Below are 114,335 nucleotides of genomic sequence, written 5' to 3'. Positions count from 1 at the left end.
AGGTCTGACTTAGGTGATACTTGGCTGACCAATTTCACAGGCAAACTCTTTTAATTAATTCACAAGTTGGGTTGTTTGTAAATTTAAATAATAATCTTATTTAATAAGGTCATGAGTGAATTAGAGCTCTGTTTTGGAAGCATGAATTTTAGGTTTTAAATTTGAATTTGGTGGATTTGACACAAAGTTTAATACAATTTTATATTACATCTTATCTAAATTTATACAAATTCAAGTGCAAAACATTTCCCAAACATATGGTAAGTAAATTTGTGAACTCATTTGTATATATACCTAAATATTAATTCATCTATTGGCTCGAAACTAATTTATAAATTTGTTTTAAAACTCATTCTAAATTGACAATATTTTATACATGTATTTTTGAAAGTACTTTTCTTTCAAGTTATCACTGCTCAAATATTTTTATTTATTTAATTTTTTTTATAGCATACTCATAAAATACAAATAAAAATATTATTCCCTTGATTGCAAATGAATTAAGTTGTTTTTTTTTTTTTTACATTTTAACTTTAAATCTCATAAATAGATAATTAACAAAATTAAATGACATCAAACTTTGGCTTGTTAGACTCGTTTTAGGCTTATTTAATTAGAAAACAAGTTGATTTAAAGCTCATTTATTAAATAAGCCAAACTTGAACATGTTAAAGTTCGGACTTTTGCTCAACTCGAATTTGACTCAATTGCTACCCTATTTAAATTACTATACATGTCAAAAGTAGCTATTGCAATAACTCATTAAGAATATGGGTGGCAAAATGGGTCAAAACTCAATGGGTGACCTGTGACTTGCCCGTTTAAACTGAGTCTGAGTTTAATATAAGCGGACCCGTTTATAAATAGGTCAATCCAGATTTGACCCGTTTATAAATAGGTATGAGTTAGGCGAGTTCAGGTCGGGTCACTCGTCGAGTGACCCATTTATGACCTGTTTAAAGGAGTGTGTGTGTGTGTGTGTTTTTTTTTTTTTTTAAATATGTCATTTTATATGAAATGTTTAAATTTTTTTAAAATAAATAAATTATATTTTTTAAACGGGTGACCGTTTATGACCCATTTTTTAAACGGTTAGGTTTGAGTTTATATAGTTACCCATTAATAAGCGAGTCACCCCGAACCCAAACTCGTTTAACCTTGGCTCATTTTTTACCCATCCGAACTCGACCCATTAACCAATTTTGCCACCCCTAATTAAGAATTACTATATCACATTTATTAGAAAAGTTTCTACAACTTCCTTTGACTTTCAATTGATTTTGATTGACTTCACCTCTCATCTTCCCTCACCTTGTCTCTTTTGACATGTGGCTATTTGCAATGCCCTAAAAGATAACAATTTTACATGAATGTATCCCTAAACTCTGGAACACCATGTCTTTTAGGAAATTCAAATGGCAATCTCTTATATTAGGGATGAATAATGAATTATGAGATTAAATCTTTCATTAAATTTTTTGCCACCATGAAAACTCGCTAAAACCCATTACCATAGGATCAATAGGCTCAACTCATTTAACCCATTTTAAAATAGGTTAGTTGTAACTCATTCAAAATGAATGAAAAACGGGCAAATAAATGGTTTAGGCAAAATTTTGCTACCCTTAGAAATATCATGACACTTGATTTTGTTAAAATCAAATGCTTTGAATAATTTCAATTTGGGAAATTTAAGGGTTTGTTTGGATGACTTGAGTTTTGAATTATTGTAATTTTAAATCAGATTTACACTTTTTATTTTTTATTTTTTGTAGGCATTGATCATGCCCATTAAAGTGACAATGGAAGTAGGTACATAATTATTATCATGCGATCATTAGAGCGAAGGTGATTGGTCAAGGCAATCAATTATAGTTATTTGATTATGCTAATTATTTTTGTGGCGACTTGTACTGATTGTTGATGGCGACTTGTACTGATTGTTGATGGTGGCAACAAGTAGTTATTTGTAAATCGAAATAATAAGTTAATCAATACCTTATAAGTGATTCATGATTTATAATAATTTGAAATTCTTTTTCTTACCTTGCCTCTTTAAATTGCAAATATGAGTATTTAATTATAACTTAATTTTCAAAGAATTGACAATGAAATCACAATATCAAATTTAAAAGCTATGCAAATTAGAGGCAAATCTATGTAAATTCAATTATTTATTGACAAATTAATTAAGTTTCAATGTAAAATAATCATAAGAGATTTTGAACCTAAAATGTGGAGTACTATATTGTTTTAAATTTTTAAAATTACTACTTTTATCTTAACATTAATTTTATATTTAAAATTGCCTTTAAAAAAAAACCAATCATGAATAACTCTACAATAAACTTGAACTGGTTATTGAAAAGGAAAACATTTGTAATTTAATTTTCAAAATATAAAACATTCTCATAGATAATCTTCTGTTTAGTTTTTCTAACTTTGAATTTGAATGGATGTACTATTCACTCACATCGTAAATGACAAAGCTGATTACTTTACATAAATACATTAATTGGTTTTATAAACAATAAATATTATGTAGAGACCTGAAAAATAGTAATTAATGAAATAATAAAGAAAAGAAAAAAATTGGTTTCTCACAAGCCAAATCGTAACTATTATGTTATATCAGTGCCACCTCACTTCTCATATAGAGTGTTGGTGATTGGATAGTCGATTGTGCTTAGAGAAGAGTGGAGTACCCCCTAACAGTCCGGATCAAGTTGGATAGGCCAATCATACTTACAGATGCGTTATGTTTGACTTAACGTGATAGGTTAGTCATAACTAAGTCTCGTCTACAGTTCGTAGAACCCAATCATGTGAGAGTAATACATGATATCAACTAGCTATCTATTTAGAGAAAAAATTTAGTTTTATACAAATATATCAGATGATTTACATATATAGAGAAACTTATTATGATAAAGTATGCTTATGTTGAAAAGTATGTATTTATCAGATTTATATATGTATGAGTACAGATTTACATGATTTACCAGTTAAATGTAATTATTTACAGAATATGTTTATGATACACTAGAACTCATGTTGTCACACATTGATGATAATCTATTCCTTTTTATTGAGATTACTTTACATAAATTCTTTTTTACTCAAGAATTTTAACATTTCAAGAAATACGAAAAATCAAGTCTAGAGTGCTCCGGGAGGGATCTAGATAGTTCTGTTTAAAATAAGTACCTATGAGTACTGATATGTATACAGTGATGTTTTGTACACCATGAGTTGTAATTATGTTTACAGGAGATACTTATGTGATGATTGATGGTATTAGAACTCTAGTATTGTATCTAAGATTATATGTATATGTTTCCGCCATTAGGTTTATAGTCTGAATTTCGGACATGTATACCCATTATCCCACTTCGGCTTTTGGTTAACATAGCTTTGGTATCAGAACATTTTTATATTTATAGCAGTATAAATTTTAGGGCCGCTACAATATCATAATTTTTTCAACCTTGTGTAATAAGCTACAACAGTCATATGATCTTGAGCAAGACAAGCAATGTCCCTTTCAATCTGAAAAATACGAGGGACATTGCTTTGAGAAAAAAGATCCTGAAGGTCTTCCCATGTCTCCTAGACGGTGGTTGAAAAAATGGCGCTATCTGCAAGATACTATGTGAGTGAATTGAGAATCCAAGAGAGGATCATATTGTTGCATCTTTTCCACAAAGTATAGTCGTCTGGTTTGGCTGTGGTTGACGACATTGTGGTGGTCCGATCTATGAACCAAACTTGGATTTGACATTTAAAAAAATCGTCACAACTCTACATCATGTCGAATAATTATCCCAATTGAGAGGCTTGAAAACAAGTACCATTCTTGAATAATCGGAATGGTGAAAAAAATATGGATTGGCAGCATCAAGAATCCAAAATTGCCCTTATTCGAAGGTTGCTCATTCACCATGATAATGGAAAACGGCGATAAAAGAAGGCACAAAAGAGGGCAAGAAGTTAGGGTTGTCCTTGCTCTAATACCATGTAAAAGAACGAACAAAAAAACATTTATCTTTGAATAATTTTACTGAATTGGAAGATGTAGCTTTATATAAAAAAAATTTCCTCCAATCAAACTAGATATTTCCTACAATCACTCTTACAATCATACTAAAAATTTCCTGCAATCACTCCTAGGGATTTACTAAAATCATAATAATCTATTCGAGTTAAAATATAAAAAACAACTACATAAGTATAAGATTAATATAATATATTCATCAACTGATCTCAACACTATGCTCAAATTCCACATGCTTTGATAATATGTTTATATTTGTAAAGCCTCTGCAAAATTTCTCTTCTATAGTCAATAAAAAACTGCGTTTCTTTCTTCAATGTCACTAGATTTTTTGTATTAAGAAAGTCTTGCGAAATAGAGATCTCAAGGCTGAGATGATCCTTCTAGATATAAGTCATCATTCCAATCTCTTCCTTAAAAATATTCATTCCCAAAAAAAATTTCACTTTGAATCTGCAGATAAAAAGGGTATATAGATTCATAGTATGAATTTTTCAAGTGAGAGAGAGAGAGAGAGAAAGAAGACGGACAGCTGGGTGGCTATTACATTGGAAAAAGAGATCTTACTGGAAATGATTAGGAGTGGGGTGGTGGGAATTGCATCGATCAATCAAAACCACCGTCAGACTTCAGTCCCTCGGCCGCAGCTGGCGGCTTAAAAGGTTGAGAAAAAAGTGAGCGGTGGCAGTGGCAGCGGGCGGTGCGTGCATCATCTGCCATCTAAACCAATTAAAGTTCTTCATTTTCCAAGATCTGATATGACTGGCCACTAGGGCAGGTGCCAATTTCCTCTAATATTATTATTATTATTATTAAGCATTGACTGTTTCTTTTTCTGATATTTATAAAAAAAAAACAAAAATTCATTTTTTTTTTTTTGTGAAAAGACAATTCTCTTGAGAGAAAATTTATATTTTTTTAATAAATTTTAGAAAAGGCTGTAATATTTTTAAAACCTTAAATTAGATTTAAAATTTTTTTGAAACTTAAGGTCATGTTTGAAATTCAAAAAATATTTTAAAATAAGAAATAAAAATATTAAGAAATTCACATTTTTATAATCGAATATTAAGAAAAATAAAATAAAAAACAAAAAATAGGTCAAATTCAGAAATATAATTTTTAATTAAAATCCTTATGGAATTATTTAATATTTAATAAGTTGGAGACAGCAATGTGGAGGTGATCTGATGTTTTTGGTGGGGCGATTCACTGCATTTGTACGTTCATCTTTTTTTCTAGTGCGAAACATATTAATTTATGGGGTATGATTTCTGGGATTGCAAATGAAACAGTTTGATTGCTGAGTCAAAAGAAGAAATTTTCTTTTTTCCTTTGTTGAAAATTACATGCAGACTTTCCTCCCATTGATTGGGATTATAAACAATTCTTTTACTTTCACATCAACCATAATCTAAGTTATGTATAAACTAGTTATGGGTTCATTCAAAAATTCTAATGAGTAGAGAATAAATATGTATACATATAATTTCCTTTCCAAATTGCTCAAGTAAATTGAGAATTTTTTTTTAAAAAAAAAACATAGAAATTTGGTGCATATTTGTTAGAGAGAATTTGAATCATTTGATTATGAAAAACTAAACTTTACTTGGTCTCGTTTAAAAAATTTATGAACCTTTTTTCTTGTGGTAAAATAACAAATTGCAAACCATATATATATATATATATATATATATATAATTTTAAAAAGTATTTTGTCATTGAGTGGTGACATCAAGATGAATAAATGAATAGATATTTTTGTATTGACCATGCCACATGAAGGTTAGGATTGCGAAAGAGCTGCCAAATTTAGTTGTGGCGAGCTCAAGTTGTTGGGATTTGTCTTATATCGGTTGTGGAAGGGGTTTGTTGGTCACTTATTAAATGTGAGAGAAAGTTTCATCCCATGAGTTAGCTTTTGGGGTTTAGAAGGCCTAAAACCACCCAATATTGGTATCAGAGTTTATGGTTTCTCCTTAGGATGTTGGGCATGTGGTGCTACCAATTTGGTGAGCCCAATTCGTGCGGAGTTTGGAGCCCGATCCCAATTTGTGAAGAGTTTGGAGCCCGACGTGTGAGGGGAAGATTGTTGGGGTTTGGCCCACATCGGTTGTGGAAAGGGCTTGGTGGTCAATTATTAAGTGTGAGGAAAAGTTTCATCCCATGAACTAGCTTTTGGGACTGAGAAGGCCCAAGACCACCCAACACAAGTTTGACTTGTTTACTTATAAGCGAGATTAAATCGAACTATTAAGTTCAAAATTTTTTGTTTGACTCATTTAGCTTATATATAACTTTAGTTTGATTTCACTAAAGCTCATTTCACATACAAACAAGTTGAGTTTGAGTTTGAGTTTGAGATCGAACTCAAGCTCGACTTGCCTGAATTCTGTTTCAAACAAATGAATGGACCAAACCGCTAACTAATTAAATTAATTGATAATTAACATAACTTGAGAAAAATATAATTTAAAGTAAATAATTTTAAACTAAATATTTAATGTGATTAATATTGAATTTGTTCACGAACCTAATATCATGATAGTTCACAAGTTCAATTTCGAGTTAGTTCATGAGTTACTAACAAACTAGTAAACGAACTAACAAAAAAAGGAAAAGAAAGAAGAGAGTAGACTTGTGAGCTGGCTTGTAAGCTATTAAACGAGGTAACTCACGAACCTAGTAACCCGAGTATGAATCAACTTGAACTCAATTCGTTTAGTTGATAAGTTCAAAGTTTGAGTTTGAGTAGACTCACTCTTACGCTATTAAACGAGGTAACTTACGAACCTAATATTTTGAGTATGAAAAAACTTGAACTTCTTTAACTAGTTCATAATTTGAGAAGTTTAAATGAGCCATTAAGGAGCTGAGCATTTAGTACATGGGAAACTATTTGCTATGCAGGTAACACAAATATTGTGATATATAACTTTAATTAGAATGAAAAGACAAAAGACACTAAAATTTATGATCAATCCCACTGCCACAACAAGAAAACTCATTAAATTTGGCAAAAGATTATTAGTATCTCATGAAATTTTTTTAAAAAAATATAATTTAAAAGATGAGTTTTGTAATAGATGTTGTGAGAGGTCTTAAAAGGTTTTTGAATTTATAAAATTTATGAATATATAGATAAAGGGGATTTGAGCAACCTTTGCAAACACTTTGGATAATATGGTGTGGGATCAAACCCAAGGGATAAAAGCTGTCCGCCCTAATAATTCATCAGATAAGAGAAATCAAACATGTAGCTTTGAAGTCAATAAAATTAAATTGCCCTTGCCACTTCATCCAACACAAAATGGTGAAATTTATAAATATATGTATTTTTTCAAAACTAAGAAGTCTTAATCATACACATTCTCTATTCAAACAAAACCATTTTCAAACATACATTGATCAACCATTTATAGCTATTGGACAAAACATTACATTTAAAGGTACACTATCAACTGAAGCAAAATTAAACCCAATATTTACAAGAATTTAGAAATACCAAAATAGTAAACACAACATATCTAAACTTAAAACCCTATTTCTGAAAACCTCCACTAGATCCAAAAACACATGAACGAGCCATCAAACAAAGCCCAAACACACAACATCAATGCTCAAACTTAACAATGAATACTCTTAATTTGATGGATCGTTTCTTATTTTTCGATCTCCATAACTCCATATATAATATATTAGTTTTATTTTATTATCATCGATCTGATACTTCATGAGTCGGGGCAGACGACGGAGGCGACAGACAGGTGATAAGGGTACGTGTTGGCGTACTGGAAGCTAACGGTTTGGCCGTTGGGGATGACTTTCCCGTCGTTGACGAGGCAGTTGTTGAAACCCAGGCGGCGGAAGATGGTGGGATTTATGACGCGGGCGGTGGCGAACCAACCGCAGTGGAGGTGAATGCCAGAGATGTCGCAGCCGGAGATGCAGGCGTTCATCACTTTCACTGTGTACGTTGGTATTCCACTAGGGAGGGGATCTGTCGGACCTTGTTCAACTACAATGTCCGTTTCAGAGCACTGGGATAGGGACCAGTATCGATCAGGATGAGCAGAGGCAGCAGCTGTGCATCACAAAAAATGAATAAAAACAAAAAACAAAAGATTCAGAGAGCGAGGAAACTTTTAGGGAACTGGATAAAGACAAATTAAGATCAATTGATCAGTCCGCACGATAAGGTTGGTTTAATTATATCTTCTTTGGTTTTTGTTCGCAATGATTTTAGTAAAATGAAACAAAGTTATTTAGTTTTGATTTATTAACTAAAGATCGACGAAGAACGTAGGTGAAGATTTGATAGTTATGTTAGTGTTGATATGCTATATAAGTGCCTTTGGGGGGAAAAAATTGGAAGGATATTTCAATTCAAGTTAATTTGCTAATAGAACTTGAAAGAATATTCCATTCTTATAAACAATTAGTTTGAAAAAATATTTGTCATATATAATTGGCAATCATCTATTTTTATCATGAAATCCGGAAGATTATTTAATGTGCAGGAGAATTAGACATGCAACAAAAAAATAACAATGATGAAATAGTACGTACGGATCTGAACATTCCAGGTTGTGGGTGGAGGATCGACAACGCAAGAATTTGCAGTAAAAAAAACAAAAAAAAGAACGTTTAAAATAAAGCGAAGAATTGAGATACTTCGGCCTTTTCCAACGTACCACGGCCTAGAAGAAACTTCCGATGAGTGGCAGACTGAGCGGTGGAGGTTCCGGCGGAGGAAACCTGAACGGTGGAGTTTTGGTGGTTGTGATTTTGGAATTGCAGGCCTGTGAAAAATTAGAAATGGAAAGCAGAAAATAGAGTAGAAGACAATAAATTAATCATGAAGTATTGGTTAAACATGTTGCCTATATTAAACAGGAAAAATAAAAAATGAATCACGGCTAAATAATAAGGAAAAATAAATTTAACTTAAAAAAATTAAAGATGAATGTATTTTTAGATGCGTTCTATATTCATACCATGAGAATAAGGAAGGAGTAGGAATAGTAGTAGCAGTCCCATGAAAAACTTGGCAGGAACTTTCATTGTTGATTGTTGAAGGAATAAGAAGGTTAAGAGACGAGTTCAGGAATAAAATCGATCGACTTACAGGCTTGTTTTGGTAAGTGGAATGTTTGGAACGAAGAACAAGCATGTATATATATATCACATCATACAAGCAAGTCGGTCAAGAACCACCGTCAATGAGGGGCAAACTCGTCTTCGCGTCATTAACTCAGGGCTCTACCTCGCGCGAGTAACGAGGAGACGAGTCACCTAGAACAGAGAGACCGACGGCGAACTGCTCCGAACAAAAACAAAAAGTCTCCGAACTAGTAATGAATCACAGGAAAGGCAGTCCAAAAGTCTCCGAGCTCTCTGGATGAAGCAGTGTCGTTCCCGAAAACGAAGCACCGCTCTTGTCGAGACTCGCGCAAATTAACTCCACCGCGCTTGCTGACCAGTTGCTGTAAACAAAACGGGAAAATGCGTTCCGCGGAAAGAGAAATCGCATGGAGCTGAAAGGAGGAAGCGAGATGGAAAAGCTAACAGCGGAATTTACTCCAGTCGACAAACGGAGATAGAGGAAGGAGTGCCGTACTGTGTGCAGAGGCCATTTGCGCTGCCGGAGCCATGAAAAAGGTTCAGATTCAGAGACAAATGTGGCAGAGAAGATCGCGAGAGCCAGATATGGCAAAACAGTGGAATCAGGGAAAAGTCGATCGTCGATTTAAATGCAGCGTTTGCGTGTGCATTGTCGCGCTCGAATGCGCACTGTCCGTCGCAGTTTTTCGCACGAACCAAACAGAAAGAGAGGGAAAAAGAATTGCCAGAGAGAGAGAGAGAGAGAGAGGGTTTTTACCGGGGACCGGTTCTGCAGGTTCCGAAAGAATGTTGGGTTCATTTATGGCGGGGGAATTTTATATGGATAAAAACAAATTAAATAAATTAAGTCCACGTGGGATGTGGGACAACGCGACGCCAGGTGGGACGTGTTTACACGCGCTTTATTTCAGAGTGGGGGGTGACCGGTCTTCAGTTTTGGACCGTGCGCTTTCCGTTAGGTTCCGAAATAGGGTTTTGCCACGTTGAGGTGGGGACCACACTTTGACAGTTTCACACGTGTCCAATTTCAGGATTATTTCTTTTTGGTCGGTCATGAATGAATGGATGATTTGTTGCATCATCAATTCATCATCCCCAATCTACTATTTTTTCTAAGATTTTTTAAAATCTTTATTTAATGGTAATATATATATATATATATTTGTTTTTTTTCTATTCACTATTTCAGATTTAGTTAAAAAAAAAATGCAATATTATGATTTTAAATCATAATATTAATTATTATTAAAGATAAAAGTATTTTTCAAATAAAAAAGTTGATCGAAAAAGATAAAAAGACTACTTATAATAATTGATAGACTAAAAAGAAAAACTAAGTTACGAGTTAAAGACCCTTCTATTTAAACTAACATTTTGCATCACAATTATATCTGAATAAACTAGAGTTCTTTATTATATCGAATGATTTCTCACTTTCTAAGAGTGGTAAATTGCTGTAGTCCAAATCATTTTAATTAAAATTTTTACATTTTTAATAGCAAAAATATATTCAAATTCTCTTCCCAACTCAAGAAAGTTCTTACCAAAGAAGCTTCTAATTTACAATTTAAAAAACTTCTCCAAGAACATGACATTAACTTCAAGCAATGCATGGAAAAAAAAAATTTAAGTGAAGAAAGTATATTAATTAATCCCATGTGTTTTTTAAAATTATGTAACATAATAATTTTACCAATCGGTCGAGATACGATGAAAATAAATCAAAAAATTATCCACCAAAAAACTTAATTAGATTAAAATATTAATTGATTGAATTAACATTTGTACAAATCTCAAATCTTAATTAATCCCAATTTACTATGCATAGAATTAGTTTGTAATGTTTATCTTAATTTGTTTAGTTAGTGATGTATATATTTTTTTTGTTTAGCATGTTTTTAATGGACTTAAAGAAATTACGATTATACACTTTTTTAAAAAAACGAACGAGATTTAGCATTGAATCATAATGTACTTTATTTCTTTTGAGGCAAAGCATAGAAAATTTTTATAATTTTTGCAAAAATAATTTTAAGGTCAAATTCGAGAAGAGTCTTAAACTAGCTTAAACTCAAGTCATGCTTGAATTTGGATTTTAATTCTTATCGTAATTTACAATTTTTCGACATTCGAGTAGCTCAATTCTATTGAGAGTCATTATAAGAATTCAAAGTTCAAAATGAGATTAATTATTTTAAAAATGTGAGGATTAAGTTTTCCAAACTAATGATCTATCCTTCAAAACAAGAAGCAAGCTATAATATTGTCTTGCTACTGCCTTCCTAAGCATTAAGCCCAATTCATGTCATGGGTTCATGACTCATGAGCCATAGGAGTTGTTTGGATTTTATGTTTCCTCCCACATTATTAAGGCACAATATTATTTATATTACTATTTTTTGAGAATTTAAAATTCTAATTTAGGCATATCTTCTAATATTATTATTATTATTATTAAAGATAATAATCTCGTCTGCCGTATATCTTATAACTTCCTTTTGACATTTAATTATTTTGACTCTTTTGTCAATTTATCCTACAATAATCAATTAATTTTTTTTTAAAAAAAAAATAGTTGCTTTGCTCTTTCTTTTTTCCTTACACATAAATTATATAGAAGGATTATAAATTTATCTCAATGATCGAATTTAGCTTCTTCTTTTTTTTTTTTGATATTTGAAATCAATCCATTGGAATGATGGAGTCTGCACTTTTTAAAGGAGATTTCAGAGTTTTAAAAAATACTTGAATAATTTTTTTGCTATTTTATGTGTACCAAGGGTAAAATGGGCAAAACAAAGCCAAATTTTCAAAAATTTTACTTAGCTAGTTGATCGTAAATTGATAGAGGGTCCAGTGTGCAAATGTCGAAACAAATGGACACTAAGGAACGTAGAAAACTTCGAGGGAAATATGCATCTTTTCATCAAACCCTAAATACTGTTTAGAAGTATGAATTTCAAGTTTCGGATTTGAATTTATGCAAACAATTTTTAAAAAAAAAATTAATTTAATTTTATATTATAATTTGTTCCAACATAAACATATTCAATTCTAAATGAAAATTTATTTTTTGAACTACAGGTAGTATATTTGGTCGGTATGAAACAAATCTCATCATTTAGGATATAGCAAGAAGTAACATTTACAAAAAAGTATAGAATTAATATAACTGGTGTGAGATTATCATTTATTTAGAAATTTTTTAAAGAAATTAGAAAAAAGGAGGAAGATGGTATTTAATGAATATAATTTCTTTAAAAATACATACAATTGATTTGATAAAATCTAAATCGAATTTGTATTGAATGAATTACTTAAATTGATTCATATTCGATATGCATCTTATACAAAGTAATTGCTTCCGTCGTTATATGAGTTAGTTCGGCCTTAGAATATCTCCTAATTTGTTACCAAGTAAGGGCCCCAAAATCAACAAATCTGTTATTGTACAATTATAAAGCATAACATTGAATCGAACTTTGATATACCATCACAGATATTTCAAGGAGCACGCTCTCTCTATTCTTCTATCTACTAACAACTAATATTTAAATTCATTGATAATATCATATACCATGCTTATTAATTCAATAGCACAAGCTCTATTGGCCAAAATTTTCTCCCACACTCTCAACTCGTGTGTTATTGTATATGTCACGCCCCAAACCCCGAAATGGGACCCAAGGGTGAAAATGTAACTAACCTATCCCTGTATCTGATTAAAACATCCAAAGATACAGTACAATGGATGAGGGTCTGACCCCGTGGGGTTCCCAGGCACCCTAAACACATCCAACCACAATCATATACACAACGAAAAAAGTCATTCTATATCAACATATGCAGTACCATACCAGAGTCTATACAAGAGCAGACACAATGCTCAATCACAATGCTCAATCAAAACGTACAAACGGACGCCCATCACATCCCAAAATGGCAATCCACCAAAATTACAGTCCTAGCACTTACCTAGCGCTAAACGCGGTACATCGGCCACTACACTCCCTATACCAGGACGCTAGTTCCGGTTACTTGAAGGACCTGTAAAAATGTATGTACAGTAGGGGTGAGATACCTCTCAGTAAGGAAGAACACAGGTTATATCGATGTGTGGCATTTGAGTGTTATCATGATGCAACATACACGCAGTTAAATGCAAATCCAGTACTAGTTTACACAGTACATACACGCACACACAACATATGATCAGCAATCCTAGTGTCGTCACACCCTTCGGCCCGAAGCCGATTCGGCATTCCTGCGTTGGCCCATAGCCAACCCACGAAGCACAGCGCCACCGACACATGACTAGTCCTCAACTCCCATGGCATCGTACCGGCGCTAACTGGTGGATCCACACCTTTCGGCCTGATCTGCCGGAATAAGCTCACATCCTCGGATATAGAGTCGGACACTCTTGCCTACATGGCAGGCGATAAGCACATGCCCTCGAATATAGAGCCGGTCACTCTCAGTCCCTGGAATCATTTTTGGAATCGCGATCCTATCAACAATTTTGCATATTACACACACATGCATGCTCATATAACCAAACAAACCACACTCATTTGGTAATCTAAATCATGGTTTTCCAAACAAATACAGTTTAAACAAAGTCAAGGCACGACTATCCCAATATCACAGTATAAATCACACATACTCGGTTTTCAACAAAACCCGGGATTCAGCCCGTCGCCTCCCTTTTCCCAAAACTGCAATAATGAAAAACTCGTAGTTTTCCTCATTAGATCCCCCCAAATGAGTAGGCAAAACACACACAAGATCGTGGACCACAGTCCACTGAGTCTGATTTCGAAAAGAACCAATATAAACATAGTTCCCCTTACCTTAACCCCGTATAACAAAACCCGAACTCCAAGGCTCCTAAACAGCGAACCGAGTTCCCAAACCTACAAATCACAGTATAGAACATACTCACAAGACCATCCTCTACAAAACTACCAGATCAGAAATAAAAACCGAACCTTACCTCGATTTTTCGCCAAAACACGAAAACCTCCGAAACGAGATTCCAATCCGTAGAAGTTGTAGAGAATCCTTCCACGATCCTCGTGGTAACTTTCGTTTCCCGATTCTATCAACGATCGGTGAAGAAATCTAGAGAGAGAGAGAGAGAGAGAGTAGGGAGAGGTTTAGAGAGAGAGAGAGAGATATTTGAGAAACTTAATGAAGAAGAAAAGAGAATTTCCTTTTATAGCCCCTTGACCCGAGGGAATTCATCGACGAAATGCTGCCTTCGTCGACGAATCTTTCACTAGCTTCGTCGACGAATCGGTGGCCTCGTCGATGAATCTGAGATCACTGGTTTTTTCGAGACCCCTCGGCTTCTCCTCGTCGACGAATCTCTGAATTTCGTCAACAATAAGAACACAGGCTTCGTCGAAGAAATCCGGTTTCATCGACGAATCTGCTCTTTTACCAAAATGTCCCTCTCTTTATATATATAAACACATTATCACAGTTTGGGTTCTTACAGTATACGCATCTAGATCTACCCTATGCCCACAATCAAACTCAAGTCCAAATGTTCAATTTTCTTGTGATCAAAACAAAAGCCTCTAATGCCCACATTCAAATTCAAGTACAAATGTTTAATTTTTTCATGATCAAAATAAAAGCCTTAAAATTCATGTTCTAAATTAAAAAAAATTATAATTTTTTAATTAGTTATTAAATGTCTAACAATTACTAAATTATAATTTTCAAAATAACTTCAGTTATTATGTTACAAAATAAATTGTTTATCAAATGGTTAACAAAAGTATATTAGGAATAGAAAGTATGGATTATCCAACCCGAACCGTCATATATCCAAACTTAAATGAGTCTGATATGGATTGTAATATTTTTACTCGATAATTTACCTAATCTATCATGTATTTTCTGACCTCATCTATTTTGCTAGATCTAAATATTTTTAGCTCTAAATAACAAATTCACATTTTTTAAGGCCCCATTTAGAACTTGAAAAATATTAGACAAAGGGGAAAAAAAATCAAACAAACAAATCCAATTTCTCATGTTTAATTATAAAAAATAAATAAAAATAAAATATATAAAATGAATAAGCAAAACTTTGATTTTATATATCATTAACATTTAATTTTTCTTAATTTTTAATCATATTAAATAAATTTTTATTTAAATAATATTTAATATAAAAAAATTCAATAGCAGAAATTTCTTTTTTTCATTTTCCTCTCAAGTTCTATTCCTACAAAAGGAATGATGAAGATGAAAACGCATCCAATGCATTGTGTTAGGGAGTGACAATGTAATGGGGAAAAAGGGGAGAGAGATACTGTTATAATTGTATTCTCCAGGGATTTAGAATGAATATATGATTATCTGTGTTATCGTTTGCATGGTGATTCTCTTGTAGTTGAATAATACAAGTAGTTCTTTTCATTTTGGTGTTTTGTTGCCTTGGATTGTGATGTCTCTGATGGTTATAGTATTGTTTGGTGTATAAATATATATTGCTCGTGTGAAATCCTATTGTTCCTTGTTTTCCTTGAGTATTGAGACTCACCTGGTGCTCGTGCTTGCAGGCTTGAACGTGTGAGATTTGGCTGACTTGTCGAGGGAGAGCTCTCAACGAGTGCCATACGGCCCTTACTTGAGTCCCATTTTGGGGGTCTGTGACAGTTGGTATCAGAGCACAGTGTGCGCGAGCACCATGAGTGGTAATATGAGAAACAAGTCAGGAAAAGTGGAGCGCATTGAGGCGCTTGAGACAAAACTTGTAACCCTAGAGACAACGTGCGGTGAACTCCATGGGTTGGTGGCAACATTGATAAAGGAGAAAGGCGTGCCAACAGAGCTTGAGGCCGCCGAAGAAAACCCTAGAGAAAATCTCTATGGGGTATCAAAAGTTGTAGAGAGACTTGAGGAACTTGAAAAATTCATTCCACGTGTGAAATCCCTAGAGAAACGGCCAAGTGAGCTTGAGGCCTTCCAGAAGAGTATCGAGCAGTTGGAAGCCTTTGAGAGCAGGCTAAAACATATTGAGGGCATATTGCCATCTCTTTCATCCCAACGGGGAGAGCCAATAGAGCTTGAGGCCTCCTTATGGGAGCTAACAAATAATTTTGATTTCCTTGCAGAAGATGTTAAGGAGTCCATTACTGCTTTGAAGGAAGATTTGAAGGAGATGGGCAATGTCCAAAGTGCGGTGGTCCAGGTCCAGAGGGATCTACAAGAGATAACTGTGAAAGTGAATGCAGTGGCATAGATAGCCCGAAGGCTAGTTGTAGATCCAAGTGAGGGTTTTCGATTGAAGGTACCGAAACCTAAAAGTTTTAGGGGTACGCAAGATGCAAAGGAGCTGGACAATTTTTTCTTTGATATGGAGCACTACTTCACGTGCCCACGAGTGGATCTAGAAGTGGACTGGGTAAATATGGCAATGGTATACCTGGATGGGGATGCAAAATTGTAGTGGATAACTAAATGGAATGATATTCAGCATAATAGATGTGTCATTAACACGTGGGAGGGGTTGAAACAGGCATTGAAGACCCAATTCTATCTAGAAAATGTGGAGTACATAGCAAAGTGCAAAGTAATGGAATTGCAACAGACCGGCTCAATAAGGAGTTATGTACAGGAATACCAAGCCTTGAAGCTGGATATTATAGACATGACCGAATCAGATAGACTGTTTCATTTTCTTCGGGGTTTGAAGACATGGCCAAGGAATGAACTACGTCGGCAAGGTGCTGGTGATCTCCCTTCTGCCCTCGCTGTTGCTGAACGGCTGGATGTTTTTTAGACAATTCTGGGAAGCGAAATTTCCCTACGTCCGCCAATAATGATTCCCGGCTCAGTGAAGTGTATAAGCCCACAAATGGGGGAAGGGATAAGGAGACAAATAGTCCTTGGAAAGATAAAAGAGCACCCATGAATAAGGAGTGGAGAGGCGGACGAACGGGGGGTGGAGAGCGTCGAGTGCCGATCTCATGTTTTCTTTGCATGGGTCCGTATCGAGTGGCGGAGTGCCTTGAACATAAGGTTTTGAATGCTTTAAAGGCCCTTCGAGGGGAAACCGAAACCCCAGAAGAACAATAGAATATGGTGGGAGCATTGAGATTTTTGGGGGCATTAGAGCGCCAAGTAGTTCATAACAAGTCTCAGGAGAAGGGATTAATGTATGTTAATCTACTTTTGAACGGAAAGAAAATCAAGGCCATGATTGATACAGGGGCTACCCATAATTTCATTGCTGATTCTAAAGCTCAACAGTTAGAATTGCAAGTAGATAAGGATGTGGGCAAGTTAAAAGCAGTAAATTCTCAAGCGTTAACCACTGTGGGGATGGCACCTAAAGTGGCCTGCCAAATGGGGTCATGGTCTGGAACAATTGATTTCACCGTGGCACCCCTCGATGACTTTGACGTAGTATTGGGGATGGATTTTCTTAAAGTGACACGCTCAATTTCAATCCCACCTGCTGATTGTCTTGTGATAATGGGAAGTACACCTTGTGCGGTCCCTGTAGCCTACAACAATTTCGATGAGAGGAAATTGCTTTCAGCCCTCCAATTCAAAAAGGGAGTAAAAAGGGGAGAATCTTCTTTCATGGTTCTACCGATAGTCTCAAAAGATGCAGAGATAGGGAAATATCCAGTTGAGATTAAGGAAGTTTTAAAAGAGTTCAAGGAGGTGATCTCGGATCAACTACCAAGGGTTTGACTACCTCGATGACAGATCGACCATGAAATTGAGATTTTCCAGGAGTAAAGCCGCCAGCACGAGCCCCTTATCGAATGGTGCCACCAGAGTTAGCTGAACTTAGAAGGCAACTGAATGATCTAATTGCAGCAGGGTTCATTCGTCCTTCAAAAGCACCTTTTGGGGCCCCAGTGTTATTCCAGAAGAAATAAGATGGTAGTTTGCACTTGTGTGTAGATTATCGGGCTCTTAATAAAGTGACGGTTCGCAACAAGTATAACATTCCACTGATTGCTTATATTTTTGATCAGTTAAGTACAACTAGATATTTCACTAAACTGGACTTGAGATCGGGATATCATCAAGCGCGCATTGTAAAGAGAGATGAATCGATGACCACTTGTGTCACCCGGTATGGAGCATTTGAATTCCTTGTTATGTTGTTTGGGCTAACAAATACACCCGCTACCTTTTGTTCTCTAATGAATCAGGTTTTTCAGGACCACCTTGATCAGTTTGTGGTTGTTTACCTTGATGACATAATGGTTTTCAGCGCATCCTTAGAAGAACATAAAGATCATCTTCGGAAGGTTTTTCAAAAAATCAAAGAAAAGCAGTTATATGTAAAAGGGGAGAAGTGTGCTTTCCCTCAAAAGCATATTAAATTCTTGGGGCATATCATTGAGGAGGGCCAGACACGGATGGATTCAACTAAAGTAGAAACCATCAAGGAGTGGCGAGCACCTACATCCGTTAGAGAGCTGCGATCTTTCTTGGGCCTAGACAACTACTATCGAAAGTTTATAGAGGGGTACTCCAAAAGAGTTGTATTGTTAACAAATTTACTGAAGAATGGGGTACCATGGGGGTGGTCAGAAGAGTGTCAATCAACATTCGTTGAATTAAAGCAAAAGATTGTAGGAGATCATGTGCTAATTCTTCTTGATGTGACAAAGTCGTTTGAAGTGCAAGTAGATGCCTTAGACTTTGCATTAGGGGGAGTTCTCTTGCAGGAAGGGCATCTAGTTGCTTTTGAAAGTAGAAAATTATCGGGTGCCGAACAGAACTATACAGCACAGGAAAAGGAGCTTCTCGCGGTGGTACATTGTCTTCGGGTGTGGAGGCACTATCTCTTGGGGTCCAAATTTGTGGTAAAAACCGATAATGTGACAGTTACTCACTTTTTGTCACAATCTGGACTAATGTCAAAACAAGCCCGTTGGCAGGAGAAGCTAGCTAAATTTAATTTTGATTTTGAATATAAAGTAGGGAAGACGAATGAAGTGACCGATGCTTTAAGTAGAAAAACCGAATTGGCAGCATTGAAACTCATCAGTCATCTATCAACTAGTAGGGTGGCATTACCTTTGAAGAATCTTATCAAGGAACATTTAAGTACAGACCAACAAGCGTAGTACTTGAGCAAACTAATAGAAGAAGGGAAGACACGATAATTCTAGGTAGAAGATGGAATGATAATGACTAAAGACAGGAGAGTCTATGTGCCCAAAGCTGGAAACTTGAGGAAAACCTTACTAAAAGAGTGTCATGATACATTGTGGGTTGGTCATCCAGGATGGCGAAGAACTCGGGCATTGATTACACAAGGGTACTATTGGCCAAATATGCTAGATGATGTGATGAGTTATACCAAAACTTGCTTGATCTGTCAACAAGACAAGGTAGAAAGAAAGAATACCTCAGGGTTATTGGAGTCATTGCTAGTTCCTGCCAGGCCATGGGAGAGTGTCTCTTTGGACTTCATTTCCTCGTTGCCAAAAGTATAGGAGTATGACACAATTTTGGTGGTGATTGACCGGTTATCAAAGTATGCTACTTTCGTACCAGTCTCGAAGTCATGTTCAGTAGAGAAGATAATTCAGCTATTTTTCAAGCATGTGGTGAAATATTGGGGTGTTCCAGAAAGCCTAATCAATGATAGGGATGTTAGATTCACGGGGGGATTTTGGGGTGAACTCTTTCGCTTGATGGGTTGAAACCTTAATCTGTCCACCAGCTATCACCCACAGACAGATGGTCAGACCAAACGTTTTAATGGGATGTTGGAAGAATACTTGCGACATTTCGTTAATTCCAATCAGAAGAATTGGGTTACTTTACTGGACACGACACAATTCTATTTTAACTCCATGAAATCTTCTACGACTAATAAAAGCCCTTTTGAGATTGTGACAGGTAAACAACTGACTCTCCCGCACACTCTGGATGATCCATATAAAGGAAATTGCTCGAAAGCATACCAATTCACGAAAAATTGGTTGCAAAATATTGAAGTCACTCGAGCTCAGTTAGAAAAAGCATCGAAGCGCATGAAGAAATGGGTTGACAAAGGGAGACGACCACAACAATTTAAAGTTGGAGATCTGGTTCTTGTAAAAGTGCCACCAGAGACATTTCGCTTTCTTCGCGGTAAGGATAAAAGGTTGTTACGCCGTTACGAAGGTCCAATCAGAGTGATCGAGAAGGTGGGACATGCATCTTTTCGACTTGAGCAACCCGAGTAGATGAAAAGCCATAGACGTCCAGTCCATCCCGTGTTTCATGTAAACAATTTAAAGTCATTCCATACAGATGACGCAGATTCGCACCGACAAAAGCTAAGGAGATCAACAATTTCCAAAAGGCAGCCTATCAACAAAGAAGTCCAGGAGATCATTGCAGACAGAGTCGTCAATGCAGAAGATCGTCAACAACAACAATTTCTGATTCAGTGGCTGGAGCTGGGGGAAGAAGAGAATAGTTGGAAAAAGGCAGAAAACCTTTAGCATGTCATACAGAAGATTGAAGATTTCAGAAATTTGATGAAAATGACATCAACTTCGACATCAGAAGAGTGAGAAGGCCTTCTACAACACATCGACGAGAACGTCGATAAAATGAGTGGGGGAGAATGTTAGGGAGTGACAATGTAATGAGAAAAAAGGGGAGAGAGATACTGCTATAATTATATTCTCCAGGAATTTAGAACGAATATATGATTATTTATGTTATCATTTATATGGTGATTCTCTTGTAGTTGAATAATACAAGTAGTTTTTTTCATTGTGGTGTTTTGTTGCCTTGAATTGTGATGTCTATAGTCTTATTCGGTGTATAAGAATATATTGCTCGTATGAAATCCTATTGTTCCTTGTTTTCCTTGAGTATTGAGACTCACCTGGTGCTCGTGCTTGCAGAGATTTGGCTGACTTATCGAGAGCTCTTCACGAGTGTCACACGGCCCTTACTTGAGTCCCATTTTGGGGATCCGTGACACACTGCTCTATTTATTACTTAAGGTGCTTTTGTTTAATTCGTCTAATTCTTATTCTTGCAAATAAAATAACTAAAACAAAAACTATTGATAATTGTAATAGAAGCAAGCAACAATGCACTGCAGGCAAATATATTATTCAGCTTGAATAATTTCACGCCGAGCAGTTGAAAATTATACATTCAGCCTGCTCTTTCATTCTTCAAAGGTCTCAAATTTTAGAAAGCTGCTATCAAATTAAGCATTTATGAGTGCTAATATCTATGGTTATAACAAAATATTTTTTAAAAAAATAAATAATTAAATCCAATATCGAGCCACCAGGGGCAAACACAAGTACTCGTGAGAACAAGGAATTAAAAAAATGAACCCAAATAATTCAAGGAACTCAGATGAGATTACATCATATACAAACTAAAGTCAGAGTTGCACTCTATTCAAAACTTGGATCGAAACCCAGCCGCTGCAGTTTCCAAAACTACACATTCAACTCCTACAATTCTGTATATCTTTCTATTTTTTCTTCCTCCCATCAACTATTTGACTAGCGTACCACAACATGGGTGAAGGCGTCTGCAGTCGGTATCAGTAAACTATACAAAGAACAACGAGCCTCTAGTTGGAAAGTTAATAGCGCAACTGTTAGGTTCATCCGAGTTACCGAAAAAGCAGTGGGCGAGTCATGACTACGTATGGGATTCTACTTTACAGCTATATTTTGCTGTTAGGAGACTTCATCTTCTCCAGCAATTTCACCTTGTCAAGCAACTCCTGAATGGTGTTTGAAGCATCCTGCATGGAAAAATAAAATTTGAGAATTTCATCAGTTTAACAGTTCAGCTATTCGGGGGTTAAGGGCAAAAAAATAAGAAACTTGGGAAATTTAACCTTTAACTTCTTTCTCAAATTTTCCTCCTCAATGTCTCGTCGGTCCCTCTCCTCTGAGAATATATCAATCAGACTTTCTTGTTCCTTGTTCATTTCCTCAATTTTTTGTTTTGCCTCGTTCAGCTGATATTTTTTCAAAAAAATGTAGCCATAATTAGAAAAAAAAATAAAATGCCAAAGGTGCCCTTGTTCCTGTGATGGTTCACTAATCAACCATCAATGAGACATTTCACTAGAAGTATGATAAACCATTTATCATCCATTCAAAATCATGAATACAGAAGCCCTGGCTACATAAAAACATAAATTCTCGTTTCCTGAGGATGGATGACACAAGCTGATCTATATTGATTTAATCCTTGAGTGATTCACATGTCAAATATGTCGCACACATCAAAGTATCAGCTTAAATGCTTAATAATAGATTAAGGAATTACCCAAAAATAGTGTAATGAGAAATGTCAACAGATAGATCCTAATCCATGCTCGTGCTAATTACTTCTTTTTCTTGGGACTGGAAAGCAGTGGCAGGGGGTGGGTGGGTGGATGTGGTGTTTGCAGGTAGGATGTTGGGGGTGGGGGCAGAGTGTTATATGCAGTGAATTGTATTGGAACTGCAAGTAGGTCTATTGTTTCTACCTGTGCCACAGCACAATGGTCCAGACACCCTTAGACACCACATACCTGACTTTCAAGTGACTTGCACCTCTCCCTTTCACACTGTAATTCATGCCGTAAATCACCAGAAGCCTCTTCCTCCTTTCTCTTTAATCTACACAAGGGAAAAAAAAAACATGACAAATTGGGTGACGAAGTAGTGGAGCAACAAGTAAAATGCATTCTGGTGCTTCAAGAAAACAGGATTTGACACCTTTCCCTTAAATCTCGATTCTCTTCTTCCAACTGTTGTAATGCGCGTAAACTGCTGTTGGTTCCATTTCCAATATTTCCCTGCTAGTCAAACAAATTCCATTTAAATCAAGAAATAAAACATTTGCAGTTTTGAAGCATGGATCAACTACCCGGAAATTGAGGTAGGACAAGTACACAAGATAAAAAATAGAGAAAGTAGGGGAAGGAAAGCGAGAAAAGTTGGGAAGAAGAAAGAACAAGGTAGAAGAAAACAGGCAGCAACAGATTAAACAGAGATAGGAAACAGCAGAGAGCTAGAGACAGAACAAAGAACAGAAGGAGAAGCAAGGAGGAGAGGAGAAGCAAGGGTGCACCAAAGAGAGGGAAAACAGTTCTGGAAGTCTGATTTCAAATGGTAACTGTGTCTAAAACAAGGCGAAGGCTTAAGGCAAGACATTTTAATGCTTAAGAGGTGAGGCATCAGCCTTAAGGCCTTGGGCTTTTTGAAATTTTCATTTTTAGATAAAAATATGTAAATAAATTACATGTATTTTTAAAATAAAGAAAAAAATTAAGAAAATCGAATATAATGTAAACATGAATAATTATACTTCGCATACTTGTTGGCTATTAAAAAATTGCTAACTTGAATTCATGACGTAAACATGGCAAAAGATAGCCACTAGTACAAAGTTCAAATTATTTTCATGATCAAAGATACAACTCTCAATTATATTGGAAAGGTTGAAGTCAAAAGTTTTAGAGATCAATCTCATATTATGGCATTCTTTTTATATTAGCATGTAGTAAAAACTTATAGTCAAATCTAACTTGAGAATAGCACAACCCAAATGCATGAGTCTCAAATAAAAAGGTACAAAAGGCGTGCCTTTTGTGCAAATGCGTAGCCTCAACATATAATGCATTAGCCTTTTTGGAATTTGGTATATTAGATTGACCTCAAGGCATTTTAGGAATGCTTTGCCTCGAGGAGAGCCTCAAGGCTAGCCTCGATTGAGCCTTTTAAAACATTGGTCTAAAAATTACAAAGAGTAAAATTTACAACAAAAACTATAATGTTACAAAATAATCCCAACTAAAAAATATAAATACAAAATAACCTAAAATTTACTTAAAATGCACAAATAAACCTAAATTAACTAATCTTCTAAAAAACCAAAATTTTGGGAACTAAAATAAAAACCCTAGCCACAATATAAACATCTGCTCCTATGCGCATGCAAGTGTTTCTATACCATCTTCCTCTGCGCCATTTGGCACAGCATTCCTTAAACTCATGAATAATGATGGTATTTTATCCTAACTAGTCACAAAAAAAGGTAAAGATAGAGCTTCACCCCATCGAAAGCCAAGAGCAAAATCTATGAATGAGGAAAGTTGGTACATGCAGCATTTATTATAAAGAATAAGTAAATTACAACATACACACACACACACATACAAAAATTGGCCACAACGATTCTGTAACTCGTCTTGCAATTGCTCTTTGTTCAGGGGTTTGTATGGGTGTTTCAGACTTCATTTTCCAGGCACTTCCATTGCAAATGCAGTCATGAAAGAAACTTTCAAAGCTACCTCAGGTAACTTCATCGAATCCTTGAAATGAAAATAATGATGGAATTCTCTAGGGGAATGGAAGTAATGATTGAATATTAATGATAAAGAGTCAGATGACTGAACAAAGAAATTAAAATAAATTAAGAATATGTGCATGCACATGAAGGTTGAGGACCAAGGTAGAAACAAATGGGAACAAGATAGCAAACCCTTAAAATCATGGCAACCAACACAATGGCCAACTCTATAAAGACGAGCGCCATGGATGATCCTACAAAAACTAGAGGACCAAAAGATGAGTGGGCTAAGGCAGCAGGAAAAGACACGACAACCAACAGTGGATATTTGGCATATCTCACCAACACGACAGTAAAAAAACAACAATCTAATTTTCGGACTGAATGACACCCAATCAACACAAATTTTTTCTACCAGTAAGTCCAGGAGAAGGAACTTTCAACTGCAGAGAGAATGAAAAAATGACCTTTGTTTGTGACCGTGGGGTTTGATGATCATGTGATGCTCCTGTATTTTCTGAATATGGAGATGACTGGGTTGAATGATCGCCATCTCTCCCAACAGACTTCTTAGAATTGAATGTCTTATCACCATTACAATGGGTTCGTCCCTCAGGAGGCGTATCATCACCGCCTACTTCCTCCACAGAAGGTGATGTGGGTTCAGAAGAAAGTATTCTTCCAGATTTTGTAGGAATCTTTACTCCGCTATCCTTGCCAGAAACATATCCATTCCCATATCCATGGTCCCCAATTTTGGAAGATTTTTCAAATCCCTTTACTCCCTGATTTGATTGAGACCCAACCTTGTCTGCATCATAAAGTGGTTTCTTGCTGCTTGAGGCAGTAGACTTCTTTTTAGGATCAGAAGGTGATTCAGGACGAAAGTCAGGAGAACTTTCTACAAAACAAACATAGATCTGTGAGGGATAGCAAGATGAGTTGATAGAATTTTTTCTGAACTAAGAAACTAATGAAAAAATAGAACATTTTCACTGAATGAATCATAATATTAGAAAACCATGGGACATATATTCATACACCTCTAACTGCAGAATTGTTTGGACCTTTTTTATTACGGCGTGGAGCATAACCAATTTTATGGCAGTATGCAGACCTGAGTGAAGAAGTGATTATAAATTAACAATGATTAAACACAAAAGGGCAAAAAAAAAAAAAAAACACACACACTATAAAAAGAGAACAAACCAATAGTTCTTTTGCATATGTTGTAATCGAGCCTCAAGTCTTGAAAGAACAGTTGTACGCTCAAATCCCTGCTTATCATGAGCTGGTTCAACAAAATTAGCTTCCAATACACCTGCAGCAGAAATGTATTCCATTATGAATGAACTATAGACAGCTAATATAGAACTCAAAACTAAACTAAAAATAAAATAAAAGAAAAGAAACAACACCTATGACTCCACGACCATCGCTTCCGGCAGCATTCCAAAGCCTCCAAAATGGCTGATAAAAAAGAAATATATCATAGGGATAACTCCAAATAGGAAGTTCTGTATAGTTGGAGAAGAGGATCATGGTCTAACAGAGGCATGTCAAATGGCAACTTCCAAATCCAAACAGAGGCACAAAAAATATGCTTGTTCACATGTCAGATCATGGTATACATGCATGGAATCCGGTTTTATGATTATCAAGGGAAGAGTAACAGATTTTCGCCCAGCCATTCGAGAAACACTTGTACAAGGATGGACAATCATTGTAAAAGCATACAATTCTCAATTCAAATCATCACTAGCTTATTCATTTGAGTTCGGTACTAGAATTGACAGAAGAAAAGAATCAATCAGAATTAATTTCACTTGAATTATATGGTCATCAAGTTATTCAAATCTGGATCCAATAGATCCAAGCCAATATAAAATGAACGTGATCACTTGAAAACCCAAAAAGATATGATTGAAATTTCCTTGGAAGTTCAGTTGGGTTATCACATTTTTTATTTGCTACAAAATTTTGAAAAATGATAACAAATAAAAAAGTGATTCAAAACTAATTTTTCATTGAATTTTAAGTACCATCACAAAAAAAGGATGGTTTTGCATATGAACGATACAAAACCCATGGATGCACACATACACAGATATTGTTGTACTTATCAAATATTTTATGCAAAGTATCTACAATTTTATTGCGTTTTGTTCAGTTCACATTCTATTGAAGTTTATATATGTTTCAAATAAAACACACTCAAATATTAATGTGCATCTGCAAAAACCTATATTAAATTATAACCATATCCATGCATTTTGATGCAAGATCAACATCCAACAAATTTAATTCCCAATTTGGATCTAAATAAACTAAAATACTAATTTCCTAAATAATAATACCTTATAATCTTAAGAGGATATAATAGAATCTTAAAGTCTTATTAGGTGGGGATTGGCTACATGAATCCTTTTTGGTCAATTCACCTGATCGAAAGCATTTTCCTCTACTAGATTAAGAGCTATTAAATCCTCACTGCCTCATTCCAAGTTATTTTAGGCCTACCCCTATCCCTTTTCATGCTCGAAACAATAACTCACTCACTCCTCACAGGTCTACCTCACAATCACTAAAATAGCATCTCTTCTAAACCCCCCCCCCACCCCCCCAAAAAAAAAAAATATCACCTAAACCCAACTTGTTACAACCACAAACCAAGCTTAAATAAAGCCTTGCGAAAAAATCACTAACCAATCCATATATTTCATAAATGGAGTTCTCACAACCTTCATCAACATAACACCCCTCACAAAATAAGGGATAACTTCTATGTGCTTTGTCCTTTCACGGAACACTGGTTTGCAATATAAATGACGACTTGATTATCACAAAACATATTAATTGGTTTCGCTACCAAGAATCCCATCTCTAATATAGGAGACGACAACCTCATAAGCTTACTTAGGTATAGGTCAAAACTCGAAATTTTGGTTCACCACTAGATCTTGTTAAAATATTCTGTTTCTTGCTACACCAATTACCAAGATTACCTCCAACTAATGTATATTATCCAATAGTAGAACTTTGATCATCCACAAAATTAGCCCAATCCATATCAATGTATCTCATAATCTCATAGTTTTTATTACATTTATATATATCAAACAATTGCAAGGAGATCCTTTGAGATACTGTAAAATCCTACAAATAACATCTTAGTGTGGCCATTTGAGATTTTCAATAAACAGGCTCACCACCCCCACAGAATATGTCAAAAGTTTAGTGATAGCCAAGTGGATCAACTTGCCAACCACCTATATCAGCAATTGTCTTTAAAGTTTGATACAACATCCCTAGAAAACTTAATGTTGGCATCCACAAGTGTATCAACTCATTTAGCACCCAACATATGAGTCTCACTAAGCAAATCCATTTCTTTGAGATTGATTTCTTCCTTTTCTTACACTATAGAATCTTAATACCAAGAAAATAACACAAAGTACCCAAATCCTTGATTTAAAATTTTTTTTATGCCACTAGTTGACATGTGCAATCCCACTTCGATCACTACAAGTGATGATGTCATTAACATAAACAACTAAATTAACCGTACCAATCTCCTTTTTTTGTGAACAAAGACCAAATGATGAGAATAGCATTGGGTAAAATCAAATGTAGAGACCATCGTACTAAATTTGTTAAACCAAGCTTGAGGAGACTTCTTAAGACCATAAATGACATTATGCAACCTACTCATCATATCATACTCCCCTAACATGCCACAAGGTTGCTCCTTGCATACCTCTTTCTATAGATCTTTATACAAAGATGGTCATCACATCCAACTTGTACAAGGGCTAATCAAAATCAGTTGCCAATGAGATCAATACACAAACATAATTCAGTTGAACAACAAAAGAGGGTTCGAAATAATCAGTAACATAGGTTTTTGGTGCAGAACGTACATCTTGGCAACCAATTGAGCATTAAGATGTTTGGTAGAAGTTATTTGATATTGTAGATCCAGAGAATCCTAACCAACTCCTTAGATGGAGGAAGATCCACTAGATCCCATGTCCCTTGAATGGTCAAGGTGGATGATTCCTCACCATTGTATGCTTCCACTCAAGGTTAGCAAGCACTTCAACAAGTGAGAAAAGGGGAAATGGACAAGGCAAATGAATGAATAAGACTAGGAAGGTGAAGAACTAAAACATAACAAGCAATAGGATAAACAATTATGGACTACACAATACATCTTCATGTAGCTTCTTGGTGAGCAATTGGCAAATCCAATTCGCATTGGAATGGATCTCCAAAATCAAAAATTAATATAGTGAAGGGCAAAAGAGGCAACTGCATGGTGGTAGTGAAGTCTGTGCCTACATTTCGTAGTTCATAAGCTCACGGCTATTTCTTGGGTTATTAATTGAGGGATTTGGAAAAGGAGAAAATTTTTCTCCAAAGGAATAAAGATAGGAGCATGAAGATCACAAAAAAGAGAGGAGGGAAGGGGGCGAAAATTGTTGATAGGCTCAAAATATTCATCTGGACCTAACACTAGAGAAATAAGGTGCCCCTCAAAGAAAGTAACATCTATACTAACATATTTATTCAAGTCTAGAAATCTAATATTTATATATTTTTTGGGTTCTTCAGCATAAGGAAAGAACTTGTGTTGACTATTATTTGGATGAACAAAACATGTGCACCCCAAAAGACATAAGGTACAATAGAAAATGGATGTTTCTAGATACACGATAGAAAAGGGAACGTGTCTACCTAGGCCACCAAAGGGCATCATGTTACGCGAACAACATGTTGAAAGAAAGCATTTGAAAGGGCTTTAAAAGATGGACATAAATGAGAAGAAATGGCACTATGTTAAGTAAATGTCTATTTTTCTCTATAGCTACTCCATTCTACTGAAAGATATGTACACACAAGGTTTGAGGAATCATCCTTTTGGACAAGCAAAAAAAGACTAAAGCTCATTTTGAACAAATTCAAGTGCATTATCATATCACACAATTTGAACACTAATGCCAAAATGAGTTTTATTTCTTGGTAGTATTGAGCAAATCCATTAAGTTCAAACATGTCTTTTAAGATCCAGATCATGCATAAAAAAAAATCATCCACAGAAGGCACAAAATATCACTAACCAATCAAATTCTTCACTATATATAGACCCCAAATATTTGAATAAGACAAAAAAAATGATTTACTACGAGAGCCAACTCCGGGCGAAAAGGATGTCCTAATATGCTTTTAAAAAAAAATATACAGGAAGAACACTCAAAACAAGAAATAGACTTGAGTATGGACAAAACTTGACGTGGATTTTTAAAGAATGGATAACCCAAACTAGCATGTCAAGGAAAACATCATGAACAAAAATTGAAGAAGTTGCATGACAAGAATTGGATCTACCACCACCACCACTGAAATAGTATAAGCCATCCCTTTCAAACCCTACACCAATCATCTTCTTATCTTAAATAACACGATGAGAAGGAAAGAAGGCCATAGAACAATTATGAAATTAACTAATGATTGTGGCTAGCTAGCAGCAAAATGAAGGTTTACGACTAGCATGCAATTTTAGCTAACCTTGCAAATTGCCATGGTCCCACACTCCCACATCATATGTGTCCTAGTAAGATCTTGGACTTCTAAGGATGGTTTGGGCTCCAACTATGTTAGGCACCTTTCATAAGATAAACCTGTGAGGCCAATGGATCAAAGCAGACAATACTTCACCGGAGTTAGGCTCAAGACCTTTACATTTAGTATTAGAGCCACCCTAGGGATACTATCATGTGGATGGATCCTCACAGAGGTGTGAACCACTCTAATGAGGGCATTAGAGATCAAATGGGAGAGCATATCACTATCACACTTCATATGTGTATTAGGGAGATCTTGACCTTATAAGGATGGTTTGGGCTCCAACTATGTGAGGCGCTTTTATAGGACAAACCCATGAGACTAGTGGACCAAAGCGGACAATACCTCACCAGAGTTTGGCCCAAGACTGTTACACAAATGACGAAAATTGCTAAATAGAAAATAGAGACAGATCTGAAGGGCTTTGGGGCTGACGTGGATTCAATTTGGATTTGGTGGGCAACCAAAAACGAGGATGAAGGAGATGGGGCCAGTGAGCAACAAAAGCTTATTTATGGGAGTACTGGCAAGAGGGGCATGGTCTAGGCTTTCGAGTCTTGTAAGAGTCATTGATTTTTTAGCTGCCTTTTTTTTTATTTTTTTTATTTTTCAAGTGATTCTTGTAGTTATGAAATATGGATCAAGTGGAGAGAGTGAGTATAGAGATGGCGTTGGCAGCACCAAGCAATTTAAATTAAAAGTGCAACCTCTAAAAAGTGAAAACTCACATATAACCCCATCAAACATTAACAACCATGGCAATTTAAGTCAAAATTGCAAGCACTATGAAGAACATCTGTCCACATAAAATTCGCAATCCAATGCTTGGAAGATGAACAATCATATCTAGAAACCTAAACAAACTAAAGTACTAATTTTATAAATAATAGTACCCTAGAATCTAAGGAGTATCCTTGTCTTAAATATATTAGCTAACTAAATTGACCTAAATAAAAACAAAAATAACTAAAAATTAAGAAAATAAAATTGTCTTTTTTACATGCATCATCAATATTGTACCCCAAATTTTCAAAACATTCCTTTGTCCATGTGTCCCCATATTTGTATTCAATATCCTAGTATGCATATTAATGCATGCTTGCAAAGAAAAATTTTCAACTACTTAAAAAAAGAAAAAAAAGGAAAAAGAAAGAGTAGTTTCATGCACATGTCTCCCATAAAACAGGGTTTGGAGAGAGCTTTCTTACATGATGCAACCCAATTGATCCAAAATCACAATGGCTAACCTTCATTCTATGTGAGTCAATGAACAAGAAAAGTGACCATTGACTCAAGAAAAGTGACTAGGAAGCAAGTAGCTAGTGGTAATAACTAATAAGTTACTGCTTGAATAACAAAATATGACATTAACACTTAGCATACACATAACATCAATGTTCACATTAGTGCGTATTATGCAAAAGATAAACAAATAAATTTATTAAGAAAAAAAAAATTACAAAGAGGACAATATGTCTGCCAAAAACAGGAGAAATATATGTAAGTTAGTGAAGCAAGGCCCTTCAATCCCTTTGCATATCTACAAATGACAGTACTTGAAACCCAATGTAAAAACAAGAGGGTGCCTAACCATTTTTTCAAAAATATGCAGTGGAAAGTAGCTCAGTTTTAGCAGCACAAGTAACTACATTGATCACTTGCAGACTGTAGTGATGATAGGTGCGGTTGAGATTAGCAGCGGCGGTTGTGATAGCAGTGTTGCCCATGTCCTTTCTGGGACCTTCTGGAAGAGGGGTGCTAACAAAAGAGTAAAAAGAAGGCAGTGCATTCATGGAGATCATGGAGTTTGTGTTGCAATAATATGGCAGTGGTAGCAAGGCAGTGTTAGCGGCACAAATGATAATAATGAGGTAGTGGTGCTGGCAATGGTTGTAAGGGACTGTGACAGAAGTTACAACATCAGTGGTAATGAAGAACAAGGTGACTGTGGAGGTGGCTGCAACTCAGATAAATAGGTGGTAATTGCACTAGTCTTGATGATAGTGGTAGCAACCATCATGGTGGTGGAGGTGATGTGTTCTGGAGGACAACTGGAGAGTACAAGTGGAAGTGGAGGTGGGAGTGGTGGTAGTGGATGGATAGCATCTATTACCAAAAGGAAAAACAAGTAAACAAGGTGTTAGGTTCTCTGTGCTTTTTCACCTACAGTCACAAGTCGAGCTTCTCTAGAGTCGGATGCTTGCTTATGGCAGCTTGACTTGTGCCCATTTGGAGGGTAATAATCATGTAAATAGTGGTGTAGACTTAATGTTTCAAGTTGAGTAGAAACTTACAGAAAAAGTGAAGTGTGAATCCTCGGTCATTGTGATGTTTCCTTGTGTTATGGTGAGATTTGCATAGAATGCTCTTTAGGGGAGGGTTCATCAATCATAGAACTCATTAGCTATTCTCATTTCTAAACATGTTTAGCCTACTTGTATCCTCCGTAAAGCACATATTGCCAATGGAGGTCTAATAAGATGACTATTGCTGCTTTTTTATTCACCATATGACTCCTGTTTACTCCATGCTTATTTACCTATTGTTGCTTATTTGGAATTCAATGCCCATGAACATGTTCATGCGGTGTATTTGTTGTAAACTTGGCTGGCTAGTTAAACCTTGAACTAGTGTGAAGTATTTGGCCCATGACACCTAGGCAGGATGGTGAAATTATAAGAACCTAACAATTGGAAGACCTCACATAGACTAATTCCAATTCTACTTTCCATGTTCCATATTGCTTTTGGGAAAGAAAAAAAAAAAAAAAAGACACAATGCAAGGAAAATGGGAGGGTGCTATTGAAAACACAAATTCAAATGTGGGAAATTATTGCATGGGCATCTCTTGTGTTGAGCACCAAAAGTTGCTGTTTTCAGGAAGGAGGAAATGCCAAACTAAATAACGATCTCCAGATAACTCATAGCAGAATCAAGAGTGGTATGCATCTGAGGGTTATCTGATTTACTTGGAACCTATTGCATGTGCCACCATCTTGGAGGCTTTGGAAGGAATTCTTATTTTTGAGGAAGATGGATTGAGTAAAAAACAGCAACATAGATGGGGTCTTGCCTATTCCTCAAAAGGAACATAATGGGAAGAATGTAGGAGCTCAACCTCAACAACTATATGAAGGGGTTATGGCAGTCCTAAAGGAGATGGAAGTTCGCATGGATGGTGGCACAAGGAAGGTGAAAAAGTCAGTGGGAATTAGAAAATTTGCAAGCGAATTACGTTGGCAGGGGTTTTCTTAATTAGGTTCTGTCTGTTGTTTTTTTTTTCTTTGTTTTTTTTCCCCTTTCTTGGCTCTTTTTTTTTTTTTTTTACTTTTCAATGACTTCTTGTCCACCCCAAGGTTGTAATCTCATCATTCTTCATCATTAATATATTTTGTTTTCTATCCAAAAAAATAATTAATAAAAAAATTAATGAATCAATGCAAAAAAAAAAATTTCTCATTTTTTTTTTCAAATTATTTGCCAGTTCAGAGAAACAACAAATAGATTAAACTAGATTTATGAGGACAGTAGTTGCAAAATGAATACAGGCAAAAGGTTAGAGAAATCCTTCAGTTATTTGTCAAAGATTATAATGTTAAAAAGGGACACAAACCTTAATGAGCCGATTCTTATGATAAACATTGAATCCTTGAACATCGATATGAAACTTTGCATCCTTCACAAACCCAATAGTGACAACAGCAACCATCTAATAGACAGTGGTATGCAATCAGTGGAAAAAAAACAAAAAAAAAAAACCATAAACTACAATAGACAAGCATAACAAATAAATAATCATTCAGACGGTACTACATTCAAATCCTTTTGGGTTCCATCGGCACTGGTCTGTGGACGATAAGTAATCTCCTGTGTAAACATCATATCATTCACTATGTTGTGGTGCTCAACATCTTTTCCACGAAGAATAATTCGGAAGCCAGGTGGAAGTCTGAGATATAGGATTGATACATAACTCTGAAGATGCAAAGAAAGTTAAAATCAACCTATAAAGATTTACATAGGTACATCATGCAATAAAAGATGAAGACGGTAAAATACTTATTTACATTGAACAATCAAAGCACGCACGCACACACAAGGGGGAGGGGGAGAGAGAGATGGAAGAAACATCATACACAGGTAGTGTCAAAGGTTATTTTACTCTTTTAGTATTATTATTAAGTGTGTTAGTAATGTCAATTAGTGAGAGTTAATAAGGGTATTATGGTCATTAGAATGTATTTGATTTGTATTATAAAGAGAGAGAAAGAACTATCTCCAAGTTTGGTCATTCATTTAATCAAAATCTCAGCATGGTATCAAAGTGTGATCCAACCTACACCCTATCACACTCAGCCGTTGCAGGAAAACACCCTTCAATCGCTGCCCTTCTCAAAATCACCTCTTGCATTTGACTCTAAGATGACAGCCTTTGCCACACATTGTGATTCTAGTTCTCTGCCAAAGAGCCGTAGAAGTTATCAAGGTAGTTCAAGTAGTTGTGGTGGTAGAGATGGACCTGTCGCAAGTGCATTCATTGTGGACAAGGTAATCATGCTATTCAGCAGTGTTGGGATCTCCATGTTAGACCTTCACGCATGGCCAATGCAGCCACCACTGACTCCGCACCTTTGGGGCAGACAATACAGCCACCACCAACTCAACACCTTTGGGGATAAAAGTGGGGGGCCAATGTACTGTATCTATATCAAAGGAAGAGTCTTCCAAGTTGCAGTAGTATCAAGCATCACAACAAGCTTCTCTTCCCATTGCATCTCTTGCTCAAATAGGTAATCCCACAGCATGTCTATAATCAAGGGAATTGAGACTATAAATCCCACTTCTTCTATTTCTCTTCCCTGGGTTTTGTATATTTCCAAGTTTCTTTCAATCTTATGTCCATCAACAAGATTACCAAATCCATGAGCATTCTTCCCTAATTTTGTGGTTATTCAAGATTTGAACAATCAGCAGTGGGCATGAAGCCGGTGGGCTTTATCACTTCGAGCTGCTATCTCCTCCCTACCGCCTGCACTGCTGCTACCACACCTCTCCAAATTCATTGTCACCTCGGTCATCATTTATTAGAAAAGTTGAAATGTCCAGTTCCTGATTTGAGTTATGTGTCTAGTCTTGATTGCAAGTCTTGTCAGTTGGGAAAGCATCATTGTGTCCCTTTTGCTTCCCGAGTCAATATACGGCTTGCAAGCCCCTTCATGTTAGTCCATTATGATGTTTGAAGTCCTAATAGAGTTGTGTCCAAGTTGAATTTTCAGTACTTTGTAAACTTTATCCAAGGATGACTTGGCTATATTTAATAAAAGATTGTTCTAAGTTATTTCATATATTGTGTGCCTTTTATTCTGAAATAAAGACAATTTGATTGGCTAGTTCAAATACTTCAAAGTGATAATGCTAAAGGATATTTTAGTGTTGAATTCACTACTTGTGTGACTCAGTTTAGTATTATTCATCAATCAACCTGTACCCACACTCCTCAACGAAATTGGATTAGAGGAAAAATAGACATATCCTTGAAATCGCCTGCACCGTACTGTATCAAATGTACGTACCTAAAATGTTTGGGAGTGATGTTGTACTTATTGCTTTCTATATTATCAATAGGATGCCATCCTTCATTCTTAGTGGTAAAATTCCCTACTCCATCTCTTTCCAAATTCACCTCTATTCTCTTTACCTCATATATTCGGGTGTGTGTCCTTTGTTCATCAACTAACTCCCAAGGTGGATAAGTTGGATCCTTGTGCTATAAAGTGTATCTTTCTAGGCTACTCAAATACTCAAAAGGGATTTTGTTGTATATATTCCTACTCTGCATCGCTTCTTTATTTACAGATGTTATTTTCTTTGAGTTTATACCTTACTACACTCAGTACCAGGGTGCTTATAATCTCAATGAGTCTCTTCCTCTGCCTAATCTTCCAGATTCTAGTTTGCTGTCCTTACCTAACCAACCACTTGTGTCTCCATGCAATTTGAGTCTTTTCATCATCTTAATTGTTGTAATTTGTAGGTGTAGTCACAACAGCAGCTCCAAGGAAGAGAGTCCCCTCTAGCTTCTACTACCACGCCTTTGGTTTCCTTGTCTAATGATCATATTTCCCACAATGTTGATCCTCCCATTGCTGTCCGGAAAGGTAACTGCACATGTACACAACATCCTATTTCCAAATATGTTTTCTAGGACTTCTTATCACCCTCCTACTATTGTTTTATTATTGCACTATCATCTGCTACCCTTCCTAAATCTTGTTTCAAAAGCCTTAGACTCTAGTTGGAGGAATGTCATGGTTGAAAAGATGAATGCTTTACATTACAATGATACTTGGGACTTGGTATCTCTTTCTCCAAACAAGTTTGTGGTTGGTTGTTGCTGGGTATACACTATGAAAGTCAACCCTGATAGTTTTGTGACTCATCCAAAGGCACGTCTTGTTACTAAGGGGTGTATACTCAAGTATATGGTCTAGATTATTATTCCGACACATTTTCTCTGTACCAAACTTACATCAGTACGTTTGCTCATCTCCTTGGCTACCACTTGGGTTTGTTAGTCAGAGGGAATCAAACTTTGTTTTGGCTCAAGAAGGCACTATAAGGTTTAAAACAATCTCCTAGAGCATGATTTGGTCGATTTTGTATTAGAATACTTGAGTTTGGCCTTCGATAGTGTGCAGAGGATCACTTTGTGTTTTGTCGTCACACTTAAGATCCTTCTTATTGTGTATGTGGATGACATTGTTATTACATGTGATGATGATAAAGTTATTCAATCCAAATATTTGGGACCGTCAAAATACTTCTTGGGTATTGAAGTATCTAAGTCTCGTATGGGAACTGTTTTGTCACAAAGGAAGTATGTTCTTGATTTTTTAGATGAGATTGGACTATCAAGATCCAAACCGGTTGAATACACCCATGGATCCTGACAGCAAGTTAGTGCTAGATGGGTGATTTGTTGCTTAATCCTAGACGATACTTGAGACTTGTTGGAAATTTGAATTATCTGTCACTCGATTAGATATATCTTATGCAACAAGTGTTGTGAGTCAATTTTTGGAATTCTCCAAGGATAAGTAACTAGGACGCAGTAATTCGCATCTTGAGATATCTCCAAAGTACACTTGGGAGAGGTATTTTATATCAATATCAAGGTCACACTTATATTCAAGGATATATAGATGCAAATTAGGCTCGCTCACCTTTCGACTGAAGATTCACAACTAGGTATTGTATCTTGGTTGGTGGTAATTTGATTTCTTGGAAGAGTAAGAAACAAATTGTGGTGGCCAAGTCAAGTGCTGAATCAGACTATAGAGCTATGGCTCACACTACTTGTGAAGTCAGTTCATTGAAGAACATGTTGGAAGAATTGGGTTTTCCACATTCTCGAGTTGATGTGATCATTAAGTTGCTCTTGATATTGCCTCCAACCCAGTCTTTCATGAGCGAACGAAACACACTGAAGTTGATTGTCATCTTTTCCGGGAGAAACTTGTGTAGAAGCTCATTACAACCCCACTTATATGAAGTCCAATGTGCAGCTTGCTGATTTGTCTACCAAAGCTTTGGGGCGTGCCCATGTTAAATTTATTTGTAACAAGCTAGGAGCATATAATATTTATGCTCCAGCTTGAGGGGCAGTGTTAAAGGTTATTTTAGTCATTTAGTATTATTATTTAGTGTGCTAGTATCTTATTCGAGAGAGTTAGTACGGGTATTATAGTCATTAGAATGTATTTGATTTGTATTATAAATAGAGGGAGAGACCCATCTTCAAGTTAGGTCATTCATTTAATCAAAATTTCAACACATAAATATGTCTACTAAATATTTATATTAAGATGTCCATCAAGTCTAATTTACTTAAAAGATAACAATTGCCAATTGGAATATAATACTACAAAAATCACAACCAGTGAACTGTTAGACATGGGTTAACTCATTTTTGTAAAAAAATTTCAAAAATTGCCTCATTAAAAAAGGCGGAGATGATTTCCTTTTTTAAAAAAAAAATGGCAATTGAATATCAACAAACTTCTATAAATAAAATGTTAAAGTGAAATTTGTTACCCTCAATGAATGTCTATAAGTTAAGAAGTGCCTGGAGTTGGGATACTGCTTTGCCATTTGTATATTTTTCTCATCTCGGTTGACACCTCTAATTTGAATGTCCTGCCAAATCAATATAAGGTCAAGCTCATAAGTTGTAAATAGGATTTGGTTTGGAATATTAACAAACATCCATGTAATTAAGAGAATGAACCCCATTTGGACACAGAGCAATTGATACTCACATATCGATCTGCATCAAAATCAAGTTCCAACTGTCCTTCATCGTCCTCCCAAAGATTGTATATGATAATACGTGTACCATGATCTTTCATGTGATTTAACTACGAGTTATAGGAATAAAAGTAAGAGGAAAAAATTATGGAATTGAGCCAACAAATAGCCATCATGACGATAAAAGAGCCATAGATCAATAATAAATATAGCACTCAGCCAGAAAATAACCATCATTAAATACACACACACACACACACATAGCAGTCCGCCAAAAAATAACCATCATGATGTGTAAGGATATAAGGTATTCAAAACCTAGATGAGAGCTACAAAAATTGGAAAGAGAATATACAACTCATGAATGAGCAACTCAATAGAATAAAGACATTGACCACACGATAAACAGTTGTACATAAAATGCTAACATTGGGTTTCCCGTTGGTAAAGCTTGATATACATTGTCAGCCCACAAACTAATAGCTTAAGCTTTTAGGTACATTGGTAATCTAACACCTCTCAAATTATACATGCAACAAGACCAATCATCAAATTGAATACAGTAAACATGATCTTGGTTTAACAATCACCATTGATCTTTCATCAGATTATGTATAATAATACCACGATCTCATTTTATCAATCACCTGTTGAAGAAGATCTGCCTCACTTGAATACGGTGACCATTGCACAATTGTTTCCAAATTTTTATTCCAATCAGCCGCAGATGATCGTATAATCTTGCTCAATTCGTGCCCTCCTCTTTCATAATCAAGCTTTCCATTTCAGTTCATACAAAGAACACAGATAAGAAGGCTGGAAGCATATAGCATGAAAGAATGTTCTAGAGTAATTTAACAAAAAATGTGAAATACATGAGCCACAATCAATATTCAATACATTAAAAGAAAACATAGAAATAAGGTAGGGGATTTTAAACAACACTTCACAATATGAAATTATAAAGAGCACCTTCACACTAAATATAACTACAGAAACTAAAGTAGCATGGAGCAAACTTATCAAATTTCTGAATGACAAAAAGATAAAAACCCTAAAGTATGAAAACAGGGCTCCTTAGGTAGGGGTGAGCAAACAGTCGGTTCGGCCAAATTCAGTTAATTAACCAAATTAACCGAAAATTTCGGTTAATAAATTATGTTAACCGAACCGACCGAACAAGGAGAGCTACCCAAACCGAACCTGACCGAATTCCTTTTCAGTTAATTCGGTTAACCGAATCTAACCAAAATAATTAAAATTAATTATTAAAGAATGGAATCTGTACCTGAGTCACTGAGTCGCCCCATCCAGCTACTGGAAGAGGGATTTGGGATCGGGATCGGGACGAGAACTGGGAAGTGGGAAGAGGGGCTTAGCCGCCAGCGCTTAGGGCCTGAGCCTCAAGCAAAGCAATGAAGACTGAAGAGACGATTTGCGAAGAGGGAGAAGGAGAAGTGGAGAAGGACTGCCTGCTAAGTCTGGCGGAGGGAAACAGAAGAGAAAGAAATGGAGCAAAGGCAAGCAAAAGGAGAAGGTGAACAACATGGTTTTGTTTGATCAAGCCACTTATGACAAGCTTCTCACAGAGGTTCCAAAGTACAAGCTTGTAACTCCTTTTGTATTGTCTGACAGATTAACATTGCTTATTGCTCTGTTGAGTGGAAATTAGCATTGCTTATTGCTTTGTTGTTCCTTTCATTAAACAGGTCTCTTAGATGGTTATTCAGTTACTGGAAACTTTTATTTAGCTTACTCTCTTCTAGATTCTTTGCCCTCTCCCGTAATGAGCATTGTGTGTGGAATCAACATAATTATTTTGCAAAAAAAAAAAAGTGGAGAAGGACTGAACTCTGAAAGAGAAGGAGAACTGAGGTCCGAGACCGAGAGGGGAGACTGGAGAGGCTGCGGCGCAGAGGAGACTTTGAAGGAGAACTGGAGAAGGAAAACTGAGGGTTTGAGACCAAGTCATCGAGAAGCTGCGACGCAAATGAGAGGACACGAACAGTTGGGGCCGTCTGGCACAGAGGATAGGACCCTAGCATATAATATACATCTATTTTCTATTTAAATTTTAATTAATTCTTAATTCGGGTAATTTGGTTAACCGAATTAATTTTTTTCATAACCGACCCGATAACCAATTACCCGAAATTTAGCGAACCCATAACCGAACCGACCGACCCCTATTTGTTAACCAAACCAAACCGACCGAAATTGGTCGGTTAATTCGGTTAATTCGAGTTTCCCCGAATTATGCTCACCCCTATCCTTAGGTCCTGCAAGAACTGTTATAGAACAACAGAAAATACCATGTTGTAAAATATGTGGCATGTGCTATAAGATGTAGGATGTAGTGATAGACATTCACTAATCCTGTATGGTTTTATATCACGTGACCTCAATATTCTAAAGTGCATATTTTGCAAACAATCACAAAAGAATAATATGTATAATGCTCAAAGGTAGTCTCCAAACATGTTTAACATAATTACCATTGGGACTACAATATCTTCTTTTCCTGTGCTCCTCAAAAATGTGTAGGACAGCAATCCGATGCTCTGTGTGGGGCTACAACATACAATTTGTTCAAATTAAAATTAACAGTGCAACTAAAGAAATGATATATTATGCTGATCAACATCAAGTATCCCAATATAAACAAAATGGAAATGTGGAAAGAAAAAAACCATACAAGAAACAGAATTAAATAAAGCATAAATCTATCACATAAGAAGTATAAACAAAATGATTACACAGCACCCTTAGCATTGGGGTCCAGATTGAATAAACTAATGATGCGCCAGTTCTAGAACTTCTTTATGGAAGTGAACGTTTAATAACTAACCCAATAATACAAGTCAAATCATGTAGTGCTAACTTCCACGAACAGGGGTTTTCAAAATGCAAGAAACATAACGAAACCTCTGCCCAAATGCCCTCAAACAGCCAGTGCACAAAGCTCCTGCTTCCCGCAGGGTCAAGGTATGGTGGGTGAAATGGAGCCATACCCATTTCGGAGAAGGCTGATTCTTGGATTAGAACTCCTTGCCACTGCCTTGAGTGGATGAGCACTTACCAGCATTCCAAAACACCCTCCATTATTCCCAAAAGGTAAACAAGTAAACTAATTGAAAGGCTTTCTTTCTAACTTTTACAAAACAATAATGTTGAACCTTCTTTTCCCAACTAGGCATAATACAAACACTGGAAAATCTGAAAATCAAACAAAGCCTGATACATGTTTGCATGTGCAAACATGACACAGAAACCAAATAATACCCAATATACCCCTTCAAAATGCACTTCACAAGAAGCACCAGCGAAGAAAAGATCAAGTTATAACTTTAGAGGATATTCGAGCATTCCGAGGAATAAGGACTAGGAATTCTGGAAGCCTTATGTTTGTTTGCACCCCAAATCTTATGTTCTCCTTGAACCACTTACTCTCACAAAATGTGGAAATCCAAAACCTCCCTTTTCTGGGGTAACCACTCATTGCCAAGGGCATCTGATTTACAGGACAAAGAAGTCCCTACTCCCAACCATTCACACTTAAATATATATGAAATGTCTAAACATCAAACATGCAATAAATATTTAATACATTAAATGACTAAATATTGTGTGTGTATATATATGATAGATACAATTATACAAAAAGTACATGGTAATACAATAAAACCAGTACAAATGATCAAGCCTAAATATATATCCTGCCTGTTTTTTTTGTTTTTTTTGTGTTTCAGCTTTTTGTTCATGTTCCAAACTTTCAAGGGTGTTAAGATAATTTTGTAGAAAAAGAACAGTCATGAAAGTATGTGAATTCAGGGTGTCCTGACATGTGAACCAACTGGAAATAATCCCATGATACTAGCGTCCCATTCTAGAAATTTCCAGATAATCAATTCCAGTTCGGTGTCTAGGATCTCTTGATTCTCTTCAATCATATAGCCTCAATACAAGAACAAAGATTTAGTTCTCCGTAAAAAATTGAATTAAAAAATCAACTATTTGTGATACCTTAGCCCCAATTCCACATCGGCTGTGGAAGGGATAATTGTATAGCTCAAAAACTTGCAAAGGAACACTACCAAGCAACTTGACTAATTTTTGCTAGTTGGCCATCTGCCTTGGTTTAGTAGGCTTAGGTTAGCTAGGAGCATCATATATGGTCTTACAGAATAATCACATTAAGTAGGGCGAGGAACAAAGTGTTGAGCAGAGCAAAGTGCTACACTGAGTGGTGGACACAACCACTAGAATCCACACAAGACAACTCCCAAGTCCCACATTGCTTGGTGAGAAGTTGGGCCTCTAAATGGGCTTAAGACTTTTAGCCTGATTAGCCAACCAAGGAAGTTCTTGTACTAGTAAAATTAGCCTGGTGGTGTTATGTTGTTTTACAACATGTTTGTCGAAACATTTTGGAGAACTAAGGCAGATCCCACATGGTCGCTGAGAACCTAATAACTTAATTTTGAAATATGACATATCATATATAGCCCATTCATAGCCATCAAAATTGTGCACTTTCATATAAACAAAGTTTTTAAAAAGAATTCAATGATCAGAAAACTGCTAGCATAAAATTCTTCACCAAGTAGTATAATCATAACTATTTAATTAAAAAAAAAAGTTCCAATATGAAAACCCATCAGACAATAATAATAATTCTGCGGGGACAAGCAAGAAATTGATGAACTTTGTGACCTCTATGACATCCTCCATCAACCACAAACAATCTATATAAAAAGCAAATACAGAAGTCTCCTCATCATATTCCACTCAGCTTCTTCTGGATTCAGTTACCTTCTACATTTGTGTATCTATTTGCTTTAAGTGGGTTTGGTTGAAGTGCTCCATTTTAATAATAAAAAAGTTCTTCTGTGCACTCGTAAGCATGGACTAACAGTACGTTTGGTTGGGGAGAAGACAGGAGAAAAGAAATGGGTTTCTCTCTATTTCTCTCATTTGGTTCACATAAATGGAAAAAAAAAATAAAAATAAAAATAAAAATAAAAAAAGAGTCGCTTTTATGATCCCTCAAATTAGAAAGAAATGGGGAGAAGATACCCAAAAATATTTAAAATCCCCTTAACAGTTTATGAAAGTGACACTTGTGTTTGTGCGAGTGTAGGGGGGTTGTTTTTGTGAATGATAATTGAACTAGTTTCTTTCCTCCTCTTCTCTTCACACCAAGTGTCACAGGCTAAGCACTTCACGCCTAGTGAAAGGCTGTGGTGGCACTAGTTATAGCACTCTTGCTTAACTAGCCAACCAAATGTATGCCACTATTTCACCACATGAACAGATTATTAACCATCAAATACAAAGTTAAGTAGAAGCAGTAAAAAAGCAAGCAAGTAGATAAGAGTCATGCAGTAAATAGTACAGCAATGTAATTCATTCTCAACACATATATAGGCAACTTGTGTTTAGTGAGGGAAGCCAGTAGGCTAAACATGGTTACAACAGTTAGTGAGTTTTATAATGATTGATGAACACTTACCCACCGCTAAAGAGCTTTCTACATCATTGTAGCTCTCACACTAAGAAACATAAAACCGACTGGTCTGGTCCAAGTTTTGAAACCATTGTCGCGACGTGGAGCTCGTGCGCCCCGGGCAGCTAAATTAAAAATCATTTTTAATTTTCAAGGAAAATATGGACTGTCGGAGTCGCCACTAACCTTTAGTGCGGTTAGAACACATGATTACTACCCCGTTAGGGGTAGAATCGGTCTACATTACCAGAATTGAGGACGGGAGTTCGGTTACACGAGGGGAAGGTACGAGCACCCCCTACGCGCCTGTTCTTACGAACGGTACCTAATTAATTTGAAATTATCTCTAAGTTAATCTAATAAGTCTCTAAATTAATCCTTTTTGTGAATTTATAAATACCTATGAAAAATAAATAAATAAATAAATATATACATATATATATATATTCCCTCAGAACTTAGGGTACGTGATGCCCAAAGGCTCATACCCCCGCAATAAAATCATAGGGATGAAAATAAAAAATATTTAAGAAAATACGCTCCCAAAAATTGTAAATAAAATTTTTATAGGAAAATACTAGTATGAGAGGTTTTAATATATAGTAATAGAGTAATAAGCAACTCACACTTACTAAAATATCATGAATGTCAAAATAAGTAATTAGATACCATATTACTATATATATATATATATATTAATATACTAAGGATACTATAATACATCTCATCACATGTAAACATAATAGCAATACTATAATACTATCACTATATATAAAATACTAAAAAAAATACCATATATGCTTAGATCCTAAAAATTCTAAAAATACCATAAACAGTATGAATTAATCAAAACCCTAAGATATATACATAATTAACAAAGCAATAGGGAAGAACCCAAGGTATACGGTAGTAATGCAACAATACTAATAATCCAAAAGATACCATATTAACAAAATCATAATAATAGTTCAAAACATACCATATTAACATGAAGTAACCGAAACCCTAATATATTATAATAATAATACACTACTTGTACCAATAATACTACTATAAAAATAACACAACCGATATGTATATATGTATATATATCATAGCACATAATTACCAATGATAAATGCTACTAGAATAAAAAGGTGTATACATCATAATATTAATAACAATATGGGCCCTATATAACTTTAATCTGATCATAAACAATAATATCCAATAATAGGGAAGAAATCAAACCCTAAAAAGGAAATCAATGGATAACAATATGGAAACAATAAATACATATATATGATAATATAGAAATAGTCAAACTATGGAAATCAATACGTGATAAACTGGAAACTCTGTAAATCCAAATAAGGAAACCCTAAAAATGAATATGAAATTTAATACATACCCTAAATACAACAAAAGTATAAACTTGAAGGTTAAAACAAATTTTAATTGTAGCACTTCTACAACAATAATAATGTTCATTAAATAATATGCACCACCAAAATACCAACAAGAACATCAACTAACAAATTTTACGAACCCTACAACAATGGGAACAAATCAATTAATATTCACAATGAAAAAATATAGACATGGGTATTAAATACGAAAACAATTAAAAATATGGACATGGGTATATATATAAATAATTACAACCCTAAACAAATTTAAACCTAAAATAATCGACATCCTAAAGTAAAGAAAAATCCTGCAATAAAAACAAATTGATGTTAAATATATATATATATATATATATATATAATCTGAATTAATATTATAGCCAAAGGTGGAAAAATCAGAGGGGGCTGGAGATGGGAGTCGTGGCTGGAGGCTCGGTTTGCCTGTGAGATGGCCGGAGACAGCCGCGGCTGGGACTGGTGCTGGAGTGGTCGCCGGAGAGAGTTGCAGAGGCTGTAGGGTGGTCAGTGGTGAGGACGGGTGATGGCCGGAGTTGGAAGGAGTCGCCGCTGCTGCTGTGTCGTTCTCGGATGGTTGCAGCGGCAGCAGTTGCAGAAGGGGGAATCGGCTGCTGGTGGGGCTGATGGATGCTGGTGCTCTGAAAGAGGTTCTGTGGGTTGGATGTTACGGCTGCGGGTATGGCCGTAGGTTGTGGAGATGGCAGGCGGCGATGAACAGGGGGTGGCCGGAAGTGGTGACGGTGATGATGGGAGATGCCGTGGAGGTGCTGGGTGCGTGAATGCTCGAGTAAGCGAGAGATAGTATCCGGAGTTGCAGATGGAGGTTGCTTTTGAGATGGTTTCTGCAAGTGTGTGATGGCGGCTCGAAGCTGGTGGGGTTGAAGAAGAAGATGGAGAAGAAGGGATTTTTTTTTGTTCCTCCGGCTGCGCCTGTGTGTTCACAGCGCCCCCCCTTTTTTATAAAATTTCCAACCCTAAAAAAAATCCTTCTTTTCTTTTCCTTTTTCATTTTTATTCTCTTCATACTTTTATGGTAACAATATATACAATAATAATGATCATAATAATGAAAATAAAATAAATAATAATAATAATAATAGTAAATATGATAATAGTAAAATGGTAATAAAATAATAATAAATGAAAAAATAAAGATAATAAAATAATAATAATAGTAATATAATAATAATAACAATAGCAAGATAATAAAGTGATAATAATAATATTTTAAAAATATTTAATAACAATAATAATGAAAAAATAATAATAATAATAATAATAAAATCAAAATAATAATAATAAAAATAATAATAATAATAACATAATAAAATAAAGATAATAAAAACACTAATAATAATAATAATAATAATAATAATAAAAATAATAATAATAGCAAAATAATAATAATTTTAAAAATAATGATAATAATATTGGGCCTGGGTAAAAATGGGGTGTCTACAGCTGCCCCTCTTTGTAGGCTTCGTTGCTTCAAAGTAAAAGTAGAAACTCTCCTACGTTATTTGTAACAACAAACCTGCAAAAATAAAAGACGCTGATTTTGGACCGGACCCAATGCATCAAAAGTGACCAAAGTGTGGCTTCTCAAAAATGACCAGTGAAGGATCAACATAAGTGAGACTGCAAAAGGGTTAATAAGAGTGGACCGCGATAGGTCAATAAAAGTGGACCGCGATGGGTCAATAAAAGTGGACTGCGATGGGTCAATAAGAATGGGACCGTGATAGGTCAATAAGGTGGGACCGCGAAGAGTCAATAAGGTGGGACCGCGATGGGTCAATAAGTTGGGACCACGAAGGGTCAATAAAAGTGGACCGCGATAGGTCAATAAAAGTGGACCGCGATGGGTCAATAAAAGTGGACCGCGATGGGTCAATAAAAGTGGGACCACGAAGGGTCAATAAAAGTGAAACCGCGAAGGGTCAATAAGGTGGGACCGCAAATGGTCAATAAAAATGAGACTGCGATGAGCCAATAAGGTGGACCCGCGAAGGGTCAATAAAAGTGGGACCGTGAAGGGTCAATAAGGTGAGACCGCAAAGGGTCAATAAAAGTGGGACCGTGAATGGTCAATATGGATGAGACCGCAATGGGTCAATAAAAGTGGAACCGCGATAGGTCAATAAAAGTGGACCGCGATGGGTCAATAAAAGTGGACCAAGATGGGTCAATAAGAGTGGACCGCTATGGGTCAATAAAAGTGGGACCACGAAGGGTCAATAAAAGTGAAACCGCGAAGGGTCAATAAGGTGGGACCGCAAATGGTCAATAAAAATGAGACTACGATGGGTCAATAAGGTGGAACCGTGAAGGGTCAATAAAAGTGGGACCGTGAAGGGTCAATAAGGTGGGACCGCGAATGGTCAATAAAAGTGGGACCGTGAATGGTCAATATGGGTGAGACCGCGATGGGTCAATAAGAGTGGAACCGCGAAGGGTCAATGAGGTGGGACCGCAAAGGGTCAATAAGGTGGGACCGCGAAGGGTCAATAAGAATAAGACCGCGATGGGTCAATAAGGTGGGACCGCGAAGGGTCAATAAGGTGGGACTGCAAAGGGTCAAAATGAGTGAGACCGCGATGGGTCAATAAGAGTGGACCGCGATGGGTCAATAAAAGTGAATAAGATGATCAAAACAATTTGGATGAAACTACTCGCATGAACGAGATAATCAAGAAAGCTTTGAGGTGATCCAACACCTCGATTTTGTCATGAACAACATTTTTGGATGTGAGGGCTGATGCCCTAATTTCAAGGCACATGACTCAATTTGGACTAAGGAGATGGTTACTCTATATGGGGGATGATGAATCGGGTACGAAACCTTGAGATTTTTTTGGAATATGTCCTCAGGTGTAGGGTCCAAAATTATTCCACTGGGGATTATCAATCGGGAATGAAAACTCGAGTTTCTTTGGCTGTCTTTAGATTACCCTCTTTGAGACTCAACAACCAAGGGGTCAACTGCCACAGTTTCAAAGTATGTCAATCTGTGCATTGGGGCCAGCTGCCCTAGTTTCAAAATATGTCTAGACAAGAATGGCTCAGTCAATGAGGCAAAAGAATTATTCAGAAGTTTATTCAACCAGGCAAGTATGATTGAATGGTGCTCTATTGCTATATGTATGCATGTTGCTACCTAAGATGATAGAATGCAGTGAAATGTTGCTATGTGTGCATAGTGATGTGTGAATGCAAAGATGTATGCATGTTGCATGAGATGCCCTTCGTATTTCCTTTCTCATGCAATGCATGAGATGTATGGTAATGCATGAATCTTTTCTCCTTCCAACGTGCTTGTAATCAACAACCCAATCTCTGATCTCGAGTGTACCTGCTGATTCTGGCCATGTTTTAAATTCCAAAAGGCACTCAAAATCTGCCCTAGTGTTTACATGACCCTGTTTTTGACTTTGATTCCTGTCTTGAAAGCTCCTAAATTTGCTCCAATGGAACTGAAAAATTGCCCCAGTTTCGATCCTCGTCCACTGATCTTGGTTATGTTTTCATCGTGCACTCTGATATGACGGCATCGGAATTAGTCCCAACAAAATTCAACCCAGAATCTGCCCCAGTTACCATCGTTTGTTATTGATATTGGCTTCAAATTTGGCTTCAACACTAGGGCACCCAAATCAGCGTCACTGGAACTCAACACGGAGTTTACATCATTTTGGTACATCTGTAACTATTCTTAACCATTTTACCTGTCTTTCACAAGGATCATCTTTTGGCGAATGTGTCCGTGATTAAGCCCTTTTGACCATCTGTCCTCCTTTTGGAGCTTTTGAAGAATGGAATTTTTTCCTTTTTTTTTTTTTTTTTTTTTTTTATGGAGGAATGAATGATGAATGATCATGCATTTAGGACATCAACTTGCTAAATCAAAAGGCCATATGCACAAAATAGATGTTTTACTGTGTTTACATGCTATTTCAACGGAAAATTTCATACCAGTGTTCGAGAGCCCTAATGATGATGGTGCTAAATTTTCGAATTGAATAACTGATTTTCTTCTTTCACCAATTGCCCCAGTTTCATTGGGGGACTATTCTTCTACCTTGTTCTGCCGTGAAACCATTGAGAACCTTTTGTTTAATGGTTGCCCCTAGTTCAGCCAAGTCCGACCAATGTTTTGATCTCAAGATGGTCTTTAAGACTCGGGACGAAACGTAGGCTGAGGGATACAGGTTTTCAGGATAAAAGGGAAACTAAGGCTCAAAAAATCCCATCCCATAATGATGTTTTATGCTCCAAGTTTGAATTGAGGCACTTGCAAGATATTGACCGAACTTGTCATTTGGACAAATTGCCTACGTACCCTTTCAGGATCAGGTCATTACGTAGTTCAGACACTATTGCGTCTGACAAATCATTTGATACAACAATGTATACCAATCTGGTCAGGACTTTCATTTGAACTGTAATGCAGGCTAGGGTTTTGGTTAAAGAAGAAAAGAGTTAAATAAGGCTCAAAATCGTCGAGGTAATTTGGTCAAAGATCACATGTGTAGTATGTCCCTTATTTTTCTTTCTTCTTCCTTTTCTTCTTCCTTCTCTTTTATCGCAACTTTTGCTTTTCCTTTTATGAAGGAATCTTAACTTCATTTTCATTTGAATTCCATTTGGTACTGAATTTTTTTAAACTGCCCCAGTGTGGGGTGTGATCCTTTGACGGGTTAATCAATAAATGAATTTTTCAGGCTCAAAATGGCTTGCAAGAGATTTCTTCTTTGAATTTCTTTTGGGTAGCAGAAAAAGGGCCTGCCATCATTTCGATAGCCCATTGTTGTCTCATATGACTTGTCAAACGCTAGGAGACCCAACCCAGGTTAACTTTTTGGTGAACTGGCTTTTAAGAAAAGACTAGTTTAACATTCAGGCTCAACTTGGTTAACAATTGGTAAATCAATATTTGGTTCTTTTTAGAGATAACTGGTCGGCCAAAGATGGCCATCTATCATTCGATCAAAACTTGATTAGCGGACTGACATGAGATTCATGGAACCAACATATATTTTACTGAGGCTTTCAGAACTTCTTCACAGTATTTGAACTCATCTAGTGACGAACATTGTTTCATCTTCCTTTATTTTCGTCTTGTAGCTTGAATTTTTCATAACTAACACCTGCTTTTGGTTCATGAATACTGGTATTTTATTTTCCTTATCTTAGCAAGAAACACGAGTAAACAAAATTTTGGACATTGAACTCTCGATGCAAGTGATATACGAAAATGCATAATTTCATTTCTTTGATAGAAAAGGAAATTTCGGAGACAAAACCTTTAATAAATTGCAACAAAAGAAAGAAGAAAACAAAAGAAAATAAAAGCATCCCTAAAGGGGGCGAACAATCAAAAGCTTGCCACTTGTATTTCTCTGTTTCCATGGTCAAAAAGTAAACTCATTTATTCAGACTATATGCGGAATATCTCTGGTTCAAAACTTGTTGTACTTCTCTGACTGATCTGAACTTCAAAATATTCTTTTAATGTTGCACAACAGGCTCCTCCACATCAATTGCCAATAGACCCAAATCTCTTAAGGTTTGTACTTTATGCTTGAAATGCCAACATTTCTCGATTGAATGACCTATTGCCCCAGAATGATACTCGCATCGAGCATTTGGGTCGTACCACCTTGGGAAAGGGAATTGTAGCAACAATCCTAGTATTGGTGTAACCATTTGGATTTCCACCAATTGCGGGAACAATTCTGCATACGTCATCGGAATAGGTTGAACTTCTTTTCTCTTTCTTTCCATTAGAGGGCTCCCTCCCGTGTCCTGAACATTCAGCTGCCTTGAAATAGGCTTAGGTCCGAAGGAAACTACTTGGGGTTGCGCACCTGAATGCACTATCTGATGGACTGTGGGCTTGTAAGCAAAATTTTTATTTGTCCACCGGGTTTTACCCTCTTGGTAATGATGCCCCTGAATCATCTGTGCTTCCTCATCTTTCTTCCTCTTACTCGGGTCAGTTTCTGCATCACCACTTTTGGTTCTTCCGACTTTGATGGCCGTTTCAATTCCCTCTCCAGTAGAAACAATATCCATAAAGTCATGTGGGGTTGCCCCTAGGAGATGTCCGAAGCAGGGATCTTTCAATGTATTCACGAATAGGGAGATAGCCTCCCTATCTTCCACTGAAGGGCTCACTTGGATGGACATGTCCCTCCATCTAAATGCATATTCTCTGAATGTTTCGTTAGGTTTCATTTGCATGCTTTGTAGGGTCATGCGATCAGGTGCCATTTCTATCACGTGGCGGTACTGAGCTATGAAGGAATTTGCCAGATCTTTCCAAGTACGGATTCGAGCTCGATCCTGCTGAATATACTATCTGATAGCTGCTCCAGTCAAACTATCTTGAAAGCAATGCATCATCAACCTCTCATCATCGGTGTGTGCAGCCATTTTCTGGCAATAAAGGCGCAAATGGGTTCGAGGACAGTGGGTTCCATCAAATTTTTCAAAATCCGGCATCTTGAATTTTGGAGGCCGAGTGACCATTGGCATCAGGCAAAGGTCATTAGGATCAACGGAGTCAAATGTATTATACCCTTCAATTGCTTTCAAACGCTCCTCCAATACGTCACAACAATGCTCAAACTCAAATCTTTTTATCCCCATATCAGGAGTTGCTAAGGGGGAAGTCTCTGCCACTGGAAACCCCTGTGCTGGCACAGTTGGGATGAACAGAGGTATATTTGGCATTGGATCCCTCATGACACCCGGTGGTGGAGCTGATGTTTGTCCATGATTTAGGGTGAACCCTGGAGGGTGAATAGGGTCCGTATCTGTCTCAGGATCATTCTGTACCGCTTTTCCTTTGTTCATCAACAATTCCATAATTTTGCACATTTTTTCAATCAATTCTTCTTGTCCTTGTTCTATGCCCAGGACCCTATTTTCTAACTGTTCGCTCATTTCTCTTGCCTTTCTTCGGGTATTGTACTGATGTGTAGTGGTCTCAATTATTGCTTTTTGCTACTCAAACGACTTCTTTCCTTGAGAGAGCTGTGGACCAAAACTTCCTTTTTAGAACTGAATGCATGATTATGTAAAGCATAAATGTGTGAGTATTTAATGCATTTATATTCATTTTTAGGGTTTCCTTATTTGGATTTACAGAGTTTCCAGTTTATCACGTATTGATTTCCATAGTTTGACTATTTCTATATTATCATATATACGTATTTATTGTTTCCATATTGTTATACATTGATTTCCTTTTTAGGGTTTGATTTCTTCCCTATTATTGGATATTATTGTTTATGATCAGATTAAAGTTATATAGGGCCCATATTGTTATTAATATTATGATGTATACACCTTTTTATTCTAGTAGCATTTATCATTGGTAATTATGTGCTATGATATATATACATATATACATATCGGTTGTGTTATTTTTATAGTAGTATTATTGGTACAAGTAGTGTATTATTATTATAATATATTAGGGCTTCGGTTACTTCATGTTAATATGGTATGTTTTGAACTATTATTATGATTTTGTTAATATGGTATCTTTTGGATTATTAGTATTGTTGCATTACTACCGTATACCTTGGGTTCTTCCCTATTGCTTTGTTAATTACGTATATATCTTAGGGTTTTGATTAATTCATACTGTTTATGGTATTTTTAGAATTTTTAGGATCTAAGCATATATGGTATTTTTTTTAGTATTTTATATATAGTGATAGTATTATAGTATTGCTATTATGTTTACATGTGATGAGATGTATTATAGTATCCTTAGTATATTAATATATATATATATAGTAATATGGTATCTAATTACTTATTTTGACATTCATGATATTTTAGTAAGTGTGAGTTGCTTATTACTCTATTACCATATATTAAAACCTCTCATACTAGTATTTTCCTATAAAAATTTTATTTACAATTTTTGGGAGCGTATTTTCTTAAATATTTTTTATTTTCATCCCTATGATTTTATTGCGGGGGTATGAGCCTTTGGGCATCACGTACCCTAAGCTCTGAGAGAATATATATATATGTATATATTTATTTATTTATTTATTTGTTTTTCATAGGTATTTATAAATTCACAAAAAGGATTAATTTAGAGACTTATTAGATTAACTTAGGGATAATTTCAAATTAATTAGGTACCGTTCGTAAGAACGGGCGCGTAGGGGGTGCTCGTACCTTCCCCTCGCGTAACCGAACTCCCGTCCCCAACTCTGGTAATGTAGACCGATTCTACCCCTAACGGGGTAGTAATCATGTGTTTTAACCGCACTAAAGGTTAGTGGCGACTCCGACAGTCCATATTTTCCTTGAAAATTAAAAATAATTTTTAATTTCGCCGCCCGGGGCACACGCGCTCCCGGGACGTCGCGACAACCATGATATGAACTGTGTCGAGACAAAGAACAACATTTTCCAATTGTGGCTATGACCCATTGGTATAGGTGTTGCACGCAAAACTGAAGGTCATAGGCTCAAGTCATGGAAATAGCATCTTCAAAAGTGGAGGCTACGCCATGCCCTTCCTAGAACCCTAATATGGTGTTGGAGCTTTGTGCAAGAGTGTTGCTGCATTTTGTCGAAATCATTTTAAGGATCCCAACAAGCAGATCTTCAAGCCATGAAGATCTCCAGGAAGTACCATTCTTCATTTGCAGGGACACTTGAAAATAGAAATTCATTGGTTGACCATGAAAAAACACATCCTCAAAATTTCAATAATTCATTTGAAGATCTCAAAAAATGCTTCATATAATCAACTATTAAAAAAAAAATCTTACACCAATAATCACTTCTCAAGAAAGTAAATGATGTAATTTCAAATCCAAAGTAAATTCCTTTTCCTAAATTCTTTCAATGGTATCTGGGGCACTAGTTAAACACATGTACTCACATGAGATGGTATCGAGTGCACCACCTCCAGTTACCTGTATGGAGGCCCTAACCCATTGCCTCTCAATTTCTCCATATTTAATAATAATAATAATAATAATAATAATAATAATTTTGAAGTTTGTGCAAACTCAGAACTTAATAAGATGAAAACCTTTAAATATAGCATTCAATATCCCAGTAAATGTAAAAGGCAATCATGAAACAAGAGTGTAGAAAAACATGAAATCAACAGTACAAGAATTGGATTATCAAAATGCCAACCTTTTCTCCACTTCTCCATGACAACGAGAGAACACAATGACATCTGCTCCAAGCCTCATCGTACTAGTTTTAAACCCATTTCCATCTGACAAAAACAGCATAGGGAAAAAATGATAGCCTAGTTCCTTCAAAAGAGAATAAAGGAAAATATATTAATGTAACTTTTTGGACTGTGGCTTACATTGCCCAATGGTATTCGCCAATTTGCTTTTTGCAGAATAACCAAGAGACATGCATTGTCGCATTTTATCAGGATTCATGCCACCACCATTATCTGCAGTATTTTGAGAAAGCATTAATGAAAACAACAAAATTTCCTACCTAAAAAAAAGAAAATGACAAGCATACTAATATATTAGATTTAAGACGATGCATATGCACATGGAGAGGGCTTCATACATCTTAAAAATCATAGCATCAAATTTTACTGCAGGCAAACACTGTATTTAGAGATTAATACATCAAGCTGAAAGTAAGAAGGAACAAAGTATAGAAAGTCAATGAAATTTTCAATAATACTCCAAATCCTAGCTAATTTTTTTTCAAAGGTAAATAAAACTACTAAATCATAGGATCAGTTCCAAGAAATGACCAAAGTTACTATTTTTTTGTGATAAACAAAGAAATTATTAGAAGAGAGAAGAGTGTACAACAGAAAAGAAAAAGAGTAAAAAAAATAACAAGGATAGAACAAATCTTCCCTTTACATTAAAATAAACTAGTTACAAAGATCACAGCCTAAACCAAAAAACCAAACTCAATATAGTAGAGCCAACCAAGCCCACTACAGGCCTTCCAAAGAAGCATGACAAGAAAAGCCATTTGCCAACACCCACAGTGATGCAAGACAAAACACTCTACTCCAAAGCAAATTGTAAGCAGTAGCCACACCTTTGAATGTTCCTTTCCAACCAAACACAAAAAATAATAGCCATAACAGTGCATCATCATAAAGCTTTCCTTTACCACAACCCTTAAACATGATGGTGCAAAATGCCTTCAATGTGGACGGAAGAAACCCAGTTTTCACCCAATATACCAAAATGCCTTTCGTATAGCCAACGTGAAAGGACAATGAAGAAACAATTGAATAGCAATTGAAATTCATTAATTGACACATCAAACAATTGAACTGATTATAAACCCACGAAAGATTCAAAAAAAAAAAATTATGATAAAAAAAGATATATTAGATAGAGAAAGAGAAATTGCAACAAAAGAGGAACGAAGTCCATCCCAAAATAATAAATAAATAATAAAATAAATGAATAAAAAAATAGAAAATAGAAAATAGAAGAATTAAAATTAAAAATTAAAAATTAAACGAGGAACTCCCTCTTCAATCCTTTTCCTTTTCCTTGAAAATTATATCTTCCAACTCATTCTTCAAACATACCTTTCTAACGTCCCTTGAAAGAGTAACGCTCTCTTCCTTTCTATCTATCTCATCCAATTCATCTAAAATACTAGTTTTTTAAACCTAACATCTCCAAGCACTTCCTTAATCCATTCTTTCAGTTTTTCTTTCAGCCTCTTCAACTTCTTCATAAATCTAAACCCCTCCCAAACCCTTTCCACAACCTCAGACCAAGAATTATCAAAGTATGGAAGGAGCCATGATCCAAAGGAGTGGGTCCCCAAAGCACTCTTAGATTCCAATTAGATAGGAAAATAATCGAAGATGGGTCTAGGATAGCACAACTTGGGAAAGACTAGGGAACACATCCTCCCACTCGCTTGCATGCAAGAACCTGTCAATTCTACTAACCCCCTCCCTAGATCCCCCCCCCCCCTCTCCCCACCAACCATGTAAAATTAGCATGTCCCAATAGGTGGTCCCTCAGACTACACTCCCTTATAACCAAATCAAATTTTTGCATAGTGCTAGCAACCCTTCCACCCCACTTCTTCTCCTTCGAGAATCTCACAGCATTAAAATCACAACCTATAATCTACTTAGGCACACAAAAGCAAAAGACAAATAAAGCTAATCCCAAAAATAATCCCTAGAGCCAATCTAGAGAGCCATACAAAGAGGAAACCCACCATTGACCATTGTCTCTAACTTCTAGCAGGACAGAATGAGAAAAGAATCCCACTAGACTATCCACTTTGGTAATAGAATGAGTATCCACAACACAAGTATGCATCCCATAGACCCCCAAGAGGATACATAAACCCAATCCTTTCTATGTCCTTCCCAAATCCCTCTAACAACCTCCTCATCAATTGATTTAAGCTTAGTCTCCTAGATTAACACAATATTAGGAGAGTTCCTAAGCAAAATCTCCCTAATCAAACTTCAACATCACCTAGACCCCTCACATTCCAACTTAAAATCTTCCTAACCTCACATGTTTGCCCCTTTTCATGATAAACTTACCGCCTCTATAATTGATGGAAGAAATTAAACTCTTTCATTATTTTGCACCTTCTTTTTTTTCCCACTCATACATTTTTAGGACTCAACCCCAACTTAACCTCAGCTCAAGTAGGACTCACTAATTTCAAACCCAAGTCATTTAGAAGTTTGTTTGGGTCTTTATAGTCTCTCACTATTCCCTAGACCAAAATAAAAGGGGCTACCCCCAGCAAATCCCTCTTTCTTGCATAAAGCATCAAAAGGAGAAAATGACTTAACAGGAAAAGGAAGAATACTTTTTCCAACTTTTGAAAAATTTAAACCATCTGATGGAATTGTTGTCGCATCATCATTACCCTTCCCAATTTCAGAAGGAATAGCAATGATGGCCACCTTATTAAGAACAAGCTCAGGAACAAGGGACAAAGGCTCCCCTCCCCCTCTTTAAATAGCTGTTTTTTATCCAAGTTGTGCTTAGAAAAATCTTCTAACCCTTGCCTAGTGTCAAAAGACATTAGAGAACTCTCTTCTCCTATATGCTCCTTCCATGAAAGGGAATCTAACTGCGTAATATTTTTCTCTTCCTTTCATATAAACAAAGATCTCTTGACGGTTTTGCCCATTTGTCTTCTTCCAGTTCTAGCAAAAGCTACTTAGCTCGTCTTCTGAATCTACGTTCACCTCATCTTCACTAATCTCTTCACCTTGAGTCACTTCGATTTTTGCTGAAAACTAGGAGCTAATTTTAAAATAGGAACAATCATCTTTTGGCTTTGTCAATTTTTCATTCCTTCCTTCCAATTTTGTCTTCAGCTCTCCCAAGTTGGTTGAAGGATTGCACCTATCCATCTTTAGAGGATCTTCCACCCCCTTAGAGAACATTACCATCTCCACTTCCCTATTCTACTTAACAAGTACTTTCGTCGAGTCAAATCCCCCCGTTCAATACTAAGTGTTTGTTTGAAACAAACTTCTCTTTTTCCACCCAAACTAGACTCACTAATTCAGCCCATTTAGAATCTTTTGGGCCAACGGGAAAAGCAAGCTTCAAAACAAGGCGTCCAGGCCCTAATTAAACAACATACAACTTCTTGTCCACTTCCACTATCTTCAAGCCAAGCTTCATTCCAATAATAGTAATAGGCCCAACTTTTTTGAAGTTTGAGTGAGGATTAGTCCTAAAAACATTTGAGTGTCTCTCTCCCCATCTCTATTCTTTTCCATATTTCATGGGTTTTCCATTTTGAAAATTCCAACTAGACCCATCGGAGTTTCCCCATACTCGACCAAGTGCAACTCCTTTCTTCGCCATCTCTGCATAACTAGGCTCATTATGCAGCCCACTATGCATAAACCTATTTACTTCTTGCTGCTCCATGTCTATGGAACCACACTTTTTACACAACCAGCCCAAAACTTTCTTATCTCTGCTGTTTTTACCTTCCTCCCCTTTCAATGAATTACAAAAGATCCACCAGCCTAATGCTTCCTTGCCCCCTAGAATTCTCAATAAAAATCTGCTCCAAGAGTATAAAATTTTCACAAAAAACAATCATCCCGCCGAAATAATTTGACACAAATATGATAATAAATGATCCTCCTAAAAACTTCTTTTTCTTTATCCAAGGAAATTCAATATTTTACATCCTACATTCCAATATATGTTCCTTGGTCCACTGAATCTCATTATCTAGCAAAACATAGCGAGAAAACTTATCCCTGGCCTACTCAATAATTCTAAGAGCTCACATCGAGGGGAGCCATTCAAACAAGAAACTTTTTTTTGTCTATCTTGACTGAAGAAGGGATGGAGAAACATTGACAAGTAGAATAATGACAAGAAAAGGATTTCGATGAGTAGGGCGATGGTTTTCTAGGTGCAACGGGAGATATTGATGGCCCTCGAAGGTTGCCAAATTAAAATGGTATAGAGTGACCACTCTAGCTTGTGGTGCAAAGATTGCGATAGTAGGCTGATGAGAAAGAGGATTCGCAAGGCTACAGCTTTTCTCCCAACCAATCTGATGGTTGAAAATGTGATTTTGATCATCGCATGAGGTTGGGAGAGTTTCAATTGTCTCAAGGGGATGTGGATGAGTTTTCGAATGCCAAGAAATGGAGTTCAATTGTCTCAAGAACCTCCACATTCAATGATAACTAGGTGTCAATGATAACTAGTTGACAATCTAGGTTTGAAATTGAGGCTAGGGTTTACAAACAGAATGGAGGATCAACTGCGAGGGAGGATAAAAGGTTTTACTGTAAAGAAGAAGAAGATTAGAAGGGGACAAGAGAAGAAACAATGGAGAAAATTGCCATACTCGAGTGCTCGAAGGGCAGGGACAATCGCATCAAGAGGGATGCATCATTAGCTTTTTCTCTTAACGAAGAGGGTATATTGTTTATCATATACAAGGAGAGAGTTTAACGACACAACATAAATCTTTAAAGCTAGGTATATCTATTTAAAAAAAAAAAAAATGGAAGAGAAAGGATAACATAAATCAATGTAAGATAACTCGATGGTGGAACCTAAGAGAAGAAAATATAAAAAAATGTAAAGATAAAATGATGAAAGATGGTGATTGGGCAATAGGAGATGGTGTAGACATGAACATTCTTTGGAGTAGGATAGCTAATCCTATTAAAAAGATTGCAAAATAGAATTTAGGTGAATTAAAGGAAGATTCATGGTTAATAAAAAAGGTTGGTGGTGGGATCAAGATATTCAAAACACTATAAAGACAAAAAGAATTTGGTAATAAACATGGCAAAAAATACAGAAACATGCAAAATTTTGAAAATATAAAGAAGCAAGAATATATATACATACATACATATATATATATATATATAAAGTCTATCACTGAAGCTAAACATACAACAACAACACAACAAAAAAACCAAACCTTAAGTCCCACTAGGTGGGGTCGGCTATATGAATCCTTTTCCGCCAATTTATGCGATCATGGACCATTTCTTTTGACAAATTCAGGGATATTAAATCCTTACTATCTCCTCCCAAGTTATTTTAGGCCTACTCCTACCCCTTCTACTGCCCCCATAGTAACTAACTCACTCTTCCTCACTGGTGCACTACGTGGCCTACGTTGCAAGTGTCCAATATTTAAATCTACTAGAGCTAGAGAAAGAAAGAACAAGGAGTTAGATAATGTAAAATGTATAAAAAAATTGAGGATGATAGTGTCTTTGGTTAAAGAAAAAGCCATAAAAAAAATATGATGGAAAAGTTACTTTAAAAGCTATTTAATGAAAGCCACGGCTTAAACTCAGAAATAACAATCAAGAAAAGGCTAAATTTTTTAGATTTTTTCGCAAAACTAGAGTTAATGAAAATAATTTCCACTAAAAAAGATGACAAATGGAAAAGCCATAAGAATGGCTAGCATCCTAATTGAAGTTTGGAAATGCCTAAGTGATAACATAATTATATGGCCAACTTAATTATTTAACACAATTATAAAAACTAAAAATGCCAGACAAATGGAGGAAAAGCGCTTTAATATCTATACACAAAAATAAAAGGAACGAGTTCATACAATGAAACTATAGGGAAGGGCAATTAAACAAAGATTAAGGTTAGAAACGAGGATCTCAAAAAAATCAATTTGGTTTTATGCATAGGAGAAACCATGAAGCTATGTATCTTTTTAAGAAGATCAATGAAAAAGTTCAAGGAAAAGAAGTCGCACTTGCATGTTTTTTATTGACTTAAAGAAAGCATATGATAAGGTACCTAGAGAAGTTCTATGGTGAGTTAGAAAAACCTAGAGAAGTTCTATGGTGGGGTTTTTAGAATGTAAAAAAAATAAAAAAAGAATAAATAAATAAATAAAATCAGCTGTAGTAGGCAGATTGATGTCATTAAGGATATGTACGATAGAGTAATGACCAGCATTAGGACTCTAGGTGAAAGGCTAGAGAATTTCCAATCACAATAGGTGTACATTAAGGATCTACTTTAAGCCCTTATTTTTTTACTCTAGTGATGGATAAACTTACTAAGAGTATCCAAAATGAGTTCCATTATGTATGTAGTCTTGTTTGATGAAGCTAGGGATGGAGTGAAATATAAGTTAAAATCAAAAGGTTTTAGGATAAGTAGAAATAAGATAAAATATATAAAATGTAATTTCAGTCATAGTATGAGGAATATTGGAGAAAAGGTTAAACTTGAAGGTCAAGAAATAAACTAGTAGATTTTGATACCATGGAGCTATTATACAAGCTGAAGAAAAAACTAAAGAAGATTATTTTTTTCATCAGTAAAAGAGAAATTTTAATTAGTAACGCATCAAGGGGGTGCCATCCCGAGGTACAAAACATCAACTGTAGAGTGTCCTGCAAACATCAATGATCACATTATAACCATTAACAATTTGCCCACTATGCCAGCTGGAAATGACAGCAGTCCACTGCTCTTTACAAATCTGAAGCGGAGTGGTTGTATCTTTGAAGGCTATCTTATTTCTTTCTTTCCAAGCACACCAAAAGATGGCAAGGGGGATGAGATTCAAATCCTTTTGCTTCTCCTTGGTGGCTTTGATGCCTTCCCAAGCCCAAATCTCCCCTCCATTGGAATTTGCAGTAACCTTCTGATATCCAATCAAGGATAGAATCATATTACACAAGTTCCTTGTCCAAGAACAGTGGAGAAGAATGTGGTTGACTGATTCTGCAACAGCCATACAAAGAAAAATATTTATTTGTGACTATAAACCCACTTTTCTATAGATTGTCCAGGGTTAAAATTTCCATGTGTGGACTCCCAAGCAAAAAAAGCAACCTTTGAAGAGGTTCTTATCCTCCAAATATGAATCCAAGGGGACTTGCTGCAATTTGTTACCATTGGGGAAAGCTTCTTGTAGAAAGACTTAATATAATATATATAAAGTTTGGGCAAAATGGAGAAGTGCTTCAAGTGTGTTGTGTGATCATACAATACACTTAAAATTAAAAGTGAAGTTCTATAGGACGGCTGCAAGACCAGTTATGCTACGGATTAGAATGTTAGGCGACTTAAAAACAACATATCTAAACAATAGAAGTTGTCGAGTTGAGATTGCTAAGGTGTATAAGTGATACAACATTATAAGATAAACTCAAGAATTAACATATTCACATTAAGTTAGGTGTAGCACCTGTAGAAGATAAGATAAGGGAAGAACAACTCGGATGGTTTGGACATCTACAATGTAGGTCAAATAGTGTGCCAATACGAAGAGTGAGTACTACTATGAGGGGCAATAGAGGAGTAGGGTTAGACATAAAATAACTTGGAATGAGAAAGTAAGGATTTAATAACCCTGAATTTATTAGAGGAAATTGCCCATGAAAGCGTAAATTTAAGAAAAAGGATTTATGTAGTCGACGCCACCAAGTGAGACTTAAGGCTTGGTTTGTTATTGCTTGTACAAAAATAAAAGGAGATACTCAAAAAAAAATTTAGCAAAAGAAAATTTCATTAATAGGAAAAGAATTTACCTGAGGGAGAATGAAACATCTCCTACTAAAGAACTAGCACAAACAAACAAACAAAAACACCTAAAAAAAAATGACAAAAGAGAAAAGATCAACAAGCCAATAGGTTCCTCCAATCTCTTTGTATATCCTGAAAAATAATCCCTCTGAAAAAATCCCAAACCAACGCACCACCACCACAACAACAACAACAAATCAAGCGTTAAGTCCCACTAGGTGGCATTGGCTATATGAATCATTTTTTGCCAATTTATGTGATCATAGGCAATTTCTTCAGAAAAATTCATGGCTATCCTCCACCACCTCATCCACTATTTCCCCTCCCCCCCCCCCCCCCAACCAACGCACTCCTGGCGCTAGAAATAGTATCAACAAGCACCGCACTCAGCTATTAGCTAGAAGTCTAAAATCCTCAACCTTAATAGATCTTATTTTTTAGGCACCAAGTCAATAAAATGAATTCAAAATTGTAACAATTATTGTAAAATTAAACTTATGGATCATACAATGAAACTATGAAAGGATAATTGAACAAAGGCCAAGGTTAGAAGCAACGATCTCATATAAATCAATTTGGTTTTACGCCTAGAGATCGACTAACAAAAGCTATACATCTTTTAAGAAGATTACTAGAAAATTTTAAGAGAAAAACAAGGGGAGTGCATGTGGTTATCATTGACTGAGAAAAAGCATAGGAGAAGTCCTATGGTGGATTCTTAAAACAAATAAGTAGTACGCAATAGGTATATAGATGTCATTAAGGATATTTTCGATAGAGTAATGACAAGCGTTAGGACTCATAGAATCTAGGAAATTTCCAATTACAATAGGTGTACATATGGATCTAATTTGAGCCCTTGTCTTTTTGCAGTAGTGACGGATGAACATAGAAGGAATATCTAAAATGAGGTCTCATAGTGTATGTTGTTTGCAAATGATATTGTTTTGATAGGAGTAAAGTAGATTATAAATTAGAATTATAAAAAGAAACTTTAGAATTTAGAGGTTTTAGGATAAGTATAAATAAGAAAAAATATATGAAATGTAATTTCAGTCATGCTAGGAAAATATTGGAGAAAAAATTAAACTTGATCGTTAAAAAATTAATAACACTATAAGATTTCAATATTGGATCAATTATGCAAGCTGAAGTAGAAATTTTTTTAAAAAAAATGTAATACATTTAAAGAAGGTTGAGTGAAATGGGGAAGCGCTACTGGTATGTTGTATGATCAGGTAGAATACCATCTTAAAATTAAAAGGAAATTTTTATAGGGCGGCTATGGGACCAGCTATGCTATATGGATTAGAATTGGAACCAACTATGTTATATAGATTAGAATGCTTAGGCAACTAAGAAGCAAAAGTTGTCAAAATGAGAATGCAAATGTGGATGAATAGTATAACATTAAAAAATAATTGAACAAATGAACATATTCACGATAAGTTAGACATAACTTAAGATAAACGATAGGGAGAGGTGGCTCAGATTGTTTGGACATGTGCAGTGTAGGTGACATAGTGCACCAATGAAGAGGAGTGACCCAGTTATTCTTAGTAGTAGTTGAAGGGGTAACCCAAAATAACTCGGAATGAGATAGTAAGGATTTTATAGCCCTCAAATTATCAAAAAAAAAATTACCCCCGATTGTGTAAATTGACAAAAAAGGATTTCTTGTAGCCATCCCATCAAGAAGGACTTAAGGCTTGGAATGTTGTTATTGCTGCTTGTTTATTTTTAAAATTATTAGTTTTTTTTCCTTTTCATTAGAGAGAGCATGTGCATGAAACATAGATTTTTTTTATTGTTGACAAACACCAAAATTTCAAATTCTTATTATTTTTCGTGAGTCATTCCCTTAAAAAACATAAGGTTCAGTTTTTTAATTAATTTTTCTTGAATTTTTTTTCCCTTACTTTTTATTGTTCAGAGAAAGGATACAAATGAAATATGATGTTTTTTATTGTTTGAATCCTTTAAATGTATTTTACTATTTTGTTTACTGTACATCTATCAATATATGCTTATCATTTGGAATCAATTTTCAAAATTTGCACTGAATCATATGATTTGTTTCGCAATTTCAAAATTAGGGATTTTGATTCAAGATTCGAATCTCAAGTTGAAAACTATGATCACGCTACTTGAAAAACGACTTTTACAGCATATATAGCCACCTAAAAAAGGGCATCCCTGGGCCATAAGGCTCCCCGCTTTGCGAGGGTAAAAGGAGGGTTGTCAAGGTGTACGCTATCTTACCCCTACTTTTATGCATAGAGGCTATTTCCTTGGACTCGAACCCGTGACCAACCGGTCACGAAGGAGCAACCTTACTGTTGATCCAAGGCCCACCCTCATCTATAGCCACCTATATGGTTTTAAATAATGGTAACAGTTGCAGTGCAATGGTCGCAATCATTGCATATGTTGCATAAGGGTAACAGACATCCGTGAATTCATTTTTCGCATTAGCAAACTTCTTAAAAACATATAGATTCACATGTTTTGATACCAAAATCCTACATACTAATGCTTTAAATGATTTTTAGTAAATTTGAGTCACTTTAATTATAACATATACTACAATTATTGAATGTTTATTGATTGCTTTAGTTGCTAATGATGAGAAAAAGCATACATTTTCCACTTTTGACCACTTGATTGATTAGAAATATAAAATATAGAATACCATCTTTTGTACTCTTTTAGTCTTCAATGGAATTTTTGTTATCCAAAAAGTAAAATATAGAATATTCATTTGCTAAACAAGAACAAAAATGCATACTGTAGAAAAGCAAAAATAAAATTTAAATAAAATTGAAATAATTTAGAATACGAACATATGTAATTCAAGAAGAGAAAAAGTTGGGTATATCTGCATGGTAGTTATTTTTTAAAAAAAAAACCATACTAAATGTCAAGGAAAATAAACCAAAAATGATTTTTTTAATAAAAAATACTAAGTAAATAAACAAACTTAACATAGAGTTTCTATGCTTCAATGAAGGCTAAAGAGTGGGGGAAATACGAACAAAAAGACATAAAAATCTGTTTGTCATTCACAGCCAGTCTAGCACTATAACAGCCGCTATAAACCAGAGTACATCCAAGATATCGCCCTGCGACAATCTCAAGAGCCACCAGTACCATTACGTTACGTCTGTAACGGTCATTACACACCAATTTTTAAAACTATGCCACTCACATTTTCCTAGTTTGCAACCTAGGCAAAATTCTCACTTATCTTGAGTGGGAAGGCACTGCCTTATACAACTAGCAAGCACATAAATATATTCGTGTTTGATTTTTTTCCTATTGTGTTTCTGTCAAATCAGGTCCAAGCACTTTAACATGTTTTCATGACGAACTATAATTCTTAGGAACACTAGCAGTATCCGTATCAAACCTAAGTACCAAAGAGGTTTATTAATTACGGAACAGATTATCAAAAAAAAAAGCTGTGAATGGGATGTATTCAATTTCAGATTTCTCAAGCACCAAAACTAAGCACGTACATAATCTTTAATCATGCTTGTGCATGTGAGCAGGACCCTTTATGCACAAGATAATACAAGTCAAATATATTAGCCATTAATAAATCATAAGCCACAAAAGGAAAGTTTTTCTTACTTTATAATTAGTTCATCACAAGAAAAAGAGTCTGATAATTCAAGAGTTGTGCAGAAACAAACACAAGACAGCAGGAAGTTTGTCAACGTTGCTAGTTTTCCATTTCTCAATTTTTAGTTTTCAGTTGTTGTGGTGAATTTTTGCCACCATATTTTAATATCCAAAATTCACCATCATGGATTAAATCAGTATGTACATGATTTTTAGTGAAAAAATGAATTTCCATGTGTACTTAAAATGCAATTAAAGGAAAACATCTTTAAACCTTCTAAAACTTCGAAAAGTAATAAAAATAATACAAAAAATATTTCACCATTTATCAATCTTCTTATACAATAAGGTTGTTTAAGTGCTAAAAAAGGGGGAGCTTCAAAACATACTAATTGAGCAAAACAATTATGGATTTCTACTTTTATTATAATAACTTTTAGTTGTTTATTTATTTTTCATTCCTATTATTCTTATCATATTTATTAATCATTATTTGATCCATGAGCAAAAAGCAATATATGTTTTATTATGTTTGTAATTTGTTTTAGTTTTTGGGGATATTAACAAGTTGCCATTTTTTTGTTTTAGGTTTTTGTTTCTGGTATTTATTTTCATAACTTTTGACACTGGCACCTCATTCTTTTTAATTAGAATAAATACATATTTATTAAAAGAACAGCCCAGTGCACAAAGCTCCCGCGTATGCAGGGTTCGGGGAAGGGGCGGACCACAATGGGTCTATAGTATACATATTTCTTACCAAATAAAAATAATATGGGTGATTAGGGGAATATGCAGGCTCTTAATGTTTAAAGAACATCTTTTTTAAAACAAAGAGGGGCATTATATCGGTCTAAGGTTATTTATTTTTTATTGTTAATTCAAGTTACCAAATATTAAGATTGGGGTTTTGGAGGCCGTAGGCGGCTAGTGCCTTTGCCTCTTAGGAGATATCTAGTGAAACATCCTTTTCCTTGAATCACATAACTATTATAAAATGCAATTAAAATAATAGAAATGCAAAGAATATAAATTAGAAAATGTTATAATAACAATAGAAATCAATTATAAAAATTTTATATAGTTTAATTATTATATTATTAAACTCACATTTTAGTGCTCCAAGAACAATCCTATTGTACATGACAATTGAAAAATAATTTTTCAAATATTTTATTGCTCCAAGGACAATCCTATAGTGCATGACAATTGAAAATCATATAAATGATTTTTTAAATGACTTTTATTATTTTATACAAAATTTTAGAAATTTTATGAATATTTGATTTTAAATACAGTACACGGTCCTTTATTTTAATTTATAAATTTATTTTTAAAAAAAAATTGTATAAAATGAATTATTTAATCCATAAAAGTCAATTATCGATATTAAAGTACCATAGCAACACAACAGAAAACCATAAAATCTAGTTTTCATTTTTTTTTTTTTGGGCGAAAACAAACAACAGAAACAGTAGAAACACAAACAAATGCAGCATGAAACCACTTTCTTCACCATATAGCAACAAACATAACACTAGCGAATAGCAACATAAACAAATGCATCGTTAAAACTAGTTTCTTCACAATACAGCAACAAACATGGAAATGACACCAAACACCCTCCCTCACTCCCTCCCAGCACCCCTAATTCTAATCCAGTGAAGCCCTCGGATCCATAGGGTAGTGAGCTACCCAGAGCTTGACTCAATAAAGGGTGAATCAAACTCATTTATTGAATTAAACAAATTGAGCCCAAGCTCAAACATCAAGCTCGTCAATTAAACTAGCCAAGCTCGAGCTGAGTCATACTTGCCTGCTAGGCTTGCAAGCTCGCTCATTTACCAGCTCGTTGAGCCCACTCATGAGCTGACATGTTTACTAGCTCGTTAGTAGCTCGAGAACTAACTCAATATAACGCTTGTTACATATTTCCTTTTAAAATTTTAAAATATATTTTTCCTTAAATTATCTTTATGAATTATCGATTATCTTAAAACTACTCTATGGGCTCAGCTTGTTTATTAATTTGAAACAAGCTTTAACCAAGTTAAGTTTGAGTATGAAATCAAGCTTTCGAGTTGTACTCAAGCTCCACACATTTATTAAAGTGAAACAAGATTAAATTGAGACAAGCTCAAGTTCTACAAATGTTAAACGAGCCAAGAGGGCTCGTACTGTTGTACAAGCTCAAGTTCTCTTTCAAGTAACCAACCTAGCTTGACCTGTCAAAGCTTGGCTTGGCTCGGCTCGTTTTTGCAGCTCTAAGAGTGCTCCCCCCCCCCCCCAGTCCACACCCAACTCATGCAAGAACTTCTATTTGAAAAGCAACAAAGGAAAATCATTTCCTCAATCTAGCCAGCCTCTCAATAGTTTCTTCGTTGTTTTCACCACTCGCTTCTTCAATTCAAGCTTCCTATCTGCTTCGCAAATTCTATTGTGCTTTGTACTACCTGCTTGAAGGCCACAAGGAGGTTTAGGGTTGAAGAGACTGCGGGAGTTGAGATCCAGCCTTCTAAAAGATCAAACATAAGTCCCCAATAATACGGTGTCTAAAATTTCAAACTCCCAATTCTAATAATCCAGTAAGCCTTCAACAGAGGAAATTGAACAAGGATATAATGCTTTAGAATTGCATGATTAAGTAAAATGGAGTGGACGGCAGTGATGGGGATGGGGACTAGGAGGAGTAGACAAGATAGGGGCCAAGAGGGAGAGAGAGAAAGAGGGGGAGGGAAGAGGAAAGGGCAGGCGATAATTACGCCTGTTACACCAGCTATGTGTGCGTGCACACACGAATGTGTGGACAATTATATTGAACTAAATACCATAGTGATTATTAGTTACCGCAATGACATTAAAATATTTAAAAAAAATTGCTTAATTGAGTTGCATTCATTTCATATGCATGTTAACAACATTAATTTTGTGTCCAAAATGTGTTACTAATCAACCACCTATGACCTATTTACTAGATAGGCTATAGAAACATCATGTGTTTACCTATTAAGCAATAGAATCATGTTCATGTTGGATATTGTAGCATGATTAATTAAACAAGTTGAAATTGTGTAGCTACATACAAAGCAACCTCGACAATGAGACAACACCAACTCTAGTCCACAATCCAAATAACGTGAATTCACCAAGTCAATTGGTGAAACTTCCACCTTAGTTCAAGCGTTGCTTACAATCATGCAATTTGCATTGATTAACCACCTTTCCTCCAAGTTTTTAAAGACCTGAGTATTCTATGGGCAATCCATACAAAGAGACTTTGCTTAACAAATATTGGAGAGCATGTAAGGACAGGAGATATAAAATACTGGTACAAAGCAAAAAGATAACAGATTTTTTTTTCCAAAAACAAGAACAATTGAACAAATTTATATAAAAGGACAATAGGGAAAGCCGCTGGCCAGCCCCATACAGCATTAATGAACATAATAACATGCCATATGATGCATGATGGTGTTCTTTCGAGAAAAATATTTATGATGCTTTTGTTTCTCATGATGCCTCCCCAAGCAGACACCTTCCTCTAAAGGCGAGACCATGGAGTAAAGAGAACGGTTGCAACACAAGTCATCACCTTCTTCCAAATTCGCAACCATGGAGGTTCCTCTTTCGGTGTTTAACCTCTCTCTGGAGCTTCACTCGATCTCTCCTCTTCACCTTCTTCTCCCTTCATCCTCTCCTCTTCACCTTCTTCTCAACAAAAACCCTAATTCTCCTTTTCCCTCCTCTCCTTCTGGTTTCCCCTCATAAACCCTTCATAGCTTCAGATTTTTGTTCTCTTAAAAACTAAGGGAGACATCTTTCAGGGTTTGATTAGCCGAACTAATTATCGAAGGCAAGAGGGGCATAAGGTTATGCTTAAGCAATCGGTTCAGATCAAAGGAAAAACCTTCAATCTGCATTTAGACAAGGTTAAGGAGATCTCGTCTTTGCTTGTGGTCAAGAATAATGCTTTGTGTGACAAGTGGGTTAGGTTTCCAAAAGAATGGGTGGTTTGGCTTGCTAATGGTTCGTCTTCTTTTGGCTGGATACAAAGGGGTCTTAAAATTTTCGAATGGGAATCACAAAGTATTGGATGTTGAGTAGGCGAATGACGGTTGGAAAGCATTTGGAGTTAGGGTTGGGGTGGAAAGGAAAGAAATTTTCAGCGTTTTTTCGTAGAGGTGCTAAAGGCAATGGGTGGCAAAGGTTTTTCATGCAGATTTTGGAGGTGTTGCTGCTGATAGTTATACAAGCCAAAATCGTAGAGTCGGATAGTGTAGGAAGGAAAATTGAGGGATGAAGAGGGTCGTAGTAGCCAAGTTAATTCTGGAAATCAGGGTGTGTTATCCAGAAAAGAAGAATTGTGTCGTCACTATGGAGGTGCAATGTGACTGAATGAACCTGGGCCAACACAAATTGGTCGGAATCGATCAATCATAACATAAAGGAATCTAGAGTTTTCGATGGTGTTGCAACCATCTCAAAGGCAGCTAGGGAAGGAAGTTGCGAAAAGAATTGGGCTAGGTTGTATGTTACTAATTTTGGACTAGGCCCCAATTATTGAAAAAGGAGGTATTTCTTTTTTAAATTAGATTGGGACTTTCATTTGAACAAGCGCAATGTCTAGGAAAGGTTGATTCTTTGGATCCAAAGGAAGGCTCTCTTCAAATGGGCTTCCAACAGAAGGGTCAAGGTGGTGTTCAAGCCCATGTGTGTGGTAATGATGACACAAGGCCTCCTTATTGGTTCCGGATAAAGTTCAGGTTCAAAGTTTTGCTCCTAGATCTCAAGGAATGAGTACCAGGGAGGACTCTAAACATTCTGCTAATGGAATCCAAATCCAGCATAATTTTTTGAGATTTGGGTTGGATGGACTAACAAGTTCAAAATTCTAGCATCATATTGAATTCGAAACAAAGTCACGGGGCGAAATTTCTATCAAGTATTGAAAAGGTATTAGAAGGCAGTATGGAAAACAATAAAAAAGAAGACGCTAAGTTCGAAGAGAAATCTGGCAATCGCAGTCATTGTGTTGATAGATTTGGTGGTTGTTGTAAAATGGAAGACCTAAACTCAATGATAGGTCTCTCCCTCTATTTATAATATATGTCAAGTACAATGGGAATGGCCATAATACCCTTACTAACTCACACTTACTACTAGCAAAACTGTAACACATAATAATAATGCTAAATGATTAAATACCATTAACACTCCCCCTCAAGCTAGAGCATATATATCATATGCTCCTAGCTTCTTACAAATGAATTTCACACAAGCACCTCCCAAGGCTTTAGTGAACAAATCGGCAAGCTAAAACTCAAACTTCATGAGTGATTATAATGAGCTTCTGTACAAGTTTTTATCGAATAAAGTGGCAATCAACTTCAATTTTCTTTGTCTGCTCATGGAAGACAGAGTTGGAAGCAATATGAATAGCAACTCGATTATCACACATCGACTCCATAGGCTGAGAATGTGGAAAACCTAATTCTTTCAACATGTTCTTCAGCCAAACAGGTTCACATGCAGCGTGCGTCATAGCCCTATACTCTTACTCAACACTCAACCTAGCCACCACAATTTATTTCTTACTTTTCCAAGACACCAAATTACCACCGACAAAGATAAAATACCCAGTTGTGGATCTTCGATTAAAAGTTGACCAGGTCTAATCTACATCTATACATCCCTAAATATAAGTCTGACCCCAATCCTAATATAACCTCTCCCTAGTGCACCTTTGAGATATCTCAAAACGCAAATATTGCATCCCAATGACTTGTTCTCCGGAAATCGAGAAACTAACTCACAACACTTGTTGCGAGGGATATATCTGGTCAAATGACTATGAGATAATTCAACTTTCCAACAAGTCTTCAGTACCGACTGGGTTAGGCAACAAATCACCCATATCTAGCATTAACTTACCATTGGGATCCATAGATGTATCAACAGATTTGGATCCCAACAACCCCGTCTCATCTAAAACATCAAGAACATACTTCCTCTATGGCAAGACAATTCCCGTACGAGATCTCAACACTATACCCAAGAAGTACTTCAATGGTCCCAAGTCTTTGGTCTGAAACTTACTCTGCAGAAAATGCTTTAGGTTCTAGATGCCACAATCATCATCAATAGTGATCCCAATGTCATCCATATACACAATAAAGCTAAATTCTGCCCAATGGAGCATGACGATAAAACACACAGTGATCTACCGCACACCAATGAAGGCCAAACTTAAGTACTATAGCACTAAAACGGCCAAACCATGCTTTTGGAGATTGTTTTAATCCATACAATGATTTCTTAAGTTGAGACATTGAGTCCGGCTCCCCCTGAGCAACAAACCCAAGTGGTTGCTCCATATATACCTCCTCATGGAGGCCAATGACAAGTGGAGGCTAAAGAAATGAACAAGGGTACTGAGGAAAGTTTAGCGAACAGGGAGAGTGTATCTGAATAATCCAGACCATACACTTGAGTATACCCCTTAGCAACAAGGCGGACCTTCAAATGAGCCACAAAACCATCAAGGTTGACTTTCACATTGCACACCCAGCGACAACCAACCACAGACTTATCAAGATGAAAAGGTACCAAATCCCAAGTATCATTATCATGTAGTGCACACATCTCTTCAACCATTTGTCGTCCTCCACCCAGAATGGGATAGAGCTTCAAAAATAGATCTGGGAAGAGCAACAGAAGACAGAGTACTAACAAAACAGTAATAAGATGGTGACAAGAAATCATAACAAACAAAATAAGAAATCAGATGTTGGGTACAAGTGTGTTTACCTTTTCGAACAGCTATAGGGGGATCAACGTCATAAGAAATACGATCATCCAATGAGGGAACTAGAGGCACAGTAGTAGAAGCTGGAGAGGCACTTTCCCCTTGAGTAGTCATGTATATACCTATAAATTGGGATGATCCAAGCAATGAGAATGACTCAAATTGGATGAAGATGTAGGACAATTGGGCACAGATACTAGGTTTGGATCTGTAAGGCAAGGCGAAGGAAAGGACTCATCAAGGTCAACAGAACTCAAGGAGGTATGGCGTAGACTTAAATAGGGTGACATCAGCAAAGACAAAGAATCGATGTAAAGTAAGACTATAACATCGATATCCCTTTTGAGTATAGGAATAGCCCAAAAATATACATTTGATAGCACAAGGATCTAACTTATCCATTCTAGGAGATAACTGATAGACAAAGGGGACACAACCAAATATACAAAGAGGAAAGGAGAACAAAGGAGCCTTAGGAAAGATAACTGAATATGGGTTTTATCACCAAGGGCAGAGGATGGCATTTTATTGATGAGGGAGCAGAGGATGGCATTTTATTGATGAGGGAGCAAGTTGTAAGCACAGCATCACTACAAAATACTTTGGGGACATTCATTTGATACAATAGGGTACGAGTGACTTCAAGAATATATCCGTTTTTTTCACTCTGCAACTCCATTTTGTTGTGGAGTTTGGACACAAGAGGACTAATGGATCATACCAAAGTTAGTCACATAAGTATTGAATTGAGTACTGAAATACTCCTTAGCATTATCACTACAAAGTATCCAAACTGGCAGATCAATTTGAGTCTTTATTTGGGAACAGAAAGCACAAAAGATATCAAACAACTCGAAACGATCTTTCATTAAATATAACCAAGTCATCCTAAAGTAGTCATCAACAAATGTAACAAAGTACCAAAACCCCATTGATGTGTCACGAGTCACAACTAGGACCCCAAATATCAAAATGGACGCGCATGAGAGGACTAACCACCCGTTTGTGACCCAAGGGGCAAAGGGAACACGGTGATGCTTGCCCAATTGACAAGACTCACACACAAGATTAGACACAAAACTCAATGTCGGAACTAGCTGTTACAACTTGTCCAAGATGGATAACCAAGGCGACAATGGATTTGAAGTGATGTAACTACGACTGTGCAGGCAATGGGTGAAGAAGGCAACTCAAAGTACTAAAGTCCACAAGCCTCACATCTTGTGCCGATTGTCTTGCTCGTCTTCAAATCCTAAATAACCACCGAATTAGGAAAAAATGCGACAACAATTTAGTGACTTTGTAAGCTTACTAACTAACATGAGATTGAAAGGAGATTTAGGAATGTATAAAGCAAAAGAAAGAGATAGAAGGAGTAGGATTTACTGTTCTTATCCCCTTACCAGCAATGGTGGACCCATCAGCAAGGGTAACTTGAGGTAGATTTTTAGGATACTGGAGATTAAAAAAGAAGTTGATTGCACCTGTTATATGGTTAGTGGCAGCAGAATTGATAACCCATGGACTAGTAGGAAGGATACCAGATGACATACATACTATAGGATTATCCTTCTAGGCAAAAGACGCAATGTGATAAGATGCTTGTTGAGACAATTGATACTGTAGAAACCTTGAATACTCCTCCTCTAATATAGTCACGGTATGCGATTCATTCAAACACAATGTGATAAGATGCTTGTTGAGACAATTGATACTGTAGAAACCTTGAATACTCCTCCTCTAATATAGTCACGGTATGCGATTCATTCAAACAAGTGACTAACGAAGGAACCATGCTTTTGGGATTTGCAAACTCCATCCCAACATTCTCAAACTCAGACCAATGATAATAAGATTAATAGTTGGAACAATCGGAACAACCACGAACAAGGTGACCCACCATGAACAAGTCACAAATAAATCAGTACAAGGCTGCCACAGCATCAAGAAACTCAGACGCAGCCCCAAGAAAGCAACACTCTGCACTGGAACAATTGGAGAGGTGAACCACCAAAACTAACATGAACAAATCACCAACAAACCTATATAACACTGCCACAGCCTCACAAAAACAGCTTATGAACACTGTCACTGCTCCAAGAAGGTCACCAATGACTGTTACTAACACTAAATGACAACTAACAAATTACCACGAGTGCATTGTCACAACAAAGATTGGATCTTTGAGCAAAAAACACATGCCCAACAGCTTGATATTTTGATACATGAAAGGAATTAGAGCATTGAATCAAAAACACAGCAAATCCCACTGTTTCAGACCCAATAAACTCAATAACCATTGATAAACAGCTTCACAAAGCATCAAACAACCATTCCTTCGGTGCCGCACATAAGCAATTACAAAAGGTAAGATCTTTGGACAAAGAACATCACGAAAAACTCCAATAAGATGTTAATAGAGAGATTGAATCACTGCGGGATGATTTCAGGTAAAAACCATGCCTGAAAATAGCTTCACACGCCGGCACGTGGGGTTGGCACTGGCAGCCTTCAACTGACGCATGACGGCGCTGGGACACTTCCTGGTGATGAGATTTCAATGAGGGGCAGATCAGCAGTGTCTGTGGGTGATTATGGTGTTGTTTTTGCAAAATCTATAGTAGATTTGATGTTCTGAACTGGCAGTGTCACCTAGAAAATTCCAACAACTGATCTGACTTTTGGTTGCTGCTGGCTGTTTCCTAGGGCTATAATGTTGCTGGAAATTCTTCTATGATGGCATACAGGCAGCGAATTTTGGTTTTAGACTTCGGTTTTGATGGTGGTGGTAACAATTAGGGTTCAGGCTTCAGAATCATGCTCTGATACCAAGTTGAATAATTGGGTAAAATGGAAGACCTAAACTCAATGATAGGTCTCTACCTCTATTTATAATATATGTCAAGTAGAATAGGAATGATCATAATACCCTTACTAACTCACACTTATTAAATACAAAACTCTTAACACATAATAATAATTCTAAATGACAAAATAACCATTAACAGGGGTAAAAAGATCAACTAGGAGGGCAGCTTGTATGGGTGCTGAAGTGAAGAAGGTTTTTGAAGAAAAAAGAGAAAATTCTGGTGAGTCGGTGCCAAAGTTACTACGGAGAAATTTTAAGGAGAGTTGAGTATTTTGGAAGACCCTAGCAGTAAAAAGAAGGGCGGTTGTACTAACAAGGTTAGTAAAGGAAAGATGGGAAAGAAATGGGGGGATTTTTCAGATTCAACGAGAGATGATATTAGTGAGTTTGATTGCACGCGCGCCCGCCTAGAGGCGGGGGGGTTGTTGATATTGGACTGGATTCAAAAACAATAGGGTACATTTCTGATTCTTGCAATGAAATAGGGGATTTATTGTATGTCCATCCACCCCCCACTGGACGGCTTAGAGGGAGTTTCTACTTTTGATAACGATGGGTTGGTGAACAAGTTACAAAGTAGGGATGAAATTTTACCTACACCCGTGGTGGAGATTCCTAAGAATGATTTAGAAGCTCAAAATATTTTGGATAAATGGATTTAAATTTGAGCAGCATTGGAGGAACGAAGTGTGTATAGATGGTGGTAAAAGTCGAAAGATGAAGGGACAAAGGGAATTAGCGAATCTAAAGAGCTTGGTAAACTATGATGGAAAGGGCTTGAAAAGGGGATTCCTTGGCTAATATTGTCTAGTTTTAAATTTTTTTTTTATATATTTTAAATTTTTTCCTTTATTTGGTGGACTTTTTGTCCCCACACATTTTACCTTCTCTTCTTTTCATCCAATATATCTTCTTTTGTTATCAGAAAAAAATAAGGTGCTAGATGATGGACTAAATGAGGGGCTTCTTATTGAGGGATCATCAATTCAAGTTTTTCATATAAACCACCCTACCAACTATAAGTTTCTATTCAGTAGGAAGAAAAGCCTTGATGCCAATGCAGACATTAACATTTTTCCTGTTATTGGCAGGCATTATTGTTTGGTGCATTATATCCATGAGTTAATTCTTTATTCCAAGCATTTTTTTTTTATAGAAAAAGAAATTTACTAAGAAAGGATAGAACAATATAAAATGGGAGGAAGGTGTTTTTTATTTGGATTTTCCAAACTTTGTTAAGGAGATGTCTTATTCTGCTAGTTATTAATGAATTCTTCTTTTATTATCAAAAAAACATACAATGAGAGGAGGACAAGAAATCCTCCTGACTGAGAACTAAAAAGGATTACAAACTAAAAGGATTAAAAAAGAGCAATCTTCCAAACCCTCTGAAAATACGTGACATAGCATTCCCCCAAAAAAATCAAAGAGCACAAGTCCAAAAAGAAGCTAGGAGAACAACTTAATCCAAAAGCAGGCTAGGCGAGGTTTTCCTGCCATTATAAATCCTAGTGTTCCTTTTGGTCCAGAGTCCAAAAGAGAGCAAAGACAACGCATCTCCATAAGGCCACTTTCTTGCTCCTCCCGAATCCTCTAAAGAGCACCATCAAAAAAGCATCAAATCTCCAAGGAAGCACCCTGGGATCATCAAAAACTGGGAAAAGAAGGATCCAGAGCTGCTTAGCTGCCCGACATATATCTGGACTAATGGCTCTAAAAGGTCTCTCATCTATAACAAATCATTGGTAATTTAGCCTATAAAGGGTCACAATCCACATGAAAGCTCTGATTTTGAAAGGAAACTTCACTTTCCAGATGAAATTATTTACGGGGAAAAAGTATGGACTAGGGGATTTCATGAGTTGAGAGAGAAGATTTTTTGGAAAAAGAGCCAGAGGTCTCCCCTATCCAAATCTTCGAGTCCTCTCTCATATAGGGAGAAAAAGAATCCAGCACTCTCAGCAACCTCTCTTGTTGAGATTTATAAAGAAATGGAAATCCCAAGAAAGAGAGTCCCTCTCCAAAGAATAGAAAGCATTGAAAAGAGAATTGTGTAAACTAGAAAGTCTGAAGAGATGAGGAACCAAAGATTCCAGCAATACCTCTCCAACCCAAATGTCTTCCCAAAACCAAATGAGGTTATATTTCCAACTCGGAAACGAGTGAGAGGATAGAATAAGTTGGCTACCTGAGAAATGAATTTCCAAGGGCTAGTGTGAGAAGCATTGTCGCTTCGTCTGGTATCCCACCCATTCCAGTGCAAACCATACTTGCTTCTAATTAGTAATTACCATGTGCCAATGGGAGTCAACCTCCAAGGGGAATCTCCAAAGCTATTTTCCAATACAGGCATGTTTTTAGACACCATATTCCCAAGGCCCAAGCCCCTTCAGATCTATGTCTCCTAACCCGAAATGGTCTCTCTTACCGTCCCCAACCCCCAACAACCATAAGGAATCTCTCATAATCCTTTCCAAAGTCTCTGCCACCCTGATTGGAATTTTAAAAAGAGAAATATAATAAATTAGAATGTTCGAAAGAGCAGCACTGATAAGGGTGATGAATCCTCCAAAAGACAAGTAAATCCTTTTCCAAGCCCCTTCTCCAGGCATTTATTTACAGTGACAAGTCACAAAACAACTCCAAAGGTATAAATGCTATATGCTGCTGAGCCCCAAAATGCAAGCAAGAAGAGAAGAATACAGTTCAAGATAGACAGGAAGCGGATAAAAATCAAATTACCAAAGAAAAACAAATGAAAAAATAAATGGAAAACAGAGCTTAATACCTTCTATCAGCAACATTCTGCTACCATCTTTTTTGTTCTGAATCATATCTATAGTAACATGTGTAGCTCCATTGCATACCTGAAACCAGCAGCCCACCAAAACATTATTAAAAATAAGTAAAGACAGACAAAGAAAATGCATGCGTTACATGAAGTAAAAGTCAATGCATATACCTCATCCAGGGCATTGTCCAAGAGCTCCGCAAAAGCTGCAGAACAATATCAAAAGGGGGGGAAAGTACCTTAAAATGTATAAAGTTTTACAAAACCCAAATAAAATCCATCCAGAATGTTGAATACTAAATTCAGATACCCAATTAAATTCAATTAGGTTTAGATGATGCAAGGTTACCTCCAAGTGCCCATTTATGACTCGTTGCATTAGAATGTAAGAACTTGGGGTGAACCCTAACATGATCCATGCCTCCTGCAGATAGGAGAAAAAATTGTTATAACAGTCACAATGCAGTTTTACTTCAACATCGTAAGTCCTTGCAGGTCAATGGAAAATGTAGGTTTAGTACTGGGAACCAAAGATCATTTTCAACATTATTTTAAAAGAGTTGTCATGTTTTTCAGTTATGTTTTACCAAACCATATACTGACCAGGAACAATATTAAGTTCGCTTAAGTAAAATCAATTTTTAAAAATAAATTTTAAATTCACATGGTTTAAAATATTGTACGCATGTATATCATGCAGAGTAACAGAAAAGGATCAGCTGACTCAACCAAGTGGGACTGAAAATTTGGTTGTTGTTGTTACTGTTGTTGTACAGATTTGGTACAATATTTTCTGATCCCCCTATCTTAACTGAAAGGTCTAAGGATGCTAACACATGTGAGCGTCAGAGCATCTATATGTTTACAAGTATACAAGCGCAAGCAGATGTTTGCATGTCAGTACACATGTGCATAACTAAAATTTTATTAGAAGTTATAAATGAGTGTCAAATAAAAATTCTCAATTTTTTTCCTAAAGAGGGACTCTAATCTTCCAACAAGATGTACATTGTTCTTATGTTGATGTTTCCCAAGATCTGCATTCTAAAGTTGAGTTTCTTGCAACATTTTGGTCTCAAACACAAGGTATTACAAATAATACAACTTTTCTTTTTAAAATGGACATAAAGTTTACATATGCATCAGTGTATGCATGCGTGCATGAGTCTAAGCACACACATGCAAGATTAGAATTTTAAAACTGGCCAAAAAAAAAGGGACAAATCAAATTTGCCAATCTTTTGAATCTAACTACAAGAGATGTTTATTGTCCTTGTGTTGATGCTTACAAGTGTTCCATTCTAAAGTTAAATTTGTTAGCTTCAATTCGACAATCAACATCAGATTGTATATAATACAATCTTTCTTTTTACACTAGACACTTATTTTCCTTAGATTGATGCTTCACAAGTGCTCCATTTTTAAGGTAGAAAATGGTTGTGTCAAATTGGTGCATCAGCAGAAGGCATAATATGTGATGCACCACTATACATGTCTTTTGCTTTTCCTTTGAAATTTGTGAATGCATCTTGTGTTAGCATTCAACTCAACTCCAGCAGAAATAGATTGAACAGGCATGCTAACGAGAATTCTTCACTTAAAAGGCTTTTCTTTAAAAAAAAGTTGGAAATAATCACCAGCAGTCTCATATGCATTACCAGATTCTACATATAGAAAAACAACAGAATTATCCGTACTACCACATTAAGTTAGGCGTCTTTGCCATCAGTGCAAGTGCTTTTGAAATGAAACATAGAACACAGAGGTTTTGACCCCCCAAAACAAAGTGAAAATGCAACAAATGATCTTCAGCCAAATAGGTTTTAAACCCTCAATTTAATCATATCATATAATTAACCTGAGCAACATCCTTCATTGGCAACTCCAGACATGTATATCTCAGTGTTTTAAAAGGCGAAGGCAGAAGCTGAAGTGCTTTACCCCTGGCGAGGCGAGGCCTGGCAATAGCCTCAAGGCAGTGAGGTGTAAGTCCTTTGGGAATTCATGTTTTTGTTAAAAATATACATAACTAAATTATAAATATAAAATATATTATTAAATAAAATAATATACAATTTTTTTAACCCTAAATAGCTTAAATTGGGGATCAAGTCAGAAACCCAGAGCCTTTGTTAGTTAAAAAAATCTGAGTTCCCTAAATATATATTAAAAAAAAAATTACATCCAGCATCTCTTAAATTTTCTGTCTCTCCCAACTCTCATCTTTCTCATCCCTCAGCATCTCGACTCTTCTCTCTCGACTTGTTCACTTCTTAGATCCCTCGTCCCTCTCTACCGAATCAATCTCCAAATGCAATGGGAGAGAGGTCTTGCGATGGAAGATAGAACCTTGACTAGTCTTTGTCACTCGCTGAAGTGACATAGAAGTCGCCGAGACGTGGAAAGGAAGTGTGAAGATTTGAGAAGATTTCAAGTAGCTCGAGTATTGAGTATCTGAAATAAGGTCCTTGACATGGAGAAGGGTCACCCAAGAAGATGAAATTGCTGGAATATGAATAACTAGAGCTGATTGAGCATCTAAAATGTTGTTCAAGGTTGTGATCGAGGAGCTTTTTTCAATGAAGGGTCAGAAGCTTCTTGCTTTAAAGAGTCTCAAAAAAACGAACAAGCCGGAACCCTAACATTTCCCTTCAGCAAATATCCCATAATGTGTACACTTCTTTAATGAAGGAGCAAAAGGCACGCTTTTTTTGTTGGACCATATGCCCAATGCGAGAAGGTGCCACCTTTTGGGAATTTTCACCATTGTAATTGCGCCTCGGAGCATTTTGGGCAGTAAGAACACAGAGGCGCACCCCAATAACACCTTTTAAAACACTGATATAACCAATCTAGTCCCAAAATATGAATAAAAACCTCCGCTCCAAAGACTACAGTTCTGTATGGATTAAGGATCTTGTGAGAAAAGAAAATGAAAAGAAAATAATGTGAAAATCAATTTCATATTGTATCTCCCCATGTCATAAATAAGATCAATAACGAAAATGTATTCAACTATGAACGAAAAATAAGAAAAATCAAATATCAATAGCATGTAAGATGAAATATCTGTTTATTAATTTGTTAGATGGTTTTTTTACCATTTTTTTATTATCGAATAAGAAAAAATAGATCCCATATTTTCTTTTCCTTCCCTTCATATTTTCTAAGTTTTTCAAACAAACCCTAACCGTTTATCCCCCCCCCCCCCTCCCTTTCATGAAAATAAATGTGAATCAAATGTGTAAGAGAAATGCAATCTCTTTATCGACTCTTCCAGGATAGGGTCACATGGTATTTCACTTAAAGACAATTTTTTTCACCATGATTGACTCATATTTTTTTTCCAATCTTCATTCAACCTTTTGCGACGCTCGTTGAAGCATCCCCAAACTGACCACATGAAAATGCTAACAAAGATTGAATACAAATTACGCAAAAACAGTTAACAAGTATGAAAGTAAACATGAGTCAAGTGTTAAGCCCTAAAGCAACGCAAATCATATCATTACACCTTCATAGCCAGTTTTGACTTCTACCTTCAATTTATTCTTAATAAACAATTATTTAAAATAATTACCTCCTATTATGTTTTAAGAAAAATAGCCAAATGACCCTGTAGGGAGGGGAGAATGCACAGAGAGACTGCATGGAGCAACTGCTCGCAGCATTCCTCACAAATGTACTCATTAGAAACAAGCTTCTCATCTGACTAGCAATTCGTCGGCATTCTTAGCCACTGAAAAATTGGCAATCAAGAATGCTTTCCAAGTTCAGGAGAAAAAATAAATAGATAAACAAAATAAGCGCACAAAAAATTTAATGAAAAGCCCTGGAATCCCTTGAAACGCACCAGAGAAACATTGCAAACTTTACTACATTGAAATTAATTTTAGATGTATACAGAATCACAAATTATAGAAAAGAATGTAAACGAAACAGGCGCAGCATAGATTACCTGAATACGCGTCCCAATCGCTACAAGGAGAACCTTGGTAATCCCCAGCCTTCCAAAACTGCTTGCTGCCCTGGACAACAACATCATCCCCCGCACGCCGCTGCGCCACCACAGGCGCCACCACAGACGGCGCCGGGAGCGGGAGCCGCTCCTCTGGGGGTAGAGGATCGAGGAAACCGACCGGCAAGACCACGTCCATCTTCTGCTTCTTCCGCTTACCTCCGTCGGAGCCGCCCGTATCCCCAGCACGCTTCTCACCGGCAACAAAATCGTCCGAATCGGAGGAATCGTCCGAGTCGGAGGACTCCGAGTCGCTGCTGCTGAGTTCAATCACCGCCGCAAGAGCGGCAGGATGCCTGTTCGGAGCATAAATATTTCGAATCGGTTCGCGCGATTGCAGAGGCTCGACCATCTCTTCCTTCACTTTGACGTAGTCCATGGCGGCCGATAGATCCCGGCGAGGAGAGAGAGAGAGAGAGAGAGCGAGAGAGAATTAGATATTCAGTGGATTCGAAGGCGGAAGAATGTGGAGTGCGTGCGCGGCGCGAGCGCTTGGTGTCATACGTGTCTTTATATACTGCTTTATTACTCTTGAGGCTGATGATATAAAGCGGCAAGCTACTTGGCAACAGGTTCCAATACGCGGTGCGGTGGCGCGTGGAAGATGCTTTAACGAGGCTTGGAGTTGGAGCCCTTTTACTTGCTTAATTGCTTTTATTATTGGTTGTTATTATTATAAAAAAATAATGGTTTTCCCCCACAGATCTATTTGAATCTCTTTTAAATATTATACATGCATTTATTTATGTGAATTTCTATAAATGTTCAATTTGTATGTGTGCAGAAAAAATTAGGTTATTCTAATTTATGTGGAACTTATTGTATGAAGTGATTTGATTAAATTAGGTATTGACCCAAGGACCATCACTCTTGTCCTTACAAAAAAAAATTAAAATTCTTTTCCAATATGTGAAAAGTTAAAATATATATATATTTACATCTATTAATATTTTTTAAGTAGGTGAAAGGTATATATTAATGTGAAACTAATATAAAAATTAATGTAAATATTAAAATTTAAGTTTTTAGTGTTTTGTTTGAGAGTTAGAATTAGAGAAGATCTCACAAGAAAGAAAGTGTTGATTTTTAATCCTTGTTTAGATGTTAATTTAAATACAAAAGAGATAAACTACTCTCACATTTAGTCTGAAATAAAAATTAGACTTTATATTTTAAATAAGTTATCAAGTCATTAATTACATTTTCTAAAAATATATATCCATTTTAATTATTTAGAATATTTTCAGATACTTTGCAACTCTTTAACGAAACATTGAGAATTTGTTTATTACGTCTAATAGCTTCTTTTTTGTGGGAGCTAAGCAATTTTACAAATATGCTAACGGGTGTTTTTTCATTAGTTACTTTTTAAAAATACTCTTTTCAAAAAAAGCACAACGGGTCAAACTAAACTTGAGGGTAAAGCCTTATGCTAAGCTAACATTGATCTTCATCCCTTATATGTATTAAATGATCATCAGCATTTCCCTTAAGACAATATATTCGGATGATTTTATGAATTTTTTGATACAGTGCAAACCACGTCGATTTGGTGCTTGGCTCACAAACCCTCAATCACTGTGATTTTCTGAAATCTCGATAGACATCATAGACTAAACCTAAAAATTTAGAATTATTATCTTTTGTTTACATATTATTTATAAAATTGTGTAAGACATACAATCCTCTCATTTTTGTTTATTCCCAAAAATAATAATAAATAACTTTCTATTGCCAAAAACATCCTTTAAGTTGTGTTGGATTGATTCTTTTATGTGGTTTGATCCAGCTAATACAAATGATAAGTAAATAAAAATAAAAACAAAATAAAATAAACAAGTGTTGGAAGTTGACTCTTACATAGGATATAAATGTTTGGTTGTCATACCAAGTTTGCTTTCAAGGTTAATTAATTAGTCTCAGTTAATGACATATTTAATTAACTTTTTGCAACATAGTAGTTTCTTCTTTGATGATTCATTAATTGATGTGTATGACTTAACTTTCCAAGCATCTAATAGTGCATTTTCAATGTCATGCAATCCTTGGAGACAATTGTCTTGCCAATTGTGACATACTCATTTATTGAATGGTTAAACATTATATACGTGTAGTGTCTATATAAGGAATAAAATTTCATTGCCATGTGATGTGAGAAATTGAGTAGAGTGGGGGGTTTAAGTTCAAGAGAGAGTGAATTGTAAGAGGAGCTCTCCTTGGGTTATTCCTTCTACACAAACTTTATTTTTTTGTGTTAGAAAAAGGTTGTGAGTTTTCACAGTTGTGGGGAGAAGAGTCATACACTATTATTTCATTATATTTTTCTAATATGGGACTATCGATGCCCATTTTTTATCCAATGGCCTTTTTATAGTAATTGGTGAGCTCAAAGGAGGTTTGAGACCCTCTAGGAAGTTTTTACTGTAATTTTGAGTCTTTTAGAGACTCTTAAGGCCTCCTAGAGCCTCTTCAAGTCTCTCAAGGTCTTTCAAAGTCTTTCAGAGCCTCTATTGGTTTCTCAAGGCCTCTAGAGCCTTTGAAAGTATCATTAGGACTCTTAATGATTCTTAGAGTCTCATTGGTGAGTGTCTTCATTTAATTAGGTCGTGTTGGGCCTATAGTGCTTTAAAAACACTCCTTGTAGCTTTAAAGGGCAAGGAGGTAATTATTCTTGCCCCTCAGGGATACTTTGGGTTTTCTCATAATTTTAAAAAGAGTCCTAGCCCCCTTGTGATATCCCGTTGGATAAAGGCTTAAAAAGATTAGATGTTACTATCCATATCAACAAGGTACCATTTCTTTTCGGGAGCATTCCCATAAGAACTTCACGGTTAAGCGTGTTTGGCTTAGAGTAATCTTGGGATGGGTGACATTCTATGAAGTTTTCTCAGAAAGTGTGTGAGTGAGGACAAAACATACTGAAAAGAACATGTGTTGGTATGTGGGGCCAGTCATTAGTCCGGTAAGGCCCGCCCCCTATTGTATTGTCCAGGTGGAGGAGGAGAGATGCAATGCTCCCTGGCAAACCCAGGTCGGGGGGTTACAAAATGGTATCAGAGTAATTACCTAGCCGGAAGTGTGATGAGATTCATATCGCCTGGGTTTGGAAATGTGGGTTCGCAACGAGGACATTGCGTATTGTAAGTGGGGGAGAATGTGATACCCTGTGGAAGAAAGGCTTAAAAGGATTAGATGTTACTACCCATATCAACAAAGTGCACATTTCTTTTCGGGACCCTTCTCATAAGAACTCTACGGTTAGGCGTGCTCGGCTTGGAGTAATCTTGGGATGGGTGACCTTCTAGAAAGTTTTTTCAAGAAATGTGTGAGTGAGGACAAAACAAACTGAAAAGAACACGTGTTGGTTAGTGGGGTCAATCATTACTCCGATAAGGCCCGCCCCCCTGTTGTTTGGTCCTAGTGGAGGAGGAGAGATGCAGTGCTCCCTGGCAGACCCACGTCGGGGCATTACACCCCTCTTGCTTCTAAATAAGAAGGGGAGTTAGGGGGTAAGGGGAGGAGAGTTTACGTGGGGGAAGAGAGAGAGAGAGAAGTAGAGAGGAGGTTTTGTGTATGACCAAATAATAGTAAGAGGAGAAGCACAAAAAGGAATGGTGTTTATGTAAAAACAAAAAACAAAAACAAAAAAAAAAACAAGAATAGAGGGCTTGATGGGCTTGATAGAACATAAACGACCAAAAAAAACACTAAATGGGGAAAAAGTAGGAAAAAAATAAAGAAAATAAATAAGAGAGGACCTTGTATGACATGCGCAATGAAAAGGGGAGAGGAAGCATAGCCAATAGAGATGAACAAAAGGAAGAAGAAGGACCAAGGAAGTGAAGGTTGCAAGCTAGGTTTCTTTGAAGCTTCGAAATCCTAAACTGCTTGAAGTTCCATTTTTTTAGGTTATTTAATCATGGTCTAGTCCTTTTTTTTATTTTTAAGATCTGTTGTTGTTTCATCATGTTTGAGGGAGAGGTCATGACTCTTAGCTTGTAAGGATGAAGTTACGACTGTTAGTTTAGGTTGTTAGGTTGTGAGAATGGCTTAAAAAAATAAAGCTAGGGTTTTATTTAGGTTTGGTTTTTTTTACAGTGGCAACATGCCTGTTGTTTTTATTAGGTTGGGCTTGTGTGTAGTAGTAGCTGCAGCGCAAGGTAGTAGCAGTAGCAATAGGTGCAAGTTGCAGCTGTTGTCGTTGATTTGGGGGGGTGTATTTTCACTAGGTAGTAGGGTTTTGAGAGGAGAGTGGTAGGTAGCTACTAGGGTTTCTAATGAAACCCTAGTTGTGTGGTTAAAGGTAGAAGATGACTGAAATCATGGTATGGGAAAACAAAGGGGCTATAGCTATGGAGTATAGGTAGCACACAACAGCTACATATAGCAGCAATGGTTGTTGGCAAAGCAGTGGCCTAGTTTAGGGGGTGTAGGGAGAAGATGGCTGGTAGGGTTTCCAAAGAAACCCTAGGTGTGTTGGAGAGGTTGGAGGAAATTTGTGACACCTCGTGGAAGAAAGACTTAAAAAGGATTTAATATTACTAGTCATATCAACAGGGTGCACCTTTCTTTTCGGGAGTCTTTTCATAAGAACTCCACGGTTAAGCGTGCTTGGCTTTGAGTAATTTTAAGATGGGTGACCTTCTGAGAAGTTTTCTCAAGAAGTGTATGAGTGAGGACAAAACACACTGAAAATAACACGTGTTGGTTTGTGGGGCCAATCATTAGTCCGATAAGGCTTACCCCCTATTGTCTGGTCCAGGTGGAGGATGAGAGATGCGGTGCTCCATAGCAGACTCAGGTTGGGGCATTACAAAATGGTATCAAAGCAATTACCCAATCGAAAGTATAATGAGATTCACATCGCCTAGGTTTGGAAATGTGGGTTCGCAACGAGGACGTTGCGTTCTGTAAGTGGTGGAGAATGTGATACCCCGTGGAAGAAAAACTTAAAGAGGATTTGATGTTACTACCCATATCAACAATGTGCACCTTTCTTTTTGAGAGTCTTCCCATAAGAACTTCACGGTTAAGCGTGCTTGACTTGGAGTAATCTTGGGATGGGTGACCTTTTGAGAAGTTTTCTCATTGTGTATGTAAGTGAGGACAAAACACACTAAAAATGACACATGTTGGTCTGTAGGGTCAGTCAATAGTCTGATAAGGTCCGCCCCCCCTATTGTCTGGTCCAAGTGGAAGAGGAGAGATGCGGTGCTCCCTAACAGAGCCAAGTTGGGGCGTTACACAATTAGGTATAGATTAAGGGTAGAAGAAGAGGCTATAAGAGGATGCATATAATATACAACAACAACAACCATGTGCAACAACTCTCACTCTATGAAAGGGTCGACCATTGTTTGGAGGGCTAGGTTTTATGTGAACCCTAGCATGGTGAGGAGCAAAGCCCCTTAGGTCGGCTCCATTGGGTTCTTAGGTTATGTTCTATTTGGATCACTTGGAAAGCATCATCATTGGCTCCTATTTTTATAATGAATCTCATTATGTTCTCTTTTGGGGTATTATGTCAAAACTTGGGAAAACTATGAGCTAATGCCTTAAGATGCATTTGTTGGCTTATTGCTCATTGTTATTTGATAAAAATACCTTTTATCTTCCTTGATTTTTTGACTAATTAGATTTTCTTTTGATCTTCATAAATGCATAAGAAGGAGTTGGCTAGGAAAGATGGAGAGCCGTTTAAAGAGAGTTATTATTTTAATGGCTTGGGTAGTATTGAGATTTTATTATTGCTTGATTTATGTATCTCTTATTCATATGGGGTTTAAGTCCTCATTAAAGATTTAATGCATTCAAAGTATGCATTACCAGTGATACATGGTTTAGTGTAAATTTGAAGGTATGATTGTTAATGATGTATAAATTGCTCATGCATGCTAGTTAATGATGTTTAGATTGTTCATATATGCTTATTAATGATCCTCACTTGTTCATAATCCTTGATATTACATTCTATGTCAAGAATAGTTTAGGTTTTCCCAACTAAGCTAATGATGGGATGATAAGGGAGATCTCGACGTATGGTGACCTCTCCCTTCTCAACCCTAGGTAGGGAACAAGTGTTTTCCCTCAAGCCCATATGGGTGAATAGGAGCCGGTGGTTAAACCACAGGATTGAGAAGTTGAGAGCAAACATGGAATTCCCTTATCACAATATTTTATTTTTTTTTCAGAAGATCATTCAAATAGTTTCTCTTAATGGTCAATGATAAGTTTAGTAAGTTTTCAAAAATATTCTATACTTTTGCTAGACATCTTTCCTCTAAAGGAAACTTTCCTCTTATTTCAAAAAGTCAAATATTTTTTTCATAATAGCATATTGCCCCAATCAAAGAGACTTAATCCATTATTTAAAATCCCTTATTGACAATCAATGATTTTCAAATCTCCGATTAGAAGGTTGACTTCACTCAATCATTTAAATCCTCATTGGCAATCAAGATTTTCAAATCTCCAACTAGAGGGTTAACTCCAATTATTCATTAAAACCCTAATTAGATATCATGGAATTTTCAAACGTCCAATTAAGAAGTTGACTCCAATCAATCATTCAAACCTTGATTAGCAATCATAGAATTTTCAAACCTCTAATTAAGGGGTTGAATCAACCAGTCACAAAAAATCTAATTAGAAATAATTAATTTTCAAACTTTCGATTAGAGGGTTAGCTCCCATTAGTCGTTAAAGTTTGATTGGCAATTAAGGAATTTTCAAATCTCCATTAAAGAGTTGATTTTATCAACCATTAAAACCTTAATTGTCAAACTAAATATTTTTTAATATCTAATTTAAGGGTTGACTCAATTAACCATTAAAACCCCAATTAACAATTAATGATTTTCAAATCTCATTAAAAAGTTGACTAAATCAGTTATTAAAACCATAATTGACAATCATTGATTTTCAAATCCCCATATTAAAGAGTTGACTCAATCAACCATCAAAGCCTGGATTGTCAATCAGAAGATTTCCCAATCTTCACCCCAAGGGTTGACTTAATCAACCATTAAAATTTTGATTGACAATGATTTCAAATCATATCAAAGAGTTAACTCAATCAACCATTAAAACTCTAATTGATAATCAGGATATTTTTAAATCTCCTATATAAGGGTTGAATTTAGTCATTAAAACTCCGATTTCTAATTTGGAGATTTTTAAACCTTCATCAATTATTGACTTTAGCCACATTAAAATCCTGATTACTAATTAAGAGGTTTTTCAAATTCATCAATAATTAATTATCCTCAACCCTCCATTAAAACCTGATTTCAACAAAAGATTTTCAACCCCATCAACATTAAATTCTCTGGCTTCAATCATAGGATTGGACCATAATTACCATTAATTCAAAACTCAATCAATAATCTCATGGACCTCATCCAACCCTTGATCAAAGTTAGATGTCTTAATGTTGATTCCATCCAAGCTTAATTTTCAAATGGAAGGGTCACCTTTGAATATATCCATGGCAATAAATCAAAACTCTTTTTTTTTTTTTTTCATCTGTTTGCTTCATATTCTAAAAGTTTAGGGTTATTTGAGGCCGAATTCCCATTTTCAAACAAGAGCATGTCAAGGTTTTCAACCATATTGTTTGAACATTTGGATAGGGATGCTTCACCAAATGATTCAAAAGGGGAACTTTCCTCTTCTTCTTTTTTTTTTTCCTTCGTTTATTCTTAGTTAGGACACATACACACAGCGATAACCATTCTTAGAACGGGCGTTAGTAGGGCATTGATTGACTAATCTCCTATAGAATGGTTCGTTCACTACTTTTCCTATGCACGAGTTACTCCTGAACCCTTATTCTTTGCGTCACATATCTCGTAGGCTTTTCTCCTTTGTTTTCAAAAAGAAAAATAATAATAAAAGGCGGCGACTCTACATTTTCACTTTTAGTGTTTTCTACGAGTCTTATCTACCTCTTTTTGGCTCCTTTTAACTTTCTTGTTTGGGAGATCATCTCGTGCATAACACTCCTATTTGTCGGCACACCCTTGGACCAGAATCTGAAGTCAACGGAGACAAACTTACAAGTAAAATTTTCAACAGGAAGAAATGTGATTGTATTTCTAATAAAGAAGGATAAGTCACACAGGTCTTCTTTATGTTTTAAGTTTAAAATAAATTTGGTGATTCAATAGTTGGCAAGTGAATACCTTATCAAGGTGGACGACTTGAGCTCATTAATGGCACCACATATGTGTGAAGTGGAGATTTGTTGGTTGGTCTCGTCAATGTGGTCCAGCTAATACAAATGACAAATAAGATATAAATAAAATAAAATGAAAGGTAGCAAGGTGTTGGAAGTTGACTCTTATACGAGACATAAATGGTTGGTTAATTGTGTGCTTGATTAACTTTTTGCAATATAATGGTTTCTTCTTTGATGACTTTTTGATTGATGTATATGATGACGTGTATTTTTAAAGTTATTCATTGACTTTTGATCATTTATTGGGTGGTTGGACATCTCATTCGTATGAATAAGATGAGTATTCCAAGCGTTCGTCTTTAATTGTCATTATTTGATTTTCCTCTAGTTTATGTTTGCAGGTAATTTGTTTATGTTTCTTTTTGTTTGGTTTTGATTACATATAGACATGTTTGGATTGTTTTAGTTGGATAATGGTAATGGTGTTTTTTAGTATTGGTTTTGATGCATGTGATGGTTTTGATAATTTATTTATAAATCTCATGTGTCCTACTTGTAATAACGATATTCCTCCCCCATAAGTGAGAGTTATTAATAAAATTGGGGTTTCGTTACAAAAATAAAAACATATAGTGTCTACACAAGGAATAAATTTTCATTGGTGTGTGATGTGAAAGATTGAGCGGAGTGTGGTTTAAGTTCAATAGATAGTATGTGACGACTTGCTTAATTTCCACATTTTTTTAATACAATAAATACAATATCACAAAGCTCAGCAGATTATAGCCCACCAGAACCCATTGGTACCAGGGATATATCAGAACATATAGCAGAAACCTAAGCAGCAGGAAACATACAATCATATACATCTCATTATACCATACATCACAATACCAAAGTCACTACAATCACTGTATATATATACACAAAACTCAACCCAAAAAGATGTCTTAGGGCCATTTCCACAAAATACATCCGACCCTATCAAAATACTTACCCTTCTGGAAGGACATATCTACCATACTAGATCAGTGGGGCTTTACCCGCTCTCCTATTAGGGGCTCATGAAATATTTATGAAATTCGGGGTGAGACACCTCTTAGTAAGGGAAATAAGCTAATACTAGTGTGTGGCAACATGAGTATTCCGTGTTATACATATACCATACAAAACATATTCAGTAAACTGTTATGTCAGATCTGGGAAAACATATATATCATCAAAACATGACAGAACATACTACATTTTCATAAACATGTATCATCTCATATAATAATAATACAAAAACATTCCTAGTATGTTAGGTGACTGTTGTCGTGTATTACCCCCACATGACTAGGTTGTGTGGCTCGAAAGCGGGACCTGACATTAAATGTAAAAACCCCAAAAAGAAATATAAAAGATTAGTAGATTGATTTCCAAAAAATTAATTAATTTTTTAATTAATTAATCGGATTTAAAAGAAAAAGATAAAAAATTAATTAAAATTTATTTTTATTTTTTTAATAAAATATATTATTATTAATATTAATTAAATATATATTTATTATTATTATTATTATTATATACCTTCCTGAAGGATCTGAATCCTTCAGGAAGGATTGTTTCAGATCCTTCAGGAAGGATTGTTTAAATTCAAAGGAGCCGCCCCCACCCCACCTCTTCCTATCTTCTTCTTCTTCTTTCTTTCTTTCTTTTCTTTTCTTTCCTTTTATTTATTCTCCTGCAACTCTCAACTCTCTCTCTCTCTCTCTCTCTCTCTCTCTCTCTCTCTCTCTCTCTCTCTCCTCACGTTCTCTCTCCCTCTCTCCTTGATTTTGTGATGGATTTTCGCCCGATCGAAAATCCGAAAATGCCACTGGACTCCATTCGCCGCTGCCATCATTTTTACCGGAGTGGATCGGTGGTAGGAGCGGCGACGTAAGCGTATCCCCTAGGGTAAGCCATTTTTCCTTTTTTCTTTAATTTCTTACAAAATATAAGCCCAATTGATGAACGGACACCACCACGAGAATCTAGAGATGATTCTCTACAAGTCCAGTGGGATGAAATTCTCGTAGGGGTGTCGGGCCAAAACCCCAAATTTGGGGTGCAGGGGTTATTAAGGGGCTTATTTTTAATTAATTAGCATTAATTTAGAAATGCTAAAATTTAAGCATCTAGGACTAAAGTAGGATTTCTAGAATTTAGGGTCCGGGTGAGCGCCGTGGGTGTAATTTTGAGACCCGCAGGTAAAATTTGGAAAATTAAGTGGGGATGTTAAATAATAGTTTAAATATTAATTTGAGGTATATGGAGCCTAAGAAAAACTAGATGAGTATTATTTTAGAGAAATAGATTAATTAATTTAGGGAAAATGTAAATTGCAGAAATTAAATTTCAGGCGCCAAAGGCGGGAAATTTTGGGTCCTAATGAATTTCTCAGTAGTCAGGTAAGGGAATTAACTAAAGCAGTAATTTTTCATGCAAATTATTATTAATTATGAGTAAATTTATTTTCAGAAAAGCATATGTTATATTGTATATTACGAATGAAATGTACGATTGGGAAAATACTGCTATGATGATTAAAATGTATATATATGTATGAGAGATGTAAGGAATTCACGATTTTAGAATATAAGTATGGTTTTTTTTTTTTTTTTTTACAACACATGTGTGGCATGAATATTGTTTTATGTAGAATGTATTATGATTTGAAAAATTTTACGAACGAAACATGTTTTCAGGTATTATGAAAATATGAGTTATGTTGTGATGGTTTTGACGATTATATGATAAATTATGTATTTTCAGAATATATATACCTGAAACAATTTTGGCGTGAGGCCATATATTTATGTTATCGGCACGAGGCCGTATTTATGTTATTGGCGCGAGGCCATATATTTATGTTATCAACACGAGGCCGTATTTATGTTATTGGCGCGAGGCCATGTATTTATGTTATCGGCGCGAGGCTGTATTTATGTTATTGGCGCGAGGCCGTGTATTTATGTTTTCAGCACGAGGCCGTAATTATTATGTTTTCGGCACGAGGCCGTATTTATGTTATTGGCGCGAGGCCATGTATTTATGTTTTCAGCACGAGGCCGTAATTATTATGTTTTCGGCACGAGGCCGTAATTATTATGTTTTTGGCACAAGGTCGTATTACTATATTTTCGGCACGAGGCCGTAATGATGTTATATATATGATCATGTATTATATGTTATCACCACCAGGATGTTAGTTTAGTTCAGTTCAGGGGCTTGGTATCGCAGCTATATGTGTAGATCAGATATCCATGTCAGATTAGTGCTAACCATCCCACGAGGGGATGGGAGATGGATAGTCGATGTGGCTTTCAGTAGAGTGTGGACGTCCACCTGGCAGTCCGGACCAGGGTGTGGCGGGCTCATCGTACTTACAGACATATTTGATTCGGCAGTGGTCGGCCAGCCATTGTCGGGTCCCACCTTCGGGCTGCACAACCTGTCATGGGGGGTAATACATGACACCAGCTAGCTATTCATCCTAGATTTGTTTTCAGTACTACAATTATAACAGATGATTTTATGTATGTTATGATTTATTAACAGATGTGAAAATATATGTTTATCCAGTACGATATGATGGATGTTTACAGAATTATGAAATGTACTGTATATGTATACGTATATGTACCTTAAATATTCATGTTGCCACACAGTTGTATTTAGTTTATTTTCCCTTACTGAGAAGTGTCTCACCCCCAAACTTAATTAATTTTTCAGGAGCCCCTGAGAGATCAGCGGGTCAGGGCCGCCGTTGAGTTAGTAAGATTACCCTGCGAGAAGGGTAAGATTTTGTAATAGGGTTAGAGTTATTTTGTGTTTGACCCTAGAGATATTTTGATGTATATAAGGATGTATAGAAGTACAGTTTTATAATGTTATAGAAAGCTCTGGTATTATGTTTTATGATTGGATGTTTGAGATTTTATGTTTACTGCTGCTAGGTTTTCCGCTGTGCTTAACAGGTGTCCCCGCTACCCACGGGTTCGGGTTGACTATCTTTATATTTTATTGAGGGTAGTTACACAATGCTTAACTGACCATTGCCAAGTCAAAAGTATAGTCTGTAAGTCTGATGGGTCTGCCTGACCTGGCCCGTACACCAGGGGCGCTCACATACTTCTTAAAAACCACATTGACCATCCAATCTCACACCACTCCGTACAGCGGCGTTAACACAAATATCATGATCACGATGACCATGGACATATAGCAACGGTACCGTGCAAGTGCTAGCCTAGACTAAGCCAACTAGGTTCTGATACCATATAACATATATTGAAATTGTGATACATGGATATTTCATATCATTAATTTTCAAATCAATCATATCATTTTGCATATATACGTATATCATGAAAATCATTGGCACGTACGCCGGTATTTCACATTTTAGCATAGCTTGGCTTATACGCTGGCAAATTGCATCCATAGCTCAGTCTGTACGCTGGCAAATCACATCCATAGCTCGGCCCATACGTCGGTAAATCATATACATAGCTTAGCCCGTACGCTGGCAAATCATTTCCATAGCTCGGCCCGTACGCCGGCAAACATATCAAAATCTCGGCCCGTATGTTGGTTTTTTATTATAAAAATCTGTATCATTAACACATTCCCAAAAACAGTATTTCATATTAATTTATACTCATGGTACATTAAACAGGTTTTTCGTATATTTAACATATCATTACTTTCAACAACATTTTCCCAAATATAAATCATATATAAATGTATTTATTTTCCTGAAATCAAATGCTATAACAATATACATATTTTTTTTCATAAAATACTAGTTTAGTCTATCCCCTTACCTGATTCTTGAAAAGCCCCTAAGAAAATCTATCCTGTACCTGCAAGGTTCCCTACTCAACGCCCTGAAAATAACATTTCCCAGAACTAAAGTTCAGTATTTCTACGCGTACTACGCTTTCTACAACTATCAAGAATTCAAATATTGAGTCAAAAGTCTTACCTTGGATTTGGGATGGTTTCCACCTCAACCCCACCGACGATCCGCTCCGGCAGATTGCAGAGAACTTTCCTAGGAGCGTCGTGATGGCTTCAAATCCTCGAACCGGCTGAAATCTGGCCCGAAATCGAAAAGAGAAGGAGGAGGAATCGAAGGGTAAGAGAGAGAGAGAAAAGTTCTGCGTAGGAAAATGACTGAAAAATCACGTTTAACCCTATTTATCCTGCGGGCTTCTTCGACGAGCCATGTCACCTTGTCAACGAGTCCTATAAAAAGTTTATCGACGAACTTCAACCCTCGTTGATGAATTTCAGGATTCCTAAAATCCTCTCTCGGTATCTTCTCGTTGACGAATCCTGTCCTTGTCAACGAGCTCCTCTTATACCCTCGTCGACGAGTCCCCTGTGTTCGTCGACGATGAGCTAAAAAATTACTCAAGATTATCCTTTCCAAAATGCAACGTCGTCGACGAACACTTTGTCTACTGCCTCATTCTGTTTCTGGTTTCCATTCCCCTTTCTTTTTATTATTTAAATAACATTATTTTTCGGGTTGTTACATAGTAAATTGTAAAAAAGGTTCACCTTAGTTTATTCCTTCTAGACAAAATCTCTTTATTTTTTTGTTGGTTAGAAAAAAAGTTGTGGGTCTTCACAATTGTGAGGAGAGTAGTGATACTCTTTTGTTATTTTCTCTCTTCACCTTGATATTATTAAACTCTCATCGAATTGCCCGTGAATGTAGGCCTACTGCACGTAAGTTTTTGGGTTTTTTATTTATTGTAATTTTGTTATCTCTTTTTCAATTATGGTGTAGATGATCATTATGACCTAACAAGTTAGATGTTTCACAAAAAAAAACTTCTAAATAAAACTTTAGCATAAAATTCAATAAAAAAAATACTAAAAAAAATTATCCAACTCATTGAAGCACACAATACCTACTCATGCCAACTTTGTGCATCTACTTGTGAAAATGGTGTGGAAGGTGCACAACTAGCCACATGGCATTGACATAGCTTAGATGGCTAAGGATTAAAATTATAATATTCAATTTTATTCTCTTTCTTTTTCTTTCTTTCACATGTGCTCACAAAGTATATAATGATACTTACATTATTTTTCCCAATCCATATATAAGAAATTATAACACTTGTATAGAATAAGTTTCATTGCTTAGCTTGGAAATTTTAAATTATTGAAAAAGTCAAATAATTGTTTATTTATTTAAAATTTTAAAATCAATCAATAATAATTGAAATAGGTACAAGCTTTAAGAATTGCAGCTAAATAATATCAAAATAAAAAAATCATAACTTTTCGAAGATAATTACCCTTTTCAATTCTTATAAGTCAACCATATTCAAATTAATTTTCAAAAAGGAGTTAGCCAAATATCCAAAATTTTTAAACTTTAGGTCAATCAAGAATAGTAGAGGTCTAAGATTTACAAACTCTCTTCAAGCCAACTCACAAAATAGTTTCCAAAGAATATAATTTGATTTTGAAATCTAATTAGCCTTTGAAAAAATTAAAAGCCATATTTGAAAACTTTTCCAACCAATAGAAATAAACTTTACTTAGACATTAGGTCAATCTAGAATATTAGAGGTATAAGATTTACAAAATCTCTTCAAGTCAACTTTCCAAACAATATAATTTTAAATTTGAAATCTAATTAGCCTTTAAAAAACCTAAAAGCCATTTTTAAAAACTTTTCCAACCAACATAAATGAACTTTAAGCAAAATTTCAAAGTCATCCCCACTTCAATTTGAATAAAAATCTAAGATATATATATATATACATGCACACACACTAGCTACGGACATGCACAATTTGCATGCTTAGTCACTTTTGAATTGGTAGGTATTTATAAAGATATGTTAATTTTGATTAAACTTATATTTAAAAGAGTATAAAAGAAAATGAGAAGTTTTAAAAACGATGTATACTTTTTTTGACATTTTGAATGTGGCATGCATAAAAAATTTTGAATTTGAATACATAAAATTGAACGTTATCTGTGAGATTAAGAGAAAAATCATATGTAGGTTAAATTAAATTACATATTTAACATTATCCTCAAGATAAATTGTGTAAAATATGAAGGTTTTATATTTTTTTTATTGTAAAAATGATTGAAAAATAATGGCGATCGAAATTTAATTTGCTTAATTAATAACATACTAGCTACGGATTGTGTCTCGTTGCTACTTTTTGATTGATAGGTATTTATAAGAATATACTAATTATGATAATTCAACAAATTTATTCACTCCTAAAAGACTAAAGGAAAAAATATGGTCGCCCTCAAATTGACAAAAATTGTAATGCCAACTATACCCTTCATCTTGTATTAATAAAAAATTAAAATTTCACATGTGTCCCAAAACCCTAGTTGGATACCCAAACCTTCCAATTTTCACTAGTTGTCCGTCCGTTCAATCCTCATTTTTAAATTTCCCCACAATTTTTACAACTCAATTTCACTATTAACCCTTTATGTACAATAATTGTGGCAACCTAAACATCAACAACAACAACAACAAAACCAAGTCCTAGTCTCACTAGGTGGGGTTGGTTATATGAATCATTTTTTGCGAATTTATGCGATCATGAACCATTTCTATTGATAGATTAAAGGATATTATCCTTGCTCGCTATCTCCTCCCAAGTTATTTTATGTCTACTCCTATCCCTTCTACTGACCTCCACAATAACTAAGTCCCTCTTCCTCACAAGTGCACTATGCGGCCTAGGTTGCAAGTGTCCATACCATCTGAGTCGTCATTTCCTTATTTTATCTTCTATAGGAGCTACGCCTAACTTACCACTCATTTCTTAATTTATTTTTCAATGTTATACCACTCATCTATCTAAGCATTCTCATCTCGGCAACTTTTACTTTTTTGATTTAACCTAAACATCAACAACGACTACCTTAATTCTCACATTTACTTGTGAAAGTTGAAAGATTGATGACCGTTTGTGCTTTTTGCCTTCGTTATGTAGAATTTATTCATTATGAATTTGAAGGCGTCTCTTGTCTCAAATAGGATTGAGAAGTTGAGAGCAAACTTGAAATTCCCTTATCAATTTTTTTTTTCAAAATATCATTCAAATAGTTTCTCTCAATAGCCAATGATAAGTATAGTAAGTTATTAAAAATATTATATACTTTTGCCGGACATCTTTCCTCTAAAGGAAACTTTCCTCTTATTTCAAAAAGTCAAATATTTTTTTTCTTCATAATAGTAGATTGCCCCAATCAAAAAGACTTAATCCACCATTTAAAACTCCTAATTGACCATCAATGATTTCCAAATCTCCGATTAGAAGATTGACTCCAATCAATCATTTAAACCCTCATTGGCAATTAGGATTTTCAAATCTCCAACTAAAGGGTTGACTCCAATTAATCATTAAAACCCTGATTAGATATCATAAAATTTTCAAATGTCCAATTAAGGAGCTGACCCCAATGAGTCATTAAAACCTTTATTAGCAATCATAGAATTTTCAAGCCTCCAATTAAGGGGTTGACTCAATCAGTCACTAAAAATCTAACTGGAAATCATTAATTTTCAAACTTCCAATTAAAGGGTTAGCTCCAATTAGTCATTAAAACCTGGATTGGCAATTAGGAAAACTTCAAATTTCCATTATAGAGTTGACTCAATCAACCATTAAAACCTTAATTATCAATTAAAAGATTTTATAATCTCCAATTTAAGGGTTGACTCAATCAACCTTTAAAACTCTAATTGACAATTAATGATTTTCAAATCTCATTAAAACTCTAATTGACAATCATTGATTTTCAAACATTGATTGTCAATGAGGAGATTTCCTAATCTTCACCTCAAAGGTTGAATTGATTAACCATTAAAATTTTGATCGACAATCAATGATTTCAAATCCTATCAAAGAGTTAACCCAATCAATCATTGAAACCCTAATTGACAATCAGGAAATTTTTAAATCTCCTATATAAGGGCTGACTTTAATCATTAAAACCCTAATTGCTAATCTCCTAATTTTTGCATTGGTTATGTAGAATTATTCATTATGAATTTGAAGGTATCTCTTATTCATATGGGGTTTAAGGATATACTAGCTATGGATCGTGTCTCATCGCTACTTTTTGATTGATAGACATTTATAAGGATATACTAATTATGATAATTTAATAAATTTAGCCACTCCTAAAAGACTAAATGGTTGTTCTCAAAGTAACAAAAGTTATAATGTCATTTATACCCTTCATCTTGTATTCATAAAAAATTAAAATTTTACGTGCGTTCCAAAACCCTAGTTGAGTGTCCAAACATTCCAATTTTCTCTAGTTGTGATTTCAATCCTCATTTTTAAAATTTCCTCACCATTTCTCTTATTCAACTTCAGCATTACCTTTATGTACAATAATTGTGACAACCTAAACATCAACAACTACCACCTTAATTTTCACATTTACTTGTGGAAATTGAAAGATTGATAATCATTTGTGCTTTTTACATTGGTTATGTAGAATTATTTATTATGAATTTGTTTCCTCCGTGTCTCGGTAAGATTCCATGTCTATGATTGATTTATTGAGTTACAAGGGAAGACCACTAGAATGACTTTCTCCTGTGATATATTGAAGGAGAATAAATGTCATAAATAAAAGATAGTTGCAATTTTTTTAATAATAAAATGTAATGACTCAAAAAATATATATAAGTGAGTTAATTAGGGTAATATAACATAATATATATGTACAATAAAATAGTAATTTTATTGGAAACCCATTCCTACTTTCGTTTACACTCCCTTCCCAGATAATACATATAGTAAATAATAAAATAATATGTATATATATTATATAAGTAGGAGTAGAAAAAAAAGAAGAATAATAATAAATAAATAATATAATATAATAATATATTATACACACACACATATAATAATAATAATAATAATAATAATAATAATAATAATAATATATACATAGATATGGATGGGGATTGAATTTGAACTCTTCTTGTAATGACCCAAAAAATATATATACGTGAGTTGAGTAGGGTAATATAATATATACATATATAATATTGCCCCCAATAACTGTCTATAAATAGGAGAATTCTCGATTCATTTTTTCACAAAAAATTATTTAAAAAAGTTGAAGTAAAGGCGAGAAAAGGATTTTGTGGTGGAAGGAGAAAATTTTATTTACTTAAAATTCTCACTTTTCCACTCTTTCCAATCTCATTTTCTAAAGATAGAAGTTCATCTTTAACTAGTTAGAGGAGAAGTTCAGGTTAAGTAAATTTGGTTATGTTAGAGTTTTTATTAAATTATAATACAATTTATTTATACGTATATTTGATTATATCAATTTCTTTTAATATACTTGCAGTTATTTTGGGGTTAGGAAATGTTTTAATTCTCTTGGGTAATTTTTCAGTATTATTATTTTTTACTCAAAGTAAATATTTTTAGCATGAAAATTGTAATGACCCGAAGAATAATGGTATTTAAATAATAAAGAAATGGAAAAATGGGAAACAATAACAGAAAGAAGCAGTAGGCTTCGTCGACGAGAAGATACCGAGAGAATATTTGAGCCTCTAAATTTTGTTGACGAAAGGGAGAGTTCTTTGACGAATTGTCTCTTAACCTCGTCGACGAGGTGACGTGACTCATCGACAAAGCCCATGTAATAAATAGTGTAAACCTTAGATTTTACGCAGAAAAATCGGCAGAAATCTCTTTCTCTCTCCTCCCTACGATTTCTCTCTCCTTTCTATTCGATTTCAGCTCCATCGTTCGTCGGATCGACGATCTGAGGTCACCACGATGCTCCTGGGGAAGTTCTCTCCAAATCTGCCAAAGCGGATCGTTGGTGGGACTGAGTTGAAATTCATCCCTGAGTTGAGGTAAGACTTTTTATACAAAATTTGGTCTTTCCATAGTTATAGGAAATGTTATTCATAGAAAAATACTGAAATTTAGTTTTGAAAGTTGTTGAATTCAGGGTGTTAAACGGGGAACCCTACAGGTGCAGAACGAGTGGATTTTTAGGGGGTTTCTTCTTAGTGTCAAGTAAGGGAATAAACTAAAACAGTTATTTTTCATGCAAATTATATTATTATTATTATTTATTGACAAATTTATTTTCAGAAAACATGTATAATATATATGAAGAGTTTGGTAATAATGCATGTTTAGGAAAATACTGCTATTATGTTGAAATGTATATATATTAGTATGATATGCCAAGAAATATGATTTTTCGAATTAAATGTGCGGTTTATTCAGCATTATGTGACATGGATATTATTTTACCTGAAAAGTATTATGTGATAGAAATTTTACGAATAAAACACGTCTTTACAGATTATGAGATAACGCAGTACATTATAATTTCAAAATACATGATAAATGAATTATTTATTCAGAATGATATTTATGAAATGTTCGGCGCGAGGCCGTGATTGATAGTTGGTGTAAGGCCGTGTATGATATATGATTTCGGCATAAGGTCGTATGCATGATTTTGGCACAAGGCCACATATATGAAAGTAAACGGCGCAAGGCCATAAGTTTTTACGTAATTACATAACATACTATCAATCTATTTACGTTAAACTGTATATTATCATGTATTATGTATTATTAGAACCCAGATTATAGTTCAGTTCAGTTACAAGAACACAATATCATTGCTATACAGATTAGATATTATGTTTAGACTTATGCTAACCACCCCACAAGGGGGTGGGAGATGAATAGTCAATGTGGCTTTCAGTATAAAATTGTAGACGTCCATCTGGCAGTCCAGACCAAGGTGTGGCGGGTTCATCGTACTTACAAACATTTTTGACTCGACAGTGGTTGGTCAGCCATTGTCGGGTCCCTCATTCGGGCTGCACAACCCGTCATGGGGGGTAATACATGACATCGGCTAGCTATACATCCTGGGTAAATTTTCAGTATTAACAGTTATATCAGACATTTCATGATCAGTATGAATTATTAGAAATTATGAAAGTATATGATTATTCCAATATGATATGTTGAATGTTTTCTTGTGACAAACCGAATAATAATAGGATTTAAATAATAAAGAGGAAGGGAAATGGAAACAGTAATAGAAGGAGGAAGTCAACTTCGTCGACGAAATTATACTTTGAAAGGAATAACCGAGGGGAAACATCAGGACTTCGTTGACGAATACAGGGGATTCATTGACGAATACAGGGGATTCGTCGATGAAGACTGAATTTCGTCGATGAAATTATTGAAGGACTCGTCGACGAATGACGTGGCTCGTCAACGAATCTAGTTATATAAGTATCTAAAATCTGAATTTTTACTTCTAAATTAAGCAAACTCCCTCCTCTCTCTCTTCCCTTCGGTTCTCTCTCTCTCCCTCTCTTTGATTTTGGGCCGGATTTACGCCGGTTCGATGTTCTGAAGTCACCACGACGCTCCTGGGGAAGTTCTCTCCAAATCTACCAGAGCGGATCGTTGGTGAAAGCAAGTTGGAAATCATCCCTAAGTTGAGGTAAGACTTTTTAAGCCAAATTTGGTCTTATGGTAGTTATAGGAAATGATGTACACATGGAAATATTGAAGTTTAATACTGGAAGTTTTCAGTTTCAGGGTATTGATTAGGAAATCCTACGGGGGGTAGACCAGGATATTTTATGGGCTTTCTTAGTAGCCAGGTAAGAGAATAAACTAAAGCAGTTATTTTTCCACACGTATTATTATTATTATCAGCAAAGAAATGTTCAACAAATATGTATGATTCTTGTATACTACTGAGAAAATGTGTATTACTGGAAAATACTGCTGTTGTACGAGAACTAAGATTTAAAAATGAAAATATATGATTTACCCAACTTGTGTGGCATGAATGTTATTTTTCATGAAAAATATTATGATATGAAAGATTTTATGAATAAAGCATGTTTTCAGGGATTACGTAATAATGCAGTAAATGATAATTTTGAAATACATGATAATGATTTATTTTCAGAATGATATGTAGATATGTTCGGCACGAGGCCGTAATTATAATATGTTCTGCACGAGGCCGTAATGATGATATGTTCGGCACGAGGCCGTAATTATGATATGTTCGGCATAAGGTCGTAATTACGATATGTTCGGCACAAGGCCGTAATGATGTTATATATGATCATGTATTATATGTTATCAAAACCCGGATGTTAGTTTAGTTCAGTTCAGGGGCTCGGTACCGTAGCTTATAGATAAGATGTTTATGATCAGATTAGTGCTAACCACCCCACAAGGGGGTGAGAGATGGATAGTCGATGTGGCTTTCAGTAGAGTGTGGACGTCCACCGGACAGTCCGCACTAGGGTGTGGTGGGCCCATCGTACTTACAGATATATTTAACTCGGCAGTGGTCGACAAGTCATTGTCGAGTCCCGCCTTTGGGCTGCACAACCCGTCATGGGGGGTAATACATGACACCAGCTAACTATTCATTCTGGGTATGTTTTTAGTATTATCCATATAACAGATGTTTACGTACGATATGATTTATCCGCAATTATGGAAGTATATGATTATTCAGTATGTTATGATAAATGTTTACAGATATATGAAATGTATTGTGTATGTATAATTACGTTAAATATTCGTGTTGCCATCAGCTGTATTTAGTTTATTTTCCCTTACTGAGAAGTGTCTCACCCTCGAACATTAAATGATTTTCAGGAAACCCAGAGAGACCGGCGGGTCAGGGCCGCCGTTGAGTGATTGGAGCTTCCCTATTAGAAGGGTAAGCGTTGAACTAGGATCAGAAGATTTTTGTTATATGATCCTAGTGTTATTTTGACTTTTTGGAGGTTGTATATAGTAACAGTATTTTGATGATATAGTAAACTCCGGTATTATGTTTTATGGTTTGATGTTTGAGATTTTATACTTACTGCTGCTTAGGTTTCCTCTGTGATTGATAGGTGTCCCCGTTACCCACTGGTTCGGGTTGACTTTTTCATTTAATTTGTTACATTATATATTGAGAATTTGAGGTCGTTACATTTCTAGCATATGAAATGTATTGTATATGCATAATTGCATCAAATATTCATGGTGCCACACATCTGTATTTAGTTTATTATCCCTTACTGAGAAGTGTCTCATCTCCGAACTTAAATAACTTTTCAGGAAACCTAGAAAGACCAGCGGATCAAGGCCGCCGTTGAGTTAATTTGATACTACCCCCCCAGGAAGGTAAGTTTTGATCTAGGAACAATGGATTTGTGTTGTGGGTTCCTAGATATGTATATATTTTGTATTTTTTGGGAGATTGTATATAAACACAAATATTTGGGAATGTAGTTGACTCTGGTATTTGTATTTTATGGTTATGGAAATGTGATTTATATTTACTGCTGCTTAGGTTTCCGTCGTGAATGTCAGATGTGTCCCCATTACCCACGGGTTCGGGTTGACCTTATTATTAAATATGTTTTATTATATGATTGAGTATATAAGTAGGTCGTTACAAAAATCATGTGACATGACCTTATTTTTATGTTATGAAACAAATTAGATTTTAATAATGTTATTTTTATTGCATCAATTATAATGGTATGCTTTAAAAACACTTATGACTTAGGGATTACGAAATTACAGATGTTTAGTGCCATAGCTTACAACTTATAGTTTATAGAGTGCGCTCACACTATTTATAAAGTGGTTTTACAGAGTCGTAGATTTTTTCTGAGTGCACAACTGGTTCCAAACTATGACTTAATAGAAAAAATCTCACTTACAGTTTACAGTTTGATTTAGTTTGGTCAGTCGGCTAACTAAGTTCAGTTTTTGGATCTCACAAGTCAGTCATGGGGGTAAACATGATGTACAATTTACAGACTTAAGCGATGTTTTCAAATCAAAATATATTGGTATCAGAGCAAAGGGACAACTAATGTCTCCCAATTTTCGGGAACTCTCGCTTATGAATGATTGTTGCGAAATAGGACTCTCCGCTGGGGGGCTTACTGGTTTGGGACAACTAATGTCCCCCACTTACAGCGAGTGCTTTGATAGGTGTCCGTTGTTGCCACAAGTGACGCCCTGATTTTCGTACCAATTTTTTTTTTTATAAACAATAATAAATATTCACACATCATCAACAATATTTACAAATCAGCCACGTCAACAACCCAGTTACCACCCATATGACCCAACCCGCATTGGGTATCGGGTAAATAGTTATTTCATTTATACAACCTAACAGCGAAAGACGGTATATATATAACAATCAGATTACAATACCTAGAGTATCAACATATATATATATATATTTGATTAGTAGGATTCATCCTTTCGAGTAGACATGTGATCATTATTATGTGAATTTAATTCTTTTTGTGAACAACCTAAAACTTTTTCCTCCTTGTATAAGAGATTTTTTTTAAGTTGATAGAAATGTATAGATAAGAAGTAAATATTTATATGAAAATCAATCAAACTTACCCAATTTTTTCTATTAGTTCCTATTAGTTTAACTTGCGTTCAACTTTTTTTTAACCATTTTAAACCAATCATTTTATTATTTTAGATGTTAAATGGATTTGTTAGTCAACAAATCTGATTCAATTTTTAAAATGGTGAGAAAAATACATACCATGATTGAGACGAAGAAAAGGAGGAGGAAAAATGACCAACTAAAGGTTTCCCCCCCTTTTTAACTGATAAGTAGAAAATCGAGCTTTCTTAAAAGATAATTCTTCCAAAAACAAAGATAAGGAATAGGTAAGAAGAGACTTGCTGCTCAAATTAGATTATTAGGCAATTTTCTTCCTTTTTCTTCCTTTCACTTCTATTCAACCAAGGTTAAATTAGGAAAGCCACACATTCGACTCCCATCAATTGCAATTTACTTAGCTTCTTATTATATTTTTTCTTCTCCGTCTTCTTTCTATGTTTAGAAATTTAATACAAATATAACAACAAACTTAAATATAAATTAAAATAGAAAGGAAATTCACAATTAGGTTTAGGTATTGCGTGGTCATTTGTTTATAATTCAAATTATAATATTTTATAATTTTTGTTTCTACTTTTGGGCTTTTAGATAAAATAATATTTTTGTTACGAGTTATGTAACTAGATTTGTTGAAAATTTGAAAAGGAAAAAAATGATACACAATACAAGCATATAGGTGATATATTTATATAGCTATTGTTTTTTAGATTTTAAATTGTATTTTTTTTTTTTAAATCTAAAGAGATACATTGTAGTGATCCAAAGAATAATAACATTTTAATAATAAGAGGGAGAGAAAATAGATAGAAAAACAGAAGGAGGTCGTAGTTGCGGGAAATTGCTAAGCTTCGTCGACAAACACAGGGTTTCGTCGACGAAGGCTTTAAAGATTTCGTCGACGAATACAGGTTTTGTCGATGAGAAAATACCGAGAGGGGTTCTGAGGCAGCCTGAATTTCGTCGACGAATACAGGGTCTCGTCGACGAAATCCCCTGTTATATATATATACAGAATCCGGGAATTATTTCATTTTTAAGAAGTCTCTCTCTCTCTCTACAACTCTCTCTCCCTTCTCTCTTCTTTTCCGGTCCCACCAGTCGCCGAATCGATGATCTGAAGCTATCACGACGCTTTTGGTGGAATTCTCTACGAGTTTGCTGGAGCGGATCGTCGAGAAAACAAAGTTGGATTTCATCCCAAATTCAAAGTAAGGTCTTTTATTGAGTTTTTGACTTTCTGACAGTTATAGGAAATGATGTAGACTAAGAAATACTGATGTTTTGTTCTGGGACATTGTGTTTTCAGGATGTTGGGTTAGGAATCTTGCGGGTATAGAGCCAGATTTTTATAGGAGCTTTTCAAAGTTGAGGTAAGGGAAATATGTTATGTTAGAAATTTTTATAAAGTTATTAGAGAATTTATAAACATATATTCATATCAATTTATTATATAATTTATACAGAATATGAGTTAAATGCTTGGGTGGTCTGAGTAGATTTTAATGAGATAAAAAATTTATATAGTTTTGTGATGTATCATACTATACTAAATACACAGTTATTGACAGTACATACAATTTACATAGTTTTTCCAATATATGGGTTTACACAGAATATATAGACATAGATTTATATTCATAGAGAAATGTACATGCTTATACAGTTTTTATATGAATGGTTTCATGAAACAGATATATACATATATCCATATACATGTATACGGATATTCAGAACAGTATATATTATATACAATGTTATAACATGTCATGTTTTCCTATTACCATAACGTACAGAACGTACAGACAGAGTACATATATAGAATACATAGATAGATATACAGAGGTAGCATCAAGATGCTACAGATATAGTACACAGAGATACAATATTTACAGTACAGAAAGATAGAGTTATGGTAATTTTGGAAACATGATGAAAATAGTAAAAGAGTATATATGTATATATGTATATAATATCAGATCCCTGAGGAAAGATACATAGACAGATACAGATTACATAGCACGGTACCGTTGTTAGATACAGATAGAGTGGAACCACATATCTCAGATAGTATGTGGGTACCGTCAGCCGTGCTCGGAGAGTATGCAGTTCCCCAGTACATTGGGTTGAGGGGGCCGGTTTGACGAGGTAGTAGCCAGTCCCGAGCTTAGGAGAGGATGCAGTTTGGCCGGACTGAGGTAGTGTAGAGTATGATGACTTATCTAGAGGGCCGACCAGATAGAGTCTCACTTACGGGCCGCACAACCCTGTCATGAGGGGTCAAATCATTACGTACAGAGTCCTAAGGATAAAAGCACAGTTATATATATATTTATTGTTTTACAGTATATGATAAGAATAATATGATATTATCAGTATGAAAAGTAGAAAATACAGATGATACAGTGTATTTTAAATTGAGAAAGATAGATATGCTTGAAAGATATGTTTTACAGATTGTTGCATTACAGTTCAGTTGCTACATTTTAAAGTAATTGTAACTTAGTTGCCACACACTAGTGATAGCATATTTTCACTTACTGAGCGTCGACTCACCCCATTACTCTAACATTTTTCAGGTGAGCCAGTAAGGCGAGCAGATCAGGTTCGTGGATAGAGTGTAGCCTAGATCACCCTGGTTATAGGGTGAGTTTTGACAGAATTGTGTATGTTTTGGGATAGATGATACTTGGGCAATTTTGTATGGTCTATATATTCTGGAATCTGGTATTGTACAATTATGTATAAATGATTTTATGATTTGTGTTTCCGCTGCGTAGGAATGTTTATTGTATATGTTAAAAAAATGATAAGAATTTCGAGGTCGTTACATTGTTTTAAAAAGTTTAAGTTTTTTTGATAAGATATTAATAAACAAAATAAATGTGCGTTATTGTTTTTTGAAAGTTAAATTTGGTGAAATATTAAAGAAAAAATGAAATAAATAATTTATATTTTTTTTAATGAGTTCTTAACGGGTACCCTTATTAAATGGACGAGTTTGAGTTTATAGGTTATTTATCAATTAATAAACGAGTCAATCTAAACCTGAACTCATTTAACTTTCACCCGTTTATGACTCGTCCAAACTCGACTTATCATCTTGTTTTGCCACCCCTACCCTTAGGATATAATAGTTCGATATGAGTCATATTATTTTCTCTGATTTGTAAAAATGGAAGAGTCTAAAGTTTCAGTGAAAAAAAAAAAAAGAAACTTTCTTTAGTTGTCAAATTCTCTAAACTTGAATGATAGAATGATATAATGAGAATATGAAGAGATTGTTGAAATGTCAACATATTAAAAGTATATTTATAAGCACAAAAGATCCTTCATCATTCATACACTTAGGGGGTGAGCAAACGGTCGGTTCGGCCAAATTCGGTTAATTAACCAAATTAATTGAAATTTTTTGTTAACAATTTCCTCTAACCAAATCGACCGAATTCAACGTTATCACCAAACTGAACTACTTTTTTGGGTAATTCATTTTCTTGAATTTGACCAAAAGAATTTAAAATTAATTATAAAAAACAGAATATAATTGCAATTTTTTTTTTCGGGACGCCCGATGGGAGCTGGGAAGAGGCTCAGGCGAAGAGGGAGAAGTGGAGAAGGAGAACCCAGGCGAAGAGAGAGAAGTGGAGACTCTGGAGAAGGAGAACCCAAGCGGCTAGACAAAGCAGCGAACACGAACGGATGAGAACATTGAGAAGCGAGAACAGAACCCTAGCCCTACTCCGCCTTTAACACACACACACACACACTCACATATTAACATTATAAATTTATTTAATTTTTAATTTATTAATAATTCGAATAATTCGGTTAATCGAATTAAAATCCTTTATATATGAACTGAAAACTGAATAACCGAAATGATCGAAATTCGTAGCTGAATCGATCAAAATTGATTGGTTAATTTGATTAATTTGGGTAAACTTGAATTATGCTCACTCCTACATACACTTAATAAATAAGATGTATCCAAAACAAATAGGTACATATATAAGTTCAATGTAAATTCACATAATTAATACTATAAATTTATGAAATACATAAACCAATGACTTGATTAAATACAGTTACATGCCATATTCCAAAATACATGCCCTTTCCTAACATATATATATATATATATATATATATATATTTGTGCTTTTTGAACATGAGGATTTCAATCCAGTGTCATGATGACACGTGATGTTGTATTTTTTTATTATCTTTATTTTTTGGCTTCTGTGGACTATCCAGAGAGCCCCATGTAGGCCTACTAATTTAAAAATATAACTCTTTGATAGATGTGGGGCCACATAGCCCCATAATTTCTTTAACCTTCCGACCTTTTTTTGGCCCCTCTCACCATAGCTAGAGGGCCCTCCACTAATTTTTTAATTTATTTTTAAAACTCTTTCCTTTTTCTTTCGTCCCCCTCCAATTAATTCCTCTCTCTCTCTCTCTCGGCATTGGTTCTATCAATTTTTATAAAACTTATTTTTAAAAATATTTTTTTATTAAATAAAATTTAAAAATTCTAATATTAATGAATTTCATTAAATAATTTTTTTTTAAAAAAATAATCCCTATCGCAATGTCCCAGAAGCGAGGTGCCCCGAGAGGCGAGAGAAATAAAAATATAACGATATTTGAAAAATTTAAAGTTTGGAGTTGCTACTAACTTTTTTTTTTTCTTGTTACAATTAGAACATCTAATTACTATTCAAATAAGAATAGTCTCGGTCTGCGCATAATATGATTAAGTTTGGGAGTTCAGTTATGCTAAGGGAAGGTGTTCGCACCCCCTACGCATCCTTTATACGAATGATATCTAATTAACTAAGAATTATTCCCAAATTAAATTTTATTAACTTTTTAACTTACTGTTTTTTAAAGAAGCAAATAAATAAACAAATATATATCATTAATACAATATAACCAAAATAGAGTGTGATTTATGAATGTCTAATTAGACCCCCAAAAAATATAATCTCGTTAGAAACCCTGCAGAGCTAATACAAGTCAGATTTAAAAATACTCATAATCATTTTTATAATCATAGAGACCCACTCATACAAAAATCGAGACAAATAAAGTAAACAAACAATAAAATAAAACAATATAAAGGGTTACACAATATAAAAATAAAATAATATAATGGGTTATAAACAAATACGAATCAAACACACAAATAAATAATTTAGGCAATATAAGAATCAAACAAATTAAAAATTAACATAAATAAATACAACACAAAACACAAATCAAACAAATATAAATAAAATTTAAAAAATACATAATAAAAAACAATGAAAAAATTAAAGGGTAATAGAAATCACATATTGGAGCACGGGCAGCCACGTGAGGCCGTGAGGCCGGCGACTGGCTTGCTTGCAAGCGCAAGGAAAGCAGGGCGGTGGTGGTCGTGCTGGATTCGGTGTGGGAGATGGTGATAATCGAGGTAGGTGCGGCCGTGAATAATGGTGATGGCTGGAGAGGTGCGCGAGGCAGATGGGCGGCTGCGCGAGGGCCTTTTGCTGCGCAGCAGCAAGCATGGCACTGTAGCCGCCTGGGATACTCCAGCCCTAATTCTCCTCGGCCGCATGACTTTGCATGGCCCATGCAAAGTTGCTGCCTTTTGTTTGGGCCCAGCCCACTCCAACTGTGCATGCATGTTAGCATGGCCCATGCAATTGCCACGCAAGTATTTATTCCACACGGCCACATTAATTTTTCGTGGCCCATACAAATTCTTTTGGGCCTCCAAGGTACTGCTTTCATGCTTCTTCAATTCCCCTTTTCTTTTCAATAAATATCCACTGTAAAGAAAAAGAGAGGCCGATTATATTTGGAGTGTCTACAATCCCAACTCAATAACTTTTTATTACTTTTTTTCTCAATATTTTTATATTATAAAAATATTTCAAATTATTAATTCATACTTTATTTATTATTTGTTTATATTTACATCTACTAAAAGTATAGAATTAATTTTAATTTATATTGTTCAAAAATATAAAAATATATACATCGTGTTACATTTTTGTTTACATACATTATATACATTAAAATTAGCATAAGTGATTGAAAATATTTTTAAAATATTTAATATGATATATACAATACAATATAATTTTTCTCCACTAAAATTAAAAAATTAATTTTAATTAATATTATTAAAAAATATTGATTTATATATATCGTGTTACATTTCTATTTACATATATTATATACATTAAAATTATAATAAGTGATTGTTTTCTCTTACCTTCCACCAAAAAGTTCTAATATTAAAACATTACAATTATATATAAATATATATATATATATTTATATATATTATATATATATATTTATATATAAATATATAAATATATGCATTTTAGTAAGTGTTCAACTTTCCATATGTTATACAAAAAATATTTAAATTTTATTCAAATTTTATATTTTAAATTCTTATTCAATATTATTATTATCACACTCTGAACTCGGTAATGGGACCTAGGACTGAATTAGTAACTTAACATGTTTCTGTATCATACAAAACATCCATTCACAGGACAATGAATGAGGGTCCGACCCCGTGGGGTTCCCAGACACCCTATACACGTCCATATACAACAAAATATACGTAACGGAAAAAGGTCATTCTATACATACATGATACTATACTAGAGTCTATATAAAGAAGTCTAAACTCCACAAAAATAGCACAAACCTAGGTGGCAGCCAAATCTCCCAAAAGACCACCCAGCACAAGCTTTGGACTTACCCAGGTACCTCCCACAACACACCGACCACTACGCTCCTACACCCAGAAACTAGCCCTGGTTACTTGAAGGATTTGAAAAATATGTATATAGCAGGGGTAAGATACCTCTCAGTAAGGAAGAATACATGTTATATCGGTGTGTGACATACGAGTGTTATCATGACATGCCAACATGCATAGTTCAATAGTCAAAACAGTCAAAACCAGTTCCAATATTTTCACAAAACAAGCAATACAATATGGTGTCGTTATACCCTTCAGCTCGAAGTCGGATTGTTTGGTGGTATTTCACACCCTTCGGTAAAAACCGGCAATCTGGTGATATTTCACACCCTTCGACAAACACCCGGCAGTCTGGTGATATTTCACACCCTTCGGCAAACGCCGGTAACCTAGCATAGCATCAGCGTTGAACTGGTGCAGATCTGGTGTTCGCACACCCTTCGGCTCGTAAGCCGGCTGATCTAGTGGTATTGCGCACTCTTCGGCAAAAGCTGAATTTTCAAACCTGGAACAATTCAGAACCCCGTTCCTATTTCACCAAATACAATACATGCATGCTCACATAACCAAACAAAACCACACTCATTTGGTAATCCAAAATCATGATTTTCCAAACATATACAGTTTAAATAAAGTCAAGGCACAACCATCCCTATTACACAGTATAAACCATCATATACATACGATTTTCCAACAAAACCAGGGATGCAGCCCGTCACCCCCTTTTTCCAAAAATTGTAACATGAAAAACTCATAATTTTATTCGTTAGATTTCCCCAAATGAGTAATCAAAACACACAGAGGATCGTGGACCACAACTTTACCGAGTCCGATTTAAAAAATAACTGATATAAACACAATTTCCCTTACCTTTCCCCAAACGTTAAATCCCAAACTCCAAGGCCCCTAAATAGTGAACCGAGTTCCAAAACCTACAACGTACAGTACATAATATACTCACAACTCCATTCTCTACAAAACTATTAGAACAGAAATGAAAACCGAGCCTTACCTCGATTTTGGGCTAAAACCCGAAAATACTCAAAACGAAGATCTGAGCTGTAGATATTGTAGAGAATCCTTCCACGATCCTCGTGGTAACTTCGGATCAACAATTCTCGCGACGAACGACGAAGAAATCTAGAGAGATGGAGAGTAGGTTGAGTTTCTAGAGAGATAAAGAGAGAAAATGAGATTTCTTATCTGAGAAGTAATGAAAATATCCATTTATAGCCCTTTGACTTAGCCGTTCTTGTTGACGAGTCTGGGATTTCTGATTTTTCGAAACCCCTAGGCTTCTCCTCATCAACAAGCCTCTGAATTCGTTGTATACCCAAAAACCTCTCAGTTTCTCCTCGTCGACGAACCCATGCACCTCACCA

General features: G+C 35.6%; 2 protein-coding genes across 3 annotated transcripts; both read right to left on the bottom strand.

Moving 5' to 3' along the window:
- Positions 1-7,516: 7,516 nt before the first annotated feature.
- Positions 7,517-9,164, bottom strand: LOC131160716 (protein TAPETUM DETERMINANT 1-like). The gene is made up of 3 exons (XM_058116583.1): positions 9,052-9,164; positions 8,749-8,856; positions 7,517-8,138 (listed from the first exon to the last, which is right to left on the bottom strand). Exons 1-3 carry the CDS (start codon positions 9,116-9,118, stop codon positions 7,786-7,788), a joined length of 528 nt encoding a protein of 175 aa, XP_057972566.1. The 5' UTR covers positions 9,119-9,164; the 3' UTR covers positions 7,517-7,785.
- Positions 9,165-21,368: 12,204 nt separating this feature from the next.
- On the bottom strand, positions 21,369-82,996 carry LOC131160715 (protein MICRORCHIDIA 7). Of its 2 annotated transcripts, none has more exons than XM_058116581.1 (20): positions 82,421-82,996; positions 78,812-78,886; positions 78,634-78,668; positions 78,460-78,538; positions 54,693-54,785; positions 54,512-54,596; positions 40,915-40,990; positions 39,067-39,195; positions 38,431-38,529; positions 38,207-38,308; positions 33,926-34,087; positions 33,726-33,821; positions 25,906-25,957; positions 25,697-25,808; positions 25,531-25,604; positions 24,955-25,388; positions 22,912-22,991; positions 22,725-22,812; positions 22,041-22,163; positions 21,369-21,944 (listed from the first exon to the last, which is right to left on the bottom strand). In XM_058116581.1, exons 1-20 carry the CDS (start codon positions 82,857-82,859, stop codon positions 21,864-21,866), a joined length of 2,514 nt encoding a protein of 837 aa, XP_057972564.1. In that variant the 5' UTR covers positions 82,860-82,996; the 3' UTR covers positions 21,369-21,863. The 2 variants fall into 2 exon arrangements, with proteins under 2 accessions (XP_057972564.1, XP_057972565.1); XM_058116582.1 differs by having other exon boundaries at positions 25,555-25,604.
- Between the last annotated feature and the right edge of the window lie 31,339 nt (positions 82,997-114,335).

The sequence above is a fragment of the Malania oleifera genome, chromosome 7 (assembly GCF_029873635.1).
Source record: "Malania oleifera isolate guangnan ecotype guangnan chromosome 7, ASM2987363v1, whole genome shotgun sequence".
NCBI classification, from domain to species: Eukaryota; Viridiplantae; Streptophyta; class Magnoliopsida; order Santalales; family Ximeniaceae; genus Malania; species Malania oleifera.
The sequence above is the reverse complement of the archived record's forward strand: the minus strand, read 5'-3'. Positions and strand labels throughout refer to the sequence as shown.

Coding starts and splice junctions, on each gene's coding strand:
- LOC131160715 (XM_058116581.1), bottom strand. CDS start 82,859: ATGGACTACGTCAAAGTGAAGGAAGAGATGGTCGAGCCTCTGCAATCG. Junction 34,088..38,206: donor CTTATAGACATTCATTGAGG/GTAACAAATTTC, acceptor TTGCATCTTCAG/AGTTATGTATCAATCCTATA. Junction 33,822..33,925: donor GAACCCAAAAGGATTTGAAT/GTAGTACCGTCT, acceptor ACTGTCTATTAG/ATGGTTGCTGTTGTCACTAT.
- LOC131160716 (XM_058116583.1), bottom strand. CDS start 9,118: ATGAAAGTTCCTGCCAAGTTTTTCATGGGACTGCTACTACTATTCCTA. Junction 8,857..9,051: donor ACTCCTTCCTTATTCTCATG/GTATGAATATAG, acceptor AATTTTTCACAG/GCCTGCAATTCCAAAATCAC. Junction 8,139..8,748: donor GAAGTTTCTTCTAGGCCGTG/GTACGTTGGAAA, acceptor TGTGATGCACAG/CTGCTGCCTCTGCTCATCCT.